The sequence below is a fragment of the Diceros bicornis genome, chromosome 34, assembly GCF_020826845.1.
Source record: "Diceros bicornis minor isolate mBicDic1 chromosome 34, mDicBic1.mat.cur, whole genome shotgun sequence".
Taxonomy (NCBI): Eukaryota; Metazoa; Chordata; class Mammalia; order Perissodactyla; family Rhinocerotidae; genus Diceros; species Diceros bicornis.
The window spans coordinates 10,900,250-11,044,428 of record NC_080773.1 but is presented as its reverse complement, the minus strand read 5'-3'; the positions used below and the strand labels follow the sequence as shown (position 1 = coordinate 11,044,428).

The following is a 144,179-nucleotide window of genomic DNA, read 5'->3' as shown; positions in this document are numbered from 1 at the left end:
ATTGCAACATATGAGTGAAATAGGTAAAGTAAATAATACTGAAGTACAAAAATTCATCTCTTCCACTACATATCTTTCTATGGAGCATTCATTGCTTCTTTAATTTAGCTACTGGAATAGTGGACAATAACGTCTTTTATGAGACACCAAAAATAGAGATATTGCTTTACATAACAAAGAAGATACCTGAAAAGGAACATGAAGACTGTAATTTGGAGATAAGAACAACCTAGAAGAATTACTCCAAAGATGTTAACAGCAAGATTCCTTTAGATGGTCATAAAATATAAGCTGACATTTCATTTCATGTCTATCACATTTGAGGACATGTTAATAGACAAAGGTCAGGTCTCCTCTCTGGTTGGCTGATGTGTTACTCGTGGTTTTCACCTGCCTCACTCCTTTTCACTTACCTGAGCTTGTGGCTTGTGTCACCATTCTCTTTCCATCTATGGCTCTTTCCCATTCTCAAGTAGAGATTATAGATGGCTTAGGCCTTCTGATTCCCGCTTGTGAGAAGAAAAAGAACATGTCAGTGCTTTGAACTTCCCAGAATTGGGAAGCGATGCTTTGGTAATCCAGGAGGAGGAGAATTACAGCTGCTCTAGAACTAATTCTATCAGAGTGCAAATTCCAGGGACCCATGTCCAAGGTTCTCAGAGTCAATCACCACGGGACACATCTTCAAAATCAGAATTTGTATCGCTCTTAAGGAGATTTAATATAAACAGAAATTTTAAAACCAATAGGCACAGAAAGATATGCAGATCATCTGAAGAATGGATAAGATAAGTGTCCCAGAATTCTGAACATTATGAAACAGGCTACATGAATCTTCCCATTTCTAATTCCACAAAGCACCTAAAAAGCTTCAGAGAATAGGTAACAGACGCACTGGCAAGCCTGTCATCTTTCCCCCAGAGCCATATGTAGCAAACAAAGGAATATGGAAATCTCATTTTGAGTTTGGGAAGAATGATATCCTTACCCAGTGAAACCAGGTCATTGTAGTTCTCCAATGTCACATCCTTTGTACAAGGCCCTCCGAGCTGGATCCAGACATTCCCACTCCTCCCTAGAGAAGTCAATGAAAACATCCCCGAAATTCACCAACCTCTGAAATGAGAAACCTTTTATGAGTATGATTGTGCATGCCACTATTATTACAGAGAAAACTTTTATTAAGGGCATTAATAAAAAGTCTTAATTTAAGAATTGTCTAGGGGCCGGCCCTGTGGCTTAGCAGTTAAGTGCTCCACTACTGGCGGCCTGGGTTTGGATCCTGGGCACGCACCGACGCACCGCTGAGGCCATGCTGAGGCCGCATCCCACATACAGCAACCAGAAGGATGTGCAACTATGACATACAACTATCTACTGGGGCTTTAGGGAGAAAAAGGGAAAAAACGGAGGAGGATTGGCAATAGATGTTAGCTCAGCGCCAGTCTTCCTCAGCAAAAAGAGGAGGATTGGCATGGATGTTAGCTCAGGGCTGATCTTCCTCACAAAAAAACAAAAAGGATTGTCTATGGTAATGTTTATGGTTTTAACTACTCCAAGAAAGGTAATTTTGAGCATCTACAATAATCCTGGTTTTTTAAACTCTACCTTAACTACTTTGGATTTTACAATATTTTAAAGAATAAACAGTTTTCACACAAAAATAGTAAACAACAAACAAAACTAAACATTTAATAAAAATCAACATCTATATTACATACACTGAATGCTTTAAAATCTTTACACATAAGAAATTAAGGTGGCTCACTATCATTCACTCTAACACAGCTTTGGTCTCAATTCATGAGGATCCCAAGATCCAGGTAGATTTATATTTTATTAACTTGGTCTTTCAATTCCTTAACCTCTTGTCCTCCTATGTTCTCACCGTGTTAACTACCTCAGCCACTCATTCCACGTCATATGTTGTAATTTATTATTAACAATTTTCCATAATCTCAATTTTAACTATCCAATACTGATATTTTTCTTTCTCAGTCCCTGAAACCTTAACTGAAACAATTTCAACCATCCCACCGGGTTTTTCAGTTCACTGTTCCAACCACATTTTCCCTGCCTAAAACACCCCTAATTTTCACCTCCCTCCTTACTTATCTCAATTTCCATGTTCCATCATTTCAATTATCTACTCACATCCTCAATTCACTTATTACACTGGCTCCATCAGTGTGGCGATATCAACATGCAAAATATCAATCTTGGTGTAATCTGACTCTCTGAGGACTCATCCTTGCATCTGCTAAACTGCATATGGCTGCATAAAAACAGACAGGCAGGCTTTTTTCGTTTGAAAGTGACGGCTCCTAGTTCTTCCCCCAAAGCATACATTACTTTCTAGTCCACTAAGTTGCCTACTCCATTGACAAATATTTAACATATTCTTATCTTGCCTTAAACCTCCGACCACTCTTGCTGTGGTAGATTAAATATGGCCACAAAAACCTGAACACTCCTTCCATAGATGGAGTCTGTCGCCTCCTGTTCAACCTTGGCTGTGTTGGGAGAGACACTATGTCAGCTCCAGCACTAAACTATATGATTCTCTTCTCAGGTAACAGGCGTGTGAAAATCAACTGAACTAAAACTAAATTCTTGCTCTTATCCTCCCCAAAATGTGTACTCCCAAATGTCCCTTCCCCAAGTAAATGACAACTCCACCTCCCATTTGCTCAGGCTGCAATCTTTGGATTCCATCCTAGATTTGCCCTTTTCTCAGATTTCACATTTAATTTTTCAGGAAAACTTTGGCTCTATCTTAAAAATATATCCAGAGTCCTGACACTTCTCCCACTTTTACTAACAATAATCATTCTCTTGATTATTGCAATAACCTCCTAATTTTATACTATAACTTTGCCTACAGATTTTAATAGACAAGCCAAAGTGATACTTTTTCAATATAAATCAGTCATGTCACTCCTCTGTTTCAAAGTGGCTAATGGCTTCCCATATGTCTTGACATGAGTACAGCCATGTTTGGCTGTTCCATTAGCCTACAGCCACCAGCACACAAAGAACTATAAAGCTGCTTTCTGTGTGGTGGGAACTGGCCTTTTCCCCGGGAACTGGCCCTTCCCCCACGGAGATAGTTGCAATTTGTAACATTTCAAGGTCCTTTGGGCGTCACAGCCCCCCGCCGACTGGCCATCTGTGCCGGGCTGGGAGGATAACCACAGAAAACAATGCACGTACACAACTGCCGGGCTGGGACGATAGCCAGGAGGCTCAGTGCACGTATGCCACTGATAACCACTTGTGCATGGGCACATTGAATGCTTGCTCTGTAAACTCTGTAAATGTTTACTCTGGAAACTGCTGATGCTGTGTAAACTGCTGGAGATTGAGGCCTGGTGAGAGTCTCACCTGTGGAGGGGATGCCCTGCCCAGGACCTCTGATGATCGGATTCCTGCCCAGCCCTGTCAAGTGAAGGGACTCTCCCCGGCAGTGGAGTGTGGATGTTGTGAGTAACCGATCTGATGTATTCTCTTTTCGGTCAACCTGGTGTTTCTCTTTCCGGTTGATTTGTGTCATTTCCCTTCCCTCGATCTGGTGTTTCCCTTTCCGATCGATCTGATGTTTTCCCCTCTTATTATATGACCTATTCAAATCTGCCGCTATCTCAGTTGATCTGGTGTTTCCCTTTCTGATCGAGCTGGTGTTTTTCCCTCTTTTTTTTTTTTTTTAATAATTTTATTTATTTATTTTCCCCCCGAAGCCCCAGTAGCTAGTTGTACGTCATAGTTGCACATTCTTCTAGTTGCTGTATGTGGGACGTGGCCTCAGCATGGCTGGAGAAGCGGTACGTCAGTGCGCGCCCGGGATCCGAACCCGGGCCGCCAGCATCGGAGTGCGTGCACTTAACCGCTAACCCACAGGGCCGGCCCATTTCCCTCTTATTACTTGACCTATGTGGATCTGTTTGCAGACTATGGCCTTTACTCTCCTCTATATAATAAAATATACCTTCAGTCCATTTGTCTGGAGTGGAAAGTTTCTTTTACGTCTCCGATCAAATTCCCAAACCTCTCAAAACACCATATCACTCAGAGAAGAAAAATAACCACCATTAGAGTTGCCTACCAGTTTCTACAAAACCTGGCCTGATGTTAGCTCTAGGAGCTCAGCTCCTACTCTCTTCTTTGCACTTTCAACTTGAGCCACAGTAGCCTTCTCCCTCTGAGAGTCCTGTCCCAGTCAGACAGAAGTTCCTTTCAGAGCACTTGAAGTCACTCTTTTCTCTACCTAGAATCCTTCCCTGTGCCTACAACACTTTCTTTCTCCCTCTCCTTCATGTCTTTCACAAAGGTCGTATTTACCGACACTCTATTGAAACTGCATTCCTCCATCACATTTTAGGTCCCTCCCTTGCTTGAATTTTTCTCCATAGATTGTATCAGCATGTGACGTATATATTTTATTTCTCTCTGTGTTACCTGTATTTTCTATTAAAATACAGACTACAATGAATGCAGGCATTTTTTTGTGCCCCATCCTGAAACTTAGACAAGTATCTGGCCCCAGTGATGACCAGTGTTGTCAGTAGAAAAAAATAAATGGATAAACGGGTGACAACGATTTCTCACTCAAATACTTACATTCATTAAGAGCTTACTATGTACAAGTTTCCATTTTAAGGTCTTTGCTTGTACTGGAATTTAGAAGTTAAGAAAACATTAGAGGTAGATAACAGTTTGCCATTTTATAGATGAGAAAATAGAAGCACTGGGAGGGTAGTAATGTAAAATAGTCACACAGCTAGGAAAGGTCAGAATGAGACAGGGACACCAATGTTTATCATGAAGAAAATTTGGGTACCATTAAAAAGATGTTCGGAGCCATGATTCCAATCACAAAATACAGAAAATAATTTCAGTGTCTACTGCAGCTGACAAGTGAAACCAGTCGCTGGACAGGCAGGGTGGCAGTGCTGTCCCATTGGAGGTGAGGTAGCAGAGTGCACGCTCCCTGACGGCAGAGACCTCTAGCAGCGGTTTCACTGCTGTGTATCTACAGCCTCTAAATACTGCTTGCCATAAAACTATAGTTTAAGGAATAAGTGTTTAATTTATAAGTATGATGATTCTAACAAATTCTTGAGTACAAAAATGTGTTACACTATATTTGAGCAGGATTTTTCCATGTTGGAAAAGACACAAACACAAATATATAGTGAAAATATTAATAGCTGCATCTGAAAGCTGGGTACATAGCTGATTTTTCTCTTTTTTTAAATATTTGCATATTCAAATTTCTTAAAGAACTTGAATTAATTGTTTGGATATTAGTATGTTTTCTAGAATTAAAAAGAACAAAGGAAATGATCATTTCTCTAACACTAAATGTACATGAATAATCATTCTTATTGAAACCTACACGCATCCATCTTTTGTTCCAGAGAAAACCTCCCACACACAAAGGAGTTTGCTCCCATATTCCAGAGCAAAATAAATTAACAAATATCTGGTGAGAAATGATTTCATATTAATTAAAATAGATTAAGCACCTTAATTAGCCTGTTGTCTAATATAAAAGAAGGCTTAAAACAATTTCCTGCCTAAAATAAGTACACATTTAAGTAATTATATTAATAAATAATATTTTAAATAATTTAACAAAATGTCTATAACTATTGTTCATTCTAATCAGCATCTAGTATCTTTTTTGGTCATTGGACACATTATAGCTCAGACAAGAAGCTAAGCACTTTTAGACATCTCAGAAAAATCTGTCTAAGATAAATATAATTACATATCCTTAGTTTACACATATGGCAACATGCTCAGAACCTTTTAAATACCATGCCATGTGGCAAGGAATTTACTATTTGTTCCAGCCAACGCCTGATGATAGCATCCCTATCTCCCAGTCTCTGTGGGAGAGTAGGAGCCTAACTTTGATAAGATCCAGTTAGCAAACCCAGATGAGTTTCACATGGACCAACCCCCTTCCCATTTTTTGTAAATTTTCACTTCCCTGATTCTACTGAGCCCCGCTCACACCCCCTCCTTCCCTCATTCTCCCTTTAAAACACCCCTCATGGCTGTACAAACTGAAGTTGAGTTCAGCTCACCCTGGACTGTTTTCTCTATCGCAATAGTATACTACTGATTAAAATCTGTTCTTATCACTTTAACTATTGGGATTTGTTTATCTTTGATATCTCGTAATAGTTGGCCTGACATCTAAACTGATTCTTTTTAATCTATCCAGAAACACATAAATCTCCACAACATCAAGCAGGTTAGTATCAAATGAAGAGCTCTTTCTCATCAAAACATCTGAATATAGTATAATCAAGAGAGATCTGAATTAGTAAACCACTCCACATCAAAATAACAGTGTATCTTTCTAGGATATAATCAACAAAAAAGTGCCTAGTGTGTTATCTACGCAGTTGCTCAATATATTCTAAATGCATTCAGATAAGTTAATTTCACAAAACTAACCAAATCCAGGGGTGAGAAAGTTTGTCCTTTAGCCGTTATTAAATTGATCACTATCTTCTCCCAAATCACTGATTTAAGCATATCACACCCTTTCTCCAACACCTTCAAAGCACAGCTTGCCCACAAAGTCAAGCCCACACTCCTCAGCTGGCGTTCAGACTCTGGCTGACCTGCACCCCCCCCGCCCCGCCCCCAGCTTTCAGATGCAGCTATTAATATTTTCACTATATATTTGTGTTTATGTGTCTTTTCTAAGAGGCGGTGAATCCAAAAGAAAACTTCTCAGGGCAGGCAGAGAAGGTGAGGGAGTGAGGCAGGCAGAGTGTGATCCGGTCAGTGGTTTCGGCCTCAGTGTCCAGGGCAGCGAAGTGGAAAGGCAGGAAGTGGGACACGTGGACCTCGCAGGCCACATCTAAACGGAAATTCTGCCCACCAAGAATGTGGGCCAAGCACAGGGACAATGACTTGTTGACAGAGAAGCAGATTATCCAGATTTTTGGGTGAAAATTCCCTATTATTAACACCGAAAACTCACTCAAACAAAAACTGTTCTGACCAAGCCAAGCCCCTCCTTGTTGCGCATGTGCACAGCTACTGTATCTTCAGCGGATATGTAAAAAAAATCAACCTTAACGAAGCCCATTGGCCATGACACTCTCCCACACTGTGGCAAGGGCACTGTGCCAGCATCTGAGAATAACCACATTTCCTGCCCTCCTCCCACTGGCATGTCCTCTCCAACCTACCAAATCCTCCGGGGCAGTCGGCCCGCTCCCCTAGAAGCCCTCCCCACCTCTCCAGCCGGCAGGATCTCTGATATCCCCGCCCTCCTCCTCCATCCGCCATCACTGGGCATTCAAGCACTGACCTTCCTGTATTTTTCTTTAAATGCTCAATCTGTGGTGTTCAAAGGAAACCACTTGGTGAGAATCCACATGGATGGAGCAGAGAGCGCTGCCCAGAGCGGCTCCACAGCCAGTGCAGCCAGGACCAGACTGACCACAGGCAGTCTCCAGGGCAGGGAAGGGACTGGACGCACCAAGAGATGGTGAGGACGGAATTTCAGTTAATATGTTACCAATTGCACCTCACTCTGGTGGGACTTCAAGCCAGACTCGGAGAAGCTCTGAGGAGGGGCCCACCGGTGGGCCTCGTACCCACAATCCATCCCTTCCTCGGAGGGTCCTTTTCTCTCCAGTGTGACTGATTTGAAATAAAACTGAAGCTGAGCGTTCAACAGCACAAGCTTTTATTCAACGGCCAAAGAATGGAGAAGTGGGACCTATGTTAAATCAATTTCTCCGCTCTTGGGGCGATTAAGCAGCTGTTACAAGAGGTCTAGGTAAGGAATGGGAGGAATATTCTTAGTTATTTGAGGAAATGGGCAGGCTTGTCTTGGGGAGCAAGGGTGCCACCTCTTTTCTTTCCTTATGGGGTTATATCCTGCCGTTGCCATGGCAGCTGTAAACAGTCATGGCGTGGGTGGGTGTGTTCTGTAATAGGCTGACGTATTACAATGAGCGCGTAACAAGCTGCGGGGCCTGTCAGGTCAAGTCAGGCAGCCAGGTTGCCCTCAACTGGTTTCGACTCTATGTCTCAGCCGTCTCCTCTTTCCTCTTTGTGGTTTCCTGTAAGCTAAAGAGAACGTGTCAGGCTTGTGCTGAGCAGGGTTGTGGTTAATATGTTATGGGGCCAGGGGCCGGGGTAATAAATACTCACCTTTCCTCTGCTTCTCCTGGGCCCACAGCCGCGTTCACGTTTTCCTGAGCGCCTTCCCTGGAGATGGGCACAGCCTGCAAAATGCAGATCTGAACTTGAGAGAAATGAGAGGGGCTGGGAGAAAGGCCCTCTGCCCGAGCTGAAGAGGGGCCTGTCCGCAGCCCAGGATGGAGGCGAGGATCGCAGGCGGCGCCGGCGCTGCCCCGACCGCTGCTCTCGGGAACCAGGCGCAGAGACAGGCCGCAAGGCCAGCTGCACTAACTTCTGGACTCCAGTAAGAAGAGCCCCTGGTGCCACAGGAGTTGAAAACGTGGCTGAGCAGCCTTGCTGCGGAAAAGGCCCGGACGGAAACCCTTCCCAGCCGCTAGCTCCGCGTGGTCGAGTCCCGTGGGCGGCAGTGCCTCAGGCTGGTTGGCCCACCGGTGGAGGGCGGGCCGGCTGCAGCCTCCGGAACCGAAAGTGGCTCCAGAGGCCACGTGGGGAGAGAGGACTTTGAGGCAGAGAGGTGTGAATATGTTTTTCGTTCATATGCCCCAGCTTAGGGGCCCTATATGTAGGGCCCACTTGGAATTTAGGATGGAGTCACAAAGCAACTGTCCTAGTTTGCATCAAGTCCATTTCAAGAAGAAATTTTTTTAAATGGAGTGAGGAGGAACTGTGCTAAATCAAAAAGATTTGAGATAATTCATGTCCGAAACACCATGTGTGGGCTTCACCTGGGTTCTAGTTTGCACAAATCAGCTGTGAAAGACATTTTGAGAAACATTAGGGATAATTTAATATAAACTGAGAATTAGGTTTTGTTGGGGAATTATTGTTAGGTAACAGGGAAGGGGCCAAGGAGGAAAAGAATTCTCCCTAATTTTCAGGGACACATGCTGAAGTATTTAGCCATCTAATGATGTTTGGAATTTGTTTTAAAATATTTAAGCTTTTCATAAATCGATGGCATGGGGTAAAATGGAAGGAGAGGTACTGTTATGGAATAAACAAAAAAGACCTAACACCATGTGAACCAAATGCAATAGATGGACCCTGCTTGGATCGGGATTTCTCTCCGGGAGAAAACATCCCAATCAGGGAAATTGAACACTGACCTTTTTATTATATAACATTTAAAAAATAATTTTATTATGTGTAATAAGGTTTCTTAGTTATTTTTTTTAAGTTTTTATATATTAGATAGATATATGGAAGAATTTATTATTAAAAATGTTATCTGGCATTTATTCTACTAGTCTCAAACATTTGTATATGTTTGAAATTTTCATAATAAAAGTTTAAAATGTACAATTTTCTTTTTTAAATCTTTTTTATTGCAGTAACATTGTTATAGAACATTATATAAATTTGGGGTGTACATCATTATATTTCTGTGTAGATTACATCATGTTCACCACCCAAAAACAAATTACCATCCATCTCCACACACATGTGCCTAATCACCCCTTTCACCCTCCTCCCTCCCCCCTTCCCCTCTGGTAACCACCAATCCAATCTCTGTCTCTATGTATTTGTTTGTTGTTGTATAATGTACAATTTTCAATAGTGTAGATAAAAAAACAAAAAACACTGTAGAGAGAGCATTGTTTTAATATCTGAAGGAATAAATGTGAAAATTATTACTGTAGCTATCGTGGAAATTGGAGGACAAAAATTAGCCTGGAATATAAATTATTAATTTTGAAAGATTAAAGTACACTATTTCAAGTTACACCAGGGTGCAACAAATGACAACCTGTGGGCCAAATCCAGTCCACTGCTTGATGTTATAAATATGTAAAGTGGTCCTGGAACCAAGCCGTGGCTATTTGTTTATGTATTGTCTGTGGTTGCTTTCCTGCAACAACAACAGAGTTGTCTAGCAGAGACTGTATGGCCAACAAAGCCTAAAAATTTATAAAATGGCCCTTTACAAAGGAAAATTTCCAACCCAGGATTAAATGAAAGATTTTAGTTAGTAAGGGAAGATATTATGGAAGAAAAGAGAATGAAATTGAAACTGTATATCAGTTATCCTTCGCTGTACAACAAACCCCAGAATTCAGGGGCTTGAAACAGCAGTGAGTGATTAAGCTATAACTGAATGGTTTTTCTGCTGGACTTGCTCTTAAGATTCAGCTGGATGGTCTGGGATGGCCTAGGAATGCATCGCTTAGATGCATTTGGCAGGCTGCATGGTGAAGGGAGCCTCAGCTGGGAAGGCTCATCTCTACTCCAGGTCCTAATGGAAGGAGCTGCAAAGAATGTGTGCCCATTTCAGTCTACTAAAAACATCTTCTATGACAGCAAAAGGCATTTGTGTTTTTAACAGGTGTTTTACTAACATAATTGGCATAAATAACCTGCACATATTTAAAGTGTACAATTTTGATATTACTACCTGGCTTGTAGCGATTATACATATCATATAATATATATAAATAGAAATATATGTTATATATAATATATATAACCACACTAGCAAGGTGGTGAATATATTTCTGTCACTATAGATTAGTTTTCACTTTCTAGAGCTTTCTAAAAATGGAACCATACAACATGTACTCTCTTTATCTGGCTTCTTACACTCTGAATAATTATTTTGAGATGAATCTGTTGGTGGATATTTGGGCTGTTTCCAATTTGGGGAATATTACAAATAAAGCTCCTATAAACATTCCTGTAAAAATTTTTATGGATATGTGTTTTAATTTCTGTTAGGTAAACATCTATGAGTGGAATGGCTGGATCATTTGGTAGGTGTATGTTTAACTTTTCAAGAAACTGCCAAACTGTTTCCCAAAGTAGTTTTACCATTTTACCTTCCCATCAGCAGTGTGAGAGTTCCAGTTCCTCCAAATCCTTGCTAATGCTTGGTATGGGCAGGCTGTTTAATTTTAGGTACTCGAATTAATTAGTTAATATTTTATGGCTGGGAAGAATTGAGAGGATGCAAAAGAGTATAAAGTACAAAAATCAGATCCCAGTCAGTAGTCTGTACCAAGTCAACCTCTTTCCCAAAGGTCATCTCTGTTAACTATTTAGTGAGCATCCTTCAATTCTATGCATACACATGCACACAACACACACACATACACACACACACTTGCATAGAGAGTTTATTTCCGTAAGTGGGAAACATGCAATGCTCTAAGATTCACTTGCTTAATTTACTGTCTTGGCAGTATCCCACACACAGAGATCTGAGCTCATTCTTTTAAATAAGTATAGAAATATTTATTTGGGAGTACTGTATCTTTTAAAACAATTCCCTGCTAATTGACTTTGAGGATGTTTCAAGGAATTCTCTATTATAGACAACGCTCAATCAACATTGTCATAGGTATTATACTTGTACACATGAGCAAGAGTTTCCTTTTGAGAGATAAGGAACAAGATTTTCTGAGAACATTTAAAATACTTTTAGATTTTGCCAAATTGCCCTTCAAAAAGACTATACTAACTTAATTGCACCGATAAGATTTGACAGTGTCCCTTTCCTAGGATTGCTATATAATTTGAATTTCAATATTTGGAATATACTTATACTAACAAATTTTACACTGTTTATCATAAATTCAAATTGAACTGAGCATCTTGTACTTTTATTTGCTAAATCTGGCAACCCTTCTTTTTCCTGACATCGTACTAATACTAGATATATTACATTTGAAAAAATCTTAAGGGAAAAATATTGTTACTATTTTGATTTGCATTCAGAACAAATAAGTAGAACACCATAATGAAACTAATGAAAAAATGCATAAAAGAACAGAAATTAACAAAATGTAAAACTGTAGCATTAATAAATCAATCTAAAAGCTGACTTTAGGAAATAAAGTAAAACAGATAAACCACCTACTGATATTATCAAAAAGAATAGAAGCACAAATACAAAAATACAAAAATATAAAAGGGAAATAATCAGAAATACAAAAGGTGTTACCAAGTATTTTATTACTCACATAAAAAATCTGTATAAGTGTATAAAAATAAATATGAAAATCTGTTAGAAATAGATGATATGCTTGGATTATAAAAGTTGACCTTGAAGATATAAACAACCTAAAACACCAATAACCATGGAAGAAATCAAGGAAGTTATCAAAGTGCTGACCTCCCAGAAGCTACCGGGTTCAGAGAGTTTCACAGGTGAACTTGATTTCAAAATTTTCAAGGAAAACAATTATTCCAGTATAATTTAAAATTTGTAAAGCTTAAAGAGAATTTTTCATGATTTTTTAAAAGAATAGACTATTTTTAAGAATAGTTTTAGGTTCACAGCAAAATTGGGCGGAGAGTACAAGAGAGTTCCCATATACTCCCTGCCCCCATGCACTCACAACCTCTCCCACCATCACATTCCACACCCCAGTGGTTTATTTGTTACAATTGGTGAACCTACACTGATACATCATTATCACCCAAAGTCCACAGTTTACATCAGGGTTCACTCTTAGTTCTGTACATTTTATGGGTTTTGACACATGTATAATGACATGTATCCACCAATGTAGTATCATACAGAATAGTTTCACTGCCCTAAAAATCCTCTGTGCTCTGCCTATTCATCCCTGTCTCCTCCCTAACCCCTGGCAACTACTGATCTTTTTGCTGTCTCCATAGTTTTGCCTTTTCCAGAATGTCATGTGGTTGGACTCACACAGGATACAGCCTTTTCAGATTGGCTTCCTTCACTTAGTAACATTCATTTACATTTCCTCCATGTATTTTTGTGACTTGATAGCTCATTTTTCTTTAGTGCTGAATAATACTCCATTGTCTGGATGTACCAGAGTTTATCTATCCATTCACCTACTGAAGAATATCTTGGTTGCTTCTAAGTTTTGGCAGTTATAAGTAAAGCTGCTATAAACATCCTGGTGCAGGTTTTTGTGTGGACATGTTTTCATTTCATTTGGGTAAATACCAAGGAGCACAATTGGATCATATGGTAAGAGTATTAGTTTTATAAGAAACTGCCAAACTGTCTCCCAAAGTGGCTTATCATTTGGCATATCTCACCAGCAATGAATGAGAGTTTCTGTTGCTCTAATCCTCACCACCATTTGGTCTGTCACTGTTCTGAATTTTAGCCATTCTAATAGGTGTGTAGTGGTATCTGACAGCAGCGTGGGATAGGTTGTGGAGAGGCTGAAGAAAAGACCTGGAGACGACATATGAGATGTAAGAGTTTATTGGGAACTTAACGTACAGAGAGTCCAGGAGCGGCCAGCTGGACCAAGTTGTGCACCCGCTACTGCAAATAGAGAAGGGGGTTGCTTAAGTAGGCGTGGAAACAAAGGCTCTGTGCTTGCCAGGAGGGACTGTCCTTGCATGACCAGCATTCCAAGGACCAGGACCAGTAGCTCACCTGGAAGGGCTCTGTGTTCCTTCAAGACGTGTTGTTCTTTGAGATAAACAGATCCAGGCTGGCCAGGCCCTGGAGCGTTACAAATACCAGATGGTCGGCGTCCTGCCCAGAAGGGGGCCTGAAGGACACATGGTTGCCATAGGCTAGTGCCTCTGCAAGTGATATCTCATTATTTTAATTTGCAATTCCCTAATGACACATGATGTGGAACATCTTTTCATGTGCTTATTTGCCATGATATGTTCACTGGGGAGATGTCTGTTCAGGTCTTTTGCCCATTTTTTAATCAGCTTGTTTGTTTTCTTATTGTTGAGTTTTACGTGTTATTTGCATATTGAATGACTGTCCTTTATCAGATGTCTTTTGCAAATATTTTCTCCCAGTCTGTGGTTTGTCTTCTCATTATCTTAACATTATCTTTCTAAAAGCAGAAGTTTTTAGTTTTAGTAAAGTCCAGCTTATCAATTATTTCTTTCATGGATTGTGCCTTTGGTGTTGCAAGGTTATTTTTATGAAGCCAGCATCTCACTGATTATAAAACTTGACAAACATGATACAGAATTGCCTTGAATGCGACCTTGGCCTTAAGATGGACCTCCACCTGGCCTCTAAGTGATTTAGAACTTTAGGGTAAATTAAATGCTTTTAAACAAATATTTTTGTTTAGAAGGAGAGGGGCTAAGGGGAATTTCTCTAAATCAAAACGGAATTAGGAGAAAAATCACCCCTCAAATGTCACGTGTGGGCCTTAGCTGGGCCATAATTTCCCCAAACCAGCTACAAAAGACGTTTGGAGACTACTGGGGTTTTCAGAAATATAAATAGAGAATTAGATGATGTAATTAATAACTTAAAGTCTAGAAGAATCCAAAAAATACAGAAAAGTATAATTTAAAAGTCATTTGTCCTTCAAGACCCTTCCCATAGTCACTGTGGCAGAAGTAACCTCTACTTACTATTTAGTGAGCATCGATCAGTTTGTTTGTTTATGCATTTAAATGCACAAAAAAATACATACACATTTGGGAACAGTGTTCATTCTCATAAATAGGACACTTGTATTGATTTAAGATTTGCTATTTCAATTAATGACTTGGAGCTATTTTCATGTCACCACACAGAGATCTGAACTCATTGTTTACAATAATTGTAAAACCATTTAATGGGTGTACCATATTTTTTAAAACTATATGTATAGTAATTGGCATTGAGATTATTTCCAGTGTTTCTTTTATACAAACAATACTCCAATCAGCATTCTTGTACAAATAAGTTTATACACATGTGAAAATGTTTTCTGAGAGATAAGTTAGTGGAATTGCAGGGCTCAACATCTAAACCATTTTTAGATACCACAAAATGGCACTTTAAAAACCAATGCCATCTAATTGCAACAATAATTGTCTGACAATGCCCTTTTGCTCTCCATCTCGGCCAATACTAGGTACTTTCGATTCTTAAATTTACCAACCTAAAGGCTAAAAGATATTAATTTACTCTTTTTTTGTGTGTGTGAGGAAGATCAGCCCTGAGCTAACATCTGTGCTAATCCTCCTCTTTTTTTGTTGAGGAAGACCGGCTCTGAGCTAACATCTATTGCCAATCCTCCACCTTTTTTTTCCCCAAAGCCCCAGTAGATAGTTGTATGTCATAGCTGCACATCCTTCTAGTTGCTGTATGTGGGACGCGGCCTCAGCATGGCCGGAGAAGCAGTGTGTCGGTGCACGCCCGGGATCTGAACCCGGGCTGCCAGTAGCAGAGCATGCGCACTTAACCACTAAGCCACGGGGCCGGCCCCCTAATTTACTCTTTTAATTTGCATCTAAGTTAAGCAGAAGGAGAACCACAAAATGAAACTAGAGAAAACAGAAAATGATTCAAAAAAGAACAAAAATTAATGAATTAGAAAATGTAGCATTACTAACTAAATTCAAATGGTGGTTTCAGTACATAAAATAAAACAGATAATGTTATTGTGAATGAGATTGTTCTCTTTCTTTTTCGTTCAGATATTTCATTGTTAGTTTATAGAAATGCAAGTGATTTTGTATGTTGATTTTGTATCCTGCAACTCTACTGAATTCATTTATTAGTTCTAACAGTTTTTTGGTGGAGTCTTTGGGGTTTTCCATATATGAGATCATGTCATCTACAAACAGACAAATTTACTTCTTACTTTCCTATTTGGATGCCTTTTATTTCTTTTTCTTGCCTAATTGCTCTGGTTAGGACATCCAGTACTATGTTGAATAGAACTGGTGAGAATTGGCAACTTTATCTTATTCCTGATTTTAGAGGAAAAGCTCTCAACTTTTCATGGTTGAATATGATGTTAGCTGTGAGGCTTGTCATATATGACCTGTATTATGTTGAGATATGTTCCTTCGATACCCAATTTGTTGAGTACTTTTATCATGAAGGGGTGTTGAATTTTGTCAAATGCTTTTTCTGCATTTATTGAAATGATCGTATGGTTATCCTTCATTCTATTAATGTGGTATATCACGTTTTTTGATTTGCATATGTTGAACCATCCTTGCATCCCAGAGATGAATCCCATTGAATCATGGGTAATGTGCTGTTGAATTCAGTTAGCTAATATTTTGTTAACAATTTTTGCATCTATATTCATTAAGGATATCAGCCTGTAGTTTTCTTTTCTTGTAGTGTCCTTATCTGGCTTCAGTATCAGGATAATGCTAGTTTCATAAAATAAGTTTGGGAGTGTTCATTTCTCTTCAATTTTTTTGGAAGAGTTTCAAAAGGATTAGCATTAATTCTTCTTTAAATGTTTGGTAGAACTTACCAATGAGGCCCTTAGGTCCTGGGCTTTTATTTGTTTGGAGGTTTTTGATTACTTATTCAGTCTCCTTTGTTGTTATTTGTCTGTTCAGATTTTCTATTTCTTCATGATTCATTCTTGGTAGGTTGTATGTTTCTTGGAATTTATCCATTTCTTCTAAGTTATCCAATTTGTTGGCATTTAATTGTCCTTAGTAGCTTCTTATGATCTTTTGTGTTTCTGTGGTGTCGGTTGTAATGGCTCCTTTTTCAATTGTAATTTTGTACATTTGAGACGTCTCTTTTTTTCCTGGTTAGTCTAGCTAAAGATTTGCCAAATTTGTTTATCTTTTCAAAAAACCAACTCTTAGTTTCATCAATTTTTTTTCCTATTTTCTTTCTAGTCTCTATTTCATTTATTTCTGCTCTGATTTTATTATTTCCTTCCTTCTGCTAACTTTGGTCTTAGATTCTTCTTCTTTTTCTAATTCCTTGAAGTGTAAATTTAGGTCCTTTATTTGAGATCTTTCTTTTTTCTTAATGTAGGCATTTATCACTATACAATTCCCTCTTAGAACTGCTTTTGCTGAATCCTTTAAGTTTTGGTATGTTGTGTTTTCATTTTCATTTGTCTGAAGATACTTTCTTATTTCTCTCTGACCCATTGTTTGTCAGGAGTGTGTTGTTTAATTTCCATGTATTTGTAAATTTTTCAGTTTTCCTTCTGTATTGATTTCTAAGTTCATACTATCATGGTCAGAAAAAATACTAGATATGATTTTGATCTTCTTAAATTTGTAAAGGCTTGCTTTGTGGCCCTACATATGTCTATCCTGGAGAATATGTGCTTGAGAAGAATGTGTCCTCTGCTGCTGTTGAATGAAATGTTTGGTATAAGTCTGTTAAGTCCATTTGGTCTATAATGTTATTCAGGTCCACTATTTCCTTATTAATTTTCTGTATGGATAATCTATCCAATGTTGAAAGTGGAGTATTGAAGTACTCTACTGTTATTACAAAATTATTGTAATATTGTTACAATTATTGTAACTGTAATAGTATTGCTCTCTATTTCTCCCTTCAATTATGTTAATATTTGCTTTCAATATTTAGGTGCTCCAATGTTGGGTGCATATATATTTATAATTGTTATATCCTTTTGATTAACTGACCCCATTATCACTATGTACTAACCTTCTTTGTCCTCTGTGACCAATTTTGATTGAAAGTCTGTTTTATTAAAGTATAGCCTCTTTAGGTTACCATTTGTATGGAATAGCTTTCCTCCATCCCTTCACTTTCAACTTATGTGTGTCGTTAAAGCTAAAACGAGTCTCTTGTAAGCAGCATATCGTTGGATCTTGTGGGTTTTTTTTTTTTAATACATTCAGCTACTTTGTGTCTCCTTTTTTTTTCTGGGGAAGATTGGCCCTAAGCTGACATCTGTTGCCAATCTTCCTCCTTTCCCCTACCAAAGCCCCAGTACATAGTAGTGTATAGTTGTAAATTCCTCTAGTTCTTCTATGTGAGCAGCTGCCACAGCATGGCTACTGACAGATGACTGGTGTGGTTCCACACCCGGGAACAGAACCTGGACTGCCAAAGCAGAGAGCACTGAACTTTAACTGCTAGGCCGTCAGGGCTGACTCTATTTTGTGTCTTTTGATTGGAGAATTTAGTCCATTTACATTTAAAGTAATTATTGATAGGTAAGGACTTACTATTGCCATTTTGTTCATAGTTTTCCGACTGTTTTTTTAGTTTCTTTGTTCCTCTCTTACTGTCTTCCTTTATCATTTATTTTTGTAGTAGTATGCTTTAATTCCTTTTTCTTTATCTTTTGTGTATCTACTATAGGTTTTTTCTTTGTGGTTATCATGAGGCTTACATCAAACATCTTATAGATATAGCAGTCTATTTTAAGCTGACAAAGTTTACCTTCAATTGCATACAAAAACTCTACACTTTCACTCTCTCCCCACATTTTATGCTATTGATGTTGCATTTTACATCTTTTTATATTGTGCATCCATTAACAAATTATTGTAGCTATAGTTTTTTTGTGTGCGTGAGGAAGATCAGCCCTGAGCTAACATTCATGCTAATCCTCCTCTTTTTGCTGAGGAAGACTGGCTCTGAGCTAACATCTGTTTCCAATTCGCCTCCTTTTTCCCCCCCCAAAGCCCCAGTAGATAGTTGTATGTCATAGTTGCACATCCTTCTAGTTGCTGTATGAGGGACGCGGCCTCAGCATGGCCAGACAAGCAGTGCATTGGTGCGTGCCCGGGATCCAAACCCAAGCCGCCAGTAGCGGAGTGCACGCACTTAACCGCTATGCCATGGGGCCGGCCCTATAGTTATTTTCAATATATTTGTTTTTTTTTTTTTTTTTTTTTTTGTGAGATCAGCCCTGTGCTAACATCTGCCAATCCTCCTCTTTTTTCACTGAGGAAGACTGGCCCTGGGCTAACATCCGTGCCCATCTTCCTCCACTTTTATGGGACGCCGCCACAGCATGGCCCGCCAAGCAGTGCGTCGGTGCACGCCCAAGATCTGAACCAGTGAACCCCGGGCTGCTGCAGCAGAGTGCGCATACTTAACCGCGTGCGCCACCAGGCCGGCCCCAATATATTTGTTTTTTAACTTTTATTCTACAGATAAAAGTGATTTACACACCACCATTACAGTATTAGGGTATTCTCAATTTGTCTATATAACGTTTTATAGGTTTTCATGTTGTTACTTAGCATGCTTTCATTTCAACTTGAAGAAGTCGCTTTAACATTTTTTGTAAGGCAGGTCTATTAGTGATGAACTTCCTTAGCTTTTGTTTGTCTGGCAATGTCTTTATCTCTCCTTCATTTCTGAAAGACAGTTTTGCTGGGTATAGTATTCTTGGTTGGCAGGTTTTTTTTCTTTTAGCACTTTGAATACATCATCCCACTCCCTCCTGGCCTGCAAGGTTTCTGCAGAGCAATCTGATGATAGCCTTATGGGGGTTCCCTAACATGTGAAGAGTCATTTTTCTTTTGCTGCTTTCAAAATTCTCTTTATCTTTGACTTTAACATTTTGATTATAATGTGTCTTGGAGTAATCTTCTTTGAGTTGATCTTGCTTGTGGTCCTTTGAGCTTCCTGTAACTGGATGTCCATATCTCTCCCAAGATTTCAGAAGTTTTCAGGTATTAAATAATACCCCATTCTCTCTCTCTTCTCCTTCTGGGACTCCCATGATACAAATGTTTGTTTGCTTGATGGCATTCCATAATTCATGTAGACTTTCTTCACTGTTTTTCATTTTTTTTCTTTTTGTTCCTCTAACTGGTTAATTTCAAATGATGTGTGCTCGAGTTCACTTACTCTTTCTTCTGCATGATAAAATCTGTTTATGAAGCTGTCTATTGAATTTTTCAGTTCTGTCATTGTTTTCTTTAGCTCCAGGATTTCTGTTTGGTTCTTTTTTATCATTACTATTTCTTTATTAAACTTCTCATTTTTGTTCAGTTTTTATAATTTCTTTAAGTTGTCTATCATGTTCTCTTGCATTTCATTGAGGTTCTTGATGATGATGATGATGATGATGATTTTTGGTGAGGAAGATTGTCCCTGAGCTAACATTTGTGCCAATCTTCCTCTACTTTGCATGTGGGTTGCCACCACAGCATGGCTTGATGGACGGTGTAGGTCCGTGCCCGGGATCTGAACCCACAAACCCCAGGCCGCTGAAGCTGAGCAAGTGAACTTAACCACTATGCCACTGGGCTGGCCCCTTAAGATGATTATTTTTATTTCTTTGTCAGGCAGATCATAGATCTCCATTTCTTTGGAGTTGGTTACTGGACCTTTATTAGTTTCCTTTAGTAGTGTCCTATTTGCCTGATTCTTCCTGATCCATGTAGCCTTGTGATAGTGTCTGTGCATTTGAAGGAGCAAACACCTCTTCCAGTCTTCCACCTCTTCCAGTCTTTACAGACTGGTTTCAACAGATAAAGACCCTCTCCTGTCTGTTCTCTGGACTAATGAAATTACCTCTGGAATTGTAGTCATGCTAGGTTGGAACTGGTTACAAGGCTGTTGCTAGGTCTGCAGTGGGATCCACAGTTGGCAGGTTTGTTTTCAGGGGCTTGGGCAGGTGTGGATCCTGTCTGGATGGGACTGGCTCTCACATCTAGTTCAGTAGGCTGGTGCTGAGACAAGGATCTGCTTCAGGGTCTGCAGTTGGATCCTTAGATATGGGACTATTACCAGGTACATAGATGGGTGTGGCTTCCACCAGATCCCAGGGAGGGCTGCTACCTAGTCACTGGATGGGCCCCTGAATGAACAGGACTGGCCCTGGACCAAGGCTGAGAGGGGCTGGAACCAAGCCCCAGGACTGTTTCAGATTCCATAGCCAAAATTGAGGTCTGCAGGCCTGGCTGTGAAAGTAGATGGGTTTATCTCCTGCCAAGTCCCTGGGTGGGCTGGACTGCTCCCTGAGTGTGGCTGGTGGGGCTGGAGCCCAGTTATAGGGCCCTTTCAGAATCTACAGTCTGACTGAGTTGGGTGGGCTTATATCCAGGGATTCTCAAACTGGGGCTGAGAGGGGCTAGAACTCATTCACAGGCCACTTCAGGGTCCACAGCTGGGACTGAGGTCTGTACGCCTATTACCTGTTGCACAGGTGGATGTGAATCCTCCCCAGGTCCCTTGGTATATATGGTGCTGGTGACAGAACCAAAGTCAAATGGGGCTATAGCTGAGTTCCCAGGGTGCAGAACTGTTTCTGGGTCTGTAGCCAGGATCATGGTTGGTGAGTCAGCTGCCTGTGTGTGAAAACCTACCTTCTCAAAATGGCTCTCCTCAGTCTTGGACTGCACCAGGGTTTCACTATCCCCTACCTGGATCACCAAGAACCCACAAAGTCACTTTTGTCCATGGGTGGATGCCAAATTATTGTTGTTGAGGAGATACAAGTAAGGGACATCTTATTCAGACATCTTGCTGTTACTCCCTAGATTCAATTTTTTTTAACACTTATAGGACTATTCATATTATATGTGTCATCTTGTGTGAGTTTTGGTAGGGTTTTTTTTTTTTTTAAAGAATTGGTCTATTTTGTGTAAGTTGTTGAATTTATGAGAGTTATTCATAGTATCTACTTATTATCCTTTTTGTGTAAGTTGTTGAATTTATGAGAGTTATTCATAGTATCTACTTATTATCCTTTTAATGTCTGCACGGTCCCCTTTTTCACTCTTGATATTGGCAATTTCCGTATTCTCTTTTTTTTCTTAGTCTGTCTAGAGATTTATCATTTTTATGGATCTTTTCAGAGAACCAACTTTTGGTTTCATTTGTTTTCCTCATTGTGTTTCTTTTCAATTTCATTGATTTCTCCTCTTTATTGTTTCCTTCGTTCTCCTTGCTTTGGATTTATTTTGTTCTTTTTCAAATGTCTTTAGTTTGAAGCTTAGATTATTGACCTGAGAACTTTAGAGCATCTAATGCTATAAATATCCTTTTAATCATGGTTTTAGCTGCATCCCACAAGTTCTGATGTGTATTATTTTCATTCAGTTTAGTAGCCTTTTAAATTTTTCTTTGAGACTTCCTCTTTGTCCCATGGATTGTTTAGGAGTGTATTGTTTAATTTCCAGGTGTTTGGAGATTTTTCTGTCATATTTGTTATTAGTTTCTAGTTTGATTCCATTGTGGCTGGAGAATAAACTCTGATTTCATGTATTTTAAAATTCTTGAGGTGTATTATATAGCCAAGGATATGGTTGATTTTGTTGTATATTCTGCGGGAACTTGAAAAGAGTGTGTATTCTGCTGTTGTTGCGTGGAGTGTTCTATAAATGTCAGTTGGATCCTAATTGCTAAGTTCCATTATTCTAAATCTTTGATAATTTTCTGTCTAGTCATTCTTCCTATTACTCAAAGAGAAGTATTGAAGTCCCCAAGTATAATTTTGGATTTGTCTCCTCATTTCAGTTGATGGTTTTTGCTTCACATATTTTGAAGCTCTTTATTTGGTGCATACATATTCAGGTGTAGTATTGTCTTCCTGGTAGATGGACTCATCATTTTGTAGTGTACCTCTCTGTCTCTCAGAATTTTTTTTTGCTCTGAAGTCTACTTTATTCTGTACATCTTTTTCCATCCATTTACATTTTTTATTGAGGTGAAACATAATTAACATACAATTAGCCATTTTAGAATGTACAATTGATTGCATTCACAATGTTATGCAACCACCACCTCTCTAGTTTCAAAATTTTTCATCACCCCAGAATACCCCATACCCATTGAGTAATTACTACCCATCCCTCCTCCCCCATACCCCTGCTTTCTGTCTAGGGATTTGCATATTCGGGATATTTCATAGAATAGGAATCATACAATATGTGACTTTTTGTGATCCGCTTCTTTCACTTAGCACAATGTTTTTGAGATTCATTTAAGTTGTAACATGTATCAGGACAGTACTTCATTCTGTTTTATGGCTGAATAATATTCCATTGTATGTACTACAACTTGTTTATCCATTCATGTGTTGATGGACATTTGGGTTTTTCCACCTTTTGGCTGTTGTGTATAGTGCTCCTATAAATATTCATGAACAAGTATTTGTTTTGAGTACCTGTTTCAATTCTTTTGGGTATATACCTCAGAGTGGATTTGCTGGGTAATATGGTAATTATATTTCATGTTTGAGGAGCTGCCAAACTTTTTTCCATAGTACTGCACCATTTTACGTTGCTACCAGCAATGTATGAAGGTTCCTAATTTTCCACATCCTTGCCAACATTTTGCTTTTTTATTTTTTATTATAGCCATCCAAATGGATGTGAAGTTGTATCTTATTGTGGTTTTGATTTGCATTTCCTTAATGACCAATGATGTTGAACATCTTTTTATGTGTTTCTCTGCCATTTGTATATATTCTTTGGAGAAATGTCTACTCAGGACGTTTGCCCATTTTTAAATTGTGTTGTCTTTTTGTTTTGAATTGTAAGAATTCTTTATATATTCTGGATACTAAACCCTTATCAGATATATGATTTGCCAATATTTTCTGCCATTCTGTAGGTTGTTTTTTCACTCTCTTGGTAATATCCTTTGTTATGCAAAGTTTTTATTTATATATCTACTTCATTTTTTTTTTTTGAGGAAGATTGGCCCTGAGCTAACATCTGTCACCAACCTTCCTCCTTTTTTCCTTTTTTCTCCCCAAAGCCCCAGAAGATAGCTGTGTGTCATAGTTGTACATCCTTCGAGTTGCTCTATGTGGGACACTGTCTCAGCATGGCTGGATGAGTGGTGAGTAGGTCTGCATCCAGGATCCGAATCAGCAAACCCTGGGCCACCAAAATGGAGTGCACGAACTTAACTGCTGCACCACAGGACCGGCCCCAAATTTTTATTTTTTATGAAGTCCAATACATCTATTTTTTTCTTTTATTGCTCATACTTCTGGTGTCAAATCTAAGAATCCATTGCCAAACAGGTCATGAAGATTTATTCCTATGTTTTCTTCTAATAATTTTATAATTTTAGCTCTTATATTTAGGTCATTGATCCATTTTTAGTTAATTTTCGTATGTTGACTGCGGTACGGGTCCAACTTCATTCTTTTGCATGTGGTTATCCATTTGTACCTAGCATCATTTGCGGAGCAAACTGGTCTTTCCCCATGAAATGGTCTTGGCACATTTGTCAAAACTCAATTGGCCCTGGAAGTTTGGATTTATTACTGGACTCTCAGCTCTATTCTATTGGCCTACATATTTATGCTTATTCCAGTACCACACTCCCGATTATTGTACCTTTGTAGTTAGTTCTGACATTGAGAAGTATGAGCCCTCCAACTTTGTTTTTCTTTTTCAATATTGTTTTGGCCTACTAAAGGCCCTTTGCAATTCCATAGTTATGGGGACCAGCTTTTCCATTTCAGCCTAAAAGGCCATTAGAATTTTGATAGGGATTGAAGTGAATCTGTAGATCTCTTTGAGTAGTATTGACATCTTTACAATATTAAGTCTTCCAATCTATGAATGTGGGATCTCTTTACATTTAAGATCTTCTTAAATTTTGTAGTTTTAAGTTTTATAGGTTTATTTTTTTAGTTTTGTAGTTTTCAGCGTAGGAGTCTTTCACCTCCTTGGTTAAATTTATTCTTAGGCATTTTATTGTTTCTGATGCTATTGTAAATGGAATGGTTTTCTTAATTTTCTTTTCAGATGGTTCATTGATGTTGTGTTGATTTTTGTATGTGGATCTTGTACACTGTAACTTTGCTGAGTTTGTTTACTAGGTCTAGTAGCGTCTTTGTGGATGCAATTGGATTTTCTATATAAAGAATGATGTTGTCTGCAAATACAGTTTTACTTCTTCCTTTCCAATTTAGATGCCTTTTATTTCTCTTTCTTACTTAATTGTTCTGACTATGGCTTCCAGTACTATGTTACATAGTACACTCTATTCACAAAACAAGAATATCAAAATGAAAATGAAGAAGCAAAAAAAGCAAATACTACCGAAAAAGGCAAGTGCAACAATACTGAGAGCAGACTAATTAGAAACACTGAATGTGACCTGAGGTTGCTCCATGGTTTTAAAAGGGAAAATTCATCAAGAAGAAATATTAATTTCTATTGATGTAAATAAAATAGCTTTGAAATGTATTAAGCAAAATTTGATGGAAATATATGGAGAAATGTTTTCTAACATGATCATAAGTTTATTTACTTCATCACTTACAGAAATGGAAGCACTAAATTTTTAAAAATAATTAAGGCTTATTTCTTCCGCTGGGGTGAATACAATGGTGTTTGTTCTATTAAATATTATTTATATCTACATTTACATCATAGATCTAATTTTACATGTGTTAAACATATAAATTAATAAATAAAGAGGTCATTAACGCAAAATAACAGGAGAATGATGAGGTAACTATATAGAAAAATATCAAAATGTGCCACCTTTTGTGTTAATTTTGGTATAATATGTTAAAATAGATATATACACATTCACACATTAAACACGCTTTAAGATATACATAAAAATTCACAGAGCTTGATCAGATTCAAAACTAAACTTTGTGAATTAAAATAGAAGAAATCACAAAATACATTGACTACAATGCTAAAAAATTAAATACTAGGAGATTGAATATATCCATCAAGCCATTTATAAGCACTCTTTGAAATAGCAATTCTTGTCTAAAAGAGAAAATAAAAATGAAAATTATAAGCCACTTGAAATGAACTGACTTTCAGAAGATCAGTAGAAAGGAAGATAAATGAGCTGAATTATGATTAAATAAGCTTGACATAGCAATACAACAAAAAAGAAATTAACTTGAGGAAATTGGTAAATATTAACACAAATTAACAAAATACATAAAAAAAGACACACTAAAGAGATGACTAAAACCATAAAGCTGCTTGTTAGATAAAAAAATAGAAAAAATATTTGGCAAGAATATTCAGAAAGAGACATAGGCACAAGCATGGAGGAGATCAAGCAATTATGTAATTTAGCTCTAGAACTGAATATGCTCCGAGATTTGTTTTGTCTAGATAGAGCAGCATACTTCAGATCGAAGGTTTACACCTGTCAGTGGGTGTTAAGAAGCATTTTCTTTGTATTTGTTTTATTTGGTAATTTTCTTCTATGCCTAGTTTAAATTATATAAAGCATAGCTATTATATGTATGTTAGGTATTACGACATGTAACATTTTTTTCTGGTGTGTGTGTGTGAAGCATTTTTCACTGTGGAATACAGACCATCAACATCTAGAAACAAGACACTTAAAGGTGAAAAGTAAGATGTTTCACTTTCACTTGGGTTTGAATATCTTCCACCAAAAAAATAAATCAGTGAGCATAGTGGCATTATTTTATATTTTTCCAAATGTCTTCAATGTCTAGTTTAATAGAAGATAGCTGGTATTTCATATGTGCTCCTCCATTTAATCTGTTGAGATCAAGAAAATGTGGCCTCACAAGATACAGAGTTAGAAAACGGAGGAGTATTCTAATGGCCTTTTCAGATACTTGTCATATTATTCTTTGATATTCTTTGATACTACACCAAAAATCAACAAGTGGTAATTTTTTAAAGGTTACTTATAATGTAGAATCTGGCCTTTCTCTCTTTAAATTAAAATCCATTTGTCTATCTTATACTTTAATATACTCATGAATGATTTTGCAGCATCATGCACTAATCATTTGGAAAAGATTAGTTCAATGAATTAGGCAGATCTTCCAAATATTGACATATTTCATTATATGGATTATAAAATCACATTCATTAATCTTATCGCAAAAGACTAAGTATTGGGAAGCTGTCAAGTTCATGGTGGCAGATATTTGTTTTTCAATATTCAAATTTTTTCCTTGAAAGTCAAATTAACAAAAATTACTGCCAGTTTTCAAAAATCACTTCATTTTTGACAAAAATATCCACCAAATAGCCAAGTCTGAATCATCTTATTCAAAATTTGTCAGTTATTCTTTCAAATAAAATTGGTGTCCATAAAAAAAAGTCTAGCTCCGCTCACAACTCAAACAAGCAGAGAAGTGCATTTCCTTGAAACAACTTCACACTTCAGCATGAAGAAGGGCTCTATGTGTATCTCTCTTTTCATTACATAAAATATTTAAAAGGTGTGTACACATCAAGTTTAGTATCCTGGTTATGATATTGTACTATAGTTTTGCAAGATATTACCATTGGGGTAAACTGAGCAAAGAGCACATGGGATCTCTCTATATAATTTCTTACAACTGCATATGAATCTACAATTATCTCAAAATTAAAAGCATATGGGCCGGCCCCTTGGTTTAGCGGTTAAGTGCGCGCGCTCCGCCACTGGCAGCCCAGGTTCGGATCCTGGGTGCACACCGACGCACCACCTCTCTCGCCATGTTGAGGCTGCGTCCCACATACAGCAACTAGAAAGATGTGCAGCTATGACATACAACTATCTACTGGGGCTTTCGGGGGTGGGGGGGGAAGGAGGAGGATTGGCAATAGATGTTAGCTCAGAGCTGGTCTTCCTCAGCAAAAAGAGGACGATTAGCACGGATGTTAGCTCAGGGCTGATCTTGCCACTCATTTTAAAATGGAACATTTCAATGGTGTCCATAACAGGTTTATGGATTTGAAGGAATATTCATTGTTTCATACCATTTATCATCTTTTCTTCAAAATTTTCTCCATGCAGCATAGTCTACTATTTACCATGGGAGTGGTAGGATAGGCAGTAGTTGCTCTGGGGCACTTTTTCTGTTTGTTTTAAACATCTAGAGCTGTCACCTCAGGATATGAAATATATGCACTAGTGGATGGCTAGTCCAGACTGAGACTGGAACAAAGTAAAAACAAAAGACTGAGAAGATTCACATATCTGAATACTATGTGGTACTTGCCTCCTAATCAGCTTCCAAATTGGCACACTAAATTTTAATGTGAGGCCCAGGTGGACAACTCAGGTTAGCTGTGCCAATTCTGTCTCTTCTGGGAGGTTCTAAGCAGAGGGATTGATGTGGGTTTAAGAATCAGCAGAGGTGGGGCCCGGGCAGGGCCAAAGGATAGGGCTTCTTTCTGTCCCTTCCTCAGAACATTTCCAGCCTTCTCTGTTTGGTTGCTTCTCCAAAGAAACTGTCTCCCAGGGTTTTAGCTCTTTGAATTTATCTGAGTCTTCATATACCAGCAGTGTTCTATTTTTTCTTGTTGAGAATCTCAAACAATTAAAGCCAAAATCTTTTAGTTTTATGGACCAATTACCTTGAAAACTGTAATATTCCTTCTGAAAGTTAAAAAACAGTATAAGATACATGTTTAATTTTGGAATCTTTGTGATATGAGTTTATGGAAAAGAATAATTAAATTCTAAGACTCAAAGGGTATTTTTCTATTGAGGAGTAAGAACATGAGGTCAGGAACTACCATGGGGAGGGATGAGAAGCGCAGGCCATGCCCACTGCTCCATCTAGGATAATGTTTCATAATTTTGCACCAAGTTCTGCTCGCTCTACTCAAACTTAGATGTTGAACAAATATTAAGACTCCTACACCTCATATTATTTGAGACAGTGCTTCCCTAACTCGAACTCCTTTGGATATTGAGACTTTGGGAGCTATGTTTATTTTCTCCTTACACTGAGAGCCAATGAGTCAAACACTGAAACTTGTACTTGCCATTTTCACACTAGGTTGAAATCCTGCTCCATCATTTTCTAAATACTCATATATAAATGAGTTTGTTTTTCTATTTTTTATCTGGTTCTAAAGATCTACTCTAAATACCTGTACACACGTAAAAAGACATGTTATTATACGGTTCATATATTTTCCTGCCCATTCTTGGAAATTTCACTTTCCAAATAAAATTAAGAATCATTCAGTCAAGCTCCACGAAAAAGCAGGGGACTTGGCCCAGGATTGTAAGTTAATTTGTGGGACACTGCCATTTTCAAAAAGAGCGTATTCCCAACCAGAAAAATAGCATATTTTACAATGGTTAGAAAGATTTAAACTGAAGAATTACCTGTGGGATATTGTATGGTAATTCAAAGAAAAATAGAAAGGAATTTCATTTTCTATTTTTATATTTAAGTGTGTGTTTTCTTCATAAAAGCACATAATACAGTTCTAGTCTAAATACACCAGTCAATAAAATTATCTTCAATATGGATTCAATCTGGAAACCAGAGAAAGCCCCGGTAAGCAAGCACAGGGACAGTATTTCCAAAAACAGATACTCCTTCCCAAAACCTAGAGCTAAGACAGTTACAATCTTTCTTACCTGTCAGCCCTTTGCATAATAAAACCTTCCTCTACCCATGTGCTCTGTCCCCATGAATTCACCATTTCCCAAACTCTCCCTGAAGCTGACTCTGCTGGGGCATGCTCTGGGGAAGCAAGATTAAATCAGCCATGGTGTCTGTTAAGCCTCTTGTTCTCAGAAGGTCAGACAGACATTAGAGACAAGCTGTAGTATTGTTGTTTCTGTAACATCCAGGTTACTGCAGAAGGAGTATGCAGGTGTACTTGGGAAATGACATTGGAATAGTCTCTGTTCCCTAACCTCAACCTGTTTAGAAGTACTCCCTTCATCAAGTTACCTGAGAGACCTTCCACAACCACCAGCCCCACTAGGGAAAGCCAGAGATCCAGAAAACAGGCCAGCAACTCTCCTTCAGGTGGATTGGAGATGTTGAATCTTACCATTAACAGCCTCGTGAATACTCCCATCGCACATAAGATGTCTCCACTTTGGTGTCTGGCAATGGTTGACTTACTACTAAAGCCACAGCCCTGAGTGTGACCTCTGGTGTCTCATGAAGTGTGACTCTTGACTAAAGGTTTCACTACACTCCTTGTACACACAAGGTTTCTATCCTGAGTGTGTCCTCTGATGTCTGATGAGGTTTGATTTCCGACTAAAGCCTCGTCCACACTTTCTACAAACATAAGGCTTCTCTCCTGAATGTATCCTCTGGTGTCTAATAAGGTGTGACTGCCGGCTAAAGCCTTGCCCACACTCCCTGCACACATGAGGCTTCCCCCCTGAGTGTGCCCTCTGGTGTGTAATGAGAGTTAACTTATCACAAAAGCCTTGCCCACACTCTCTGCACACAAAGGGGATATCACCTGAGTGTGCCCTCTTGTGCCTAAATAGGTTTGGCTTTTGGCTAAACTTTCTACCACACTCCCTGCATATGAAAGGCTTTTCCCCTGAATGTGTCCTCTGGTGTGAGATGAGGGTTGACTTATCATTAAAACCTCGCCCACATTCCACACATACAAATGGCTTCTCCCCTGAGTGAGTCCTCTGGTGTGTGATGAGGGTTGATTTACGGGTAAAGCCTCGCCCACATTCTCTGCACACAAACGGCTTCTCTCCTGTGTGTGACCTCTGGTGTTTGTTAAGGTTTGACTTCAGGCTAAAGCACTGCCCACACTCCAGGCACACATAAGGTTTAAGCCCTGAGTGTGTCCTCTGGTGTGTCTTGAGGTTTGACTTCCAGCTAAAGTGACGCCCACATTCTGTGCATACATAAGGCTTCTCTCCTGTGTGTGTCCTTAAGTGTCTAATGAGGTGTGACTTCTGGCTAAAGCCTTGCTCACACTCCCTGCACACATACGGCTTCTCTCCTGAATGTGTCCTCTTATGTCTGATGAGGTGTGAATGCTGGCAAAAGCCTCGCCCACATTCCCTGCACACAAAAGGCTTCTCCCCCGAGTGTGCCCTCTGGTGTGTGACGAGGTTTGACTTTAGGCTAAAGCTCTGCCCACATTCCTTGCACACATAAGGCTTGACCCCTGAGTGTGTCCTCTGATGTGTGAAGAGGTTTGATTTCCAAGTAAAGCCTCGTCCACACTCCTTGCACACATAAGGTTTCTCTCCTGAGTGTGTCCTCTGGTGTGTGACAAGGTTTGACTTCCAGGTAAAGCCTCGTCCGCATTCCCTGCACACATAAGGCTTTTCTCCAGAGTGTGTCCTCTGGTTTTTGATGAGGACTGATATACTGCTAAAGCTCTGTCCCCACTCACTGTACGTATAAGGTGTCTCCCCCAGGAGTGTCTTCGGGAGGCTGAGCAGGTTTGACCCCTTGCTAAAGCCTAGCCCCAAGTCTCTATATTTGATTGCTCCAAATCCTGAGACTTCTAAACCATGCAATACTTTGTCTGTTTCCTCAAAGTGTGTCCTCTGGTCTGGGCTGGGCCCTATATCCACCACTGTTCTGTCTTCCTTGGACCTTACTGGCTGCTCTTCTGGTGGGCTGGAGAATGCCTTTGAAATGTTGCTTTTGCTTACTCTCCCAAACAAGGCTTTGGAGCCCTCTTCTTTCTCTTGAATTTCTGCTTCGTCGCTGGAGCAGGTTTGATCAAAGAGCTGCTCCTGCTGCTGTTTCTGATCTTCTGGATAGTGTTTCCCTGGATAGAGATGATTTCCTGCACATAAACTTGAGAATAGCTGAGGGAGATGACTGAGCCACACATGCTGGCTGAGGGCTTGCTGACTAGAGAATGCCAGAGGGCAGGAGGGACAAGGTTGAATTTCTAGCTTTGATCCTGCTGAAGAAAGAATGTTTTTAGTCAGAGTAGTCATAGGTAGCGCTTCCTAGGCCATTCTGCTTTGCCCATAGGTCATTCATAATATGTTTACATCACAAGCTATCTCCCATCTAGCCATCCTTCCCAAGATCTATTTTTCATTTCACTTTATGCATTACATTTTTTACTGCAGGAGTTGGCAAACTTGCTCAGTGGGCCGAATCCAGCCTGCAACCTGTTTTTCTAAGGCCTACCAGCTAAAAATGGTTTTCACCTTTTTAAAGGGTTGAAATAAAAATAAAGAAAAGAAAGGAGACAATGCAACAGACTGCATGTGGCCTGGAAAGCTTAAAATATTTACTGTGTGGCCCTTTACAGAAAAAGTTTGTTGACTCTTGTCCTATTGCAATGTATGAAACTCATACCAAGGACTTGTTTTCACATTACCCAACAGACTAAAAAGTTTCAGGGGTTCTAGAAAGCAACCAAAAACATACAATCAATTGAGAAGTGTTTATTCATGAAAAACACTGAACTTCACATAAGAAGAGTAGGAGTCTGTGGCATTATTGCCTGGAGCTGCTCTCACCCTTCCAATCCCCTAGCTTGGGTGGTATGGTAGTTATACCAGGGCAGGCCAGAAAGGATCAGTTTTGCTGCTGCTGGAGGGGGCTCACTTGATTTGGAGTGGAAGGTGAGAAACCAACGCTCAGTGGAACTGTCAATAAAAGCAGTGATCTAGGTGTAAATGAACACAGAAGGCCAGTGACTGCTGAGGTTGAAGTCTTGGTTGTGACAACAAAAAAGACTGGCAGACTATCCAGCAATGTAGCAGGGAGAGCCTGAAAGTGAGAAAGCCGGAGAGGGGCTTGATAAGCTCTCCACACAATCCTGGCTGACTAGAAGGCTGTTGGCAAAAGCAAGAAAGACTGTTGGGGGCCCAAGCTCTGCACATATTCCCGCCTGACATGGAGGATACAACCAGGTGCAGAGGAAAAACGAGAGGGATCAGTGGAAAGTAAAAAGCTGGAAAGACCTGAAAACTACAGAAACTTCAATGTACTCCCCAGCTCACACACTTATCCATTGGCAGAAGCAGGAAGCCTTATTGGCTCAAAGTGTTTGAATACAACTCACAGCCAATTTTTGCAGACCACTAAGCTTTGAAGATACAAGGTTGAAATCTAGGAAGCCAGGATTAAAAATAAACAGAAGAATACAATAAAAAATCAAGTAGAAACATCTTCTTCACAGAGGAAACATATTCCACATATTTAGCCTAGAAAAGTTACTAAACAAAGAGCAGCAACAACAACAATATTCAGGCAGGAAATATAATAAGATACTACAAGGGCTACAATATAATACCTAAAATACCTAGTTTTCAAAGAAACAGGAAAGAGTGACCCACACTCAGGAAAAAATGCAGCCAAGAGAAACTGTTGCTGAGTGAACCCTAATGTTGATTTAGGGGGAAAAAAAAAGACTTCAAAGCTGATACTATGAATATATTAAAAAAAACTAAAGGAAATAATGTGTAAAACACTAAAGGAAAGTATGATAATTTACAAAATAGAGAATTTTGGGCCAGCCCAGTGGTGTAGTGGTTAAGTTCATGCGCTCTGCTTCGAGCGCCCAGGGTTCGCAGGTTTGGGTCCTGGGCGTGGACCTATGTACCACTTATCAAGCCATGCTGTGGCAGGCATCCCACATATAAAGTAGAGGAAGATGGGCAGAGATGTTAGCCCAGGGCCAATTTTCCTCAGCAAAAAGAGGAGGACTGGCAACAGATGTTAGCTCAGGGCTAATCTTCCTCACCAAAAAACAAAATATATATATATAGAATTCCATTAAAAAAATAGAAACTCTTAAAAGGAAACAAGGAAATTCTGAAATTAAAAAGTAAAATAACTGAAATTACGAAGTTACTAGAGACGTACAACAGCATATTTCAGTTTGTAACAGAACCAATGAAGTTGAAGATACATCAATAGAAATTACCTCAACTGAAGAATGGAGTGAGAGAAAGATTGAAGAAAAACAAAGAGCCCCAGAAACCTGTAGGACATCATCAGGCAAACCAACCAATGTATAATGGGAACTCAGGAAGGAGACGACAGAGAGAAAAGAACAGAAAAAATATCTGAAGAAATAAAGGCTAACAAGTCCCAAATCTGATGAAAAACATTAATCTACAGATCCAAGAAGCTCAACAAATCCCAAGACATTAATCTACAGATCCAAGAAGCTCAACAAATCCCAAGACAAACATAAAGAGATCCCTAGCTAGACACATCAAACTGTTGACTATCAGAAAAAAAGACAAAGAGAAAATCTTGAAAGCAGCAAAGGAAAAATGACTCAACATGTATAGGGGGAGAAACAATATGATCAGTGCTAACTTGTCATCAGAGACCATGGAGACCAGAAGGCAGTGGAATGATATATTCAAAGTGCTGAAATAAAGGAAAAAATTATCAATGAAGAATTCTATCCTCACAAAACTATCTTTCAAAAATGAAGTTGATATAAAGATATTCATAGATTAACAAGTACTCAGAGTATCTGTTGCTTGCAAATGTGCCTTACAAGAAATACTAAATAAGTCCTTCAGGCTGAAAAGAAATGACACCAGGCACTAACTCAAATCCACAGGAAGCAATGAGGACCACCAAAACTGGTAAACACATGGGTAAATACAGAAGATAACATACACATATTTTTCTCTTTTCTTCTCAATTTCTCTAAATTGTATAAGATTATTATAATATTGTGGGCTTTATAATATATATATATAAATATTTTACTGGAACTAATTTAGTATTAATTAGAAGTAGATTGTGATAAATTAAGATACATATTTTAATTTCTAGAGCAGCATTAAGAAAATAACTCCAAAAAAAGAACTAAAAAATCAAGAGAGGAATTAAAATAGCACACTTAAAATTTTTTTAATTGATTTTCAACAAATGTGCCATGACAATTCAATGGGGGAAAGCATACCTTTTTTAACAAATACTGCCAGGACAATTGAATATTTGTATGCAAGAAGATGAATTTAGACTTTCACCTCACACAATAAACAAAAATAACTCAAAATGGATCACAGCCCTAACTGTAAAAGCTAAAAATATAAAACTTCTAGAAGAAAAATCTTCATAACCCTGGGTTAAGCAAAAAGTTCTTAGTTACACTACCAAAAGCACAATCCATTAAAAAAATGATTAAATTGGACAAAAAATTAAATTTAAAATTTTTATGTTTTGAAAAGACACCATTAAGAGAATGAAAAGACAAGCCACAGACTTGTCTTTTTTTCTGAAACTTCATTTCATAGACTTAAAAATGTTTGAAAATCCTATGTCTGATATAGGACTTGTGTCTAGAATATATGAAAAACTCTTATAACTCAATAAGAAGACAAACAATCCAATGAAAAATGGGCAAAAGAATTGAATAGCTATTTCACCAAAGAAGAGATGCAAATGGTTAACAAGCACATGAAAACATCAAATCATTAGTCATTAGGGAAACGTAAATTAAAACCACAATGAGATACCACTACAGATCCACTAGAATGTCTATTATCAAAACTAGAGACAATTCCAAGTGCTGTCAAGGATGCAGAGAAACTGAAACCCTAATACATTGCTAGTAGAAATTGTAAAAATAGAAAATAGAAACGTAAAATAGAAACATACAGCCACCTCGGAAAACAATTTTGCAGTTTCTTAAAAGGTTAAACGTAAACATACCATACAATCCAGAAATTCTACTCCTAGTTATCTACCCAAGAGAAATGAAAACACATGTCCACATCAAGACTGGTACGCTATTAACAACAGCCAAAAAGTGGATACAATCCAAAAGTCTATCAACCTGTGAAAGGGCAAACAAAATGTGGTATATCCATACATAAAATATTATATGGCAATAAAAAGGAATGAATTATTGATACATGTGGCAACATGGATGAACCTCAAAAACATTATCCTAAATGAAAGAAGTCAGATACAAAAGACTATATATTTTATGATACCATTTATGTAAAATGTCCAGCAAATCTATAGAGCCAGCATATCAATGGTTTCCTGGAGCTTAGATGAGAGGAAGGATAGATGCAAATGGGCACAAGAGTGATGGACTGTTCTAAAGTTGGATAGAAATGACGATCATACAACTGTAAAAGTTTACTAAAAATAATTGACCTGTACACTTAAAATAAGTAGATTTTACAGTATATAAATTATACCTCGATGAAGTTGTTAAAAAAGCAGAAGCTGTGGAACTCTATACTCCTAAAATGTCAATGTCATAAAAGACAAAGAAAGGTTATTGAATGGTCTATATTAAGGGAGACTAAATAGAAACGACATGTAAATGTGGGACCTAAACCTGGACTAGATCACATTTTAGAGAGGAAAAAAAGATATTGTGTCTACTGATAAAATTATGAGAGGTAGGTATTAGATAAAATTACTGCATCAAAGTTAAATTTACTGAGGTTGATAACTGCACTGTGATAATATCAGAGAATATTGCCATTCTTAGAAAATCTTTTAACAAACATCCACATATGAACCTACACACACACACACATACATAAACACATACATAAATATATACACATGCATATCAAGGGAGGGAAGGAGAAGGGAGAGCATGCACACAAGAGAGCACACAAACAAATGATAAAGCAAATTAGGTAAAACATTAATAGGTGATTTTATGATGCCATTTTATAATAACATATATGCCATATATATATTTACACATAGATATGTGTGTGTGTAGAGGATACAAAGATGCTCTTTATACTATTTTTATTTATGAGAGTTTTCTGTAATTTTCAACTAATTTCGAAATATCAAGTCAAAAATAAATAGGATGAAGCCTACTTCTGAAAATGGCAGCAGACTGAATTGGTCACAAGACTCCACTGCAGAAAACAATGATAAAACTTGTCTCACCCCTCTAAGTTACAACCAGTTGGATATCCACTGACCAACAAAGGACTCCATACACAGCACACTACAACAGCTGAGAGATCCATGCATCTACACATCCGAAAGTGGGTGGATTGGACCTCTGGGAGGCAGTGGAACCAGGGGAGCAGCCTCCTCCCCTAGAAACCAGGAGCAGCCTTCCCAGCAGTGGCAATCCAAAACACGGATCCTCACACTGGTGTGCATGCTGGCGAACAGAAGCTGCAGGGGCCGCCATGGCACTCGTGGCTTAGCCCCTGCTCCCCCCAGCAGTGGCGTAGGGCACACGTCCTAAGGCTTCAGGACACAGAGCAGTGCCAGCGACCCAGCTCCCCCTGCCTCCCCTGGCAGTGGTGCCAGTCTTTCCAGCGAGGGGACAGCATCCAAAATGTGGATTTCCCTGGCAAGGGTAGGGTGCCCCGACCTGAGGTTTCAAACAGCACAATGGTGCCCGCCTGCAACCAGAGGCTGCAGGACCAGCAACAACACTCATGGCTTAGCCTGTGCTCCTCCCCCAGCAGTGGCAGGTGGCACCTGTGATCTGAGGCTTCAGGAACCACAGCAGAACCTGTGATCCAGCCCCTAATGGCAGCACCCCTGACATCGGATCTACCAGCAGCAGGGGCTGCATACAAGCCCCAGGCGTCCGGTAGCAACAGTGACACCCATGAACCCAGTGCCCCTGGCAGCAGTGCTGCCAGCACCCTCAGATAACCCAGGAGCAGCAATGCAGGTGGTACACGTGGCAGCAGCACCCAAGCCCATGGAGAGCCCAAAAAGAGCCAGTGAGGGAATACAAGACCCAAGCAACCCCAGAAGCATCAGAAGTGCTCACAGCCTGGTGACCCCACCAGCAACACTTGAGACTGCAGTGACATTGTAAGCAGCAAGGCACCAGCAACCTCAGAGGTACAAGCAGCACAAGGAGGGCACTGACAATGCCTCTAGCAGAGGCAGTGGAGGGTGGAAAGTGCAGGCTCTCAAATTCAACCAGAGGCAGCTCAGAACCAAAGTAACCAAAGCCTTACCCAAATAAAAAAGGTGTTTGCTACCACAAATGCTCCAGCAGATGATCAACTCATCAAGTACCATGAAAACTACAGCAACACAGCAGAACAGAAATAACATGACAACTCTCCAGAAACCAAACCTGAAGTCACAGAAGATTACCATCTAACTGACAGAGAATACAAAATAGCTGTCTGCAAGAAACTCAATAAGTTATAAGAAAACTCAGAAACACAGTTCAATGAGCTCAGGAATAAAATTAATGAACAGAAAGAGTAATTCATCAAAGAGATTAAAACTCTAAAAATAAACCAAACAGAAATTCTGGAGACGAAGAACACAATGAGATGACAAATAAAGTAGAAAGCATTGAAAATAGAGCAGACCACATGGAAGAGAGAATTAGTGAGCTTGAAAATAGAAATCTAGAAATGATTCACGTGGAAGAGGAGAGAGAACTAATTTGAAAATAAATGAAGAAATTCTACAAAAAATATCTGACTCGATTAGGAAAAGCAACATAAAGATAATAGGTATCCTAGAAGAAGAAGAGAGGGAGAAAGGAGCAAAGAGCTTATTCAAAGAAATAATACCTGAGAATTTCCCAAACCTGGGGAAGGAACTGAATATACAAGTACATGAAGCTAATAGAACTCCTAATTATCTCAGTGCAAAAAGACCTTCTCCAGGCATATTATATCAAAACTGTCAAAAGTCAATGACAAAGAAGAATATTAAAGGTGGCCAGAGAGAGGAAAATAACTTACAAAGGAACCTCCATCAGGCTATCAGTGGATTTGTCAGCAGAAACTCTACAGGCTAGGAGAGTGTGCAATGATATAGTCAAACTATTTAAAGATAAAAACTGCAGCCAAGAAGACTCATCCAGCAAAGTTATCCTTCAGATATGAAGGAGAAATAAAAGCTTTCCAAGACAAACGAAAGCTGAGAGACTTCATCGCCACTAGACCTACCTTACAAGAAATGTTGAAAGGAGCTCTCCTACCAAAAACGAAAAGGCAAAGGTATACAAAGCTTTGAGCAAGGTGATAAACAGGCAGACAGAATCAGAAAATTGCAACCCTATAACAGAATAGGTTAGTAAACACTTATAACATAAAGGCTAAAGGGAAAGAAAGCATCAAAAATAACTATAACCACTTCAATTTGGTCACAAACTCAAAACACAGAAAAGGATAATTTGTGACAACAAAAACATAGAAGGGGAAGAGGAAAAGGATGGAACCTCCATAGGCAAATAGAGATAAGATGCTATCAGCAGAAAAAGGACTATCTCATCTATGAGATCTTTTATATAAACCTCATGGTAACCACAAAACAAAAAATCAGAGCAGAGTCACAAATCATAAATAAAGAGAAAACTGAGAAAAACTTCAAGAAAACCACCGAATGGAAATGGCAGACACAAATACAAGGAAAAAGAAATAATGGAAATATAGAACAATCAGAAAACAAAAGATAAAATGGCAGTATTAAGCCCTCATATATCAATAACCACTGTAAATGCAAATGGATTGAACTCACCAATCTAAAAACAAAGAACGGCTGGATGAGTAAAAAACAAGACCCAACAATATGCTGCCTCCAGGTGACCCATCTCAGCTCTAAAGACAAACACAGGCTGAGAGTGAAGGGATGCAAGATGATACTCCAAGCAAATGGCAAGCAAAAGAAAGTGGATGTAGCCATATTTATATCAGACAAAATAGACTTCAAGCCTAAAAAGATAACAAGAAACAAAGATGGATATCATATAATGATAACATTCCATAAAGTAGACATAACACTTATTAATAAATATGCACCTAACATAGGAGCACTAAAGTTTATAAAGCAAACTATTAACAGACCTGAAGGGAGAAATTGACAGCAACACAATAATAGTAGGGGATTTTAACACCCCACTTACATCAATGGATAGGTCATCCAGACAGAAAGTCAGCGAGCAAACAGTGGCCTTAAATGAAAGACTAGACCAGATGCATTTAATAGATATACATAGAACATTCCATCCAAACGCAGCAGAATACACATTCTTCTCAAGTGCACATGGAACATTCTCAAAGATAGACCATATGTCAGGAAACAAAACAAGCCTCAATAAATTTAAGAAGACTGAAATCATATCAAGCATCTTTTCCAACCACAATGATATGAAATTAGGAATCAACTACAAGAAGAAAGCTAGTAAAGTCACAAATATGTGAAGACTAAACAACATGCTACCAAAAAACCACTGGACCAATGAAAAAATCAAAGGAGAAATCAAAAAATACCTGGAGACAAATGAAAACAAAAACACAACATACCAAAACTCATGGGATGCAGCAAAAGTGGTACTAAGAGAGAAGATTATAGCAATACAGTCCTATCTCAAGAAACAAGAAAAATCCCAAATAAACGATCTAACACTATACCTAAAAAAACTAGAAAAAGAAGAAGAAACAAAGCCGAAAGTCAGAAGAAGGAAGAAAATAAAAAATCAGAGTGGAAATAAATGAAATAGAAACGAAAAAAACAACATAAAGGATCAATGAAACTAAAAGCTGTTTCTTTGAGAAGATAAACAAAATTGACAAACCCTTAGTCAAACTCACTAAGAAGAAAAGAGAGAAGTCTCAAATAAATAAAATTAGAAATGAAAGAGGAGAAATTACAACGGCTACCACAGAAAAACTATGAAAAGCTATACACCAACAAATTGGATAACCTAGAAGAAATGGATAAAGTCTTAGAATCATAACTTCCCAAAACTGAATCAAGAAGAAATAGAAAATCTGAATACCAATCACAAGTAAAGAGATTAAAACAGTAATCAAAAAACAAAAGTCCAGGAGCAGATGACTTCTCCAGTGAATTCTACCAAACATTCAAAGAAGATTTAATACCTATCCTTCCCAAACTCTTCCAAAAAACTGAAGAGAACAGGACACTTTCTAACTCATTTTACGAGGCCAACATTACCCTGATACCAAAACCAGAGAGGACTACATAAAAAAGGAAAATTACAGGCCAATATCGTTGATGAACATAGATGCAAAATCCTCAACAAAATATTAGCAAATCGAATGCAAAACAATAAAAGGATCACACACCACAATCAAGTGGGATTTACTGCAGGGATGCAGGGATGGTTCAACATCCACAAATCAATGTGACACACTATATTAACAAAATGAATAAAAATCACATGAATATCTCAATAGTTGCAGAGAAAGCATTTGACAAGATTCAACATCCATTTATGATAAAAACTCTCAATAAAATGGGTAGAGAAGGAAAGTAGCTCAACATAATAAAGGCCATATATGACAAACCCACAGCCAACATCATAGTCAATGGGGAAAAACTGGAAGCTATTCCTCTAAGAATAGGAACAAGACAAGGAAGCCCACTCTCACCACTCTTATTTAACATATTGGAAGTCCTAGCCAGAGCAATTAGGCAAGAAAAAGAAATAAAAGGGATCCAAACCGGAAGGGATGAAGTAAAACTGTCACTATTTGCAGATGACATGATTCTATATACAGAAAACCCTAAAGAATCCACCAAAAAACTATTAGAAATAATTAACGAATACAGTAAAGTTGCAGGGTACAAAATCAACATACAAAAATCAGTTGCCTTTCTATACACTAACAACGAACCAGCAGAAAGAGAAATCAAGAATACAATCCCATTTACAATCACAACAAAAAGAATAAAATACCTTGGAATAAATTTAACCAGAGAGATGAAAGACCTATGCACTGAAAACTATAAGAAATTATTGAAAGAAACTGAACACGACGTAAAGAAATGGAAAGATATTCCAAGCTCATGGACTGGAGCAATAAACATAGTTAAAATGTCCAAATTACCTAAAGTAATCTACAGATTCAATACAATCCCAATCAGAATCTCAATGACATTTTTCACAGAAATAGAACAAAGAATCCTAAAATTTGTACAGAACAAGAAAAGACCCCAAATAGCCAAAGCAATTCTGAGAAAAAAGAACCAAGCTGGAGGTATCACACTCCCTGACTTCAAAATATACTCAAAGTTATAGTATCAAAACAGCATGGTATGGCAGAAAACCAGACACACAGATCAGTGGAACAGAATTGAGAGCCTAGAAATAAAACCACACATCTGTGGACAGCTAATCTTTGACAAAAGAGCCAAGAACGTACAATGGAGAAAGGAAAGTCTCTTCAATAAATGGCGTTGGGAAAACTGGACAGCCATATGCAAAAGAACGAAAGTAGACCATTACCTTTCACCATATACAAAAATTAAGTCAAAATGGATTAAAGACTTGAATGTAAGACCTGAAACCATAAAACTCCTAGAAGAAAGCACAGACAGTACGGTCTTTGACATCAGTCTTAGCAGCATCTTTTTGAATACCATGTCTACTTAGACATGGGAAACAAAGGAAAAAAATAAACCAATGGGACTACATTAGAATAAAAAGCTCCTGCATGGCAAAGGAAACCATCAAAAAAATGAAAAGACAACCCACCAACTGAGAAAATATTTGCAAATCATATATCTGACAGGGAGTTAATTTCCAAAATATATAAAGAACTGATACAGGGCCGGCCCCGTGGCTTAGTGGTTAAGTGCGCGCGCTCCGCTGCTGGCGGCCTGGGTTCAGATCCCGCGAGCGCACTGACGCACCACTTCTCCGGCCATGCTGAGGCCATGTCCCACATACAGCAACTAGAAGGATGTGCAGCTATGACATACAACTATCTACTGGGGCTTTGGCGGGAAAATAAATAAATAAATAAAATCTTAAAAAAAAAAAAAAAAAGAACTGATACAACGCAACAACAAAAAGACGAACAACCCCATCAAAAAATGGGCAGAGGATATGAACAGACATTTTTCCAAAGAAGATATACACGTGGCCAGCAGGCACATGAAAAGATGTTCAACATCACTAATTATTAGGGAAATGCAAATCAAAACTACAATGAGATATCACCTCATGCCCATCAGAATGGCTATAATTAAAAAGACAAGAAATAATAAGTGTTGGAGAGGATGTGGAGAAAAGGGAACCCTCATACACTGCTGGTGGGAATGCAAACTGGTGCAGCCACTATGGAAAAGAGTATGGAGATTTCTCAAAAAATTAAAAATAGAACTACCATATGATCCAGCTATTCCACTTCTGGGTACTTACCCAGAGAACATGAAAACACTAATTTGAAAAGATATATGCACCCCTATGTTCACTGCAGCATTATTCACAATAGCCAAGACTTGGAAGCAACCCAACTGCCCATCAACGGATGAATGGATAAAGATGATGTGTAAGATACAATCTGGGAAGGGGAAATGGGGGCTTCAACTGTTTAAGTAATGTTTTATTTCTTAAGCTGGGATGTTGGCACATGAGTACATGTTTTATTACTATTCATAGCTTTCTGTAACAGTAATTATTGAGTAATAATTTTTTTAAATTATAGGAACTAGAAAGGTGGAGATAATCAATTATGCTTAGCCTAAGAGAAACTGGAAAGTATCTAAAAGGGTAGCTGACAACGCTCATGTGGTAGGTGCAGTTTTTAAGATCAAGAGGAGAGAGAGAGCCCATGAATGAGAAAAGACTGAGCATGATGGAGAAGGCAAGCCAAGTGAGTGGAAGGGAGGCTTCCTAGTGGAGGAAAGAGACAAGGAAACCAGGAAAGTCCCTCCCTCAACTAAAGATGATATTCTGGAAGGGAGGTCATGCCAGGCAGCCCTACCATGGACCTGAGAGGCCTGGAGAAGAGCTTCCTCCCAGTACCTGAGAGATGCCTCCTCCTTCCCTATCTGCCCAGCTGCAGAGTGTCCTGTCTACCCTCCGTCACACTCACCTGGACGGAGGCCCAGCGGATGTTGTCTCTCCTCTACCCAGGGCTCTTCCTCTTGCTCCAGCTGAGAAATGGGTTTTGGTTTGGAAAGCGGAATTTCTGCTCATAGAAAAAGAAAACAAGAGACCCTTGGTTACGGCTCAAGGGGCATTCCAGAACTCAGAGCCAATATGGGGAGGGAAACCCGGAGGGTGGTACAAAGGACCTATGAATAGTGAACTCTGCAGTAGAAGGGTTGAGTAAGAAAAGGTGACTCCAATCAGAAAAACAGCATATTAACACTTGGTGAATGAAAATCTCCTGGGTTTGGAGCAAGATAAAGTAAAAAGAGAGCCCCGGCCTTGGGAAAGAGGCCTGGAAATGCAGTGTCATACACAACATGAATAAATCTACCTGCTTTACACAACACCAAATCCGGATTTACCCTGAGGAAAAAGGTAAATTATTGTTTTTAAGCCCAAGACTAGGACAAAGCTGCTTCATGGGTGGCCTTTCCTAGCAACGTGTAGAAAACACTCTGCGGAGCTGACTTTAAGCGCTAACGAAGCCATCCTTACCCAGCGAGACCAGGTGGTTGTAGGTCTCCAGCATCACTTCCCTGTGCAGGGTCCTCTGGGCAGGGCTCAGCAGCCTCCACTCCTCCTGGGTGAAGTCCACAGCCACGTCCCTGAACGCCACGAACGCCTTCAACACAAAACATACCCCTGCTCATCCAGGAGTCCGCCTTGCTCACAGATCGGGATAGGGATCAAAAGCCTTCTCTGAGGGAGGTAGAGAAGATTTCTAGACCCTACTTTGGATTGCAAATGAAGGGTAGCAGAATATGACACTCCAAAATAGGCCATTTTGGCATCAGGATTATTTTGAGCTGAAGGCAATTAAGCAGTAGACAAGAAACGCTCTCTGCTCTCCTCCACTTGTCTAAAAGCAGATCATAAATTTGTAAAGGTGTCCCCCCTTCCCTCTCTACCAGGAGGAATAGAAGTTAATCACCAGACAACTCTAGACCCTTACCAGCGTAGAGATGGGCCCCAGAGGAATCTTTACCAACTAGCCCTCATCGTCCATTAGTTCCCCCATAGATTTACCTTCCCACAATTTGCTGTCCTAGAAACTCAAAGTCCTTTTCCTTTGTCTTGTCACTTCTCTAAAAGGTTATTGTTCTTTCATTAAGATGCTATGTGAGCCCAAGTTCTAATCACCCCTTTGAGTTACTCATCACTGAGTGCTCCCATGTGTATGCAGGATGCACATGTTAATAAACTTCTTTGTTTTTCTCGTGAATCTGTCTTTTGTCCATCTAATTTACAGGGCCCCAGCCAATGAACCCAAGCTAGGTAGAGGAAAAAATATTTTTTTCCTCCTCTACATGACCTTCGTGCCAAGGGTTCAAAGACCATTGTTCTCCTCACTCTATCCAGCCAGCATCATTTGTGCACCTATTGCTATCAACATCCTAGACTGGCTACTATGGGAGATAAAAGCAAAACAAAACAGAAATCCCTTCACATTGGGAGGTTTAAATTTAGGCAGGGAGAAGAGGAAGACATCACACACACACACACACAAAACCAAACAGTAAAAAATAATCATCTTGGGGCCAGCCTGGTGGCATAGTGGTCAAGTTCACGTGCTCCAATTCGGTGGCCCGGAGTTCACAAGTTCAGATCCTGGGCGCAGACCTACACACCACTTATCAACCCATGCTGTGGTGGTGTCCCACATATAAAGTAGAGGAAGATGGGCACGGATGTTAGCCCAGGGCTAACCTCCTAATATTCCTCAGCAAAAAGAGGATTGGCAACAGATGTTAGCTCAGGGCTAATCTTCACCAAATAAAAAAAAAAATCACCTTACTGAGTTTGAAGAGTTTCAGCGACTACTTGGTCTAAGCATTTATGTTCTACTTGAACCAGCTGAGCCTCTAGGGTGGTAAATAACTCACCAATAGGTATACTTCATAGCAAGACTCCCTCACTCCCCTCCCTCACATTGCCACTGCCCTGCTCAGGCCTGAGGAATGGAAGTGGATGGTGGTAAAGAGCATGGACTCCAACCACACTGCCTGGATTTGGAACTCACCTGTCCCCAACTACTGTACCCTTAGGCAAATCAGTTAACCTCTCGGCCTGACCTGAGAATAACAGTCCTCGTTTCGGGCCGGCCCTGTGGCTTAGCGGTTAAGCGCGTGCGCTCTGCTGCTGGCGGCCCGGGTTCAGATCCCGGGCACGCATCAACGCACCGCTTCTCCGGCCATGCTGGGGCCACGTCCCACATGCAGCAACTAGAAGGATGTGCAACTATGACATACGACTATCTACTGGGGCTTTGGGGAAATAAATAAATAAAATTATAAAAAACAAAACACAGTGCTCATCTCACAGGGCAGTGGAGGATCTGATGAGTGGATCAATGACTCAGATGACTGACTGCTGCACACAGTGAGGACTTTCCTGGCCATTCTATGTAAAATTCCAACTTCTTACTCGGGTTCTTATTCCCCCTCCTGCTTTACTGTATCCCTTTAACTCTAGATAATGCATGCGTTATTCATTTTTATTTTCTGACTCCCCACTAGACTGTACGTTCCACCTGCATTTTTTACTGCTGTTGCCCCAGTGCCTAGAACAGAGCTTGCAAACACTAAGCAGCAAATACTTCGAGATGACTGAATATGCAATTATTGTTATCTCACTAACAAAGTTTCAAATGACCCTCTGCTACCTAGAAAGCTGTACTTTGGAGGGTGGGAATACACAATGGTCCGTGGCATGGAAGTGTGGGAAGTGTGCAGAAACCAAGCCCAAATGAGCCTAGGGATCCAGGTCTGGGATACTTCCTAGCCCATCAGTTATTCTGTCTTTTAAAATGGGGTACAATCTGCAGTCCACAGATAGGTTTAGTTTGACCCACACACTGCTTTAAAACTTTTTTTATATCAATTATGTATTGGGAGATGTCATATAAAAATATCATCTTATGGATCCTGTTAAGAAATCCATAAATCTGACCACTCTGGGCCTTGAACTGCTGCAGGGCCACAGTTGGCTGAAGGTGACTTATGCTTGGGGGCCGTTAGCTTAGGCATGCTATAGGCAGATTGCTGCAACTCCTACCTTATCTGTTTCAGTCATTTAGGTACACGCCTGCTCTCTGTGGTGATTTGATTTTGCATCCCCTTCTCAGAACACCATCACTCCTTGAGGGATGACACTGTGTCTCTCAAACTAATTCCATGCTGTGCCCTCCTCATGGCTCTTACCCTCTCAGCAGACCCTCCCTTAAATTTCCTGTCCACTACCAGCTCAACTTTTCTACATTGGCTGGGCTGTGGAATGACCTTAAGATGCTACCCCATCTTAGGCCCCCCTTCCACCTACAGTAATAGCAATCCTAGAACCTGGCCTGCCCCAGTGTAATTAATCACAAAGAGCACAGACAGGACGAGTAAGAGCTGTGGTTCTTACCCCTCATCCCTGGCTGTACTTTAGAGCCAACTGTGTGGTGTTTTACATTATGGATTCCTGGATCCCACCACAAATCAATCAAATCAGACTCTGGGGATAGGGCTTTCATACTTTTAAAGGCTCCTAAGTATAGTCATGGCTGTGACTCACTGGGTCAGGAGGATCTCAAGAAGGAGAGGTTATGGTAGGATAGAGAGATCAGGGCAGGTTTCATGAGAGGGAGGTATGATCTTAGTCTTAAAGGGCAGGCAGGACTTAGAAGGATCGAGGAGAGAGAAGAGGGCTAGGCAATCCAGACAAGGCACGTGGGATGGGAAGGAATAAGGAATGAAAAATGGCTAGTTGGAAAAGACAGCAGGCAGGTTGCGCAGCCCACAAAGGGTTTGAAAGGCCAAAGGAACATAAAACTCTATGCTCTACTGTGCATTTAAGGCAATATCTGAGTACTGCCCTTAAACTAATGGTAGAGGAGTACACATGCGGATAGACAGGTCGTAAAGCACATGTAGCAAAATATCCATTGTTGAATCTAGGTGGAGAGTATGAGTGTCAATGTACAAGTCTTTGTATTTTTTCTGTATGTTTGAAACTGTTCATAATTAAGTGTTGAAGAGAAAAAGACTATTCACTCATTCAGGTATCTGCCTAGTCCATGTGGTGATTTGATTTTACAACCCTTCTCAGAATGAACCCACACGCACACGCACACATGCGCGCACACACACACCCCTTAAAATCCCTGATAAAGGAGCTACATTAGAGACCAACCTATGTTATTTCAACAAGTTTGACACAATTGGTATTCCCGCAGCCCTGGAAAAATGAACGTTTGAGAACCATGCATGTAGAGGGTATGGTAAACACTAAATGGATAACTCCCCATGATCCATTCCAAACCTCTCCCACCAGATAGCAACACAGTGTGGGGAATTAAAGTGAAGTCAAGGGGAGGCCTGACAGGTGTAAAAGTAATCCATCCCCTTGCCAGCTGAAGAATGGCTCTAGGGCCAATGCTAACTAACAAGCCACAAGAAGCCTGCTGTAGGATTCTAGCAGAAGACAACTTCATTTTTAAGATGGGAGTAATAGGAAGCCAATGCTTTTCCTGATGCTCATAAATATAGGCACAGATGACCCAAAAGAGGCAGCACAGCTTAGTGCACTGGCTTTAAGTGTGGTCCCTGAACCCACAACACCAGAATCCCTCCGGAACTTGTTAAAAATACAAATTCTCAGGCCTCATCCCAGGGCCAATGAATCAGAAATTGTGGGGGTTAGGCCCAGCAATCTGGTTTAACAAGCCTTCCAGTTGATTCTGATTCACAGTCAAGTTTGAGAACTACTCAGTGGCTAAAAGCACACTCTGGAGACAAACTGTGTTCAAAAACAGCCCTCCTTCTCCTGTGACTTTGCATCAGTAACTTAAGATCTCTGTGTCTCAATTTTCCATAAAATGGATATTATTATAATAGTACTTACCTTTCAGGGTTGTTGTGAGAATTAAACAAAATTGCTCTTAGTAAACATCCTATGACTCTGAGAGGAACCAGCCTGGATGAGGCTGACTGTGGAGAGCAGAGTATAGTGGAGGAATGAAAGAACCCCAGTCCTAGACAAGCTTATCATGGCAGAGGACCAACCCCGAAGTGTGTCCTGGCTCTGGACTTCCTTTTATGTGAGCTAAGTTACTTACTGTTTAGAACAGTCTAAGTGGCATTTCCTGTTGCTTGCAGCCCAGAGCATCCTATCTGACTGGTAGATTGTTAAATTGATGGCCCCCAGTGAATCCTGCCTCCCTGTTTCTACCCTTTATGCATTCTCCTCCTAAACTAACTCTAGGCTTGGCCGTATGACATGCTTTATTTAATGGGACATCAGCAAACATGTTGCAGAAGTTTAAAAGGCATTTGGGTTTGGGGCTGGCTTTCTTTCTTTCTGTGCAGGAAACCTTGAGGCCACCATGTAAATAAAGTGAGCTTGCCTGCTAAAGACGCCACATAGAGAACCAAGAACCACGGTACCTCAGCCCACCAGCCTGTCAACCGCCAGACATATGAGATCATCCAGCTCCCGCTGAGCAGCCAGCTGACTACAGCCACATGAGTAAGCCCGGGTAAATCAATAGAAGAACCATTCAGCTGTGCCAAGTTTAACTGCTGACCCACATGACTGTGAACTAATAAATGATTTTGTTTTATGGCATTAAATTGGTACATAGAAGTAAAGTGCTGCCATAACAAATACCTATAATGTGGCATTAACTTTGGGAACAAGACATGGGCAGAGGCTGGGAAAGCATCCAGGAAACTGTTAGCAAAGGTGGGAAAAGTAGTAAACAAACTGTTAGCAGAAGCTAGGAGAGTGGTGAGGAAATCACTCTGACAGCTTGAAAAAGACAAGGCATGTTATGTATTAGCAAAACTATCACCTGCACTAATTTGGAAAATAGAAAAATACCTGAAAAAGAAAAAATACCTAATGAATTTTCAGATCTGGCTAAAGAGATCTCTGGAAATCCTGTTAAAATCTTCAGATGGATGCTTCCAGCTATCTACGATAACGTATAGAAAAAGAAGAGCTAAAGCAGCGACTCAGCAGTTTGCAAGCCTAATTTAGAGGAAATGTAGACAAGCCAGGACTTGCTGGGTTAGAAAATAAAAACTGTTTTAGATCTCCAGTCTCTCCAGCCAGCAGAAGTCTCAAAATAAGAAATGGCCTCAGGGTAAAGATCAAGAGTTTGGCTGAAAGACCCAAACTTTAGGACCCCTGAAAGTGTTAAGCTGATGTCTAGCAAACTCTAAACTAGACAAAAGGGCTTCTGAGATTTTTACAGGTATTATCCCACAGCACCAACACCCTGCCCAAAGATGAGATGCCTATCTGAAAAAGAATTGTGACTGTAACTTTTGTTTAATAGAATGGTCTTATAATAGGATAAACGGAAAACCCATAGAGTTTTTAAAGAAACTGTATCAACTTGACTAAAAGGGCTACAGACAGTTCAAACTGAAGAGGCCTCCCATGTGTCTCCAATTCCTCCCCTTTTTGAGTGGGAATGTCAATTGCAGTTTTCCTATCCCTGTCTCACTACTGCATACTAGGTAGGTGGTTGGGGGTAGAGGGAAACAAATGACTTGTCTTTTTAGTACACAGGTTTCTGACTTAAAAGAAGTTTCACTGAAGAAGCCTATCCAGACTGATATACATAAGATACTGGACTTTGAGTCTGTGATGAAACTTTTGGGGATCCTGGGAGAGAGGTGAGTTTACCTTGCACATGGGAAGGATATGAATCATTGGGACCAGAGGATAGTTACAGTAATGAACCCCAATGAATCATATCTCCCTGTATCTATACCCTTGTGTTATCCCCTTCCACAACAACTCTGGACTTGGTCATGTGACTTGCTTTGGTCAAAGGGACATTAACAAACATGACATAAGCCATGGCTTAAAAAGTGCTTGTTTGATGGGGTTGTCCTCTCTCTTGCTGTATAGAGAAACCCAAGACCATCATTTGATGAAGCCCAAGCAGAGTCTCTGGAATAAGCCTAAGCCCACATGGAAAAGAACCAAGAACTAAAGCACCCTAGTCAACCAGCTTGGTAACCGTCATGGACAGATGGTCCACCCAGCTCCAGTCACAACTGTCAGCTGACTGCAGCAACAGGAGCAGCCCAGGGGAAAGCTGCAAAACACCCACCTGTGCCCAACGCAAAATGCTGACCTACCAAATTGTGTGCTAATAAGTGATTTTGTTCTAAGTCAGTAAGTTTTGGGGTGGTTTACTACGCAGTAAAGGCTAACTGATACACTGATAAAGGAGTTATGTTATATGAAAAATACTTTGCAACTAATATCACTCTTGACTTGCTAAGATGTTCACGTAGCCAGAAACTCCTAAGATAGATTGAGAGAGCAACGGATTCAGTCCTGCCATTTCTCACTTCAGGGCATGAAGTCATTACATGGAAAAGAGGATAGGATTCATGTGAACAACTAGAATAGTTATTTTTCTCCCTCTTTCCAGCCAAGTGCCTAAAAAGTGAATTTATCTAAGTTAAAGGTGTATATGAGATGACTCTGCTGTGGCGGCAATAAACACACTTTCTGAATGAAGAAGCAGAACACGATGTCAGACAAGAGGACAACACATTTGAAACGGGGACTGTCCTAAATATCTAAAACACTGTCATGAGCCACTGAAAGCTTCTGAACAGAAAAGCGATGTTACTGTAACGTTGGGGAAAATGAGGATTACAGAAACATGCAGTGGGTAGCAAAGGACCGTATCAGCACATGGAAACAAATCAGGACACTGCTGTGAACGTTCACATGAGAGAAGAAAAAGATCTGCACTGGCAGGTCTACCTGGGGAATGTAAAACTGCACAGTGTAACAACAAAAACTTTAACCTGCACAGTGTAAAGCAAAGACATGGTGATGGAAAAAGGGAGTCTCAAAAAAGGAAGAAATAATTGACAGGATCAAATGTTTGAGAACAGGCAGGGTTCAAAGCTCCAACAGGTACGAGTGCCCACTACTTCAAAACAGTCATTTCTACTTAGTCATGTTTTTGTTTAGAGAATAAATACAAATCTATAAAAGAATTTCTTGCACAAAGTTGATCATAGAAGCATTATTTTACAACAATTAAATATTGGGAACAAGTTTGCGCTGGCCCCGTGGCTTAGCGGTTAAGTGCGCGCGCTCCGCTGCTAGCCGCCCGGGTTCGGATCCCGGGTGCGCACTCACGCACCGCTTCTCCGGCCACGCTGAGGCCGCGTCCCACATACAGCAACTAGAAGGATGTGCAGCTATGACATACAACTATCTACTGGGGCTTTGGGGGAAAAAATAAATAAATAAATAAATTATAAAAAAAAAATATTGGAAACAAGTTAAATGCTTGGGAAATATTTAATTCATTCAATGGCCTATTATAGAAGTTACTTTCAGTGGGATAAATGTTGGCTGTTCCTCCATCTATAAAAAAGAGGTCTGAGAAGATACACTGCCACTAGCTTTAATACACTACGATTTTATCACTAAGGTTTGTCAAAATGTATGTAAGTAGGGGTGTGTGTATGTGTATAAATTAAATCAAATCCCAAGGATAAAGAAATCCCAAAATAAAACGGAAGACGTAAGTGTGCAGGCCACTGCATCACTGAATGCAGTCTACCGTGTTCTGCACACAGCAGACATTCAGCAAGTTTATTCAACGGAATCAATGAAAAAATGCTAAGAGTTAGTAACATCATGTGCTAACCCAGCTCATTTGTTACGAATTCTAATTTATCCTCTCAGGCAAAGGTCCTTGCCAGTGATACCTAATGTCCTACTGTATATTTGCCTAGATTGTTGTGTATAATGCAGATGTCACGCATATTAAGAGTACCTGGAAATTCTACCCAAACCCGCTGAAATATGTGGTTAATTTTATGCCCCAAATAACATACCAAAACAAACAAAACAAACTCCTTTGTTACTTAGTTCCTTCACATTAATTTATTTAAGGTTGTGGTTCCTTCAAGCACCAAACATTTCACATGTGCCAGGTACTCCTGGAGGCGAAGAGCTTTCATCTTAAACAACTTATCCATTCAAATGCTTGTGCCCTTTGATCAACTCTTCCAAAAAGTATTAGGGGCAGGAAAACTCAGCTGACACAAATTTCTAGCTTTTCTAAGAAAATCTGAATGCCTCCCTACTAACATTATGACTGGTGAAGAAAGTACATACAAAAGGTTCAATGTTACCTTGGGAAATGTCCTGAACTGGATTTCTTATGCATTCTTGGTACTTTCAAATGAATGAACTATTTTACAAATGAGAAACACAGAACTCTCAAAGTTGTTCTGATAACATCCAGGAAATTATAAATCTCCACCATAGGAGACCAGGATTAAGAATAAATCGAGATCTCTTCTTCTGTCTAAATTCTACCCTGATTTGTTGATAAGGACAATCAAGGCAGATCTGAAATAACCAAGTTAACCCATATCAAAAGAGATAGTAAACTGATCTAGCAACTGTGTGTTGGTGCTCAATAATAAATGTTAACTACATTCAATTAAGTCAAGGTCAACATAATCACCATTTTCAGGGATCAGAAAGTTTCCCCCTAAGTCCCTTATGCCCATATCATTGATTTCCTTATGTCAAATCCCTTCTCAACATCTTTTACTCAAAGACAAAGCCTACACAGTCTGGCCACCCCTAGACTCAGAGGTGGGAAATGAAAATCCTTCAGGGGCCAGGTAGGTAATAAAAATGAAAGAGCCAGGCAAAATGTTAGCTGGTCAGTGGTTTCAATTTCAGTATGGAGGATATCGTAGAAAGTGCAGCAAATAGACTCTGCCAAGACTTGTTCAAATGATGAAGACACTTTCAGCTCAAATTCCTTGACACCAGAGTACAATGCAGACTTATTTTCAGAGAAGCAGGAAATTTGGAATTTCTGGTGAAATCTCCCCATTGTTAAATGCTGAAAATGAGCTCAAGTGTAAAATTCAGGTCAGACCTCTCTGTTTCACATGTGGACAGCTAGTCTGTATCTTCACCTGCACCTATTTAAAAATCAACCTTATGTAAGTCCATGGGCCCCTACAATCCTCCCACACTGTGGCAAGGGCAGTGTGCCCAGCGGCCCAGCCTCTGAGACTAACCACACTTCCTGCCCTCTTCTCACTGGTATGTCTTCTGCCAGCTCTCCAACTTACCAAACCCTTAGGGGCAGCTCACACAGCCCTACTTCTCCTGGAAGCTCTTCCCAACGACTTTAGGCATCTCTGCTATTCCTGCCCTTCATCCTTATCACTGGACAATTAAGCATGGATGTCCCTGTATTTTTATTTAAACTGCTCTATGTGTGTTGTTCACAATTTACTTCGTGGATAACCGTGGCACGGATGGAGCAGAAAGAAATGCTGAGGCAGGACTCTATGCAAGATGAGGACCCTCCAGGACCAGGCGTGAACTTTGCCCAGTACCAACAAGGCAGCCTCCAGAGCAAGAAAAGGGAACGGATCCATCCTGTTGACAGCCAAGACGGAATTTACAGGAAACTCTCACCTCTTTCAGGAGCCCCGTGGCCATTTTCCTGGTCTCCTGAGTGTTCTCCCTGGAGAAGGGCAAAGTCTCAGAAGACAGATCTGGGGATGTAAAGAGAAACGAGAAAGTGCATATTTGGAAACTCTCTCCCCACGAGTTAAAGCGGGGTCTGCTCCAGAGCTCCATAATTGGGAGTCGGGAGCGTCACAGAAACCACCGGCACAACCCAATTCCCACCCAGGCCCTGATAAAAAGATCCAGCTTGACCGAGCACCCTCAAGTCAGCCCCAAGCTCCGGCCAGGAAGTGAAGCCCATGTCCCCCAGCAGCGGAGTGAGGGTCTGTCTCTAACTGTGGGCTGCAATGAAAGGAAAATGGCCTGGGGGTGCTTACAGGAGAGCGCCCGCGAGTTCAGAGGCTGCTCTGCCTCTCCCAGCCTGTGCACCCTTCAGTAACACGCGGACGAGCAGAAGGATGTGCTAACTGGACGAGGCTATGACTACAGGGCACTCACGGAACGCGGGGTGCACGCTGCCAATCCTGAGGCTGAAGCCCGGGGAACGAAGTGCAGAACCGTGGGAGACACCAGCCTAAGCAGGCCCATCCAGGCTAATGGGCTGGACCCGCCAACCGGAAGTGTCCCTACTACGTCAACGCTGCACGCTCAGCGGCGAGCGTGAGGGAGGACGGAAGTGGCCGCAGAGGCCTCTGGAGAGTGTAGTCTTGGAGACAGAGAGGCGGAGAGTGAGTTGCGGCGCCTGTCATACAACCAAGTTTAGGAGCCGGTTGTTAGGATGCCCAGACCGCGAGGTTCACAGGTTTCTCCTCCGAAGGCCAGTGAGATCTGTGGACACCGAGAGCATCGCAGAAACGTGCGAAGATTCTAGGGAATGTGGTCCTGGCGCCCGGCCGGCGTTGCGGCGGCGGGAGGCCAAACCGTACACACAGACCTTCGGCGGCGCTACGGGCTGGGCTTGTCCTCGCCAAGCCTCTGCCCCGTGCGCCTTTCGTGGAGCAGAAACCAGCGTCGGGACGGGCGGGGCCTGAGCCCAGCGGGTGGGGCTTGGCTCAGGGCAAAGCACTTGGCGGATGGGGCAGCGGGGTGATGCTATGCTGGGACTCCCGGATAGGGGCGACACCAGCCTTGCATCCCCGAGGGTAGGAGGGTGCGCCAGTATAGACAGGGAACTCCAAGGCTATTTTCGGGAAGAGCGCCTTGGCTTTGGTCAAACTCCCAGAATGGCGGTGAGGGTGGCTCTGGTCATGTGTCCCGGGATTTTGGGGGTGGAAAGGTTGGATTTGGGGCAAAGAGCAAAAGGTCTCCTGGTGGTACGAGTAGTGTGGTGAGGACCTGCAGCTTGATCCAGAAATCCCTGGGATTTTTACTAGAGGCTGGGGGACAGTTATTGCTTGGAGGAAACTTCTAGCGGGGCGGGGGACGGGGAGGAAGCATAATTCTGACAGTTTTGTTCATCATGGGTTTTTTTTGCATTAATTTAGATTTTTTGAAGCTATTACATTAAAATATTTATCTTGTACCAGGCTTTTTTTTTTTGGTGCCCCCTTATATTTTGCACCCAAAGTCGCCGCCCCAAGGAAAGGCATGAATAGATCCAACATTATATGAACCTCATGGCACCTACTGGCCTGTAGCCTTGATAGGAGGTGAGGGTCTGCCTTCTGGGCATTAAGTAGCCAATAAGAGTCCTTTAGGAGCTTACCCTGAATTGTTGAATTGTGAGGGATCTTATCTTTTCTTTCCTGAATTCCTTAATATCCACAATTTCCTGGTAACCATCCCTCCCAAATCCCCACCCCCAAGGCACCTCCAAGACCTATCATAGTGCAAATATTCAAAGATTATTCTTAAATCTTCACACCCCTCCTCCAGAATCTCTTCCAACATCCCTTTGCCTGAAGAAGTAAAAAACAAAGTTTGCACGTTAGTATCAGCCTCCCCCATTGGATGGATGTTCAGGAAGGAGGATCAGCCCACCTCCTATTCCAGACCTGGTGGTACCACTCGCCAAGGATTTCATATCCGTGAATGTGGAATGCTTAGAACAGAACTAAGTGGGAACCAAAGTTAGGCATGGGGTTGTGAGGAGCAGAAATGAAATGGAGGGACTGAAAATCTTCAAAAAAGGGATTGAGTGTGGGGAGCGAGGAGATAGGATCCTGAGATAATCCAGATCCCTATGTGTAGACATGTATATACACAGGCAGTGAAGACAGACCAGGCTGACAGGGTATTTGTAATAAAGCAAACATAACAGCAGGTCAAGGGATGATGGGACTCAAACAAGCAGGGGATGGGGCAGTATCTCTTCAACTCCACAGACATTAACAAGCATCATCAAGACGCCTAAGAAGGCACGTACAGCTGCATTCATTGAATTCAAAGGTGTCATCCTGAGTGCTATGTGCTAGGTACAATGATATACCCTCGACATGAGTTTGCTCCATAAATCTCAGAGCTTTGAGATTTAATCTCTGTGTTTGGAGGAGTCCTATTTCCCACACTCCTATCTGGGCTGAGGCTTAGAGATGTGAAAATCCATCTAAATTATAAACTCAGTGGAAAAGCAAATCTAGTCATGCCCATCTAGGGAAGACGTTGGGTTAAAATTAACTCAGCATCAGATAAAAATCAGTTAAAAGGAAAAAAATTGAAAAAATATTCATTGAAATTAAAAGCCATACAAACTACCGTGTCACTGATGAGCCAAAGAAGAAACTGACCTGCAATCTATAAATTCATTGGAAGAAACAATAGTGAAAATACTTCAGATCTAAACCTGTGGAATGAGGCTCCCTCGGTGCCCAGAGATACCATCTTAAAAACAGTGCCAAAAAAAATGCAAAAAGTTAAGCTCTATATACATCTATAGAAGGAATTTCTAGTTTGAATAAACTCAAAAGTTTAAATTAAAATGATCACATAAAGGGAAGAACAAAACTCCACAATTGGGGGGGGTCACTCTAAATCACAGATGAGTCAAATCATTAAAAATTAATTTTCATTGAATGTTGATGACTAAAACTACAAACTAAGACTTACATACAGAATGAGGTCAAAACAGTGGTTAGAGGGAAATGTTTAGCTTGAAAGTAATCTATGACTTAGAAATTAAGGCAGAAAACTAAGGAGCTAGCAGGCACCTTTCAGATTAGAAAACCAAGAGAACAACAGGAAATGAGAGAAGGAAGAAATAATCAGATGAGCGAGGTGGTGGTGGGGCTTATGGGGATGCAGGAGGCAGGAAGAACGTCGAGTTTGTGTGTAAAGTCACTATAGAGACAGTCCTTAAGGAAGGGGGTGCACAAGCATCATGCTAGGTGCAGAAGGAAGAAGGTGACAGGTACCCCTGGAGGGTATATTCAGGGATTGGCATTGGATAAAAACACAAGAGAGTCAAGGGTGGAGCCTTTCCCATCCTGTGCACAGATGGAGGGTAGCATGGATGATATCAGCAGGTGATGGGCACAAGAGGACAAATGGAGAGTCAAAAAAAAACAGGGAACAGCTCCTCAGGAAAGAGATGAGGAAAATGAGCGCAATCCTGCCCTCAGAAAGACACAGCGCTTAAATCCATGCATGTGGGAACTCTGGGGTTCAGGGTCTAGACTAGGAATCAGTCAAGAGACCACACCTCTGCTGTGTCACCTGCAGCCACAGGGTGGCGGGCAACACCTGTTGTAGCAGAACTGGCCAGCGAGAGCAGCTAGAGCAGGAGAGGTGAGGGAGGATTCAGGAGAAGCCACCGCCTCCCAAAGGGCCCTGAGACCTGCTGGTCCCACACTGAGGACCCAGGGGGGCGGAGGCTCCACAGTGAAAGAAAAAACACAAAGGAAACATAATATTTCTTTATTTCCAAAGTAAAATATTTAATATATGTTCAGGTAGAGATGGGTACAGTGACAGAAAATAAGGTAGAGGAATCAGGTAGACACCACAGATATATAATGATGGATAAATAAATGATAAGTATGGGGAGTTTATCCACATACGCAGACTTTATATGTTCATAGACATACTTATATTTATGCATTGCCCAGTAGAGACGTTTACACAAACTGCATTTACACTGTGAAGTCGACAAGAAGAGAGAGTAAAAATAAAACAGTTATAGACAGTGTCAGGCTCTCTGTTTTGTGGGAAGCACATGAGCACAGCTTCTCCCCTCCCTGCTGAACGCCACTACTGCCTGCAGCAGAAGGTGGCAAATCACAGCCTGGGCCATCCTTCCCAGAATGTCACAAACGTAGACATACATACCACAGAACTCACTAGAAACCAAAGCCAGGAAGAGCAGGGGCTGTAGAAGACGGATTCAAGTAGGAGGGACCAGAAAACTCCAGGAGAGGGCACTGGGGGGTGGGGATCCCAAGAGGATCCAGATGCCTGTGGAAGGGCCACCCGTGTCAGTTACTAGGTTAGCATGAACTCAAACATCATCTAATATGCTTCTCAAATTTGGGTGCAACAGACCCACCTGGAAGGCTTATTAAACAGATTGCTGGGCCCCACCCCAGAGTTTCTGATTCAGTGGTCTGGGTGGGGCCTGAGAATCTGCATTTCTAACATTTCCAGGTGACACTGTGCTGCTGGTCCCAGGAGCACACTATGATCTAAGCTAACACCAGGTCAGGGGGAGGTGCTGACGAGCAAAGCAGCAGCAGAAGGGACTTGAAGTTTATAAGGGCTTCTCTGTAAACTCCTCAAACATAAAATCCTTCAAGACACAGAAAGAGCATTTACAGCATCATGTCTACAAATACAAGGAACCACTCAGGGAGTGTTCCGTCAGCTAGAGTGATGGGCCCGACCAGCATCCCCATGTTAACCTTCCAGAAAAACCTGTGACCCTGGTGCTCTGAAAACTCCTACTTTCCACCCTCCCTCATTGGGATCTGACACCTTGTTTCCTGATAACACTCCATTACCCCACAGGAAAGAACATTATCGATATACCCATTTTTATGGACTTTCCTAGGTAAAAATAACTACCATGTGAGTAGAAATGTTTAAAAATAAATTTTTATTTTTGATATAAAAGAACACAAAATTCTACATCAGTTTAATGGAAACCCTAAAATACATAGAGGAGATATAAAAATAATTATCAAAAATATTCGATGAGGCAAAGCAATACTCAGAGTGAGATCTTATATCCTAAAATATATATATCTATATATGCTATTTTAAAAATCAAGGCAGAAACATAAGGGGCGCTATACTCACCTCTAAATTTATGCTTTCTAGTTTAACTAACTCTGAAGTTAATTTGGAGATCCATCAAGAAAGACACATGAAAAAAATGGGAAAAGCGTCTAAGTCAACTAATAGGTCAAAGAAAATAATCATTAGGAGGTGACCACAAATAAATGCCCAACCAAGACAAAAAGAATTGTCACCTCTTATGGGAAAAGGCTGAAATGGGGGTTAGAGGAAAACCGGGCCCTTAAAGGAATGTAAGACAGAAGAAATCAGGTAAGAATGTTAAGAAATTGGAAATGATTTTCCATGTTAGAAAAAGAACATGACAAATAGAGAGAGGAGAGAGGGAGAGAGGGAGGCAGTAGTCACAGACTCTAAGGGTGTGGGGGTCGATGAGAATAACGGGGGCAGGAAGAGAGATGGAGTCTGTACAAAAAATCATTCTCTAGAGCTGTGCTGTCCAAGAAGGCAGCCACTCACCACATGTGGCTATGAGCACTTGAAATATGGTGAGTGCGAATGGAGAAATGCTGTAAATGGAAAATACACTCTAGATTTTGAAGACACACTATAAAAAAAAGAATGCCAATTAACTCACTAATGAGTTTTATATTGATTAAATGTTGAAATCAGAATATTTTGGATATATTGGGTTAATTAAATATATTAAAATTAATCTCATCTATTTCTTTTTAATTTCTCTAAAGTGGCTACTAGAAAACTTGAGATTTCATATGTGGCTCGCATTATATTTCCATTGAAAAGTGCTGCTCTGGAGAGAAATAGTCTCTAGGGAGGTAGGACCACAATAGAGGTGGACGGAGGGAAGTGCCAGACACCCCTGGTGAGTACCATCAGTTGCTCACAGTGGGGGACACAGGAGAGATTCAGGTGTGGACACGCCCCCATCTATGCAGAGCAGGCGGGTCAAATGGGTGTCACTAGTGGGTGCTGGGCTGACATGCAAAACTACTTAGTTTTACAAAAATTTTTAAGAGATACTGTTAAAATACTGACAGCTCACAGAACAAATCATAATAAAAACAAGAAAATACAAAGGAACAAGTGATATATAAATACCCAACATTAAAACTGGCTGCTAAGAGGGTCCCACCTCTCTGCCCGCTCCCGCCCCCATAAAAGTACCAACTGTAAGAGAACTGAAGCTCCCCATCAATAAGCTGAGACTGTGAGAATGTTTCTTTTTGGAGCAGGAACCTCATTTCCCCAACTGAATTGAAGGTGCCCTCTACTGTCATCTCTCTGTTATGCCCTTTCTGATTAAAAGTTACCGCTAATGTTAAGTTAGCAATCAGTAACAGAGAGAAAACTAAGGGAAAACCTAATTTGGAGGTTTAAGAAAACAAAATTCAAAATTCACTGCTAAGGAGAATGAATCTTCACGGGAAATATAAAATACTTTTTCATGAACATTAAAGAAAATTCTAACAACAAAAACTTTCGGAATTGGGGTAATCCAAATGAGACTTTAATCCCCCTAAAGGAATTTTAATTTCCCATCGAGAGTACTTTACAGCTAGGGGTGGAAAATTATCTTTACAGCTTTTCACAAAGGATCGAAATTAAATATCCAAGATCAGGTCTTCCCACTCTGACAGGAACTGGTCCTGAGAATAGAAGAGGCATCCAGGATCTCGACCTAGAAACTACCAGGGATCTGGAATATTCCCTCAGGGGATATTCACGATGGAAACCTGGCAGCAATCATAAAACAAACATACAAACAAAACCAGACAGCTCTTGTGATATGGTTGGAGCCTGAGGTCTTCAGCTGGGTCATTTTCTATCCTGGGGTCTGAATAAGCCAATTATAACCCCTTAAAATGATGTGAACAACATGAAAGAGAAGAAACTGGGAGAGAAAGACAGAGAAGTTGAAAGGGAGTACTTGCTTTTCCACTGCAGCCTTCAGGGCTCCTCGCTGCTGGGAGGTCCAGTCCCAACTCTAGACCAAGAAACAGGAGAATTTTAGAGTGATTAGTGGTTTCTCTATTATCTATAGTTATTAAAACATTCTGAATTGTTCATGTAAAAAAACAACAAAACCATCACAGGTGACTAAGACTAACAGGTAGACTATAACACATATACTATCTCCCAATTACCTACCCACAAGCTGAAGGATTTTAAACAGTTAGGGTCATTGTCTCTATTATCACCATGATATCAGGTCACAACCAAACCGCAGGTGCCACATAGACTGGAGGTCTCAACTGAAATCAATACGCTGTGCACCGAGAAGCACTGAGCTTAGCCAGTGGGCAGCACACCAGGAGGCGACACGTGTATCTGAGCACAATAACCCAAGAGAATTTACTATCACACAGTCAGGAAGGGATGCCCACTATGAAATGTTTATGCAATAAAGTTGCAGTTGGGAGGGGGTAGGAGACTCTAGGGATGGGCTGGGAAGTGGGTCCTGAGAAACTCCACATTCTGGTAGAGGTAGGGGGTGGGCAATCAGGCTTTGAGGAGACACACAAGCCAAAATTACATCTATGCAAACGCACACGATTAAGATCACACCAGGTCAAGTGAAGTGGGTTAGGAATGACAGAAAGCAGAGGAAGAAACTGAAAATGTGAAGGGGCTTCTCTGTAAACTGTTAGGGGAGTAAATACCAGCCACAGCTCCAGGAAGTGTTTATAGCAGCATTTCTTCAATTAAGGGCAAAGGTTGGAGCAGCAAGGACCAGATGAAGGCCCGGCACTGCTCCTAGGTCATCAATGTGAACTGGCAGCCAGCCACTCTGGATGCCATCATTTTCCCCATGATGAATCAAAGGCATAGAGAGGTTCATTGGTGGGTTCAAGGTCAGACAGCTAGTAAATAAGGTTGGACCTGGGATTTGAATGAGTCTGTTGGCCTCCCAGGCCTGTGCCTCATGCTCAATGACAAAAAAATCAACCTCACTTAGTAATAAGTGCAAAGAAAGTCTCTCTCCACATCCCTCAAGTTATTCTTTTTGGTTGGTATTTGCTCTGTGAGCTAGACATGACAGAAGAAAATGAAAACTCAGGAAAGTAAACACACTTCTAAACTGATGGATGGTCTCTTTGACCATCCAAATGCAACATGCACAACGACAAAAATGCCACTTGGCAAAACCAGTAAAATGAGTTTTGCTCATTATGCTGAAAGTCTGGCTTACAAAGAAACTTGCCTTCAAATGCACCCAAGACAGAAGAACAAGGCTGGGAAAGAAGCTCCTAACCTCTATGAAGGTGAGAGTAAGACAAGTACAAACAGAAGGAAATCAGACCAAAAAAAAGGTCACAGATCAATCTCTAAAGCACAGCTGAGTACAAGACAAATTAGAAAGTCCCTCCTTGACCAAAAAACCAGGGCAGAAACTGGGCACCTCAAATCGCAGGAGGAGGCCTGAGCCCATTCTATGTTCGAGACCCTTCTGACATCTGGGAGTCCTTGAACCCTTCTCAGAATAATGCTATACAATACATGAAATAAAGTGATAGGATTTCAAACTACAGAGAAATGCAGCCATCACAATATTAAAAAAAATTTTTTTGATATATTAATAGACCTGTCACCGTAGAAGTTGAAAAAAAAATGGCTGCACATTGCTTGACACTCCTCCCATGGAGAGGTGGGGTCTATGTCCTGTCCCCTTGATCCTGAGTGGATTTGTTGTTTGTAACCAACAGAGTACAGTACAGTTGAAGTGACTCTAGGTAACTTACAAGGCTGAATCACCACAGACCATGCAGCTTCCACCTTAATCACTGCAACACTCACCTTTGGAACCCTGTGCCATGTAGGTCTGACTACCCTGAGACTTCCTCTGAGGAAGCCAAGGCCATATGGAGAAGGCATGTGTAGGCACTCCTATGGACAGTCCCAGCTGAGCCCAGGCTTCCAAACATCCCAGCCCAGGCACCAGACATGAGGGAATGAGCCTTCCGATGGTTCCAGCCTCTAGCTGTTGAGTCTTCCCTGTTGAGGCCACAGACGTTGTGGAACAGAGACAAGCTTGCCACGTCTGTGCCCTGTCTGAATTTCTGATCCCTACAGAATCCGTGAGCATATAATAAAATGGTTGCTTGAGCCACGAAATTTCGGTGTAATTCCTTATGCAGTAATAGTTCCTGGAACAGCCACTTTAACACATTAGTAACAATATTGAGTGGCAGGTCATCATTAAGAACCATCATTGGGAAGCAATGACCACCATACAGGCTATTTGGAGATGCTGTAATATGACATAAAAACTGCTCTGGACTCCACTGCTAACAAAGCCCCATACTTGAGGGGCCTACGTTCAGGATGGAAGGAAACACTCCATTTCAGTTAGAGGAGAATGAAAATTTAGATGGGAATTTCTCATGGACCCCTAAAATGTGCCTCATGGAACTGGGGGTAAAAGAACTCATAGTTAGCCCATGGAACTGGGAGTAAGAAGCTAGGAGTTAGAGGGAGCCAATGGCATCAAGGCTGGTCATTAAGGAGCTGAGGGTCTCTAACTCAAGTTTGGACAAGAAAAGAGGGAGGAAAGAAAAGAATGATAGCTCAGCAGGGAGGTCAGAGAGATATCCAGTCATGGTTTCCAGACACCCAGAAAAGGGGACACCAACCTGAGTAAAGGATTCAGTATGAAGATGTGGAGAAACAGCAGTGGGAAACTTTAGTGGCCAATGCTGGATATTTCCACAGCTCTCACATAACAAAAACTTAGTTTAATTTTAGGTAAATGTCAGGAGCAGAAGGATGCTGAGAATTAATGACAAGACCATGAAGAGTGTGGGGGCTGCTTTATAAAGCCCCAGATCTCCACACCTCATGAAGATAGGGACCTGAAGCCCACATGAGGTCTCTCATCCAAACCTATGAACTAAATCCTGTGAAAATAGAGATCCACCGAGTAGCATTTTAAAGGAGTTGGGAAGGTAGTGTTATTACCATTAAAAAAGTCAAAACAATAATTATATTTTTCAAACAAAATCTCCAAACCTCTTTAACTGACTGTTCTTTTCACAAAAAACACTATCTGCCTGAACAAACAACCAACCAGCTGGGAGAGAATATTTGCAAAACATACATCTGACAAGGGGTTGATCTCCATAATATATAAAGAACTCACACAATTGAACAACAAAAAAACAAACAACCCGATCAAAAAATGGGCAGAGGAAATGAACAGATACTTCTCCAAGGAAGATATACAGATGGCCAATAGGCACATGAAAAGATGCTCAACATCACTAATCATCAGGGAAATGCAAATCAAAACAACACTAAGATACCACCTCACGCCTGTTAGAATGGCTATAATCACCAAGACAAAAAACAACAAATGTTGGAGAGGATGTGGAGAAACAGGAACCCTCATACACAGCTGGTGGGAATGCAAATTGGTGCAGCCTCTATGGAAAACGGTATGGAGATTCCTCAAAGAATTAAAAATAGAGATGCCCTATGATCCAGCCATCCCACTACTGGGAATCTATCCAACGCACCTGAAATCAACAATCCAAAGAGGCTTATGCACCCCTATGTTCATTGCAGCATTATTCACCATAGCCAAGAAGTGGAAGCAACCTAAGTGTCCCTCGACTGACGACTGGATTAAGAAAATGTGGTACATATATACAATGGAATACTACTCAGCCATAAAAAAAGACAAAATCGTCCCATTTGCAACAACATGGATGGGCCTGGAGCGTATTATGTTAAGTGAAACAAGCCAGAAAGAGAAAGACAAACACTGTATGATCTCACTCATATGTGGAATATAAACCAACACATGGACAGAGAAAACTGGACTGTGGTTACCAGGGCAGTGGGGGTGAGGGGTGGGCACAAGGGGTGAAGGGAGTCATATATGTGGTGATGGACAAACAAAAATGTACAACCCAAAATTTCACAATGTTATAAACCATTAAAACATCAATTAAAAAAAAAAAAAGAATTATTAAATTGTAAAAAAAAAAAAAAAAAAACCACTATCTGCCAGAAAAATAAGATTTTAAAGGAATTGGGGAATTATTACCAATAGTAAGACATCAAAATCAGGAACTTACTTTCCTTTAAAAAAAAAAAGTTCAAAGTGACTTGCTGTGCCTTTCATAGCAATTTCTCATGAGAAGTTGTTAAAACAACCAAGACTATAAATTGGTTTTATTAATAACGACGAAAAAAATCCCAAGCCACTGTAACTGGCTGTCCTTATCACAGACAGTCCACTGAATAACACAGCTGGCGAGGACGGAATTTTTAAAAGATTGGGGCTTTACACTATTATTAACACAGTCTAAACCAGTAATTTATTTTATTTAATAAACCTGAACCCGTAGCCCCCCCCCCCCCCCCCCGCAGAGCATTCTGCAAAACACACCTGCAGAAAAATAAGAGGGCGTTTTGCCCGGGTAGGCTGAAAAATCTCCGTTTTGACCTTTAATCCCGAGGCCCTGCGTGGCGGAGCCGGGAACCCGTGTGGCTCAGCCCGAGCGCGGGCGTCCACCAAGTCGGGTGGAAGGGGGAGAGCCGGCGGCTTTCCGGTTAGCACTCGGCTTCCGAGACCGAGTCCCGCTTCCCGCCGTCACGAGAGCCGATTCCCCAGTCGCGCACGATGAAGCCGGAGGACTTCACTGCCGCGCAGCCCCCAAGCGTCCCACGTCCGGTGGCTTCTCGCCAAGACAACCCAACGCTGCAGAACCAAGTGCACCGCACTCCGCTAAGACTGCATCCGCCGGCCCGCGGCTCCGTGTTGGGGGGGCTTCCGGAAAAGGTGGCCAAGCGGAAACACAGTCAGCTGTTACTAGACAGGATTCCGTTTCCAGGCAACGCCGAGGCGAACGTGAAGAATGACGAGATCTTCAAATATAGACAGAGCTCTTAGCCAATAGATGCGTAAGGGAGGGGAGGGTTCGTCCCACGTTGGCCAATGATAAGCGTTTGCGGCCGACCCGCCTACAGACAATAACAAAAGGTTTTCTTGGGGGTTGCCGCGCCAGAACGCCTGCTCTTGGCGCCCACCCCGGACTTTGCAGTTGCCCTTCGCGAGCCTGGCTGCACCTTCTTTTCGGAGATTTGCACCGGGCGGTGGAGACCCTCCGGACTTGTCCATGTTCCACGACCCCGTCAACACTGAGACTCGACTTGCATACAGCCGTTCTCATTATCCATGGGCTAATAAATCATAAATAATAAAATAAAGGAAATGGACAAGGGAGATATTAATGCAGGAAATCAAACAGACGCTTTCAGTGGAGGGCCCCTTCTTTGCAAAACCGCATTTAGGGGCAAGTTGCACGTTTCTAACCAGCAATCAGAGGACAGAGGGGGCAGGCAGCAGGGCTTTGCGTTTAATTCAATTTACTTGTCAGTCAAGTCGCAGGGTTTGCAGGCATTTCAGCCTTCTACAGTCTATCTCAGGAGCGCAGCGCTGCGCTACAGGCAACCGCGACCGACTGGTTTAATTTCAGCAAACTCTTTGTGTGGGGATCTGGAATTCTCTTTGGAGGGAAATTTCAAAGGGGTCCATGGCCCTCCTGCATTTTTTTTCTTGGGTTCCTCAGGGACTCACGGCTCCTCGACTTCAATGAGACCACGGAGTCCAGAGCCCCATCCTTCCACTCCAAGACTGTTCCCCAAATACAAGGAACAGTATTATGCAGAAAATATGCATAAAAATCTTGCCATTGTTCCCTACAGAACCCCACATTACAAACTGATGAAAACTGAGAATTTTAACTCGAATATGTTTTTCCTCTATTTGAATCCAAACATATCTGTCTTCTTTACAATTATTAGGCGGAGTTTCAAAATCAATCAAAAAAACCCCTTAGATTTATTCTTATGTACAGTACCCCCCCTGCATATGTAAGATCAAGTGCAGGCCACATCCCTACCAGCACCAAGGATTGGGAGACCCACGTCCCAGTTCATCCACCTCAGTGCCTTCCAAGGCGCCAAAATCAAAATGCTCACCCCAGAAAATGGATGCCTCAAGAAATAAGTGACCCAGCAATTCCACTCTTATGTATATACTCAAGAGAAATGAAACCATATGTTCACACAAAACCTTGTACATGAATATTCTTTACATACATAATAGCTCCAAAGTGGAAACAGCCCAATATCCATCAACTGATGATAGATAAATAAAACGTGGTTTATCTATACAATTGGATATTACTCAGCAATAAAAGGGAATGAAGTATTGATACATGCTATAACATGAATAAACCTTGAAAACATTATGCTAAGAGAAAGAAGCCAGAAACAAAATGCCACATGTGATTTCATTTATATGAAATGTCCAGAACAGACCAATAGATAGAGACAGAAAGATTAGTGGCTGCCCAGGGGTAAGTGAGTTGGGGGGAAATAGAAGGGTGACTGCTAAAGGATATGGGATTTCTCTAAAGGTAATGAAAATGTTCTACAATTGATTGTGGTAATGTTTGCACAACTCTGTGAATATATTAAAAACCATTTAATTTTATACTTTCAATGGGTGATTGTATGGCATGTGAATTACATCTCAATAAAACTGTTAAACAAAAGAAATAACAGTGTCTGTGTGTCTTTTTATATAGTATTTCTTCAAAAGTCCACATTTTTTGCAATTGACCAAGAAATCAAGATTTAGTTCCTGTCATTTCAGATGCTCTGGGCCCATTTTATTCTACCATAATTTCTGAGACATCTCAGTGGAGTTTTGCCATTAGTTCCCAAAGCATTTTACTCTTTTTAAGATTTTCATCAGAATGTTTTTAGGAAATAAAATATATATTTAGTGACCTGATACAAATAAAAGACCTTTATGATTTGCAGAGGCCAAAAACATAAAAATCCACAGTCATTCTTATGAGTCTTTAATGCCCCTGAATTACAAGAATTGTGGCTTCTATGATTAAAAATAAATGTGTATGACAAGGATTCAGTAAGGGATAGTCATTAATACACTATAATCCACATTTACTGGGAGGAGGTCTTTAAAGAGGCTACCACAGTAAGAAAAAAGAAAAAGGCAGAGAAATTGCATTGGCTATCAAGATGCGAAAATCTACCTAAGCCAGTTATTCAGTATTAAATGAATATATAAAATGGTCCACACAGTCTCCCATGAATGTATCCCCTTATTAATAGGTCAGTGGAGTGAGAGATGGGGTCTATGGAGTCACGGATGGGGGAATCCACAGCTTCAGCGACGGGATGTCTGTGGAATCAATGAGAGGGCTGTCTGCGAAGGTTGGACCTGTGAGGTCATCAATCAGGATGTGTGTGTCAGTGGTGGAGATTCTGTGGGGTCAATGAGTGTGTTATGTCAGGCACTTGCCACTTTGTATTTGGAGTTTGGAGTCCTACCACGTGCACAGATTCCCTCAGTGGGTCTGGGCTGGAGGGGCGCCCCTTCTCAAGGACATGAAGGGTGGGGTTGGCGACGGTTTTTTCAACTCTTAGAGACGTCAGACACATGCAGCCTTTAGGAAGTTTTGGTTTGGGCCGAGCCGCCTGGCGGGAGCTATGCAGACTATGGCTCTCGGCGCGGTTCTGATCTGGACAGTTGCGTTGATTTGTACGTGCGGTGGCATGCATGTAGGCAGTGGCTTTGAGCGACAAGAGGACAAGAAAAAGACTGTGATTGACAGACAAGCGCTCCTAAGGCTGGATCGACAAGCGCTGGAAGAAAGGCCTCCCTAACCGCATCAGGGGCCAATAGGATGCCTGGTGGGAGGTGCCGCTGGGCTGTAAGTGACTGACAAAAGCTGGCCCTCCCAACAACAAAGGAGCTAATCGGAGGCCGGGAAGGCTGGGCCTGGGAAAGACCGGCAGGGGCCGACCCTCCCAACAACAAAAGGCCCTGAGAAGGAAGCCTCCGTACTTCAGGACACTGAGACGTTGCCACGGGAACCAAGGGCCGATCAGACCCTTTCTTCGACAATTTCTTTCTGTAACTGGGAGATGTGTAAATGTAAGGTGGTATCGTTATTCCTGGCACCAAACCTTTGCCCGCTCAGGTTTCCCAATCTCAGGCGCACCCTCTCTCCTGCAGGGGTCTGAGGGGATGTTGGTCCCCAGTCTCTACTCCCCTGGACTGGATTGGAATTGGTCCTAGAGGCTTCTATCTCAACGTACACATCCTGGGTGGAGGGGATGGTGTCTTCGGACTTTTAAAATATTCACTTTTTGCAGTTACATTTATCAGTCTCTTCCTTTATGGATTCTGGATTTTGTTTCTTATATGGAAAGGTATTCTTATACTTCCATTGAAAAAAAAATTCTCTATTTTCTTCTAATAAGTTTTGATTTGTTTTTGTTTTTGGTAAGGAGGACTAGCCCTGAGGTAACATCCGATGCCAATCCTCCCCTTTTGTCTTGAGGAAGCTTGGCCCTGGGCTAACATTTGTGCCCATCTCCCTCTACTTTATACGGGACGCCACCACAGCATGACTTAACAAGCAGTGCGTAGTTGCACGCCCAGGATCCAAACCTGCAGACCCCACAGCAGAGCGCGCGCACTTAACCGCTGGGCCACCAGGCCTGCCCCAAGTTTTGATTTTTAAATTTCCCTTGGAATTTATTTTGGGCTACGGTGTGAAGTAGAGATGTAACTTTTTTCCCCAGATAGATAAACAATTGTCCTAACACCATTTACTGACGAGTCATTATTTCTTTCTCTCTTCTATGCTTGTCTCTTACTCTCCCAATACCACACCGAAGTTTTGTGGAATATGTGACTTCCAGTAGGGCAAGTCCTTCTTTTTTTCGTTTTGTGAGGAAGATCAGCCCTGAGCTAACATCCACGCCAATCTTCCTCTTTTTGCCGAGGAAGACCGGCTCTGAGCTAACATCTATTGCCAATCCTCCTCCTTTTTTTTTTTCCCCAAAGCCCCAGTAGATAGTTGTATGTCATAGTTGCACATCCGTCTAGTTGCTGTATGTGGGACGCGGCCTCCTCCGGTGCATCGGTGCGCACTGGGGATCCAAACCCGGGCCGCCAGTAGCAGAGTGCGCGCACTAAACCGCCAAGCCACGGGGCCGGCCTGGCAAGTCCTTCTAATATGTAATTATTTTCCAAAACTTTTCTGGCTCTTCTGGCCCATTTTTTCTTCCAAATGAGTATAAGAATGAGTTAGTCAAATTCTATTAAAGAAATGATGCTGGGATTTTGAGATGGCCTAGAATTTATAGATTATTTTAGAAAGAATTGACATCTTAACATTAAATCTACCCATCCAGAGTTATGGTATCTGTTTCCCTTTATTCGGGTCTTTTATGTCCTTCAGTAAAATTTTATACTTTTATTTATATAGATCTTCCACAATTCTTTTTAGATCTATTCTGAGGCTTTATTCTAAGACCTGTTCTTAGACCTATTCTAAGGTTTTATTTATTTTTATAATGGAATTATTTATTACATTACATTTTCTAAGTGATTGTTACTGTTGTACATTTTTTTAATGTTGATCTTATTTGCTTTAAGAGTATAAAACATACGTAGAAATAGGTAGTTTGGTTTTGCTTAAATTACACATATTGTTTTGTACTTGGTTTGATTAGTTAACAGTATCTCTTGGGAATTTTTCCATCTTGGTACATAGAGATATTTCTGTTCTTCTTTTAAACTGCATATTGTTTCATAGTAAAGATAAACCATGGTTATTTACCCATTCTCATACTGGTGGATACTGAAATTATTTTCAATGTTTCATTTGCATTGCCACACTATAATGAGCATTTAAAAAAAATGTTTACCTTTGTTCATTTATGTGATGTGTGACTACTGCTCCAGGTTGGAACTGTTCACCAAAGAGTGTGATTTTCAACTTTTCATGGGCACTGTGAGGCTGTCTGGACAAATGTTCTTCCCCAGAAGCCACCTGTGAGGGTGTCTGTTTCTATCCCAGCTGCCAACACATGACCACTCAGGACCATTTGTGGTCCCTTGGACCAGTGGACTCCAGCTGTCTACAGCTGCAGGGAATAGGCTTCTATGTTTTCCTCCCCTTCTTGTTGGCTGCTCTTTCCTTCTAGAATTTCTGCGAGATGAAAACACAATAGACCTTCAGAACCTTCCGTGACCCTAATCTGTTATTTCATACTTGCCATTTGTACCTCATCCTGGCAAATTCGTCGGATCTATCTTCCTGTTCAACATGTCCACCTTAAATTGTATTCATTCTTCCACCTAGCCCATTTATTACAGTTTTTGTTTCAATTATTTCATTTTTATTTTCCAAGTTATTTTGCTGATTATTTTTAAAGAAGTAATAACTTCTTACATCTCTCTGAGCAGAGTAATTAGAGTCATTCTAACACTCTGGCCTGTTTGCTTTATTAGTCCCATCACTTGGTTCCGTAAGTGCTTAACTTTTTAAGTACAACCTACCCCGGATGTTGCAAAAATAGTAGAGAGTTTCTGCTTGTTAATATATTCCCCCAAATGTTAACATCTTACATAATCATAGTACAATTACCAAAACCAAAAAATTAACATGATACAGTACTAAGTGGTTTTCTCCTACTAGGATATTTATGCTGAACATATTCGTGTACTTATGATTTAAACTGCTCCCTTCACATTCAAGGATCCTATTTATTTTGCTTTCTTGTTCTTTTCTTTCTGGCCTTCAGTTCCACTCATTTGTTTAGTTTTTTCTCATCTAGTGGTATAGAATTTTAATCCCTTTTTGTACTATTTAATATTATTCCCTGACTTCTATTTGTCTGGTATTAATATTGCCATACCTGAATCTTTTTTGTTAACATTTTCCTGTGATACCTTTTAAAAAAATTCCTGTATTTTCAACCTGTATGAATCTGTTTTAGTTGTCTCTTGTAAACAGCATGTAGCTGAAAATTTCTTTTCCAGTCTTACAGTCTTTGTCTTTCCACGCAATAACTCAACACATTCTTCTACTGAATCATTAATAATAGTAATAGTAAAATCAATTTGAACAATTATTATGTGCCAGGCCTATGTGCAGTATTTTACATAGATTATAACAAGGGATTATATACCATTTCATTCTAAAAAAAGATATAGGTACAATTATTCACATTTTTCAAGAGTAGAAAATAAGACCAGAAAAGGCACTAGAAGGATTTGCCCAACGTAACACAGCATGTGGAAAGCAAGGATTTGTACACATAAAGACTGGCTTCCAAGTCCACAAGCTTAGTCACTATAATATATGGCTACTTTTGGACTTTTTTTTTTTTTTTAATTGTGCTTTCTTTCTCCCTATCCTTTCAAGCATTTTAAATCCATTTTCTTTCTCCATCTATTTAATTACATATTGAAAAGTCAGTATTCCCCCTCCAGTTCCACCCTCTGACCCAGTTGAGTGTTAACAAGAAACGAACATCTTTCGACAGGGTTCTCCAGGATTCAAATAAGTATTTGCAAATAAATAAAAGTATATATAAGGTTTCTTGTTTTCATTATTTTAAACCATTTTACTTTTTTCATATAACAATTTACCATGAATATCACTTCAGACAGTAGATAAAGAGCAAACTCATTCCTTGTAAGAGTTAAAGTATCTTCCATTATATGATAGGATAATATGATATGAGATTATATATATATATAACCATATATAAATTATTTAAGATGTTGAAGTACTTTTGTTACCAAAACTAATGCTTCAATAGATATCTTTTTATTTATATCTTATAAGTTTTTACTCAGTAAGGTCATAAACTCTCAACTCTGACTGACCTTCAGGCTCTGTACAAGCAGGAAGTGAAGGCTAAGGCATAACTGCAAAATGCCTAAGTGTTGAAGGTGTGCCACAACACACACACACACACACACACACAGTACATCTGCAAAAACTAGGGGATTATTTTTGGTTCCAGGCAAAAGAAATCTTGGTCAAATCCCCTAGCTCACCACAAGCCAATGGAACAGAGACTGCTATGACCACACATGACAAAGAATATAGACTTTACAAAATTAGTTCAGAAAAGTCACTAAACAAACTATATCAACAACTATAAGAAGCAGCAAAAACAAACCCCGGGGAAGGGAGAAATATGATTTCCAGAGTTGCCACACTGTAATATTCAAGATGTCTGTTTTCAACAAAAAATTACAAGGCATGTGAAGAAACAAGAAAATATGGTTAATACACAAGGGAAAAAAAATTAATTAATAGAAACTATCCCTGAGGAAGCTCAGACATTGGACTTAATAAACAACTTTAAATTAATTATTTTATATATGCTCAAAGAACTAAAGGAAACCATGAGAACAATCTCACCAAATAGAAAATATCAATAAAAAAAGGAATTTATAAAAAGGAACCAAATAGAAATTTTGGATCAGGAAAGTACAATAATCGAAATGAAAAATTCACTAGAGGATTCAATAGCAGATTTGAACAGGCAGAAAAACTAACTGGCAAACTTGAACATAAGTAAAATGAAATTATCCAGTCTAAGGAGCAGAAAGAAAAACAAATGAAAAATGAACAGAGCCTAAGAGACCTGTGGGGCACTCTCAAGCATACAAACATACTACAAAATGTTAGTCCCAAATTGGGTAGGGAAAGGGAAGAAGGAATATTTTTAAATGATGGCCAAAAACTTTCCAAATTTGATTAAAAACATGGATCTACACATCTAAGAAGCTCAAGAAACTCCAAGTAGGATAATCTGAAAGAGACTGACACCAACGCACATTATAACCAAATTGTTGAAAGCCAAAGATAGAGAACATTTAAAGCAGCGAGAGAGAAGCCACTCATCATGTACAACAAATCATTAACAAGATTAACAGCTGATTTCTCATTAGAAACCAAGAAGGCCAGAGGCAGTGGGATGACATATTGAAAGTGCTGAAAAAGAAAACCCAAAACTGTTAACCAAGAATTCTATATCCAGTAAAACTATCCATCAGAAAATAAGGAGGGGGCTGGCCCCGTGGCTTAGCGGTTAAGTGTGCACGCTCCGCTGCTGGCGGCCTGGGTTCGGATCCCAAGCGCGCACTGCTTCTCCGGCCATGCTGAGGCCGCGTCCCACGTACAGCAACTAGAAGGATGTGCAGCTATGACATACAACTATCTACTGGGGCTTTGGGGGGAAAAAAATAAATAAAATAAAATCTTTAAAAAAAAAAAAAAGAAAAGAAGGAGAAATTAAGACATTTCCAGATGAACAAAAACTGAGAAAGTTCATCACTACTGACCTGCTCTTCAGGAAATGCTAGAGAGAGTCCTTCAGGCAAAAATGAAATGATACTAGACAATAACTTGAACCCAAATGAAGAAATAAAGAACACCAGTAAAGGTAACCACATAGGTAAATATAAAAGCCAGTATAGTGTATTTTTGGTCTATAACTCATCTTCCTATATGAACTGAAACAATAATTATAAATCTATGTTGATGCACACACATGTATAAAGGTGTAATTTGTGACAGTAACAACAAAAGGAGGCAACAGAGCTATAAAGGAGCAGAGTTTTTGTATACTCTGGAGGCAAAGTTGGTAATAATTCAATTAAAAATAAAAGAAGGCAAAAAATGGAGGAATTTGAGGAACAAAACATGTATAATATAAAAACCAAATAGCAGAGGCTGGCCCGGTGGTGCAGCAGTTAAGTGCGCGCACTCTGCTGTGGCGGCCCGGGGTTCGCAGCTTCGGATCCCAGGCATGCACTGACGCACCACTTGTCAAGCCATGCTGTGGCGGCGTCCCATATAGAGAAGAGGAAGATGGGCACAGATGTTAGCCCACGGCCAATCCTCCTCAGCAAATAGAGGACTGGCAACAGATGTCAGCTCAGGACTAATGTTCCTCACCAAAAACAAACAAACAAACAAATAGCAAAATGGCAGAAGTCCTTTCTTATCACTAATTATTTAAATGTAAATAGATGAAACTCTCCAATTAAAAGGCAGAGATTAGCAGAATGGATTTTTTACATCATCTACCTATTTTCTGTTTACAAGAGACTCACTTTAGATCCAAAGACACAAACAGTTTCAAAGTGAAAGGATGGAAAAGATATTTTATGCAATTAATTAACTCAAAGAGACCTGGGATGGCTATAATATCAGACAAAATAGACTTTAAATCAGAAAAGATTACAAGAGACAAAAAGGGACATTATATATTAATTAAAGTGTTAATCTATCAGAAGATATAACAATTATAAACATATATGCAGCTAACAACCCCCAAAATACATGAAGCAAAAACTGACAGGAGGGAAAGGAGAAACCGACAGTTCAATAGTAATAGCTGGAGATTTCAATACTCCACATTCATTAATGGATACACAACTAGATAGAAGATCAACAAGGAAACAGGAGACTTGAACAACACTATAAACAACTAGACCTAAGAGACATATATAAAACACTCCACCCAAGAGCACTAGAATAAACAATCTAGAATACATGGAATATTCTTCAAGATAGACCACATATTAGAGCACAAAACAAGTCTCAATAAACTTATAAAAACTGAAACCATACAAAGTATCTTCTCTGACCAAAATGCAATGAAATTAGAAATCAACAGCAGAAGGAAATCTGAATGTTCACAACTACATGGAAATTAAATTCACACTCTTAAACAACCAGTGTATCAAAGAAAAAATCACAATAGAATTTAGAAAATACTTTGAGATGAATGAAAATAAAAACACAACATACTAAAACTTATGGACTGCAGCTAATGCAGTACTCAGAGGGAAATTCATAGCTGTAAACTGCTACATTGAAAAGAAGAAAGATCTCAAACTAATAACCTAACTTTCCATCTTAAGGAACTAGAAGAAGAAGAGCAAAGAAACACAAAGTAAGCAGAAGGAAGGCAATGATAAAGATCAGAAATGATATAAACAAAATAGAGATAGAAAAACAATAGACAATCAATGAAACCAAAAGTTGGTTCCTTGAAAAGGTCGACAAAATTGATAAACCTTTAAATAGACTAAGAAAAGAGAGAGAAGGCAAGTTACTAACATCATGAATGAAAGTGGGGCCATTACTATTGACCTTGCAGAAATAAAAAGAATTATAAGAGAATATTTTAAACAACTTTATGCCAACAAATTACATGACCTAGATGAAATGGACAAATTCCTAAAAACACAGAAACTATCAAATTTATTCAAAAGGAGTATGTAACAGTCTTTCTATGTCAAACACAGAGAGGTTGAATCAGTAAGCAAATAACTAGTCCCATGACGGGACTAGTACCCTTACAAGAAGAAACTAGAGAGTGTGCTCTCTGGCTCTCTCTCTCTGCCATGTGAGGATACAGCAAGAATGGGCACCTTGATCTTGGATTTCTCAGCTTCCAAAACTGTGAGAAATAAATGTTTGTTGTCTAAGCCACCCAGTCTATTGTATTTTGTTATAGCATCCCATACTGACTAAGACAACTTCTAATAAAGAAAGTTAAGAATCAGATGTCTTCACTGGTGAATTCTACCAAACATTTAAAGAAGAATTAACACCAATACTTCTCAAACTTTTCCAAAAAAATAGAAAATGAGGGAACACTTCCTAACTCATTCTATGAGGCCAGTATTACCCTAATATCAAAGCCAGATAAATACATCACAGAAAACTACAGAGTAATATTCCTTATGAATATAGATGCAAAAATCCTTAACAAAATACTAGCAAATTGAATCAAGCAGCATATAAAAAGAACTATGCACCATAACCAAGTGGGATGTATCCCAGGAATGCAAGGCTGGTTCAACATAGGAAAATCCATGAATGTAACATGTTATATTAATAAAATGAAGGAAAAAGGGCATCTATTAAAAAACCTACAACTAACATCACACTTAATAGTGAAAACTTTCCCCTCTAAGACAAGGAACAAGACAAGGGTGTCTGCTCTCAAGATGTCTCTTAAACATTGTACTGGAAGTTCTAGCCAGGGCAATTAGGGAAGAAAAAAAAATAAAAGCCAACCAAATTGGAAAGGAAAAAGTAAAACTTCTTGATTCACAGATAATATGATCTTGTATACAGAAAACTAAAGAATCCACTAAAAAACTATTAGGGCTAATAATGAGTTCAGCAAAATTGCAGGATACAAAATTTATGTACAAAAATCCGTTGTATTTCTGTACACTAGCAACGAATAACCCAAAAACAAAATTAAGAAAACAATTCCATTTACAATAGCATCAACAAAAATAAAATACTTAAGAACAAGTTTAACTAACGAGGTATAAGACTTATATACTGAAAACTACAAAACATTGTTGAAAGAAATTAAAGAAGATCTAAATAAATGGAAAGACATCCTGTGTTCATGAATTGGAAGACTTAATGTTGTTAAGATGGCAATATTCCCCCAAGTTACTGCAGATTCAATGCAATCCCAATGGGTTTTTTTTGCAGTAATGGACAAGCTGATCCTAAAATTCATATGGTATTGCAAAGGACCCAGAATGGCCACAACTATCTTGAAAAAGAAGAAAAAAATTGGAGGACTCACATGTCTTGTTTTCAAAACTTACTACAATGGTACAGTAATCAAACAACTATGGTACTGGCATAAGAACAGATATACAGATCAATGGACTTGACTTGAGAGTCCAGAAATAAACCCACACAGATGGTTAACTGATTTTCAACAAGGGTGCAAGAACATTCAATGGGGGAAAAAAATAGTTTTTTCAACAGTGCTGGGACAACTGGGTATCAATATGCAAAAGGATGAATTTGGACCCCTACCTCACACCATATACAAAAATTAACTCAAAATGGATCAAAGACCTAAATGTAAGAGCTAAAACTATAAAACTGTCAAAAGGAAAAATAGGTATACATTTTTGTGACTTTGCATTAGATAACCATTTCTTGACAGCAAAAGCACAAGCATCAAGAGAAAAAAATAAATAAACTGGACTTTGTTAAAATTAAAAACTTTTGTGCATCAAAGGACATCAAGAAAGTGAAAATATAACCCAAAGAATGGGAGGAAATATTTGCAATAATATATTCTGATAAGGGCCTTGTATTATATAAATAACTCTTACAACTCAACAATAAAAAGATAAACAATCTAATTTAAAAATGGGCAAAGGACTTGAATAGATATTTCTTTAAAGAAGATATACAAATGACCAATAAACACACGAAGAGAAGTTCAACATCATTAGTGATTAGGGAAATGTAAATCAAAACTGCAATAGGAGGGCCAGTTCAGTGGCATAGTGGTTAAGTTCGGCTGCTCTGCTTTGGTGGACTGGGGTTCGCCAGTTTGTATCTTGGGCGCAGACCTACACACCATTCATCAAGCCATGCTGTGGTAGTGTCCCATATACAAAAAAAATAGAGGAAGACTGGCACAGATGTTAGCTCAGGGTCAATCTTCCTCAAGTAAAAAGAGGAAGATTGGTAACAGACGTTAGCTCAGGGCCAATCTTCCTCACCAAAAAAAAAAAAAATTGCAATAGGATACCACTTAGCCACTAGCATGGCTATGCTTAAAAAAACAAAAACAGGAAATAACAAGCATTGGTGAGGATGTGGAGAATCTGGAAGACTCATACGTTGCTGGTGGCAACCACTATGGAAAACAATTTGGCAGTTTCTCAAAAAGTTAAACAGAATGACCATATGACTCACCAATTCCACTCCTCTATATATACGCAAGAGAATTAAAAGCGTATGCTCAATGAAAAACTTGTACATAAATGTTCATGGTAACATTACTCATACAAGTCAAAAAATGGTAACAACTCAAATGTCCATCCACTGAAGAATGGATTTAAAAATGTTGTATATCCATTTAATGGAATATTGTTCACCCATAAAAATGAATGAGGTTCTGATACATGCTAAAACATGGGTGAACTTTGAAAACATTATGCTAAGTGAAAGAAGCCAGACATAAAAGGTCACATATTGTATGATTCCATATATATGAAATGTCCAGAATAGGGAAATCTATAGAGACAGAAAGTAGATTTGTGGTTGCCAGAGGCTAGGGTAAGGGGAAAATGGGGAGTGACTATTTAACGGTAACAGGGTTTCTTTCTGGCCTGATGAAAGTGCTCTGGAATTAGACAGTGGTGATAGCTGCACAACATTGTGAATGTACTAAAAACTACTCAATTGTATTCCAGTACAATTCCAGTACAACCACTTCCAAGTGGTTAAAATGATGAATTTTATGTTAGCTGAATTTTACCTCAACAAAAAAAAATTTTTTTGAAGTAAACAGTGATTCTTTGAAAAAAAATTTTAAAATAAACCTTTATTCTTTGAAGATACATATACAAAACCAAAGTATTTAAAGACGATGGGGCCAGCCCCATGGTCTAGTGGTTAAGTTCACCACACTCCGCTTTGGCGGCCTGGGTTCAGTTCCCAGGCGTGGACCTACACCACTAGTCGGCGGCCATGCTAAGGCAGTGACCCACATACAAAATAGAGGACGATCGGCACAGATATTAGCTCAGGGCAAATCTTCCTCAAGCAAAAAGAGGAAGTTTGGCAACAGATGTTAGCTCAGAGTGAATCTTCCTCAGCGAAAAAAAAAAAGATGAAACAATATCCTAGTCTAGGATTTGCTTTAAACTACTTCAGCAGTGTGTGTGAGGAAGGAAGGTGGAACAGAGAAAACAAAATTCATCACGAATTGACTGTTGAAGCTAGATGATGGGGACATGAGAATTTGTTACAGTGTTCTATTTCTATATTTGTTTGAAATTTTCCATGTACATGTAAAAATCCAATGTACAAGATAATATTGTTAGATGGCATAATTATTTTCTGTATATTGACATGTAGTGAAAACCAATCATGTATTTTAGGACTTTAATAAACACAGTTTTTAAAAAAGTGACCAGTTTTTTAGAAAGTCTTAGAATGCCCATCAGTTCTACTCCTAAGTATATACTCAAGAGAAATTAAAGTATATGTCCACCCAAAGACGTGTACCCAAATGTTCATAGCAGCTTTACTCATAACAACCAAAACCTGGAAATAACCAAAATGTAAGTGTCCACCTATAGGTGAGTGGACAAACTCTGGTACATCCATACAATGGAATACTACTCAGCAATAAAATGAATGAACTTCTGAATACACAACAACACAGATGATTCTTGCAGACGCTGAGTGAATGAAGCCCTACACAAAAGATTACACAGTGTGTAATTCCACTTATATGATATTCTAGAACTTGCAAAACTAACCTACGGTTTAGAAGTCAGGAGAGTGATTCCCTTTGTGGGGTACTGAGTGGAAGAGGGAATGCAGAGGTCTTTTGAGAGGGATGGAAATGTTTTGTTTCTCCATCCAAGAGCTGGACACAGGTATGCTCATTTTGTGAAAACTTATCAACCTGCACACTTATGATCTGTGCTCTTTTCTGTTTACACACTAACAAATGCCATATACCATTAAGCCTGATCCATGATATGCACCTCAGCACCCATGCCCTGGCATTCCCCCTGGCTCTGGAAGCTACCTGCATGGGTGGAGCCCAATTTTGGAAGCCTCCTGCTATAGTGCACCTTCTGGTGTGTCTGCAAGTGGACTTGCTGACTGAACCCCTTCCCACACACGGCACAGGGATAGGGCTTCTCCCTTGTGTGCACCCTCTGGTGCCTCTTGAGGGCCGAGCGATGCCTGAAGTCCCTCCCACAAGCCCCACACCTGTAGGGCCGCTCTCCTGTGTGGACCCTCTGGTGGATGCCCAGGTCCTTGCTCCAGCTGAAGCACTTCCCACAGGCCTCACACTGGAACGGCCTGTCCCCAGTGTGGACACGCTGGTGCAGGTAAAGGTTGGCTCTCTGGCTGAAGCCCCAGCCACACGTGTCACACACATAGGCCTTGTCCCCTGCATGGTCCTGCTGGTGTCGTGCCAGCATGGAGCGTGAGGTGAAGCTGCGGTCACATACCTCACAGGCATGGGGCTTCCTTCCTGTGTGGACGCTCTGGTGGATCTGCAGGGCTGCCCTGCGGCTAAAGTCCTTGCCACAGTCACAGCACCGGAAGAGCTTCTCGCCCGTGTGGATGCGCTGGTGGATGGAGAGGTTGGAGCTGCGGCTGAAGTTCTTCCCACACACAGCACATCTGTAGGGCTTCTCGCCTGTGTGTACTCGCCGGTGGATGGACAGGTTGGAGCCGCGGCTGAAGTCCTTCCCACATTCCTCATACGTGTGAGGCTTCTTTCCCCTGAGGTCCTTCTTGTGCCTTCTCAGAGCAGATTCTGAGGTGAAGACTCTGGAACACTCCGTACATTGGGAGGGCTTTTCTCCTGGGAGAAGCATGGGAAGGTTACAGTCTGCTGTCATTTCACTGAAGGCTTTTCCAGATCCATTATATGGAGAGGGCTTCTCTCCCGTATGGGTTTGCTGGTGAATTAGAAGGTTTCTGATCTGTTGGAAGTCTTGGTCACACTGGGGACAGCAATAGGGTTTTTCTCCTGGAGGTACTTGCCAAGGGAGAATCTCATCATTCTCATCCCTAACCCCTGGGACAAAGAAAACTAGATGATGAAAGTGAGCAGAGGTTTTGTCTGAGGCTGAAGGGGGCTCCTGGACACTCAGGCAGTACTGGTAAGGCAAAGAAATTTCACTGAGTGCAGAAGTGTTGGGCTGCTGGTCTCTGTCCTCCTGGCTTTAGGTTTTTCATTTTTGCTTCATGGGGAAGGGGAAGGTACTGGGGACCTTTTCCTTAATCAAGGAAACTAAAAGTTACTAGAACCACCAAGTCAAACTCTGTGAGCTACAAATAGGTTAATGTTGTCAAAGCGTAATTACTAGAAGTTAAAAACATAACTTTGACACAAATGTGGAGTCAACATCTGTCAAAAATTTTAATGAGGAACTAATAAGATGGTAAGGCTGGTTCTAAGAGCATTTGAGGAACTCAGGCATTTAATGTTTTTATTTAAAAAGATATTTATCTCTAATCAAATAAACATTTAAATATTTTCAATTAAATTATCAGCATAAAAAGTCAAATAATATGTATTTTTAAAGTTGTTACCCATCCCCTCATGGATTCATAGGGTTACTGACAGCATTTACTCCTGGCTGACTGGTTCTCACCTGAATAGGAGCTTCTTGGTATTTCTTCCTCCATCCACACATCATCTTCTTGTTCAAAATGGAAAATCTCTTCTAGTTTGGGCAGCAGATGCCCTGCTTGAGGGGAAAGACCCAAGGATTATGGCACTGTGATGTGGACAAGGACCCTCCCACAAGTAAAATCTTAGCCCTTGGTATTCGTGAAGGTCCTCTCAAGACTGTGAAAGGTGAAAGAATCCATTACACATTAATACTGCCTTTTATATTTACTTATATATATACACACACATATATGTATATTTTCCAAAACAAAAAGGTTCCAGGGAACTTCAGTGAAGAGGCCCACTTGCAATGTAACACAGTAATAATTCTCAATGGACTGAACAGGCAGTAATGATTCTGTGCAAAGTGTGGTTTGAAGAGACTTGTCAAAAATGCAGACTCCATCCCAAATCCACTGAATCAGTAGCCCTGATGATAGAATCCAGGGACATAGGTTTTTGGATAACATTTTATTTTACAGAAAAGTGGCAAGAATAATACCAAGAACACCCTAGAACCCTAATCCATATTTACCAATTGTTAGTATTTGGCCCATTTACTTTATTATTCTCTCTCTACACACATGCATGATTTTTTTCTAAACCATTTGAGAGAAAGTTACAGGCCCCATGGCTCTCTATGACTAAATTCTTCAGTATATATTTCCTAAGAACAAGGACATCCTCCTCCATAACCACAGTACAGCCATCAAAATCAGGAAACTTCACATTGACACAGTATTATTATCCAAACTACAGTTAACTTGCAAATGATACCAATTGTCTCAATTATGTCCTGTTTAGCACTCTTTTCCTGGAGATTTTTTACCCAGGATAAAGTACTGCATTTACTTGTCATGTCTCTCTAGTCTCCTTTAATTTGGACAGGAACTGGCATTTCTAACCATCCTCTCAGGTACTTTTATAAACTCTCAAGTCTGATACCCACTGCCATAAGGGATCTGGAATATGTGGACCCCCAAATGCAAACCCCCTCAGGATTTAATCCATAAAATTAACCACTCAGACGCTGTTCTCACCCAAGGAGATGAGATTCCCATAGTTCTCCAATGTCACTTCTAGGTACAGGTGCCTCTATGAGGGGTCCAGATGCTCCCATTCCTCCTGGGTAAAGTCCACAGCCACATCCTTGAATGTCACCAGCTCCTAAAACAACAGAGTCACCCTCAGACATACGCATTCCCATAGAGGTCTGCAGCTGACAAGTACCCGTGAATTCTGACAACTGTAAGTGGTCCTGGCAGTTTCCAGGGTCCCGAGGTAGGCTAATTTAGGCATGCATCCATGCACCTGTTTGTGTTATATTATATAGAAGATCGCAAAGATACATGAGGCACATTTTTAAACTCTCCAGTCCTTAAGGGTTCTTTGGTGAGAAGGCTCAAACTTCAATGAGAGTACACCAAAAGCTACACGATTCCAGAGGTGCTGTCCATACCACACTCTAGGAATCAGGAGAATAAGCTTAAGATTCACTCAGGAAAGGGTCCAAAGAAGGAGGAGCCCACGGTGGGCTGGGGCCACCAACACAGGTGCCATGGAGAAAGCCAGGTATCAGCCTTGTGGGATGGTTAAAATGCGAATAGAGGAAAGGGAGGTGGGGCATTCCAGCTGCAAGAAAAGGGAGTGGACGTTGCGTTGGAAGGGGCAAGACATGTATCAACAGTAAGGAGAAATGCAATCTAGGAAACCTCTCTCTGATGATTATGTATTAACAACATTTATTCTGAACCCAAAATCCCCACCCACACATCCACAGTAGAAAGGATATATGATCTGTGGTACAGTCACATAATGGATTAATATTCAGTAGCAGTTCTAAAGTGTGGTCCAGGGACCCCTGAGGTTCCCTAAAACACTATCAGAGGGGTCTGTAAAGTCAATAATTATTTTCATAATAATTCTAAGATATTATTGGGCTTATTCACTATCATTCTTTCACAAGTATATGAGGAGTTTTCCAGAGGCTACATGACATGTGATCTTGGAACAGAGAAAATATGGAAGCAGATATGAGATTCCAGCTGTCTTCCATTAAGCCAAACATTAATACAAAAAATGTAAAACATTTCCATTCTTCTCTTTAAATTTTTTTTTTGTTTTGGAAAAGTAAGTATTTTTCATAAAATGTGGTATTAATGTGTAATGGATTTATTTTTGAATGGATTAATAAATATTTTAAAATTTTGTTAGTTTCAACTTCTAATACGGTAATATTGATAACCCATGTAACAAAAGCTGTTTTTAAAAGTGTAAAGGGGTCTTAAAAGTAAAAAGTTTTAGACTATTGCTATGCAAAAATGAAAATGAACAAACCACAACTACATGCAACAACATGGGTCAATCTCACAACGTAATATTGAAAAAAGCCAGACACAAAAGAGTACATACTGTGTGATTCCATCAAATAAAGTTCAAAATCAGGCAAAACTAATCTACAGTACTGGAAGTCAGAATAGCGGCTACCACTGTGGGGAAGGTGGGGTTCCCTCCTGGGGAGGGGGTTGTTCAGAGCACGGAGAGGGGAAGACCTAGAACAGCTAGGAGGGGGAGTCAGGGATGGTGCAAAGATCAGACAACAGACAGGGGTCAGAGCCCCGCAGCCTGGCCTCTTGGAGTAAATATTAAGCCTGTCAAATAGGGAATGTGGACAGAAGGTTTACAAAGAGCTGGTAACTCACAGGGTGGGGATGATGGGAGCACATGCGGGCAAGCAGAATGTCAAGGCAGCCAAGACAGTGCGTTTGTGCAAAGTCGAAGAGGCCAAATAGATGATGCTGGGCAAAAAAAATTACCTTCTCTGATCTTCTTTCCTCTTCTCTAATATAGGGATGTCCTCAACACCATACAGATTTATTTTTTTTGAAAGAGAGAAGTTGTTTTTCATGGGTGTTTCTAGGTACAGATTTTTTCTAAATTAGGTACAATTCACACATAGTGAATTACATGAATCTTAAGTATACCAGTTAATGAATTTTGACAAAAGGATACCCCTGTGTAACTCACACACCAATCATGATACAGATCATTTCCATCACCCCAGAAAGCTCCCTTATGCTGTTCCCAGTTGATCCCTGCCCCTGCTCCCAACAACGACTGATCTGCTGTCACTGTAGATTAATTGAACCTGTTCTAGAATTTCACATAAATGAAATCACATTGCACGTATTCTTTTGTGTGTGGCTTTTCTCAGCATAATGCTTTTGAAATTCATTCATGTTGTTATGTGTATCAGTACTTTGTTCCTTTTTTTTTTTTTATTACTGAGTAGTTCTTAATTATATGGATTAACACATTTTGTTTATCCATTTACCAGCTGATAGACATTTGGGTTGTTTTCAGTTTGGGGCAATTATGAATAAAGCTGCTATGAATAATTACGTACAGATTTTTGTATGGACATATGTTTTCATTTCTTCTGGTAAATACGTACAGTGGGATTTCTGGGTCAATGGTAATTATGTGTTTAATTTCATAAGAAACTCTGAAATTGTTTTCCAAAGTATATTATACCATTTTGCACTCCTACCAGCAATGCTCAGACAGCTATTTTGAGGATTAAATAGAGAAAATGGAATAACAGGACCAGCATGCTATGTGTGTTATATTGCTCTCTTTCCTCAGTCCTCAAAATGAAGTATGGAGGTGATATTTCCAGGAAGAGAAGGTAGACTCCAACTCACCTGTAATTTGGGCATTTTCTCCTCTTCCTGAGGAAGGGCAGAGCCCTCACAAGGCAGTGCTGGGAAAGAAGAAAGCAGCAGTGAGAACTGAACCTGGCTCACTGAAACAGACCAGCATCTTAGTCATCAAGAAGGTGGAAGGGGGCACATTGTATTCAGCGGTAAACCATTACCTGACATGCCCTCCCCTGGGATGTCTTTTCCTTTCTTTCTATTTTTACAGATGGCCCTCTAAGGCAGACTCTTTCTTCTTCCCTCCTTCCAAAAATTTACTGAACACCCACTACGTGCCTGGTGATGACTTAACTCTCACCTTTCTCCTTAGACTTTGAGGTCACTCCAGCTTCTACACGTTCCCACATCTTGCCCTCTCTGTTAGGAGGGGAATCCCCTCAGCCCCAGTGGCTCTGCTGGGGGATCTCTCTTCAGCCTCTCCAAACTCCACCTGGAACGTCCGGAAGGAGTTTCCAGACGTGTTATCTCCGCCCAAGATGGAATTCCCGCGTGTCGGGGGGCCTCCTGCAGCCTTCACGCCAAGGCAGCTGCTTTGTTCCTGTAGCCAGGAGAGGAGATGTCCCAGTAGCCCAGACTTCAAGCTGGGTCCCAGATCTCTCTATCCAACCGAGAGCGTAGTTAATTAAACTAAAGCACAGTTAAGGCAATAAAGATTTATTAAGCACCTACTGTGTACAAGGCATGGCCCCACTTCTTAGGGGTACCCAGCTCTGACCTCCCCTGGACTGTAGCTTCACAGGTTGATTAAGTCACAGGCAGTAAATGCTGCCTCCTCTGTGAGGCTTTCCTTGAAAGTTCCCACTTTCGGAAATAAATTCACAATTCTCAAAAGGTGAACCTGTGAAATTCTTGAATTTCTCTTTCTTACTATTAGATCAGTAAATGTTTTAAAATCTGAAAATCTTATCACTAGTGAGACTGTGGGAAAACAATCATTCTCATGTGCTGTTAGAACATAAATAGGTATAGTCTTCCCTGAGGGAGCAATTTGATTGTATCCATTCAACTGAGGGGGCAGGGAGGGTCAGGAAGCAGGGATTACAAAGTGAACAAAGAAACCTATAGGGGTGACACATACATTCATTATCTTGATTGAGATGATGGTTTCATGTGTACACAAACGTCAAAATACACCAAATTGAACACTTTAAATATGTGCAGTTTATCACGTGTCAATTAATCCTCAATACAGAAAATTCAGTTCACTAAAAAAATGTGTTTTAATGCACAGACACCTTTGGCCCCACAATTTCAATTCTACACGTAAAACTCGCACAAGCGCATGAAGATATGAGTGCAGAGATATTTATTGTAGCAGCATTTGTAACACTGACGAACTTTCAATTATCTGAAAGTACATCCACACCTGACCACACAATACCGAGTACCTGCTAAAGAATGAGGCAGCTCTGTACATACTGACAAACAAAGACAACTTTAACGTAACTTTACAAAGAAAGCAGCCAAACTCTGTTAAGATGTACTTTTGTAAGTTTTTAAAAAGTATGACAATTTTACATAGACGTAAACGATTGTCAATGCATTGGATGGGAAATTGGACACAGGGTAATTTTATGTTCAACTTTATACCCAATTGCATTCTATTTTTAACAAGCAGTGTGTTTAACAAGAAAAATGTGATGCTATTTTGTTTTTAAACAAATACAGACTATAGAATAAGAAATGAAATAACTAAACATTAAGATGACAGCTAGATGAATCTCACAGATATTATGCTCAGTGAAGGGAGTACAAACTGTATTTATACAAAGTTCTAGAATAGGCAAAACTGATCAGAAACACTGGTTGCCTATGGGGGAAACTGATTGGGAGAGGGCACAAAGGGAACTTTGTAGATGACAGAAATATTCTATATATTTATTTGGGTGGTGGTTTCATTGGTGTGTATATACATATGTAAAAATTCATCAAGCTGTACCTTAAGATTTGTGCAATTTATTGCCTACGATTTACATCTCGCTTAAAAAATCTTTGCAAAAATTTAAGTTGTACTGATTCTAAGAAACTCTAGCTAGCAAAGTTATGCGATAATACACAGTTTCTAAAATTTCTTTAAAGAGAAGACAACATTACAGATTACCTTATAAAGAGGTTCATGTTACAATATTTGGAGAAAAGAATGCAAACTGCGGATTATTAATATTTTCATTTTAAAAACCATATGCACACCTACATGTGGGTTTAGTAGCAAATGCAAACAAATGTCTGGAAAGAGACATGAAGTTGTTTACAATGGTTACCTTTGGGGAAATGGGGGACCTTTCACTTTCTACTTTCTATTCTTTTGTTAAAAACTGGTGGAATTATGAGTTTCTTTTTTCTGTCTTTTCTAGATTTTCCAAAAGTTCTCTAATTACCTTGTTCATTAACATTTATAATAAGGGTTATAAAGCCTTTAAAAAGTAAATACTCTGAAGGATGCCAAAGGTCCCTGACAGTCTACCATGTCTTGATTTATAAACTAGACTGTATTACTCTTGCTACCTTAAAGGCTGTCATAACTTTTCTACTGTTCCTTTGCACTTCTAACTCAGTAGAAAAAGAAATTTAGATCTAAAATCCACAACACAGAGAGGGGTGAATGTAAGAGCTTACTAAATGTCCATGTATTTTATAGACGAGATATTGTGGACACTGATAACAGTTTGTGTGTGTGATATACAAGTATTTTCCAGCTAGTTCTGGAACATTTATTTTTCCATAATATCCTTAAAACCATTTCACATTGTTCCAAATACATCTGGAACTTTAAATCACCTCTTAAAATCTAAAAACGATGGGTAATGTTCTTGTCCCTCAGGGAATTTGTTGCATTCTTCTTAAAGGTCTTGCATGTTTTTTATTAGGTTCAAGGCAATGTGTTTGATATTTTTGTTGCTTTTGTGAATAGAACCTTTTCTCCTCCATTTAATTTCCTAATCAGTTATGGTTCCTATAAAAAGACTTTTCATCTTTGTAAATTTGCTGCCTAAACTATCCCTTTCCTGTGGAGGCAAGGATAGAGGCAGGGAGACCAAACAAAGGCTCCTGAAATAAAGTTAGCAAGGGCCCAAACCAAGGTGCTGGCAATGAAGATGGGGGAAGGGGGATAAATTTCTTGGGCATTACAGAGGCAGAATCGATAGGATTTAGATGTGTGGGTCAAAAAGAGGAATAAATGATAAATGCCCAAGTTTCTGGCTTGGGTGCCTCTGTACTGAGACGGTAAACAGAAAGGAGAGTGTGTTAACGGCGAAAAATAAGTGTTTCTATTTTGAATGTGTTGAATTTCAAAGACTTTAAGATACTCAAGTAGATATCCATACAGAGGAAAGATATGCTGTCCAGCATGAATCCAGATACCCAAAAAAATGAATTCTGTTGATTGTAAAATTACTTTTAGTAACAGTCTTTTGAACCTGAAAACTATTTCTTTGCATTCCATCAGAGGGGTTGGCCCACTGTAAGGTTTCTTTCAAAATGAACAATACTACATACAATATAAATTACTTACATATTAAAGTAATACAGAATAAAATAAATAAATAAACTATCACTTCCCTAAACTCCTTTGTCATATAGCTTTTCTTTTCCAAGAATTTTTACTTTTGAAAAGGTATTATGCATGCCTATATTTATTTGTGTAAAAGTACATATAACAACAAGTCTCCCTCTTCTCATCTCTCCTCCCTCTGTTCCAACTTCAAAAAAAAAAAAAAGACTATTTTTTAGAGCAGTTTTAGGTTCACAGTGAAATTGAGGGGAAGGTACAGCGATTTCCCATGTAGTCCCAGCCTCCACATACGCATAGCCTCCCCCATTGTCAACATCCCTCACCAGTGTGGTACATTTGGTACAAGTGATGAACCCACACTGACACATCATTATCACGAAAGATCCACAGTTTAAATTAGGGTTCACTCTCGGTCTTGTACAGTCTATGGATTCGTACAACTTTATGATGACATGTATCCACTATTATAGTATTATACAGAGTATTTTCACTGCTCTAAAAATCTCCTGCCCATCCACCCCTCCCTCCCCTGCCAACACCTGGCAACCACTGATCTTGTTACTGTCTCCATAGTTTTCCCATTTCCAGAATATCATATAGATGGAATTATACAGTATGTAACCTTTTTAAACTGGCTTCTTTCACTTAGTAATATGCATTTAAGTTCCTCTATTAAACATTTTTTATGTACCCTTCCTTATTATGTACCTTTACACATGTTCAAGCAAATCACATATTCTTTTTTCCCTCTTCTTCACACAAACAATGGCATACTATGCACATTTTCCTCTAACTATAATAGTTGTATTTTAGAATTAACTTTGAGGTATACTTTACATACAATAAAATGTTCTCATTTTAAGAGTACTGTTTGGGCCGGCCCGATGGTTTAGCGGTTAAGTGCACGCGCTCCGCTGCTGGCGGCCCGGGTTCGGATCCCCGGGGGCGCGCACCGACGCACCGCTTCTCCGTCCATGCTGAGGCCGCATCCCACATACAGCAACTAGAGGGATGTGCAGCTATGACATGCAACTATCTGCTGGGGCTTTGGGGGAAAAAAATAAATAAATAAAATCTTTAAAAAAAAAAAAAAGAGTACTGTTTGATGAGTTTTGACAAACATCTATACCTGTGTAACCACCACCACAGTCAAGATTTCCTAAATATATTCAGAAGGTCATTCCACATTAGTACTTAAAAGGCTTCCTCCTCTTTCATTATGGTTGCATAGTATTCTATCAACAAAATGCAACATTATTTTCAAACAGTTGTTTAAAAATCTTATTTGAAAGTAATTTCAATTTACAGAAAAGTCACAAGAATAGTATAAAGAACTCCCATGTACCTTTCACCCAGATTCACCCTTTTTTAAAACATTTTGCCACATTTGTTGTACCATTCTCACTCTCTCTCCACACAAATACACACACACAATTTTTTTCTGAACCATTTAAGAGTCAGAGATATACACCATGCCTTTTTCCCTTAATCCTTCGGTGTATATTTCCTAAGAACAAGGCTATTCTCTTATATAACCACAGCACAAATATCAAAACCAGGAAATGTCTCACAGATAACATAAAAAAGCACTGCATCGATCAATGATATTTCATTTCCAGTTGTCCTAATGATGTTCTTTATAAAATATTCTCCCCCAAGAGAAGACCCAGTTCAGGATCAAGTTCTGCAAATTATTGTCATGTATCTTTAGTGTCCTTTAATCCAGATAGTTCCTCTGCTTTTGGCTTTTACAACACCGACATTTTTGAAGAGTACAGGCCAGTTTTGTAGAATGTTCAAAGAGTTTTTCAATGGGTTATTTTTAAAGGAAAATATTTACTGGTGTATACACAATTTTTTATTATCAAAAATGTCATATAAATTCAAAACAACTCAGTTACTCTATAACCTTACCTCAGTGGTTTGTTCCAAGTTATTTAAGTAGAATATGTGTCTAGGTAGCATATCACTCATTAAAGGCCACTATTAAAGCAAATTATGATTATTTAAGGGTGGGGATAGTGGATTATTCCCACATGAGCTTTAGCCAAAGGAGTAGAGATGACTCAGATCAGGATCAGGACCATCTTGTAGATGGTATTTAGAATCCAGGTGAAAACACCACTGATGCAAATGGACCTCACAACAAACTACATGACTAACTATAAAACCCACAAGAAACAAATACATAATAATGGGGCCAAACTAACATTACTTTATAATTAAAAAGGAAGATTTGTCCCAGTGGAAAAGTCCTACCAAGACAACAGTGATGATCCCCTGATAACAAAGTTTTCTTTCCCCAAAATCATGGGAATCTCAATTCTTTCAACAGAGTCAGCCTTGCAACAGAGTCAGCCAATTAGCTTTCTTAGTAGAATCTGGAATTTAAATTAAGGAATTAGAATCCTCAGCATGACGAATAATTTACCACAACTCCTAACACCTCATTCTGTAAATTGTTAGAAAGTAGTTCTTGTTAAGAAACAAAATATTAAGTCTATAGCCTTGTAAGTCTATAGCCTATGTCTTTAGTCACTAAACAAATAAGCAAGCAAATAAAAAGCCCCAGTGGGGGGTGGGGGGTGGACACCACGGTCCAGAGTTGCCTTAATATATTATCTAAAATGTCCCGTTTCCAATAAAAATTACGAGGCATGCAAGTTAACAAGAAAATATGACCCATACCCTGGAAAAACAGGCAACAGAAACTGCCTGTGAGAATGACCAGTTGTCAGATTCATCAGAAAAAGACTTCAAAATAGCCATTACAGACACGCTCACAGCCCTAAAGGAAACCATGATTAAAGAAGTAAAGGAAAGGGCTGAGCGGAGGCAGAAATAGGGAGCTGTTGTTCAGTCGGGACAGAGTTTCAGTTTTACAAAATAAAAAAGTTCTAGAGATTAGCTGTATAACAATGTATATATAGTTAACACTACTGTACTGTCCACTTAAAAATGGTTAAGATGGTAAATTTTATGTTATGTGTTTTGTTTTTAAGATTTTATTTTTTTTAGAGCAATTTAAGGTTCACAGCAAAACTGAGGGGAAGGTATAGAGATTTCCCAAATACCCTCTTCCCCCATACATGCATGGCCTCCCCCATTATCAATATCCCCACCAGCCACATTTGGCACAATTGGTGAACCTACATTGACACATCATAATCACCCAAAGTCCACAGTTTACATTAGAGTTCACTCTTGGTTTTGTACATTCTATGGATTTGGACAAATGTATAATGATATGTATCCATCATTATGGTATCATGCTGAGTATTTTCACTGCTCTAAAAATCCTCTATGCTCTACCTATTCATTGCTTCCCCATCACCCCTGGCAACCACTGATCTTCTTACTGTCTCCACAGTTTTGCCTTTTCCAGAATGTCATATAGTTGGAATCATACAGTATGTAGCCTTTTCGGATTGGCTGTCATTTAGTCATATGTATTTAAGGCTCCTTCATGTCTTTTCATGGCTCCATAGCTCATTTCTTTTTAGTGCTAAATAATATTCCATTGTCTGGATGTACCACAGTTTATTTAGCCATTTACCTACTGAAGGACATCTTGGTTGCTTCCTAGTTTTGGTAATTATGAATACAGCTGCTCGAAACATCTGTGTACAAGTTTTTGTGTAGACATACATTTTCAGCTCCTTTGGGTAAATACCAAGGAGCATGATTGCTAGATCGTGTTATGTGTTTTTTACAACAGTAACAAAAAAAGAAGTAAAGAAAGGTATGATGACAATGTCACATCAAATAGAGAATACCAACAAAGAGATATAAATTTACAAAAAAACAAGTGAAAATTCTGGAATCAAAAAGTACAATAACTGAAATAAAAAATTCAGTAGGGGGCTCACCGGTAGATAAGAACTGGCAGAAGAAAGAATAAGCAAACTTGAAGACACATTATAGAGATTATGAAAGCCAAAGAACACAGAATGAAAAAAGATGAAGACAGCCTCAAAGAAATGTAGGACACCATTATGCACAGCAACATACATGTAATGGGAGTACCAGAAGGAGGACAGCAAAGGAAGCAGAAAAAATATTAGAAGAAATAATGGCTGAAAACTTTATTGAAAAACACTAACTTCCACAACCAGAAAGCTCAAAACTCCAAGCAGGCTAAATGCAAAGAGATCCACAGCAAAAATGTTGAAAGTCAAAGACAAGGAGAAAATCTTGGAAGCAGCAAGAGAAAATAACTCATTACTAACATGGGAACCAAAATAAGATTAACAGCTTTTAGACCAGCTGTTATAATGGAGGCCAGAAAGCAGCAAGACAAAATATTCAAAGCGCTCAAAGAAAAAAACTGTTAACTAGGAATCTTATATCCAATAAGTTATGCTTCAAAACTGAAGGCTAAATAAAGACTTTTCCAGATATATAAAAACTGAGAGAGTTTGTTGCTAGCAAACCTGCCTTACAAGAAATACCACGGGAAGTTCTTCATGCTGAAAGCAAGTGACCTCAGATGGTAATTCAAATCCATGCCAAAAAACAAAGAGCCCTGGTAAAGGTAATTATGGAATTATAAAGAAAACAGTTTAAAAGCATATTTTTCTCCTTTCCTGTCTTAACTAATTTAAAAAGCAATCATATTAAATAATATGCATATAATGAATTGTTGGCCCTACAACATATAGAAATGTAACATGTATGCATTTTGTGCCAATAACAGCACAAACAATGTGAGTAGGAGCAAAGCTGTATTGGACTTAGGAAATTATTACAGATGGTAAAGTAAATTCTTACAGATGGTAAATTATTACAGATGGGTTTTAACATTAATAGATGTAACATGCATAACAATAATAGGACAAAAAGGGAGAAAAGGAAATAGGGCTATTAAGGAGTAAGGTTTATATATATCACTAGGATTAAGCTAGTATAAATTGAAAGCTAATTTGGATAAGTTAAGATGTATATTGTAAGCCTCAGAGCTGGCAAAAAAAAAAACTCAAATAATACAGTGAAAAAATAAAGAAAGAAATTAAAATGGTACCTTAGAAAATATCCACTTAATGCAAAAGAAAACTGAAGGAGGAATAGAGGAACTAAAAGACATGAGACATATAGAAAACATAAGTAAAATGGCAGGTGTAAATCCAACTATATCAATAATAACATTAAATGTGCATGGATTAAAAAATCCAATCTAAAGGCAGATTGTCCGACTAGATTAAAAAAACAAACATGATCCACTACTTGCTGTCTATAGGAGACATAGTTTAGATTCAAAGATACAAACTGATTATAAGTAAAAAGACGGAAAAGCATGCAAACAGCAATCACAGCAAGCTAGAGTGGCTATACTAATATCAGACAAAAGATACTATGACAAAAAATGTTACTAGAGATAAAGAGGGACATTTTATAACAATAAAATGGTTGATCCATGAGGAATATATAACAATTATAAACATATATGCATCTAGTAACAGGGCACTACAATACATGAAACAAAAATGGACAGAAATGAAGGGAGAAATAGATAATTCAATAATAATATTTGGAGACTTTGATACCTCACTTTCAATAATAGACAGAACAACTATATAGAAGATCAACAAGGACATAGAAGACTTGAACAAAACTATAAACCAACTAGACCTAACAGACATGTATAGAACACTCCACCCAAGAACAACAGAATATACATTCTTTTCAAGTATACTGGAATTTTCAATCACATGGAATATTCTCCAGGATAGACCACATGCTGGGCCATAAAACAAATCTCAATAAATTTAAAATTATAGAAATAGTACAAAGTTTATGTTCTTTGAACACCATGGAATGAAATTAGAAATCAATAACAGGGATCAAAATGGGTTAAAGACTTGAATGTAAGACCTGAAACTATGAAACTTCTGGAAGAAAACATAGGCAGTATGCTCTTCGACATCGGTCTTAGCAACATATTTTCAAGCACCATGTCTGACTGGGCAAGAGAAACAATACAAAAAATAAACAAATAGGACTACATCAAACTAAAAATCTTCTGCACAGTAAAGGAAACCATCAACAAGATGAAAAGACAACCTAACAATTGGGAGAAGATATTTGCAAACCATACTTCTGATAAGGGCTTAATCTCCAAAATATATAAAGAACTGATGCATCTCAACAACAAAAAAACTACCAACCGAATTAAAAAATGGGCAAAAGACCTGAACAGACATTTCTCCAAAGAAGATATACAGATGGCCAACAGACACATGAAAAGATGTTCAAAATCATTAACTATCAGGGAAATGCAAATCAAAACTACGATGAGATATCACCTCATGCCCGTCAGAATGGCTATAATTAACAAGACAGGAAACAACATGTGTTGGAGAGGATGTGGAGAGAAGGGAACTCTCATACACTGCTGGTGGGAATGCAAACTGGTGCAGCCACCATGGAAAACAGTATGGAGATTCCTCAAAAAATCAAGGATAGAACTACCATATGATCCAGCTATTCCACTGCTGGGTATCTATCCAAAGAACTTGAAAACACCAATGCATAAAGATACATGCACCCCTGTGTTCATGGCAGCGTTATTCACAATAGCCAAGACTTGGAAGCAACCTAAGTGCCCATCAAGGGACAAATGGATAAAGATGATGTGGTATGTATACACAATGGAATACTACTCAGCCGTAATAAACGATGAAATCCAGCCATTTGTGACAACATGGATGGACATTGAGGGTATTATGCAAAGCGAAATAAGTCAGAGGGAGAAGGTCAAATACCGTATGATTTCCTTCATTAAGTAGTAGATAATAACAACAACAAACACACACATAGAGACAGAGATTGGATTGGTGGTTACTAGACGGGAAGGGGGGAGGTAGGAGGGCGAAAGGGATAATTCAGCACATGTGTGTGGTGATGGGTTGTAATTGGTATTTGAGTGGTGAACATGATGTAATCTACGCAGAAATAGAAGTATAATATGTACACCTGTAATTTATACAATGTTATGAACCAATGTTACTGCAATAAACAAAAATTAAAATAAAATAAATAAAAATTTTAAAAAATCAATAACAGGGAAAAATTTAGGAAACACAAATATGTGGAAATTAAACAATGTACTCCTAAATAACCAAAGGATCAAAGAAGAAACCAGGTTCTAAGAACTGCTCCCTTTTCTGGCCATTTCAGCCTATGGTGGTAAGGGCTCCAGTCTGCTGCTTATTCAGGGATGCTGAAACCATCCCACAATGGTCTCTGAAACCCTTATAAATAATCTCTTAAAGAAAGCCTCCTCAGTCATCACTTGAGTGTGTTATCTGTTTCCTTCTGGGATCCTGATGGACACAATTCCTAACTGATACCCCATTTTCACACATACTTTCCAAAATCTGGTGACCCTCTATTTCCTATCTCAGAAAATCACACCACCATTCATCTAGTTGCAAAACCCAGAAATCTAGGAGTTGACACCTCCCTCAATTAATCACCTAATCCCACTGATTTTACTTTCTAAATAGCTCTTGAACATTTTGGTTTCATTCCATCTCCACTGCCACGCTGCTCCAGGACACCATCTACTCTTACTTGGACCACTATGGCAGCCTTCTACGTTAGATTCTACTCTCTCTCTGTCCCCACTTTGATATGCTGTCCACATGACAGTGGCAGCTGGCTTAAGAGATCTGCTCCCTTCCTCTCCAACCGCCAAATGGAAACTTTACAGTGGAGAAACCTGGTAGACCTTATGTTAATTAAGTGATTAAAATTAGTACCACCAGTAATGAAACAAATTAATATTATGTGCCATCTGATATGATACATTTAGAACACATGACTTCTGTGTTATTCCTGCCAAAAATGGATAACCTTAATCTAATCATGAGGAACCCTCAGACAAATCCAAATTGAGGAACATTCTACAAAATAACTGGCCTGTACTCTTCAAAAATGTCAAGATCAATAAAGACAGAGACACATTAAGAAAGTGTTCCAGATTAAAGAAGACTAAAGAGAGGTAACAAAGGAAAAAAAGCCATAAAGAACTTATTAGGACAATTGGCAAATTCTGATTACGGGTTGGAGATTAGACAATAGTATTGTATCAATGTTAAATTTCCTGAATTATCTACTATGGTTATTTAAGGGAATGTCCTTGTTTTTAGGACATGCATGCTGAAGTAATTAGGAGTAAAAGACATATCTGCAACTTATTCTCAAATGATTCAGAAAATGATAAATATACATATAGAGATGGAATGATAAAGTAACTCAGGCAAAAAGTTGGCAATTGATGAATGTGAGTGAAAGGTATATGGGTGTTCTTTGTATTATTCTTGCAATTCTTCTGTAAATTTGATACTATTTAAATTTTAAAATCCATTTCAGTAAGGAAAAAACAAAACAAATCTAAACAAGACCTACAAGCCCTCAAGAAAAGACAGCACTTCCCAACGTATAGAGCACAGACTGGGGCATGCGGAAGAGAGGCTGAACCACTGTGGACTAAATTAATGGAAAGCAGGGGCAAAGGTTAAGGTGTGCCAAGGGCTCTGATTTGGTAGTAGGGGTGGTGGTGACGAAGAACTGAGGAGGGAGAGTGGGCTTTCCTCTAGAGTTTCCCAGAGCTGTGCCATGATTCACGTTTGCCTTAGATCCCTGGTGGGCTCCGCAAGGCAGTGAACAAACACGTCATCCAACTGGGGAGAGGAATTACTGCATGAAAGAGTAAATCCCACTCACTGGGGGTCTTGCTGCCAGGAACCGGGGAGCCATTTTCTCCTCTTTTCATAGATCTCTCAGGGCCAGCAGATTCCAAAGAGGGCAGAATTGGGAGCCAGGAGCAATGAGGACTGAGTCACATGCCAGAAATCCTCATACCCAGTCTCTGCAGATCCACTCTTACCTAAAAAGGAAAATAAGAGTCAGGAGCCAACCTCCGCCTGCAGGACCAGAGACAATGTAGAGCATGTGCATCCCACAACCTCTGCACTCAGAGGGGCTTTGCAGAGATTCAGCCAGGCCTGTGACTCAGGGGTCATCTCTGATACCAAATTCGCAACTGGGCCACCTCCATCTTCAACACCTGGGACTATAACTTCCACTGGGACAACAAGGGGAAAACAACCCCTGTACAGCCTTTCTGGCCAAAAGTGTGGAGAATCCTCTTCTGCAGCTATCTGTGGAGGGGATTATAGGTGTGATATTCCTGGCTTTGCCACCCCATAGACAAGTCCCCAGGGGAAGGTCATTTAACTCCACAGCCGTGGAGCTTAGAGAAGCTGCTGACCTCTTTGAGCTCTGAGGTTTCTCAATGCAAAGCGAGGGGAGTCCTTTGGCAATCCATAAACGGCCTGGTGGAGGCATAGTGCACCCTGGCGTCCAGGACACTCTGCCCATCACTCTGATAACACCCTCCTTGACCCACTTACAGAAAAACCCTCTAAGTCAGAGATGAAGGTGGTCTCACAGGAGCATCTACAACAAAAGTGGGGATACATACAAGACTCTGGCCCACCTCCTCAAAGTCCAAGCCACACCACCAAACCCAGGGATGCCAGAACACGTTACCACTCTCAAGATCAACACTCACGACCCCCACCACATCCCAAACCCAGGGGCACCCAGTTCCTAACCCCCCCCATTTCCTAAACCTCAGAATGCACGGATCTAGCCGCCCCCACAAACACCTGAGAACATACAGCCCCAGACGCTACCCTTGAACCTGCCTCACTTGTCCTCACCCCAGCAACCTGGGGTTGCAAGGCCCCAGCTGCCCCCCTAAACCAAAATGCCGGCGTGAGCTGCCCCCTAAATCCAAGGACCCCTGGCTGCTGCCTCCCAACCCAGGGATGCCTGGCGGCCTACCAACCTGGGGACACACAGTCGCAGCCATCCACCCCCACTCAATAAAACCAAGACGGCCCCTGCGTCGCCTCCCAGACCCCGCGACACCTGAACGTTCGGTTTTCCCCGTTCCCCCTTCGCACGACCGCAGACCCCCGGCTATTACCGCCGTCCTCGGCCTGGAAGATTTGGGGACTCACCTCTCCAAGCGTCCTCCAGGAGGTCTTGGGCACGGAGGCCGCCACGGGGCCTTCACCGGCCACTGTCCCATGGAAAAAGCCCGGTCCACCCGCGCCGCGGACCAGCAATGCCTAGCCGCTGGAGCCCTGGCGCAAAAAGGCGCCGGGGCCTGTCGGCTGGACTACATCTCCCAGAAGCCCCTGCACGGGGCGGGGGCACGCTCGAAGCCCCTCCCCAAGGCGCGGCGGGGGCGTGGCGAGGCCAGCTCAGGTGAGCTCAGAATTTCACCTGGGAGCATCCCGCTTGCGTTGGCCCGACACGCAAACCCAAAACACACACCTGCCTTCTACACTCAGAAATAGAAAATACTTGTCATTTCTCCATTCAGACATAGCTATATTTAAACTTACATCCTTTCATATAAACATTTGTCTTCTTAACCTGCTTTTGTTTTTAATTTTTATCTATTTATTTTTCCCCCCAAAGCCCCAGTAGATAGTTATATGTCATAGCTGCACATCCTTCTAGTTGCTGCACGTGGGAGGCCGCCTCAGCATGACCGGAGACGCGGTGCATCAGTGCGCGCCCGGGATCCGAACCGCAGGCCACCAGCAGCAGAGCGCGCGCACTTAACCGCCAAGGCACGGGGCTGGCCCCTTAACCTGCTTTTAAAATCAAATATATATTGAACAGTAAGTGTTCTTCCACAATATTTTGTAAATTCTACATGCCGCTTATGTAATTAATGTCTTAACTTGTTATCGTTAGGTTGTTTCCAATTACTGGAATTGCAGCCACCATCGCTTGTATTTGGCAGAGACGCAAAGGCAAGCAGAGGAGTGGGACAGCTTCATTGTGAAAAAAGGGGAAGCTTCAGGTGTGCTCAGAGGGGAGGTTATTGGCACAGAGAAGCTGGAGGTGGGCTAACTAGAAGCGATGCGTTTTATGTGATCGATTTGGGGATCGTATTTGGCGTTGGTAGGTCCTGAGTTGGAAGGAGAGGCAAAAAATAGGGAAGCTGGTGGTCATTCACCAAGTCCTGACTGTTCTGGGCTGATTGCTGCCGATATTGTAGTTTGGTTTCCTGGTTGGAAACCAGTTGGTTGCTGCAGAGTTTGTGGGTGAAAGTTCTATTGTCATATATGATCTGGCATTGTCTGTTTGTATATTCAGTCTCTCAAGTTTAATGGTTTCAAACAACAGCTGTCATTTATTATCTTTCACGGTTTCTCTGGGTCAGGAATCAGGAACAGCCTGGCTGGACAGTTCTGGTGAAGGTTTTTCATGTTTGCTGAACCTGGAACAGTGTCGAGTTCCAGGAGCAACTGGGAGCTGGCTGGACATCTCTCTTATTTCATGTAATCTCAATATTTCTCCATGTGGTTGTTCCGTGTGGGCCAATTTGGGCTTCTTAACAGCACAGTAGCCTCAGTCATCTTACATTGTAGCTCAAGGTTCTAAAGGCAAGAGTCCCAAGAAAAATCCCAATGGAAGCTGTATCACCTCTTATGCCTAGCTCAGAATCACATGGCATCATTTCCACTATATTCACAGTTTAAAAGGCCCATCCAGATTCGAGCAGAAGGTCATGGACTTGAATTCCTGATGAGAAAGTGGCAAGGTTCTGGAAGACCATGTGGGACTAAAAATATTGTTGCAGCCATTTTTGGAAAATACAATTTGCCATAAACTGCAAACAGATTGAAAGAAAATGTCTTAATTTTCACTCTGCCATGAAGACTGGATATTTATATTACTGAGCTGAAACCATTTGTAGTAGGTAGGACTGATCAAAAAAAATCATGATCTCTAAATTTTCAGCAGGATCAGGGAAGATCTAGCTCTACTGAGCATATTTAAAGTGACAATGAGACAAAAATGAAGCCATTTTCTGTTTACCCTCCTTGAGTATTGCTTGATCAACATAATGATTGCATAAATATAGATCCACTGATAGACAAGAGATAGAAAAAGGAAAGGTAAACAGCCTATAAAACTGTAGTTAAACTGGTACCAAGGTTTATGTAATTAAGGTGATTTGCGTTTTTTTCTTTTTGTTTAAGTGTGCATCTTATCACTTTTGGCACCAACCATATAAGGAATGATTTTTGCTTTTTTTTAGTTGTTGAATAGCTCTTTTCCAATTCACTTATTAAAAAAGAGGTGAAGTGGCTCACTTTTAAAAAGGATTTTTCTTCAGACAAACGTAAAAACTTAGGCTATTTTAAAAAACAACTGTCATGTTTGGAATTGTTTTTCACTGTGCTCATCAGCTCTCAATATTTGAAAAAACTGTGTTTTTCTAAGCATTTGGGTGTGTGGTTCCATTCTGTCTAAAAATTAACAATGCACTTTCCTTCAAACTGGATCTTGAGGGGACTGGGTGTTTAACTTGCCACTTTGTCACTTCTCTTTTTGATGGTGGACTTATTTTTCTTTTGATTGAGCCCAGTTAGCCATAATACCCTAATTGTGCAGAATAATCTTTACTGATTATTATCACTTTGGACCTAATATCAGCAGGAAACATGACAAGGAGAGGCAATAAAGCTTTTTTCACAGATTCCATTTTTGCTCTCTGCAGAGTCCCCAGGAGTTACAATGTTATAGTTCTTGCAGGCAGAGTGAGGTTTCCTTCCCAGAACTCTCAGTCTATCACCTACTACCATAGTCTAGTGACATTTTCCACACATTACGTTAGATACAGTTATCCCTGCATATTCTTGTTTTATATCAGCTGTTGTACTACAAGCAACTTAATGGTATCATTGTCATTTATAATCTCCCCAAGTACTTAACACAGATCATTGCATATTTCAAGTACTTATAAATGTCTGATGGTTGAGCAATAATTGAAAACCCATAGTTTATTTGTTTTAGCTTCAATATAATATTCCATCTTCTTAATACATTTCAGTTGTGTTCATTCTGATATCAGAATATATATATTTTTTCCATTTTATGCTCTTACAAATAGAATATTTTTAGAGTACAAACAGTTAAAATTTTATTAGGTAATGACAAATTTCTTTCCAATGTGGTTGCACAGATTTGCACTCCCACCAGTGTATGAATGTATGAGTTCCCATTTCCCCACTTCCCAGTTCCAGAAGATTTTACCTCCCTATGTGAGTCTGCCATTTCTGCGTAACAAATCACCCCTAAAATCTGGTTTAAAACCACAAGCATTTATAGCCACTCATATATCTGCAGGTTGGCAGGGGCCAGCTTTTCTAGGCTGAGGTGACTTGACTGAGGCAGCTCCCTTTGTCCTGAAACAGTTGGGGAGCCAAGGCATATACTTCTCGTGGCAGCGGCCCAGATGCAAGAGAGAAAGTGGAAATACACAAAATCTCTTTAGGCCTAGGCTCAAAACTGACACATTGGCCAGATCAAGTCATGTGGCCAAATCCAAAATCAAGGGCAGGGAAAACGGTATCTTGCACACAATGCACTCTTGGCAAGAGTGTTATGACTGATTGTTTTTTCCAAATGGTAGCAACAAAATCTCTCCATCTCGCATGTTCTTTCAGTATGACTTGGAGGGGGTGACAAAGTCAGTGGTCCGTCTTCTTGAATCTAGTTGAGCCTGTGGTTGGAAGTGACAGTACAGGACTTCCAAGGCTACGTCATAAAAGGCAACATAAGCAGGCACCCGCTCCAGAGCCCCTGAAGTGGTGTGGCCCATCCACCGCTCCCGGGGCCGCAGTTGGGAGTTTCGCCTGAGGGACTTGCGCCAGACCCCAAACCCGGGCGCCTGGGCTGTGGCTGCGCCCAGAAGACCCCACCGGTCCGGGCTGGTGGCGATGCTGCCACCACGGCTGCGGAGCCATCGAGAGACAGGTTTTGAAGCAGCTACTCTGCTAGAGTTAGGTCTTACCCAGCCCTGTATCTTTCTCTATGTACTTTGTGCGAATACATTTTGGAACATCAGGTAAGAGCCTATGGGTGAAATCTGGCTTTCATTCATGAATGAAGACTTACTCTTGATAGAAGTATTTTAAAAGAAATATCTCTACAATGGCACCGCTTCTCCGGCCATGCTGAGGCCACGTCCCACATACAGCAACTAGAAGGATGTGCAACTATGACATACAGCTATCTACTGGGGCTTTGGGGGAAAAAAAGGAGGAGGATTGGCAATAGCTGTTAGCTCAGAGCCGGTCTTCCTCAGCAAAAAGAGGAGGATTAGCATGGATGTTAGCTCAGGGTTGATCTCCCTCACACAAAAAAATAAAAAGATAAAAGAATCTTCAGGGAAAAGATAAACCTCTCACAGTGTCACTAAAAGATTTTTAATCTGAAGACCTGTCTTGGTTGGTTTGGGTGGCTATAACAACATAAGTTATTTTAAGTTCGCGTGCTCTGCTTCCACAGCCTGGGGATCGCGGGTTTGGATCCTGGACCCGGACATATGCACCATTCGTCAAGCCCTGCTCTGGTGGTATCCCATATACAAAATAGAGAAAGATGGGCCACAGATGTTAGCTCAGGGCCAATCTGTGGCCCATCTTCCTCACACACAAAAAACAAACCCCACAGACTTGGTGGCTTATAAACAGCAATTTATCGCTCACAGTTCTGGAGGCTGGAAATCTGAACCTGGAGTGCCAGCATGGTTGAGTGAGGGCCCTCTTCCAGGTGGCAGACTTCTCATCGTAACCTCAGGAATGGCTAGGGAGCTCTGTGGGATCTCTTTCATAACAGCACTAATCCCATTCATGAGGGCTCTATCCTCAGAATCTAATCACCTCCAACAGGCCCCACCTATTCCATCACCTTTGGGGTTAGAATTTCAACATATAAATTTTGGAGGGACACAAACATTCAGAATGTAGCAAGATCACCTTAGTAATAAGATTGAGGAATTGAGTTCTCCTAAGACTTATCACATTATGGAGGATTGTTTAATGCACTGGAAGATGATGTTCATAAATTTTTTATTAGTGAATAAAAGAGAACAATTTCTAGGATAAAATGGAACAGACAGTTCATGAACACAGCCAGGAAGTGGTTCTGAGACGTGGAAGAATAGGAAGTGGAAGCTTGAAAGTTGCTGAAGTTGGAGCTCAAAAGATGCTGAAATCTAGAAGGTGAAAAACGTTATCACTCAATGGGAGGTGAAGTATAAAGAAGTAAAGGCAAGAAGTGCCCAGTTACTGAAAATGCTTCAGAACGTGGAGTAAAAGATAAAGCAGAAACACTGCTACAAGTGGAGAATCACAAAGTATCAAGAATGAGCTAACTCTACAGATGACCACCTCATTCTGCATTAGAACAAGAAAAATCTAAAGTGAAAGCATTACAAGCAGCATTAGCAAAATACCAGGGTGGCAGAAAAGGGGAAAGAAACTCCAGTGTAGGTGATGACATTGGTCTTTGCGATCAACACAAAAATTAGAACTTGCAGAGTTTTGCAAATATATATATATTTTTTGGAATACTGGAATATATATATATAATCCATCTATATATATACATATATATATAATCTATCTATATATATATATCCAGTCTGCTAAACTATGGAGTTTTTGTTGCAGAAACTAAAAATGACTAGCTCACTAACAGTCTATAATTTTATGTTCTTTTGGCTTAAAGTGAAAAGAAGAAAAATTGAATTCCAACAGAACTCAATGATCATTGTTTGCTACACGTACTTTCTATCACTTTAGTTTTTCATCAGTCAATAAAATTTACTCTTCTACTAAAAAAAGAAAAAAATGCAGCAGCAATATAGCTTCTGCCTGGCTTCTCTTGAGATGTTTCCTCTTAGAACCTAGCCACCATGGTGTGAGGCAGTCCAGGCAGCATGGAGAGTCCATATGTAGGTGTTCTGGCTGATAGCCCCAGCTGAGATCCTAGCTGGAAGCCAGCATCAACCAACAGATATGGGTCAGGAGTTTTGAGATGACTCTTTCCCTAGCCACTATTTGACTGCAAATGCATAAAACGACCTGAGAGAGGACGGCCTAGCTAAACTCTAGGCAACCCCCAAACCATAATATAATAATTAAATGGTTATTGTTGTAAGTCACCAAGTTTAAGGGTGATTCATTATGCAGCAATAGATAATGGGAACATGAGTGGATTTAGGGAAGCGTGAAGAATTGGAGTCAATAATGCATTCTACTATGCACCTCAGTGAATGGCTCCAGATTACTGGGATCTGGAGTTATTTTCAAACCACCATAGATTCTCCACAAGTGTCCAAGAGAAATGACTCTGAGGCTTTTTAAGTTTTCTTGAACTAGTAAGGTTCTATTTCTGAATGCAACCTTTTTTTTTTTTTAAAGATTTTATTTATTTATTTATTTTCCCCCAAAGCCCCAGTAGATAGTTGTACGTCATAGCTGCACATCCTTCCAGTTGCTGCACGTGGGACGCGGCCTCAGCATGGCCGGAGAAGCGGCGCGTCAGTGCGCGCCCGGGATCCGAACCCAGGCCGCCAGCAGCGGAGCGCGAGCACTTAACCGCTAAGCCACAGGGCCGGCCCTGAATGCAACCTTTGAATAAATGCTTTGAAAAGTTGCACACTTATCTTCCACTACTTTTCAACAGTGCTCTACCATATGTGGGTGACAGTACATGGTCCAAATGAGTCCATATTATCCCAATGAAACATGAAAAGAGAGAGGTGCTGAGACATTATTTACAAAACAAATATTTATTTAATACATAAGGTAGGCAAGATATTTACTTTCTCTGACTAATGTAAGACTTTAAGGATATGTAGTTGGGGTAAAAATGACAAGTTCATAAACTACCACTAAAAAATGAGGTCATAAGCATGGAGATCGGAAAGACTGTGAGAAAAGAAGGAAATTCAGGCACAGATGCTCATCCATGAAGACAAAGAACAGAGTACAGGAGTTGGCTGAGAAGACATTCCAGAAGCCAAAGATGTTACTGTGCTCTGCAGCGATGTTGAATTTGGAACATCTGAACGTCTTCCTCTCTCTGTCACTTAAATTCAAAGTGTCTATGCTGGACTCTTTGGATCTTCTGGAGGATTTGCCATGACCAGGGCAAAGCCTTCTTCTCTTGACCAGGCCCAGTTGAAGTAACAGGTCAGCTATTGCTTTAGGGAGGAAAGAAGATTCTTGGTTCTTCAGTCACCATGTCCTGGAAATGGAGAGAGACATTTCTGTACACTTTCAAGGACATGAGTCCCTGCTGTGGCCGTACTGCTACAGCAAAGCAGTGAAGGCAGAAGTCATTAAATCAGACCCCAGACATGGCAGGGACAAAGACACTCAGAAGTTGCCTGAATGCCATAAACCATTGGCATGAAGGCCACATATTTGGGGATAGAAGAGGGATTAATCTTCTATGCCCAGGGTGCTTTCTAGAACAGGTTATATATGAGCTGTGGGATTCTGTTCACTTTAAGTGTCTTCTGCTGATTGAAATAAAGAATCTGGGTAAAGGTTACATGGAGTTTATTCAAATAATCCAAGTGAGGAACTTGAGTCCTGGGAAACAGTCCGACAAAGTATTCTGAGGAACTGCTCCAAGGTCTACAGATCTGAATGCAGTTCATATACTTTTTGTTTTTAACAAAGCAGTGTATGTGCAGAAAAAGAGCTTACACATCTAGTATTCATATACTTTAAAGATAACATAAACAAGAGCTTTTTGGTTATACATCAAACCAGGCTTGTAATGTTGGTGTTATCTCTGTGTGGAAGGAGTCGAGGACCGGGATCATTAACTAAAAAAGGGAAAAACCCTCAATCTCTAATCGCAGCTGGGAAATGCGAGAGCAAGGTACCCTTTATCTTTCCTGTTGTGGATCTGTACAGCTGGCATCTTCAGTCGTGAGGTGTAGGGTTGCAAGATCATTCTTACACTGGCTTAGTATGGCCTGTGTGGCTGCTTCACAGTACGGTGTGGATTTTGTACTGACTTTAAGCCTATGCAGCTTGCTTGCTATATTCACCTGTTAGACAAGGGAGAGAGGTCCCAAAATTTCATTCACACTTCCTAGCACAATGAAGGAATTGTTCATTAATTAACTTCATTCTTGCTGAATCTTCATATCAGGCAGTGAAAATGTGGTGTGGAGTGGGGCATGGGGAGACTAAAAAAATATGCAACTGACTCAAGAAATTCCTTTTGATGTGCTGTTGGTTCAATCAAAATTTTACACCAGTTTTGGGCAACCCCTCTAGCCTTTGCACCCTTCATCACAAAGTCAAAAAGATGCCCATGCAGACCCTCCCCAATGTCCCAGGAAGCCCCTGCCTCAGTTGCTGTGCAGACAGTCAGGATTTTGACTGGCACTGACACCTACTTTTATTGCAACCTCTTCAGCTTTATGAAGAGGTATCGCTTCAACGTATCACCCAGGATATAGGACACTCATAAGTTGGACTTGGATTTCTTTTGGCCCAGAGAACAATACAGGCAAAACAGAAGTCGTGGTCACATTTGATGGTGACCACTTCTTTTAGATCATTCTGGCAGATGGCACAGATTAATTCAAACTCATCCCATTCAGCCACGGCTCCTAAATCAGGAAAGAACAAAATCAAGCCTTTGCCTCATGCACCAGAGAGAGGAGTATGAGAAGTACGCGCAGCGGTGGCTTGCCCGAAGCAAAGAGATCGCCTGTGAAGCCCAGAGAGAGAAAAGCATACTTAGGTTATGGCAAACAACGGTCCTGGTTTATCTGGGACTGCCCTGATTTTAGCACTGAAAGTCCTGTGTCCCAAGAAATCCTTCATTCTGGGCAAACCAGCATGGTTAATCACTCTGCATTAATCCTTTGTTTGATAGGAAACTCTCTGAGGTAAAGCTGGTTAAAGTAGTCAATTCAATTCAGACACGTATTGATAATACTGACTTGCACTAACAGTTATCAGAGTAAATGTGGCAGGGTCTTGGTTTTCATTTTAATTGGAATAAGAGACAATCTCAATATGCTGTAATAAAAAGCCACCTCTGGTGGAAAGGACATCTTTGGAAAGGGAAATGAGTGACCATGAACACACAGTGAGGGATAAACATAGCATTGCTAATAATGGTGTCCAGGAGGAGGACTAGCCATTGAACACAGAATAATGTGACCACAGGACTACTGTAATAACAAAATATGCTTAGTAACTAACAGAATTTGAAGTGTTTTGTGGCTGATTAAAAAAATGAAATTTGACTGTGTTTATTCTGTATTTAAGAAATGAGTGCTTGGACGCTTGAGATAGAAAATAGTCTTACAAATCTAAGTTTTTCTTTGTCCTTATTTTGAGTGCTTCACCAAGCAACCTTCTGCAGTTTCGTCATCCCTTCACTGCAAATTTTAGTCAGAATTCATAACAAAACATATTCCTATATAGCTTTGTCACTGACTAACTGCCCGGAGTAACTCAAAGGAGGTTTCGGAAGCACTTAACTGTTTCTTCAGTTATGTTAAGAGATGCAATTACCTGAACCAGCCTAAACCCCACCACAAGAGTGACGCCTGTGCAGATGACGCCTGTGCAAATGGGCTGAGAAGGGTCTAAGTGACCCTTGCTTCATTTTAGTGTTAAGATCTCCGCCCCAGGAGGAGCTTAAGGCTTATTAGCATAACATGCGACATATGTGAAAGCATGTTTTCAAACTATGTCTGTGGGAGCTTATATCCACTCCTACAGGTGAGGATGAAACTCTCTTTTTGAATGTTTATTCCCCATCTGAAATAAAAGGCCCCTGCTTTTCCTTGCTGGGGGTGGGGGCTGGGGCATGGCTTTGGAAGCGATTCTCCGTGGTCTCTTTATTTGCTGCAAATAAATTTTACTTAGTGTGACAACTACTTCTGGTGAAGCCTTTGATTTCAACTCACCAAGAAGCAAAGCCACTTTGGTTCAGTAACAGCTTTACCATTTGCTGAGCACTTTTATGTACATTGATTCATCCATATTCAAGACCACTCCATGAGGTAGAAGGGATGGTTATGTTACATCCACTTTAAGCCAGAATATACAGAAGCTCAGAGAAGTTAAATTTTTTTTGTGTGTGTGTGAGGAGGACTAGCCCTGAGCTAACATCTGATGTCAATCCTCCTCTTTTTTCTTGAGGAAGATTGGCCCTGAGCTAACATCCGTGGCCATCTTCCTCTACTTTATATGGGACGCCACCACAGCACAGCTTAACAAGCAGTGCATCGGTGTGCACCCGGGATCCAAACCTGTGAACCCCGGGCCACCGCAGGAAACCACGAGCACTTAACCGCTTGCACCACCGGACCGGCCCCAGAGAAGTTTAATTTTGCCAAAGACCATACACACTGTTAATAACTTAGGTGCTTAGTACCTGAAACCTCTGGGAAAACTGATTATTGTGCGGAGTTGCAGAGCTGAGGAATAGACAAGAATTCAGACTGATGCCATAGGCCTGATTATCCTATCCTCATTTAAATAAGCTTCTGTGGATGTAACCTGGGGAATAAATTACTTTTTAAAATCTCTCCAGGTGATTCTCATGTGGCCCAATATTTATGAAGCCTTGTCTAAACCATCCTTCATGGGTGGGTGAATGTATCTACAAATCCAGAAATATCAGCATTCTATTTGACAACTGTTAAATCTGACTTGAGATAAGGTTGCCAGATTTAGCAAACAATCTTTCAGTTACATTTGAATTTCAAATAAATATGCATTGTTTGGAAAAGACTTATACTAAAAAATTATTTATTGTTTAGTTTAAATTAAAACTTAACTGGGCATCCTATATTTTATCTGGCAATCTTAGCTTGGAACAATCATCATAAGCATTATTTCTCTCAATATTTTTACTTAAACTGTGTTTGATGACAAGCTTTTAGAAGATAAGAGCCATCTTTGCTTCAGTGTTGCAATAGTCCTTTGGGGTTATATAATTCCAAAGTCAGCCTAATCTCAAGCTCCGTATCCACTGTCCTCAGTTCTTCCAGCCACCCAGGTCAACACTTGGGCCTGAAGGCTCTGAATACGCCTCCATTGAATTCTTTTCCAACTGAAATTTTTCTTATCCTCATAGACCATTCTTCTCCATACACTGATCCCTCTCCTCAAATCATTATTACACATTTCTATCCTTGCCCTCCCACACCAAACTGCTTATGTTTTCCTTGGCTATGTTCCATTTTTCTTTCTACAGTTTGTTTTAAACCTGCTTTTCTCAGAGTCCTGCTGGTTCTTTACATAAACTAATTCTTGAAAACAAACATAAAGAGGAGGTTTTCATTCTTTTTTTACTGATAAGGAAAAATGAGGCTTTCAGAGCAAAATTAAAATGCTTCAGGACACATCACTAATACGTTTTATAATAGAATCAGAATTTGAACCAAATTCTAGTTGAGTTTCAGCCTCTATTTTTCCCACTGTATCAAAGAGTTTAAATGTCTTTCTCTCCCAGTACAGTTTAAACTCCTTACCTGCAGGCTCTGTGACTGAAATTTTTCTATCACTCAAAGTTCCTAGTCTAAGTTGGTGCTCAGTCATTTATTTCCTTATGTTTCTAAAAGCATTTATCAAACATCTTCCATGTGCCTGGCACTAAGGTGTGTGTTAGAAATTCAATAAATGTTACTATCTGGTGCTATCAATCTGAAAGACCCAGATCCAATGAAGCTGTTAAAATAAAACCATTCCACAAACTCACCGTGGTTTCTTCTGCTTTGTGACATCAAATATCTGTGGAGTCTCAGGCCCTGTTCTGCTTGCTGTTCTGTCTAGAGTTTCTGAGGTTTGGAGGGGGAAGCCTAGCCTTTTATCCTGTTCTACAATCCTACCTCAAGGAGTTTATGGCTTTGACATTTGAGCTGATCCACATTTTATCCAATCTAATCTACATATACTGTAATTCAATCTAAATGAATGTAATCCCTATTTTGTTCATTGGATTCAGGAGTTCCATTCACTCCCCACACTAATTGGATTTGGGAAGAAATGCTGGGTTGTAGAGTACCTTTCAAAATGTTAATCCTGAGAACTGAAACACCCTCTCATAAAAATGCAAAAGTAGGGTCTCCTTCAAAGGCCATTTCTCGCATCATGCCATAAATGCCTATGTATACCAGGGTTCCATTTTGAGATCTTTTCTCTTATCATTCTTTACGTGTGAGAAGATTTCTTGAAGAGGATTGTTATGCTTATCTTGCCTTTGAAACACCAAAAAAAGACGGTTATTGAATAAGTTTAATTATATATATGGGATGATTAGGTTAAAATACTGAATACGTTTTACCTTATTATGTACTGTTTTGAGTAACCATATAGGAGAAAAAAATGTGTCAGTAGACATCAATCACAAAAATACTTGGTTTCATATGTAAACCTTTGTTTCACCAAGCACATAAAACAGCTAATCAGTTGGACAGCCTTAATTTAGTTATCTTATAATAACAATACAAAACACTAATATAGAATAATGTGAGTCACTGTTCTAAGCATTCCACATACATTAACTCTTTTAATCCTTACAGCAATCCTGTGAAGTATATTCTATTATTATCCACATATTTGAGATAAGTAAACCGAGGTACAGATAAGTAATTTGCCTAAATCACAAAGCTGCAAAGTGGTAAAGCAGGAATTTGAACACAGGCAGATCTGACTTCAGTATCCACGTTCTTTTTTGTTTTCCCTCACAGCTTTATTGAGATATAATTGACATATAACATTGTGTAAGTTTAAGATGTACAATGTGATTTGACACACGTATATATTGCGAAATGATTATCACAACAAAGTTAGTTAACACATCCATCACCTCACATAATTACCTTTTTTTTCCTGTGGTGAAAACATTTAAGATCTACCCTCTTAGTAACTTTCAAGTATATGACACAGTATTGTTAACTATAGTCACCATACTTTACATTAGATCCCTGGAATTTATTCCTCTTATAACTGGAAGTTTGTACCCTTTGACCAACATCTCCCCATTTCCCCTACCCCCAGCATGTTCTTAATCACTACGATACCCTGCCTGTGAGCCAATTAAGAAAATTTTCCCATTTCTAATACAATAACCTTGGATGGGTGGGGCTTGGTTTTCTTTTAACCTGGGAGACCCAAGTGGCAAGCAGGCCTTTCAATAAAAAACACAGGAGTCCAGGAATTTACCCCATATGATTGCAGGTCGCATTCTTCTCCCAACAGTCCCCAGGATGCCCTGAGACCATTTCAATTCCCCTGATTTTCTACCGGAAAGGAGTATGGAGCAGCAAGGCTTCCATGCTGCCAACCCGGGGTCCACCAGTGGCAGGTATTTGCATCTGCTGCCTGCCCCACCCATCATCCATGCTGGAAGGGATTTGTGGTTATTGCCAGGCCCTGCTATGAGCCTGAGTGACTTCAAGCCATAGTGATAAGCCTTGGGGAAGCCAAGGCTGCAGGTTTCTTGAGCCTAACATAGCAGAATCCTGTGACCCTGTGGAGGCTGGGATTGACGCCTAAGACTCCCTAGACTGGAATTAAAAAGAGCATTCAGGTACACGCTCTGAGTATCTCATGATGTTTCCCAAGAGGTGTTTTCCACGGCTCATTTTTGAGTCTTTCATCTTTCAAGCCAAGGGTTTCCTATCCCATCACGTCTCTCAAGAAAAACTTAAAATGACTTCACAATCACCAAAGCTCCATCTCTTAAAACATGGATGACTTTGTTCACTCCCACAGCCTCTGTCAACATGTAGTTGCTCAAACTTCTGACACTAATCAGGATTCTTTCCCAGCATTTTGGGGCCGTTACTCCTAGGGACGTTCCGAATTTATCCAGGTAGACGTCACACAGACGACGCCCATGAAGCACGGTCAGAGCACTGCGCGTGCGCGAAGGCTGCCCACAGGCTGCTCGGGTCGCTTGGCCCCGCCGAGAGCCTGCTCCCAGGCTGCAGCATAGGCGGACGGGGCGAGGCCACCCTGAGAAGGCCATCCTGAGGAGAGGCTGCGCACAAGGCGACAGTCCTGACACTCACTCATACCTTTCGCTCCATGGTGATGATGGCGGTGGTTGCCTGGGAGCAGGAGCCATAGCTGTGGTGCCCCAGCCGCCTGTGAGGGGGTGGAAAAGGCTGAGGCCTCAGCTGCTCATAAAAGGTACTTGTATAAGGAAATGAAACCATAGACAAAACGTCCTGCCTCTAGCCGCGTGCAGCCTTTTGTCTTGCTTTGTTTTGTTTGCATGAAAGATGCCATCTAAGGCCTGCATACTTGAAGATAGCATTACTCTGTTTCCAATACCAGCAGTTTGTGATCACAGGTCTGTGATCATTGTAATCCATGGGGACAAAAAATAAAAAATAAGTCTTTTATATTGGGCTGGGATTGGCACTCTTATATTATTTATTTATTTTTTTACTTTTTAAATTATTTTTAAACATTTTATTTCATAATGATTACAGACTCACAGGAAGTTGCAAAAATAGTACATTCAGTGGTGAACCTTTCGCCCAGCTTCCTCCATTAGTGACATATACTGTAGTACACTATCAAAACTAGGAGTTGACATTGTACAGTACTGTTAACCAGGCTACACACCTTAGTCCGTTTTCACCAGTGTGTACATACGCTCGTGTGTGCGTGTTTGCATAGTTCTATGCAAGTCGATCTTCTGTATAGGTTCCTGTAACCACCACCACAATCAGGACACAGAACCGTTCCATAATCACCAAGGAACTCCTTGTGCTACCCCTTAATAGTCACACTCATCCAACCCCACTCATGGTCCTGTCCCCTGGCAACTACTAATCTGTTCTCTGTCTCTATAGTTCTGTCATTTTGAAGATGTTCTACAAATGGAACCATACAAAATGTACCTTTTGATATTGGCATTTCATTAAGCATAATGCCCTTAAATTCCATCCAAGTTGTTGCACATATCAATAGTTAATTCCTTTTGATTGGTGAGTATAACTCTACTGTATGTATGTGTTTAACTGTGTTTTCTTAGATTCTGTATTTTTCTATTTGGCATCCATTCATCCCAGGGCCAGTTACATTAACTGTATTTTCTTATTTTTTGTATTCTTGATGCTCTGGCATTTGGGAGCCTTATAGACCTGGGGAGAGGCTCCCTCCCAGGGCTAACCAATTCTAGAGATAGCAAGGCTTGGCCATAAGCACACCTTTCATATACAAACCAACCAAACCAGAGTCTATATACCCCAACCATCTCCTTATCTAACTGCACCAAGCCAATATTTCCCTTGCTCTAAATTATCCCAGGGCCAGACACTAGGCAACTAGAGACCACTGCTGTGTTAAAAAACAAAATTCAACTGAGTAAAATTTAAAGATCTTATTGGCTCTATTCAGTGATTCATGAATTGGGCAACACCCAATCTAGCGGATAGAAAAGAGCTCCAAAGAGCCATACACGGCAAGAGATTTTATAGGCAGAAGTAGGGTTTAGCATAAGTGACTCCATTTTGGGCCTGTCAACTTGTGTTTAACAGCTGGAATTATTCAAATTGGCCAATCTTAAGGCCAATTTTCTGTGTCTTTCCTTTCCCATAGAAACCCCAGTAAAGGCTTTGGCCTAGGCTTTCCCCTTGTTCCTTTCTGCCTCCTGACTGACAGTAGTGCTTTCTATGCGGCCTTGTGTCTCTTGGCATGCCTCCTCCTCTCTAGAACTACCATATGATCTAGGAATTCCACTTCTGGGTATTTATCCAAAGGAAACAAAAACACTAACTCAGAAAGATCTATGCACCCCCATGTTCAATGCAGTATTCTTTATAGTAGCCAAGACAAGGAAGCAACCTTCATCTCCATTGATGTGTGAATGGATAAAGAAAATGTGGTATATATATACAAAGGAATATTATTCAACCAAAAACCAAAAACAAGATTCCTAATGGTGAAGGAAAGAGATTAAAACTAGACTTCTCTGAATAGACCTTGACTTGTAGATTTGACTTTAAAATCATGAAAATAATTTACAAAATTTTACAACAAAAATAAATTTCAAGAAATCTTCACTAAATTTCAAAAGCAAAATCAAACAGCTGATTCTAATTGGTGTATTGACTTGATGGCGTAACCACATGGAGAGGACCTATTTCAAGTGAAAATAACCTGACGGAATGGAATACATGAAGATAATAAGAACAGATTAAAAATCTTAAACAGCTTTCGGAAATCATATTGTTAGTGATCACATTAGTATTGTTATGCTTTTGTGTGTGTATTGTGAGCTATGAAAATGAGTAATTGGTGTTGTTGAAAAGCAGAATTTTCAGGGTAGGAGAAAAGAAACACAAGTGGAAATCAGTGAGCTTAAAGAACAGCCCTTAGAATGGAATTTGAAGTATATTTCCTATCTCTTTAAACTAAAAAGCCTAGAAAAAATGATCAACCGAATGGCACTGAATGCTCCTAACTCCCATAGTTTGGTCTTTAAATACCATCTCTTACTAAAATAAACTGGGCTTCCTTTAAAAAGTGCTGATACTATGTCTGGAGCAACAAATGTTTAAGATGAATTTAGAATGTCTTGTCATATCAGAAATCAAAGAATCTATGAAAACTACTGGCATCCATCAAAAGACTCGGGAACCAACTTGAAGATCTCACTAGCCAAAGATGGGATACCAGTAAGAATAAAACTGCAACCAACTGAAAAGTAGCAAATATATTTATTTATTTTTTATTATTATTTTTTTTGTGAGGAAGATCAGCCCTGAGCTAACATCCATGCTAATCCTCCTCTTTTTGCTGAGGAAGACCGGCTCTGAGCTAACATCTATTGCCAATCCTCCTCCTTTTTTTCCCCCAAAGCCCCAGTAGATAGTTGTATCTCATAGTTGCACATCCTTCTAGTTGCTGTATGTGGGACACGGCCTCAGCATGGCTGGACAAGCGGTGCGTCGGTGAGCGCCCGGTATCCGAACCCGGGCTGCCAGCAGTGGAGCGCTTGCACTTAACCGCTAAGCCACGGGGCCAGCCCCAGTAGCAAATATATTTAAATTCATTAGTGCGTAATGATATTCAACCTCATTAGTTACCTTTGGAGGATGCTAAGGAAACGGTGCTTTATGTTGAAAACTGGTAAGGGGAATGAGTCAAACATTTATCTTCCCTCTTCTATATGAATTTAATATGTGAATATCAAATGGTGGATGAAAGTAAGTTTCACTTTAGAGAAACATTCCAGCTAAATAATGAGGAAAAATTAATTGAATAAGAATATCACCTAATATCACCAAAAGGCTTTAGCTTTATCAATTTTCAAGAAATACGAGAGATAGAGGAGCATGAGATGAAACCAACAGAATATAGTCAGCAAAATCCATACTTTGGGAAACTCCTAAACAAACTACCTGGTTTTCATGAATAAAGAATTTCAAGAAAAAAGATAGGGAGGGGAAATCTCTTTTTAAAAAGATTAGAAAACATACCAACCAATTGCAATGTATGGAAGTTCTTTGGATCTTGATTTGAACAAACTGCTAAAAAAAAAAAAAAAAAAACAAGAGTATGAACCAATCAGGAAGACTTGAACCCTGACAGGACATGTGATTATATAAAGAAATTATTGTTAATATTTAGGTATAATAATGGTATTGTGATTGTGTCATTCAAAAAATAGTGATGTTTTAAAATATATATGAAAACATTTACAAGAAAAATTAAATCTGCCTGAAATTTGCTTTAAATAATTGGGGGAGGGATTGAGTGGGTAAGGGCATGGATAAAACAAGATTGGCAATGAGTTGATAATGGTTGAATCTGGGTGATGGCTACACAGCATACGTATTAGTCTCTCTACTTTTGCATATGTTTAAAGTTTTGCATGACAAAAAGTATATTAAACGGAGGCAAAATAAAAAGACAAAAGAAAAAAAAAAAACCTCCAAGGAATTCATCATTAGCAGAGCTACAATAAAACAATATACTAAAGGAGTTCTTCAGCAGAAGGAATGAGACCAGATAGAAGCACAGAGATTCAGGAATAAATGAAGAGCAATAAAAATGGTAAATATGTGAGTAAATCTAAATGAATATTGAAATATATAAAACAATAATATCTCATAGGGTTTTTAATTAGAAAATTACTTTAGAAAATTAAAGTATACACCAATAATAACACAAAAAGCATGTGCCGATAAATGAAAAGAAAGTAATGTTCTTGCATTTTGTGGGAAGACATAAAAGTACTAATAGATAATAGATTTTATTAAGTCAAAGATGCATGTTATACTGTCTATGGTAACCATTAATAGGAGAGTCAAAATTTCATAACTAACAAGCTAAAAGAGAGAGGAAATGAAATAATAAAAAGTTCCTCTTAATCCAAAATAAGACGAAGGAAGAAAAGAGTAGTGACAAAAAAATGGGATAAATAGAACACTAATCAAAGGTAGTATATACAAACTCAAAACATAATATTAAATGTAAATGGACTAAATATTCCAATTAAAAGACAAAGATTGTTGGTAAATTTTTAAAATTTCAATTATATGCTGCTTATAACAGATAGGACTTAAATGTAAGTATTCAGAAAGGTTAAAAATAAGCAGATGGAAAAAGGTATATCTTGCAATATCTAACCAAAACAAGACTGGTGTTGGTATAAAGATATCAGATAACATTGGCTTTAATGTGGAAAGTATTATTAGAGCTAAAATAGAGAAATTTTCGTAATGATAAAGAGATCAATCCACCAGGAAGATATAACAATTTGTATGTTCCTAATTATATGGACTCAAAACATTGAAAGCAAAAACTGACAAAGCTAAAAGTGGGAACAGACAAACCCACAATCAGGAAAGGAAATTTTTAATACATTTCTCTCAGCAATTAATAGAAAAAGGTGACCAAAAAATCAGCAAGGATTTAGAATATCTGAACCATGTGATTAACAAACTTGACCTGATTGACACATATAGAACACTGCATACAAGTGCACTTAGAACATTTTTAATACTGACCATATTGCTACACCATTAAGCGAATATAAAAAAAGTTTTCAAATTGAAACCATCCAGAGTATACTCTCTGGATACACAGTGGACTTAAGCTGGAAATCAATAACAAGAAGATGACTGGTAAATCTCAAATGTTTTTAGTTTAAACAATATAATTCTTTTAAAAAACCTTTGGATCTCCATAAAAGGAAAAAATGATAAATTGGACCCCATTAAAATTTGAAGTTTATGTTTTGAAAAGACATTATGAGGACAAAAATACAAGCTACAAACTTGAGAATACATTTGCAAACCACATATGTGACAAAGAACTTACATTTAGAATACATAAAGACCTCTCAAAACTCAACAGTAAAATAAACCAAACAATACAATTAGAAAATGTACAAAAGATATGAACAGATATTTCATTGAAAAGAATGTACAATGGCAACTAAGCACATAAAAAGACATCCAACACCATTAGCTGTTAGGGAAATGCAAATTAAAACCATAATGAGAAATTGCTGCACAACTATCAGAATGGCTAAAATAAAAAATAGTGACAACAGCAAATGGTGGTAAGGATGTGGAGAAGTGGATCACCCATGCATTGCTGATGGAAAAGTAATGTTAGAAAAGAAACAACAGGCCCAGAATGGAGTCACTTGTGCTAAGCCCCACCTCAGCAAACCAAGACTTAGTACCTAACCTAAGCACAGTTTCAGCTCCTCCCAGGAATGTAGTCTTAACTGGTCAGTGTGGAATTTTCTGGTCAGCACCAATGAGGTAATCTGCCACATAAACCCTTTCCATCCCCAGAGGAAGATGAGGTAATCTGCTCTTTCCTTATCCCTTCCCCCTTCTGTCTATAAAACCCTTCCATATTGTACAGCTCCTTGGAGCTCCTTTTTACTTGCTAGATGAGATGCTAGATGACTTGCTAGAATTGGGATGCCCAATTCATGAATTGTCAAATAAAGCCAATTAGATCCTCAAATTTACTCAGTTGAATTTTTTTTTTTAAACAGTAATATAGTATATCTACTCTTGAAAATAGTTGGCAGTTTTTTATAAAACTCAAAAAGCACTTACCATATGACCCAGCAATTGCACTCTTGTGCATTTATCCAAGAGAAATGAAAACTATGTTCACACAAAATCTGTACATGAATGTTTATATTAGCTTTATTCATTATAGCCAAAATTTGGAAATAATCCAAATGTCCTTAAATGAAAGAATAGTTTTAAAAATTGTGGTATATTCATGCCATAGAATACTACTCAACAATAAAAAGGAACAAACTGTTGGTACATGGAACAACTTGGATGGATTGTGAGGCAATTATGCTGAGCAAAAAAATAAAAAGCAAATCACAGAAGGTTATATGTGTATGATTTCATTTATATAACATTCTTGAAATTAAAAAAAATCATTGAAATGGTGAACAAATTAGTGGTTGCCAGGGCTTAAGGATGTGGGAAGGAGGAGGGGGGTGTGGGTATAAAGTGGTAGCATAGGGCCGGCCCGGTGGCTTAGCGGTTAGGTGGGCGAGCTCCGCTGCTGGCAGCCAGGGTTTGGATCCCGGGCGCGCACCGACGCACCGCTTCTCCGGCCATGCTGAGGCCGCGTCCCACATACAGCAACTAGAAGGAAGTGCAGCTGTGACATACAACTATCTACGGGGGCTTTGGGGGGAAAAAATAAATAAAATTATAAAAATAAATAAATAAATAAATAAAGTGGTAGCATAAGCTAGCCTTGTGGTGATTAAACAGTTTTGTACATTGTGGTGGTGGCTACATGAAACTTACACAGATGATAAAATTATATACATCTATTATATACATACAGAGAAATGAGTGCATGTAAAACTGGTGAAATCTGAATAAGTTCTGTGGTTTGTACTGATGTCAATTTCATGGTTTTGATATTGTACTATAGTTATGCAAAATATTACCATTGAGAGAAACTGAGTGAAGGGTACATGAGCTCTTCCTATACATTTATTTGCAACTTAATTTGAATCTATAATTATTTCAAAATAAAGAGTTTTTAAAAAACATAGATCAAAGAAAAATCTTACCACTGAATTTATAAATTTTTTTAACTAAATGATAAAATAAAACATAAGAGTAATGAGATGAGGCAAAGCTTATAGGGAAATTTATAGTCATAAATACATATATTAGAAAAGAAGAAATGGTGAAAATCAATGGCATAAGAATTCATCTCAAAAATTTTGAAAATTACAGCAAATTGAACCCAAAGATGAGTAAGAAAATAACAAAAATAGAAAAATAAATAAATAAAGTAGAAAATACCCACATAATAGAGAGCATCAAGAAAGCAAGAAGTCATTCTTTCAAAAGATTAATAAACCACTACAAAGACTAATGAAGTGGGGAAAAAAAGGCACAAATAACCAAGATCAGGAATATAATGTGCAATATAATGCAGATTTTAGAAAAAGTAAGATTATACTTATAGATCTGAAAGGATGTACAAGCAAGACTGTTGCCTGAACAAAGCAAGTTAGAGAAAACAATGCATAGCTTGGTGCCATTTAAAAATTTGAACAAAGACAAATCAGATATGTGTGTAATGTTGGTAAAAGCAAGGAGAAAGGTGTGAAAAGGTAAATAAGCTTTGTTGAAATTGTAGATAGGTCTGAAAGAATTGGGGTGGGGAGAAGGATATTTATATATCTTTTCATTGTTTACTAGTTGTGAAAGTATATTACTGTTGTAATTTTGGTAGAGGAATATAATAAAAGATATATTAAAAATATATACATGCAAGGAAAAAGAAAAATACTATTTCTGATAGCTCCTATTCAAATATTAAAATAGAAGTAGAAACAAAGCCAGTGCTGAAATTCCAGATACTTTTTCTGTCTTTCTAAAACTTTCCATTCTCAGAGATTTTTCTCCCTTGGAAAATAACTACTGATTTTCTCAAACGTTTTCAATGATGCAATTTAATGTATATAATTTTTAAAAACCTGTAAAAACCACCATAATTCAATGTTTAAAGAAAATCTCTCTCATAGGATCTGGCTGGAGGGGAAGTGATGGAGGAAGGCAAGATTTATGAGGTCTTTGGTGAGAGGCATTTCTTTCTGCAGAGCAGGACCGTCTTCCACAGACAAACTAGACTGTCTACAGGGCTTAACATTGGAGACATGCAAAAGCTCCTAACTCCAAATAGTTAGCTATCTATCCACAATCATCTCTTCAACTTCATCCTTTTATTTATGTATTTTAGTCAAGTAAATATTTCCTAAATGTATTTATTTCTCACAAATGTTAATAACAATTAGGAGGAAAATGGGTTTCATGGTCAAATTGCTTTGTGACATGCTGGAATATACCAGTTGAACTCTGTGGGGGGTTTGCTGTCTGTTTCTGGACTCTTTATTCTACTCCATTGACCTATTTGTCCACCCTTAGACAAACACCATGGTCTTTATTGCCTTATCATAGCTTTATGGCAAATCTTGAAATCAGATACTGAAAGTCCTCCAATTTGTTCTTTTTCATTACTGATTTTGGCTATTCTAGGTCTTTGGATTTCTATACAAATTTTAAAATAATTTTATCAATTTAAAAAAAAAGCATGCTAATATTTTGACTGGGATGGCATTGAATCTATAGATAAATTTGGGGAAAGTTTATTAAAGATATTGAGTTTTCCAATCCACAGCCATGGTATCTCCATTTATTTAGATCTTGTCTAACTTTTTTAGCAACGTTTTGTAGTTTTCCATAAAGATCTTTGATATCGTTTATTAAACTTATTCCTAAGTATTTTATGTTTTTGATACAATTATAAACTGTATTTTTGTTTCATTTTACAAGTGTATATTGCTAATATAAAGGTATACATTATGGTCAATTTATTTTTGATAAAAGTACCAAAGCAACTCAATGAAGAAGAAAGTCTTTTTTTAACAAAACGTGCTGGAAAAACTGAATATTTATGTGAGGGAAAAAAATGAATCTCAACCTACACTTCATACCATACACAAATATTAATTCTAGGTGAATCATATATCTAAAATTAAAAGCTTATCAAGCCTCTGGAAGAAAACAGGATTTTCTGTATATGTTTAATCACTGAGCTCTATTTAGTTCTGTGTTAAAAAAAATAATCTGTATGATGTTAGTTCTTTGACAGTTATTGAATCTTGTTTTAAGGCCCAACATGTGGTCTTAATGTTTCCTATATAATTGAAAAGCAGGTGTATTCTGTGGTTATTGTGAGTACCATTAAATAAATGTTTATTAGGTAAAGTTGGTGAATAGTATTGTTTAAGTCTTTTGCATTTGAGGCTCTTCCAGATTCTAATCCATCCAGAAAGTCCTAAGTATCATTTTAGGCACTACTAATTTCTCTTTATCTCTGTAAAGTCTCTTCATCTGTCGGGCCTACTCCTTCATCCATCCATATTCATACTCGTACCCATACCCACACCCATACCATCATGCATTGCACCCAGGTATGGAAAGTCAGAGCAACCTGTTCACCTATAAAGGGCTTATTTCTATCAGGAATTCAGTTCAAGGCTTTCTTGCCTTGATCCCTCTTAAATAGTCCCATAGGAAAGTATGATTTTTATCTTGTCAAGGCTATTCTTGCTATCATGGGAATGGTGGCCTTTCATATTCTTCTATATTCTAATTGCAATGAAAGTTGAAGTTCTGTGTTTGTTTTAATAACCTCCTTCCCATCTCCCACTACACCCTCATACTAAAATGCATGGCAGTGATTGGATTCATTGGTTAGGTTTTAAAGACTCTTCAAGTGAGAAGTAGACAGGGTATAAATGGATGAATGCAGTGATATTGCAGCAGGTAGGATAACTCTTAAGTTTATTGATAAAACATACCCCATTCTGCCAAATACTGCTAAGAAAAAACAAGGATGCATCTAGAAGTTATTGGGGCTTGATTAAGTATTTTCATTTTTAGTGCTTTAGTTATTTGAACTCTAGAAATTCCATATGAATTAACTTGTGTTGTACTCCAAGAATCCCTTGCTATCCAAATCTATTTGGTCCCTGAGTTCAGATACTAAGGAATACTATGCTACCTAAATCAATTTGATTTCCAAGCTTCAGAAAGTGAGTAGGAAGTTTGGATAAGGATTTATCAGAAATGTTTTGCTCCTAAATTCAGATTGTGACAAATATTCATTATCTTTCAACAGATTACTAGATTTGCTTTGCTACTGCATATTTTCATAACTGATTCTGGACATACTATCTTTTTGTGTTCTCCTAGCAAGTTTTAACATTAGGATTATGATAAATTCATAAAAATAGGTAACTTGCTCTCTTAGTCTTTGTCCTGGAAGAGTTCCTAAAACATTTCATAGATTTCACCTATAAATATATCTAGTTTGGTGTTTTCTTTAGTGTAGCTGTGTGACATTTAAAGTATTTTTTGGTCTAATTTTAAAATGTTCCTTTTGGAAGGGAGTCTATTAAGATTTGACACCTCTTCTTTAATCAATTCTGATGTCAAGTCAACTCAATTCCTTTATAAAAACCACACATTGTCCAGATTTTGTGTGGACAAAATTGTCCAGATTTTCAGATATATTACAAAAACGTCTATAGTACTAAATTTTAAGTTTTTAAATTGAGATAAAATTCACATACCATTATATTCACCCTTTTTAAATACACTGTTCAGTGGTTTTTAATATATTCACAAAGTTGTGCAACCTACACCACTAATCCCATAACATTTTCATGACCCAAAAAAGATATAGTTCCTTTAAATTTAAATATGTAGTCATTTCAGTTTCTTATTCACAATGCTGTTCATTTGTCATCCTTGCTTCCCCACCTGGGTCACTAAAGTTTGTCTACTTTTTTTGGTCAAATAGTCAAATTTTCTATTTTAAATCATTTACTTTTTTCTTTAACTTATTTCTGCATTTTATAACTAACAAGGCCTTTCTCTACTCATGTTTTAGATTTATTTTTGCTTGTTTTTAGCTCCTTGGGTTCTAATTTATTTTATTTATTACTGATCTTTCTAGTATTTTAACCTATGCATGCATATTGGGTTATAAAACTTCCAAGACAACTTTGACTGCCACTATAGGTTTTTCAATTGTGTTCTCATTTTCATTCACATTTAAATAATATGCATATTAAGGATGTAGTTCCTTAACCCATGTTGATTACAGGGGACACTGAATTAATATTCAGATAATTGATGGCTATCCCGTTGTTACTGTTTCCCCCGTTCTGGTCAAATAACATGGCCTGTATATTTTCTGTTTTGGGGGGAACTAATTACTAGGAAAAATATTCTCATCTCTGCCTGCTTTTTTGACAGCTGTGCTTTCAACTACCCATCATTATATCCACAGGGTTTCACTGGTATTAATCCTTGTGCAGCATAAAAGAAAAAGTCTGAATGAAGACTACCCACACATACTTTTTCTTTTCTTTTTCAAATTCCATGCTGAATGATGAGTGATAGAAAAAACTTTCCTAAAGACACTCATTTCTCTCTTTTCATTATGAATTCTTTCATTTAGACAAAGGTAAACAACATGACTAAAATCCTTTCCACAAATAATAATGAAGATAATTACAAAAATGTATCAATGATAACAGTTGACAACTTTACCAAACATTTACTATGTGATAGGAATAGTTCTAAGCAGTTTACATTTATTAATTCATTGAATCCTCACAACAAACCAATACATACAGTATGATTATACTTACTAATACATAGGAAATAAAATGCCACTAACATATATAAGTAAAAAGTAAAAAAAAAATATCTGGAAGGATAAGTAATACTTTGATAATAGTGGTTAATTACCTTTCTAGTATGAGATTGAGGTTAGGGTTGATGAAAAGAAACAAAACAGTTCACTAGGAGAAAGTGTGGATAATTTCAGCAATTAAAATAGATGTTTAAAAGAAAAAAACAAGGGGCCAGCCCAGTGGCGTAGCAGTTAAGTGCACGCGCTCCGCTGCAGCCGCCCGGGGTTTGGATCCTGGGTGGGCACCGATGCACCGCTTGTCAAGCCATGCTGTGGCAGTGTCCCATATAAAGTGGAGGAAGATGGGCAAGGATGTTAGCCCAGGGCCAGTCTTCCTCAGCAAAATAGAGGAGGATTGTGACAGATGTTAGCTCAGGGCTAATCTTCCTCACACAAAAAAAGAAAAAGAAAAAAAAAAGAAAAGAAAAAAACAAGCGTCCAAAGATAAACTTTGGGTTATATTAATCAGGGCAGATTTCATAACTGCAAACATTTAGATGCAACCATAGTATGAATAAGAGTCATTTAAAAAAGTACTCAATATAAGTCATTAAAAATAATAAAAATCTATATTTATCGAAATGGCCATCATATTTTGGTGTGATAAAAGCAGGTGAAGGTACAATATGTATACCATAACTACAATTTATTTAAGAACAAAGTCTGGTAGGATTTGCTCCACCAACTTGAGAGTAGTCATTTATAGCTGACATGATTACAATCTTGGCTTTTTAGTTTCCAGTTTTCTCATTTTCTGTTTTGTAAAAAGAAAATATAAATTTGTGAAATGAAACAAAAAGATTAACACTGACTTCAAAAACAAAGTTATAATTCTACAAGGAATTAAAAAATACAAGGTCACTCAATTTAAACAGTGTAATATTGGTGTAAGCACAAATATATGGATCACAGAAGAAAAGGTAGCCCTGAAACACAAGCAAATATACACAAGAATATAACATATCACCAAGAAGATAGAACAAAATAATGGGGAAGGAAAGAATTACTGAACAACTGCCATTAGTATAACATTGTGGGGAGGCAGGGGATGGGCAAATGTCAATTTTGAATTTGAATTCATAACTTAGAATGAAATACATTTGGATTAAAAACAAACTTAAAGTAAAATTAAGAAACAAAAAATAGTGAAAGCGAGTAACTATCAAACATGAACTTTTTTGTTTAAAATATTAGGAAGGTGACAAACACTTTAACTTTTATTATTCATCAGTATGAATTCCCTGATGACGAATGAGATCTGAGCCACTACCAAAGGCCTTCCCACATTCCTTACAGTTATAGGGCTTTTCACCAGTGTGAATTCTCAGATGTCGAGTAAGGTTTGAGCATTTATTAAAGGCCTTTCCACATTCATTACATTCATATGGTTTTTCATCTGTATGAATTCTCTGATGTTGAAAAAGTTGTGAGTTCTGAGTAAAGGCCTTCCCACATTCAAGACATTCAAAGGGTTTCTCACCAGCATGAATTCTTTGATGTTGACGAAGTTGTGAGCTCTGAGTAAAAGCCTTCCCACATTCCTTACAATCGTAGGGTTTCTCCCCAGTGTGAATTCTCTGATGATTGGTAAGTGCTGAGCCACTACTAAAGGCTTTGCCACACTCCTTGCACTCATAGGGTTTCTCACCAGTATGAATTCTCTGATGCTGAACAAGTTTTGAGCTCTGCGTAAAAGCTTTGCCACATTCCTTACATTCATAGGGTTTCTCACCCGTGTGAATTCTCACATGTTGAAAAAGTTGTGAGCTCTTAGTAAAGGCTTTCCCACATACTTTACATTCATAGGGTTTTTCACCAGTGTGAATTCTCTGATGGTCAATAAGATTTGAGCAATAACTAAAGGCCTTCCCACATTCTTTACATTCATAGGGTTTCTTACCAGTATGAATTCTCTGATGTTGAGAAAGGTATGAACTACAACTGAAGGCCTTTCCACATTCCTTACATTCAAAGGGTTTTTCACCAGTATGAATTTTCAGATGTCGAGTAACATGTGAGCCACAACTAAAGAATTTCCCACACTCCTTACATTCATAAGATTTTTCACCAATATGAATTTTCTGATGTTGAATAAATTGTGAATTCTGACTAAAGACCTTTCCACATTTCTTACATTCATAGGGTTTCTCTTCATTATTAATTATTTGATGTAGAGTAAAGAATGTCTGTTGAATAAATGTGGGCACGTATTCATGGGCGAATATTTCTTGACTGAAATGCCCATTTTGATATCCCAGTTGTCTTTCAAAGTGGCTTCCATATTCCAAAACATCTCTAAAATTGGAGTACTCAAGGCCATGCTTTGTAAGTCCCATTATCTCCCTCTGGCATGATTCTATTTCATAAACTTCCTTCTTTAGAGATAATAACTTGGTTTCACACATTGATTCCAGATCTGAAAGAAAATGAAATGGTAAATGTTCTGTTCCCTCCTTATTTGTGAAAAGTTAAATGTTTATAATAGAAATGGAAAAAGTAAAGTAAAAATGCTATCTGGTAGTAAAGGACATACAGTTCTCAAGTATATCTGTTTAATCCGAAAAAGGGACAAGAAATGCACAGAAATTAATGAGACATAACACAGGAAATGGAGGGAGGAGACTATGGAAATAGGAAACCACAATGATTCTCAAATATTGACGTGGATCAGAATCATCTGGGAAAGGTTGGTAAATATAAAATGCTTGTGCATATGAAAGATAACTAGTTACATATACATCTATATAAGCATGCATGCATTGTATGTAAGAAACAGAATGTTTCATCAGACTATATGTATTACAAAAAGTGGATGATTTTCTGACCTCCATTAAAGGTCTCCTGAAAGGAATAAACGCATAGAGAGGAAGATTCTTGGGTTCTGCAGTATAATAAAGAATAAATTTGGTCTTTGTTGTCGGTTCTTAACACAGAGCTTCAACAACTCTTGGAATTTCCTGAATGATAGTGGTGTTTTTGTTATGCTAATGAGGCGACTCATGATCTGTCCCTAGATAGATGGATGGATACTGGTCACAAGAAAGACCAAGTATGTGATTAGAGGATTGGGACTTGCAGCTACTTGACCTCTGGGGAAGAGAGAGGGGCCAGAGATTGGGTGGGCAATGACTTAATCAATCATGCCAATGTAACTAAACCCAATAAAAACTCTGGATACCAAAGCTCAGTGGAGCTTTCTGGTTGGTGAACACATTGATGTGCTGGGAAGGTGACACACTTTGACTCCACAAGGGGAGGGTGTGGAACTTCTGCATCTGGAAGCCTACTAGATCTTGCCCTAATATATATCCTTTATAGTAAAACTGCAATTATAAGTATAGAGCTTTCCTAAGTTCTATACTTAGGACTATACTTAGTGAGTCATTCTAGCAAATTATTGAACCTGCAGGGGTCACGGAAATGCTCAAATTTAAAACCAGTTGGTCAGAAGTGTGGGTGGTCTGAGAACCTCCTGAGACTTGCAGCTGGTGTCTGAAGTGAGGGCAGTTTGGTGTAAGACTTGGCTGTTAACCTTTGGGGTCTACTCTAACTCTGGGTAGTTAGTGTCAGAATTAAACTGCAGCACACCCAGTGGGATGGAAACAGAATGGTCTCCATAATAAAGGATATATTGGATGAAATTTGAAAGAGATTACAGACAGTCAGCCACATGAGGGAATAGCCTGAGATAAGTCTAAGATATTGAACAAATTGATGTGAGTGGCAGATAGGGAAGACTCAGTATGTTATGTGCTGGGAATTCAGCGAAAATACTGTTTGCCTTGGAATTGTGTGATGCTAATCTTAGGAGAAGAGAGAGACTTGCTCATGTACCACTGCAGTGACTGACAGGGGGGTAGTTAAAGTTTATAGCAGACAGAAAGAAAATACAACATAGTGCAAAATACTGCCATGGAGACATGACAGGATCCAGAAGCAGACTGGTGGGAGCTGAGTCCCAACTCTGACAGTTACTCATGCTATGTTCCTAGGCAATGATTTAACCTTTCTAAGTCCCCATTTCTTCACCTTAACTCATGATTACTGGGAGAGTAAGGAAAAATGTGTGTAAATGTCTTCAAGTAAGTGTTTAGTATTTGATAGCTATTATTATGAAAGGATTTCTTACCAAAAATGGGGATTTTAGGCAAATTAAATGGTTTGAAGACATCAAAATGGAGCCTAGTGGAACATCTCCAGCCAGAAACAGGGAATTCATTCCAGCATAATCTTTTTTCCCCTACCTCTATATAATCTTTCAGCAACTTTCATCTAGTTAAGCTCCTAAGTAATTTTTAAAAATGTCCTCTTCTATCTATCCTGCCAATGCCCTCTTCCAAACCAGAATCACCTCTTACTCAGACCACTGCGGTAGCCTCCTAACCTGGTCTCCCCACCAAGGACTCACACTCTTTAATGTTTTCAGGGACCAAAATGACATTTGGCCTGGCCTTGCACTGCTCAAAATCCAAACTCTTCATAATCACTGGCAAAGGCTGAGTGATGTGGTTCCTACCTGTCTCTCCAACCTCAACTCATACTCCACTCTCGCTTGCTCACCCGGCCCAGAAACACTGGCTTTCTTTCAGTTCTTCAAACACACCAAGCTTTCCCCTCCTAGAAGGGCCTTCACAGGTGTTTTACTTTCTGCCTGGAGTTTTCTTCTTTAATAACACATTAAATTGTAAGACCTAGCAGTGAGCCTAGTACTACAGTAATTCTGAAATAGTGATGAGCATAAATGATATTTCAATATGTCTACAATAACAGTGAAATGATACAAAAATATCTGTGATTTCCATTCATGTCAAAGTAGAACTCCTACTACTACTATGGTTTGCAGCATACACCATAATAGGAGAAAAGCTAAATTTCAATTAGAGGTTACCAATATAAAGATGCATTTTTTCTTCTCATCTAAGTTCATCTTAAGTTCCCTAAACTCTATCCAAAGGAATTCAAAATTAGCAACCTCTGAGTTAGAATGATCCTTTAAAAACATAATATCACTCCTCTGCTCAAATCATATCATTCAGAATAGAATGGCTTTACATCTCATTCAGACAACAATTCAAAGCCCATATAAAGGCCCACAGGACCCCAAATCATCTGCAGGCACCCCCTGCCTCCCAGCTGCACCTAGCACACAGACACACATACATCCTGCTGCTTCGCTGAGCTCCTTTCACACAATTCCCTTTGTTCCTTCTGCTCCAGCCACAATAGTAGAGCCAAAAAGCTCCCAACCCAGGAACTTACTTGTTCTGCCTGTTCCTTTTGCCTGAATCTCAGATATTTACATTACTTGTTCCCTCATTTCCTTCAGGTCTTGATTAAAATATCACCCCATCAGAGAGGCTTTCTCTAACCTCCCTTCACAGCACTTACCACACTCTGACATTACATATATATCTATTTTTTCTCTCTCACCTTCTAGAATACAGGCTCCAGCAGAGCAGAGCTTTGAATGTTTTGTTCAGTACTATAATCCCAGCCCCCGGGCCAATGGCTAGTATATAGTAGTGCTCAATAAGTGCTCTTCTGGTTCTCCTCCTCTATATCAAATCTCTTCTCCTCTGCCACCTCTTCCTTTCCGAAATAGGCACAGACCTTTTTGTTTTTCCTGACACTGTGTCTACAGATGGTGACTGCAATCAGTTGCAAGGCTCCCACTACTATTTCAGTGTGGATTAATTCCACTTCTACATAGCCCCTGACTTTCTGCTAAGCTCCCTGTGTGATACTCTTTTACTAGATTCTACTTTGTGAAAGTTATTTATGGATATATTTTAGCACCATTTTTTGACTCCGAGTTCTTTTTTTTTTTTTTAAAGATTTTATTTATTTATTTTTTCCCTCCAAAGCCCCAGTAGATTGTTGTATGTCATAGCTGCACATCCTTCTAGTTGCTGTATGTGGGACGCGGCCTCAGCATGGCCGGAGAAGCGGTGCGTCGGTGCGCACCCGGGATCCGAACCCGGGCCGCCAGCAGCGGAGCGCGCGCACTTAACCGCTAAGCCACGGGGCCGGCCCTGACTCCGAGTTCTTAATAGCTGACATAATTAGCCAACTGCAGCACCTGGCAGACTCTCTTGCACAAATTAGGAAGTCAAAAAATGTTGGATAAAGGGAAAATGCACAACCAACTGATAAAAAAAAAAAGTCACTGGCAGGCAGCTACAACAAAGACCAGTACTTGGAGGGGAGGGGCAGTACAGACACACACACACAAATATATTATTTTGAGAATGGTAATAGAACACATTTAGATGAGTCTAAGGGGAAGAGAAGTTAGCAAGGAACTGAATCTAAAATATAAGTAAAAGAGTTTTCTTTGCAGGAGAAGTGAAGGGCACCTTCTACTTGAAATTAAGAGGGGTGTCAGAGAAGAGTAGTAGAAAGAGTAGTAGGCAAGGGAAGGAATGAAACAGGTCATCTGTAAGCTCCTCACCTGAACACAGGCCTCTTGTCAGCTCTCTGCCAACCATCCAGGGCTCTTTCCCTTGTTCCAATAAGGAGATCACTTGAGGCTTAGGAATATAAAATCCTGCTCACAAGAAAAGACATGGAACATAGTTATGCTGTGGGTAAATCAGATGCAGAAATAAGATCCAGTGCCTTGATGATCAAAGAAGAGAAGCCACTACAGGAACAGCCAAAGAAAGAAGATGAAGCTTCAGCCATAGCCAATTGGAGCTGCCCATTTCCCGCTCTTCTTTTTCATTTCAGCTCAAACCATTTATTTGGGAATAGGGAGCAGAAATTTAGCTGGTAACTTGAAAAGCAGCTGAGAAATTCACTGTGGAAGAAACAGACATTCCAGAGGAGAACTCTAAATTACTGGTATAGATGCCCTTACCCACTGACACCAGATTGCTATAGTTCTCCAACATCACGTCTCTGTACAAGTCCCTCTGAGCAGGGTCCAGGCATTCCCACTCCTCCTGAGAGAAGTCCACAGATACATCACTGAACATCACTGATCCCTGAAACAATAAACACATGTATTACTTGTATAATAAAAGAAATACTCTAGAGACTATTGTGCTTATATTGTGGGGTAAAGCAAACGAACAATTATATTGGTGTCACTGAGAACCAGAATCTTTGGATCTCAGAAACAGATGCAAGAGTAATCAGTTTATTTTATATTTAAAAAACAAACAAACGAATTCCCGACTCAATCCATTGAAAAGGCCTAGAAACAATAATTAACCCAGTAGCAATGAACATCCCTAGGGTCTAGAGTGTAGTCTCTAAGTACCATATTCAAATAAAAGGAACCAAGGTTCTTTGGGGAAAGAGAAGATCTCAGGATTGAGTTGGAAATGCACAGGATGAGTCTGAACATTCTGTTATATCAGAAAGCAAGAGAGCTATCAAAAACTATTAGCATCACATTAAAAGGACTCAGGAGCCAACTTGAAGAGCCTCCTACTGGCCAAAAATGGTATAATTTGAGGATCAAGTGTGATAGGCTGATCAGTTAAAAAATGTTTAAATCCATGAGCTCATAACAATAACGAATAAAAAATTACCGGTCACCTTTGTAGGATTCTAAGAAACCAATTCATTTTTTTAAAAACTGGTAAATAAAGGGAAAAAATCAAACATTTGTCCCTATACGAACTGTCCTTCAGGGTAATCAAACAGTTGATGAGAAGTTTTACTTTACAGATACTATTCCACTGAATCTATGAAGAAGGAATGACAGAATTAAAATACCATTTTGCAACCTCTAATGAATTAATGAATCTAGACAATAATTGTCAATGGTGGCTAACATTACAAAAAGAAAGAGAATTGGATATAATGTGCCTCCTAATGGAATCACACATCACCACCTATGAAATATTCTTGACAAAAAAATCCCAACTGAATCTGATGAAGCTTCTAGACCTAACTACCAACTTTCAGGAAACACTTAAATGATACCACAAAGATGCAATCAGCAAAATCCAAAGAGTGGACAAATGAATCAGATTTTTTTTTCTTTTCTAACAAAAAATACTGCACAGAAAGAAAAGAGATGGAAGGCGTAAGAGACTCGAGAGACATATCAACCAAGTGCAGTACACAATCCTTATTTGGATTCTAATTCAAATAAATGATTTAAACAATTAGACAATTATGGAAATCTGAACACTGGATACTGATGATATCAACAAATTATTTTTAACTTTTTTAGATGCAGTAATGATGTAATGGTTTTTAAAAAATAATCCTTATCTTTTAGAGATACATACCAATTTGTATGTGCTTCAAAATAATCCTGTGTGGGAATGAGGGTGGGGGGTGTGCATGGAAGAACTAGGTAGCAGTACAGATGAAACAAGACTGACTCTGAGCTGATAATTACTGAAGCTGAATGGTGAGTATATGATAGTTCATAAGACCACTCTGCTTTTCTGTGTCTCCAATTTATTATAATAAAGCTTTTTTAAAGGGAGGTGGTAGAGAACAGTTGCAACAGAATATTTGCAAGGTCCTAATCATGTGTATAGCATTGATTTAAATAAACAAAACTGTGATATAACTCTGTTGTGGGGAAAGGAAGTAGAGAGTGTGACATAGCAAATCTAAATTCACATACACCTTGGGTCGGCCCCGTGGCTTGGTGCGCGTGCTCCGCTGCTGGCGGCCCGGGTTCGGATCCCGGGTGCGCACTGATGCACCGCTTCTCTGGCCATGCTGAGGCCACGTCCCACGTACAGCAACTAGAGGGATGTGCATCTATGACATACAACTATCTACTGGGGCTTTGGGGCAAAAAATAAATAAATAAATAAAAATTTAAATCCACATACACCTTGCAAAGAAATAACTAGAAAATGTCTAAAAATTGATTAATCAAGAAATAGCAATATAGGAATACTAATTAAAAATATGGATAAATGCCACTGGAACCAGCTAAAACAGATGAGAGTGTCTGCCTTTAGGGAGTAGGATGAAGTAGTGGGTCAGGACCTTGTTCTTAATACTCCTTGAATTTTTCACATGTAAAATTTTTCAAATACATTTTAAAACAGCAATATCTCTGAAACAGCATATAATTTAAGTTTCTCATAAATTCTGGTTCACTCTTATAACTTACCGTTATAAGAATAATTTCCTATTAGTACAAATTCTTTAACAATTATTTCTCTGATGACAGAATTTTCTACAATATAGATATTACCAGGCAAGATTTAGAAAGTTTCTCTGATCTCTTATAGTATGATCTCAACAATTTATGAATTGGCTGAACTCACTGCAATCATCCATCATCCCTATCCTTATTTCTGAGATAAAGAAAACTGGTGATTCATACAGAAATTCCTCATGACCCACACTTCCTGTTCTACTTCAGATTGGACTTCTCTCATGGATGCCCCAACAGGTGCAGAGATCTGTCTGTGTCAGCTACCAACCCCACTATCCTCCAAGCCTCATAAACCAGAAGATCTTGCAACGATCTAACATTTGGAGCTACCAACACTGCCTCCCATCCTATCTTACTGGAGAATGCTGATCTGTAAAGATAAACCTGGCTTTTCCCAGTTTTGTTCCCAGCCAAGCAACTCATACTTCAAACTCATCAAATCACTGTCCAGACAAGACAAGTTCATTCTACAAATCTACTCGTTTCCTTTAAGGGAATGCATTTCCTGTCCATCATAGTCCCTGGGAGAGGGCTGAGAAAAGAGATGCTCAATTATTTACTGAATGAAAATATTAATGCTGGGTCAAAAGAAGAGGGGCACTTAGGAATGGTATAGGATTGTCTGGCTGGAATGAGAAGAAATGGGGACCAGGACCCTGAAGGAGAACCCATCTAGCCAGAACTGTCAGGAGAAGGAAAGCAAATGCTTGCATGCCCTTTTAAATAACTGTTTTATTTCTTAAAAAGAACTCAATGTCAGGAAAGTAAGAAAAAGCACCAACTCACCTGGGCCATGGCTTTCAGTTTTGCAGGGGATGATCAGTCCTCCTCCGAGCTGTTCTCCTGAAAAAGGATAGTGTTCTGAGAAGGCAGGCCTTGGGAAGCAAAGAAACACTCTAGAAACACACTGACCTTACAGATCTCGGACTGACTAGGTAAAACCACCTCCACTTCCCTTGGTCTTATGATATAACTCTAGTTAGTGGGAGTATGGAATAAATTGTACTCCTTCCTCAACTCTAAAAACGCTAGGCTTTAGCTACAGCAAGATGGACCCTGGCTAGTGGATCCAAAGGAATAGACTGAAATTCTCTCCCTTTCACCCAAGCAACCCAGGTTCCTGCCTCAGCCAAGTGATTCAGGCCAGATCTTGCCCCACCTCAGTGACATTGTTGCTCTGAACCCAAGACAGAGCTGCCACGACCTGCCCTGAGCAGATCCCTTCTCTGCTGTCCTCAAGTCCCCAAGCAGTGCCCTTTGGCCAGGAACACAGCTCTGATCAGAAGGACTAAAGACTTCCCTAATCAAGTCTTCTCACTTCCCAAGCCCAAGAAAGTCAGTCAGCTTCTCCCACCATACAACCACACCCACACAGACACACTCCTCATTCTTATGTTCTAGCTGTTTCGTGAAAATAAATAAATAAACTTTGTTTATGTGTTTATGCCATGCAAAATAGCCTAAATGTCAGCTTTTCCAGCTTTTGGGTAAGATCTTTCTTACCTATATATATTTATATAAATTTCTCCTTTTTCTACAACTTTAATGCTTTCATTTGTTACACTTAAATCTTTAATCAATTATTTTATTTTGATATAAGATTATTTGATAAAAGACTATGGTATAAGATTATAAATTATAATTTTATTTCAGTATAAGATGTGAGTTAGGAATCCTACTTAATTTTTCCCCCAGAGGGGGCTACCCAGGTGTATTAAAGTCACATGTGAATAATAAAATATTTCATGGGACTTAAAATACACCATTATTTTATATGCCACTAAGAAAGTAAGAAACTATGTAGATATAACCTGACTTCAGATATGTTGACATGAGAGAGAGAAAAAAAAGTGAGCTTTAGAACAGATAACTATGGAATATATTTTCCCTACTGATTTAAATGCTGCAATTATCATAGATGATACATGGTTGTATTTATTTGCGGTTCTATTTTGGTTCAGTAATCCATTTATTCTTTTGCCAGCATCACATTCTCTACTTATTATAATTTAAGAATATGTTTTAATGTCTTAATAAAAGACCCCTCCACTACATACCTATTAGAATGGCCAAAATCCAGAAGAGTGACAACACCAAATGCTGGCGAGGAGCAACAGAACTCACTCATTGCTGGTGGGAATGCAAAATGGTACAGCTACCACTTTGGGAGACAGTTTGGCAGTTTCTTACAAAACATACTCTTATTATGTGATCCAGCAATTGAGCTCCTCAGTATTTAATCAAAGGAGTTGAAAAATTACGTCACACAAAAACTTGTGCACAGAAGTTTATAGAAGCTTTATTCATGATTGCCAAAACTTGGGAAAAAACCAAGATATCCCTCAGTAGGTGAACAGTTAAATAAACTGTGGTACATCTAGACAATGGAATATTATTCAGTGATAAAAAGAAAGGAGCTATGGAGCCATGAAAAGACATAATACTAAGTGAAAGAAGCCAACATGAAGAGCTATATACTGTATGATTCCAACTATATGCCATTCTGGAAAAGGCAAAAATGTGGAGACAGTAAAAAGAACAATGGTTTTCAGGAGTTAAGGAGGGAAAGAGGAAGGCGAAGCACAGAGGATTTTTAGGGCAGTGAAACTACTCTGGATGATACTATAATAATGGATGCATGTCATTATACATTGTCCAAACCCACAGACTGTACAACATCAAGAGTGAACCCTAATGTAAACTATTGACTTTGGGTGATAACGATGTGTCGATGTAGGTTCATTAATGGTACCGAAGGTACCACCCTGGTGGGGCATGTTGACAACATGCTATGCATGTGTGGCAGCAAGAGGTGTATGGGAAATCTCTGTACCTTCCTCTCCAGTTTGCTGTAAGCCTAAAACTGCTCTAAAAAAATAAAGTCTTCTTTTTAAAAAGTTCTGGCTCTGAAGCTTGTCTAGATTCAAAAAAATAAATAACCCATTATTACTCATCTTTTTCAAAAGTTTCCATATGAACAAGATCAGTTAAAATATTGTCCTGGTATTTTTCCTGGGACTGCATAAAATGAACAGATTAATTTACGGAGTTCTGACATCTTTATGATGCTGAGTCTTGCTTTCCTAGAATACCTTTCCTAGAATAGAATACCTTTCTACTTATTCAAGTCAATGTTTTGTCCTTTAGGAACATTTAAAAGTTTTCTTCATACATATCATGCACATTTCTTATTCAGATCATTCCTAGGTATCTTATACTATTTTTTGTGGCTGTTATTAAATGAGGTCTTTTCCCAATGTATCTTCCATCTGTTTTATTTTGTTTTTAATATACAAAGTTCTACTCATTTCTGCATGTTGAGACTTTGTACCTTTTTGAATTTTATTATTTGCACTAGTTTTCAGCATATAACAAGATGTTAAAATATGCCTCTCTCATTCTCAGTTTAGGAAAAGTCCTAGAGAAGGAGAGCCAGACAACAGGGAACACGAAACGCTGCATTCCACAGTGAAAACCTTGGCCATCTTACGTATTGTGCAAAACAAGCTGGCTGGAAACTGATTTTGTGCCCTTGGTTCAATTCAACTTCTATTCCAGAGGTATTTTAGAGATTAGAGAGTGTACGAGAGAAGGCTCTCTTTGCAAGAAAGACCTATTTTTGGATAGTGTTGGTGTGCTCTATATTCGTACCTCATAAGGAACAGAGGGGACCCCAGTGCTACCAGGGTTGCAAGTGGAATGTATGAGAGTTCTTAGGAAAACTTTCTCTGTGTTCTCAGAGTTTAGAAGACACAAAGACTGGGGCTTACTTCCCTCCTGGGACTAGATATGGACCCCACAATAGGAGCCAGCCTGGGTCTGGGTTTATTCCAAGCCTACCAGTAGGGGACCTTGACCTCTGGAGAAGGGCTCCATGGAGGACCTACGCCCAAAGGCTGAATGTAGGAACTATAAGCAGCTAACTGGGGTAGAGCCATTGTCCTCTCCTCAGAAAGTCAGACATGAACATGCCCCAAAGCAAGAGAGAACCAGTGTCAACACAAGATTTTTCTTGTCCCTTATTCCCTTTTCCTTTCCCTGCTCCTAACTTCAGGGAGTTAAGAATACCTGGGACGGAGGAGAAGTTCAGGAAAAGGAAAGAGAGGAGCAATCATCAAGGCTTTCTCACTGCAAGCTTCTAGCTCAAGGAGCCAGGAGTTTAAACTTTAAAAAAGTTTATGGTATTGATTAGTACAGTGAAATAGACACTGTGAAGACAAGAGGAAAGAAAAGAACAGAAAAGAAAAGAAAGTTCCTGGATAATAGCTGACTCCATGTCTTAGAACGGAAAAAAAAATTTTGGTTAGATCTGGAACCTTCTGCCGTGGCCAAAGGCTATTTTCAAAAATAACAGGTTCTGCGCTGAAAGGACTTCTTTTAAGAATCTCCTAAAAAGGGCTCTCATTGGCCAAGTAATGAAAGTTTATGCAACAATATACTATGAACACGTCTCCTACCACTTCTCCTTGTACTATGAGGGAGGCTACGACAACCATCAGTTAATTAAAACACTGGAAAATGCTCTAAGTCCACAATGACATGTGAGAGAAAATCACGGAGTGCACAAAAGAAGGTAAATGAAAATAGGTTTTCCCTTGCCATAATCAGTGAGTGATTATATGTTTTTTCTTCGTCTTTATATATGGTATAAGGTGCTTGTTTCCATCTGTACAATCTGAAAAGTATAAACTCAGAGAACTTTAAAAAAGCCAGTTAGCCTCAGAAAAAGGAAAACCTGTACTCAAACCAGGAAGGACCCACACACCTGTGGCCTCACATAGTAACCCAAGACAAGAACTATTCCACAGTTAGTCAGCCCCAGTGGATACACACAAATCTAAGGAGAAACAGGGTATGATAAACTGATAAGCCAAATGTCCCAAAGAGCTCATTGCATACTCAACCTATTATCACCTAGGAAATGAACATTTTATTAACAGTATTAAACTCTTAATAATTATACAGTAACATTAATAGGGAGATATGTTTTTAAAGAAACACGACTAGCCCAGGTCAATATCTTCATGACAGGACGATGAGTTGTAATGACATTGCAGTCCATGCAAACTTAAAGCACACATCATGTCCAATAAAGAAACTGAGTTACAAAAATAAAAATCTATATTAAAAACAGAAATCTACACGTTTGATGAAGTATAAAACGGGACTCACAGTGTCATGATCACTGGCTCAGGTTCTAATGATCTTATATTGTGCAACCAAGTCCCAGGTACCAACCAAGAATTGAGAACTCAGCCTTAAAGCTATTCTGTTTGTTTTCTCCTATCTGATTTGGTAATTTGTGTTCTATCTGCTTTTTTTCTTTAAGTTTTGCTAGAGGTTTATCAATTTTATTAATTACAAAAAATAAACTTTTGGCTTTGTTAATTTTCTCTATGGTCCATTCATTTTATATTTCAAAATACATAAGTTTATATTTGAGCTCTTGTTATTTCCTATTTTTTGGTTTCTTTGGGTTTAATTTAGTATACTTTTCCTTAACTTCTTGAAATGAATACATAGATCATTAATTTTTCAACATTCTCCTTTACTAGCATATGCATTGATGGCTACATATTTTCCTCAGGTTCAGCTTTAGTAACACTCCACATTTTGATATGTTATATTTTCATTATCATTCAGTTCGAACTATTTTAAATTTCCATTGTAAAATCTTTTTTGATTCACCAGTTATTTATAAACACATTGCTTAAATCCCAAACATTGGGATATTTCTAATTATCTTTTTTGTTATGGACTTCTAGCTGAATTCCATTGTGGTGAGAAAACATACAGTATTATTTCAATCCTTTGAAATTTACTGAGATTCCCTTTATGGTCCAGCACATGATCAATTTGGATAAATGTCTCACATGCATCTGAAAATAATATATACCGTAGTTGTAGGGCACACTCTTTTACGTATGTCAATTAGGCCAAGTTTGTCAATCACATTGTTCAAATATTATATAGCTTTACTGAGTTTATATTGATTGTTCTATCAGCTATTGAGAAAAGTGCTAAAAATCCCCCACTATGAATTGTGATTTGTCTACTACCTCTTTTAGTTCTGTCAAATATATCTGAAATCATTTTATGAAGATATATACACTCAGAACTATAATATCTTACTAATGGACTAACCTTTTTATTATGAACTATTGTTCTTTATGTCTAGTAGAGCTTCTTGTCCTAAAGTCTATTCTCATACAATGAAGTCAGGAGTGTAAATTCACACAACCATTTAGGAAAACTGTCAGTATATATTAAAGCTGAATACATGCATAACCTATGATGCAGAAATTTCACTCCTAGGGATATACCCAACAGAAATGCATTCATATGTGCACCAAAAAACACATACAAGAAGGTTCATAGCAGCTTTGTTCATAATAGCCTTAATCTGAAAACAACTCAAATACCAATCAATAATGCAATGGATAAATAATTTGTGGGTTTGTTCATACAACGGAATTTTAAACAACAATAATAAATGACGTACAACTATGGGAAGCAACATGGATGACCCTCACATATTCATACTACATAATATTATTCCATAGTACATTCATATTACATGTGAAATGTAAAGTTGGCAAAAGAAGCCAAGCACAAAAGAGGAGATACTGTGTGATTCTATTATATAAAATTCACGAACAGGTAAAATTAATGTATTGCTATAGAAGACAGAATAAAGGTTATCTCTGGGAGAGGTGGGGAGTGAGTTGGATGCAACAAGAACCTGGCTTCTGGAATGCTGGTAATGTTCTATTTCCTGATCTGATTGGAGTTCTGGTTAAATGAATATGCTCATTTTGTAAAATTCATCAAGTCATATACTTTGATTCCAGTACTTTTTGGAATGTTTAAAACTACATGATGTATTAGCAGATTCATCAAAAATTAAAATACCAAGTGACCAAGTATTAGAGAGAAGACAGGATGACTATGTTTACAAACTGCTGGTAGGAATTTAACTGGAATTGAAGGAACTGAAAATCAGTTCGGCATTATCTAGGGAAATCTGAAGATACACACATATCCTAGGGCCCAGCAATTCCATTTATATATTTATACACTAGGAAAGTATGCATATGTGCCAACAGGGTACTTATAAAAATACGTTTAGAGCAGCCCTTTCAAAGGAGCCAAAAATTGGTAACAGCCAATGTCTAAACTACAGCTACATATAACAACTAACAACAAGCATGAGACTAAGAAATGTAATATTGTGTAAGAAAAGCGAGACTCAAAACACTACACAGTATAATTTCATTTCTATCAAGTTAAAAAGGCAAACCTAAACTATATTATTTAGGGACGTGTAGATATGTGGTAAACTTTTTTTTTAAAAAACCAACAAGAAAATAATTATCACCAAAGTCAGGATAGGGGTTAACTAAAGAGGTGAAGAGGATAGGTTTAACAGGGGCTTCTGGAGTGCTGACTAACAGGGGCTTCTGGAGTGCTGAGCCAAGTTTTTGTTATATAGAGCTTCCCTTTATAATTACTTCTTAAACTATATGTCTGTATTTTAAGCACTTCTGTGTATATATGTAATATTCAGGAATTAAAAAAAAAAAAACTGGGGCCGCCCCCTGGTGTAGCAGTTAAGTGCGCGCGCTCCGCTGCTGGCGCCCCAGGTTCGGATCCCGGGCGCGCACCCACGCACCACTTGTCAGGCCATGCTGTGGTGGCATCCCACATAAAGTGGAGGAAGATGGGCACGGATATTAGCTCAGGGCCAGTCTTCCTCAGCAAAAAACGAGGAGGATTGGCACGGATGTTAGCTCAGGGCTGATCTTCCTCACACACACAAAAAAGAAAAAACTGTTAATAGTTTTTTCTACAAACTACAAATAATTTTTAGTGAAAAAATAAGATATGAAATGATAAATGCTGTTTAAGATTCCAATTTTGAAATAATGCATACTATATGTGCATGGAAGGAAACAGATCAAAATACTGACAGTGGTTATGTCTGGGTGGTAGGAGCTTACTTTTGCTCTTTGTAACTTCCTCTTTTCCAAATTCTTTAAAATAATCCTTGTGTGTGTGTGTGTGCAGGTGTGTTTAAAAAGAAGCAAATACAGGACACAGGCTAAACTGAGCTATTTTCTAAATTAACATGAGAACGTTATGTAGAAGGAAATGAGGGAGAATACTGGGATCTAGGTGTCCACCCCCAGGGTTTCTCATCATTTTCTTGAATGGAAATGTGTAGGAACCAGATGACTTGATGAGTCTATTTTAAACAAGACCATCCAGGAGAAGGAAAGCAAAAAGGAAACCCCAGCGCACCTTGTATTTGGCTTGGTCAACAGCCATTCCTCTGGGGACCTCTCTGAGAAGAGCAGAGCTGAGGAAGGGGAAAGGAATCATGGGATGTCAGGCCTTTCCTGCAGCCCATACTGACCAGAGGTAGCTCTGCACCCACACCTACCACCCATAGAGAGGAGGGATGGAGAGAGGTCAGAGGCGTCTAGGCTGTCCTGAGCATTCCTGGCGTCAGAAGGGAAGAAGTCTCTGCTGTCAGCGACCAAAATCAGTCCTGATTTCACTATCAACCACTGGGACACACCCACTGTCACCCTGGCACAATTACAGGCACCCTCCAACCGCACACACAGCGCCACAAAAAAAGTTACATGATCACACTCACTCATCTTCACACAGTCACATACATCCAGTACTTAGTGCTGCTAACATTCATACAACCACGATCCCACACAGGCAGCCCTCAGATAACACAGTGATAGCCGCCTAATCACAGATTCTCTACACCTCCCCGCCACACACTATGTCACACAAAGTTATACGTACCCACACAATCACGGTCCCACCACGGGGACACAGTCACACCTACACACACAGCGCCGCGAATTACCACAATCACACACCTGGAGAGAGAATATCCACAGTCACACCTGCACAAAGAGCTCTGCGCATGGTCACAGTCACAATGACACACCCACCACAGGGACATACAATCACACCTGCACACACAGCGCCGCAGTCACGTAAGGTCACAATCGCACACATGGAATCCCACATCTCTTGCCCTCTCCCCCAGCCCAGCCACATCACACAGGCCCGAGACTCTGGACCCGCCCGGACGGTCCCTTCAGACTCTCAGGGACGGACCTGCGGAGGCTACTCGAGCCCACAAGACCTAGGCCGCTCACCTTGCACTGCCCCTTCCCGGGAGGCCGAGGATCCCGCAGGCAAGCGAAGCGGCGGCCCTGTTCCCGCGGGAGTCTCTGGGAAATGTAGTCTGGAGCAGGATCTGCTCGGACAAGATGGCGCCTGGCCCGCCTGTCTCCTGCCAGCGCGCAGCCTGGGCCAAGCCCACACCCCTGCTCGCCTCTCCGAATCGCTGCCAGGAGTCTTCGAGATCCAGACGCAGGCTCGGAGTGAGGCTCCCACACGAGGCGGGCCCATATTCGGGAGACAAGCATCCTCCTTGGACCCAGCTAATCCCAAGGAGCCATATGTTCCCTGAGAAATAGAAAAAGGTCGTCAGGTTCGCGCCAGAAGTTGATTAGAGCCGCAGGAACTTCTGGGAAATGTAGTCTAGCACTGGAAGGGGCGCGGTGACAGCCCAAGTAGAAGACTGTCTTAGTTAACTTTCTGCATGAGCTTGTCCACAGTGAAGAGCGGCGCGGAGCCGCGCCCAAGACTCTTCTAGGAGCTGTAGCCCACTCGGTGAATACTCGGGACTGACTCACTAAATCGCAATTTTTGCCTTCGTCAGTGGATGAGCGTGGCGGGGGACCTGCGTTGCTCAGTGAGCGGAAGCCTGGGAGTCTCAGACCTGAACCGCACCAGGGAAACTGAAGGAGAGTAATCCAGGAGCCCAGCATGAGGCTGTTGGGGGCGGGTTGTCCGGAGCGTCAAGCAGTGTGTGTGCTGGGGATGGTGGTGGTGACTCTGAAGATGGCCCTAGTGTGTGTAAGGCCATAGGTGAAACTGGATGAGTTACCTCATTTTCTTCATCTGGAAAATAATGATATGTTCTTCAACCAGCAGTTTTACTTGACTATTGGAGAAGCAAAAAGCAAACCAGTTCGTCT

At 39.6% G+C, this 144,179-nt stretch overlaps 2 protein-coding genes and 1 pseudogene across 3 annotated transcripts; 1 reads left to right on the top strand and 2 right to left on the bottom strand.

Moving 5' to 3' along the window:
* Positions 1–25,539: 25,539 nt before the first annotated feature.
* On the bottom strand, positions 25,540–54,667 carry LOC131396778 (zinc finger protein 875-like). Of its 2 annotated transcripts, none has more exons than XM_058529159.1 (5): positions 54,286–54,667; positions 53,794–53,873; positions 43,807–43,933; positions 43,253–43,348; positions 25,540–31,407 (listed from the first exon to the last, which is right to left on the bottom strand). In XM_058529159.1, the coding sequence occupies exons 2-5, from the start codon at positions 53,815–53,817 to the stop codon at positions 29,723–29,725; spliced, it is 1,932 nt and encodes a 643-aa protein (XP_058385142.1). In that variant the 5' UTR covers positions 53,818–53,873; positions 54,286–54,667; the 3' UTR covers positions 25,540–29,722. The 2 variants fall into 2 exon arrangements, with proteins under 2 accessions (XP_058385142.1, XP_058385143.1); XM_058529160.1 differs by having other exon boundaries at positions 25,540–31,404.
* Positions 54,668–78,421: 23,754 nt separating this feature from the next.
* Positions 78,422–143,682, bottom strand: LOC131396770 (zinc finger protein 383-like). Its single transcript, XM_058529156.1, is given in 6 exon segments — positions 78,422–81,152; positions 126,180–127,380; positions 131,416–131,511; positions 131,824–131,950; positions 134,893–134,949; positions 143,292–143,682. Coding segments are annotated over 5 exon segments (2,211 nt in total). The 5' UTR covers positions 134,902–134,949; positions 143,292–143,682; the 3' UTR covers positions 78,422–80,374.
* On the top strand, positions 99,422–104,695 carry LOC131397925 (G kinase-anchoring protein 1-like; annotated as a pseudogene).
* Positions 143,683–144,179: the final 497 nt, after the last annotated feature.

Coding starts and splice junctions, on each gene's coding strand:
- LOC131396778 (XM_058529159.1), bottom strand. CDS start 53,817: ATGGCCACGGGGCTCCTGAAAGAG. Junction 43,934..53,793: donor CCACGGGGCTCCTGAAAGAG/GTGAGAGTTTCC, acceptor TTTGTGTTGAAG/GCGTTCGTGGCGTTCAGGGA. Junction 43,349..43,806: donor CAACCACCTGGTCTCGCTGG/GTAAGGATGGCT, acceptor TTCTATGAGCAG/AAATTCCGCTTTCCAAACCA.